Source organism: Pelobates fuscus, chromosome 1, assembly GCF_036172605.1.
Source record: "Pelobates fuscus isolate aPelFus1 chromosome 1, aPelFus1.pri, whole genome shotgun sequence".
NCBI classification, from domain to species: Eukaryota; Metazoa; Chordata; class Amphibia; order Anura; family Pelobatidae; genus Pelobates; species Pelobates fuscus.
The window spans coordinates 46,134,064-46,278,242 of NC_086317.1; positions in this window are offsets into that span (position 1 = coordinate 46,134,064).

Below are 144,179 nucleotides of genomic sequence, written 5' to 3' on the forward strand. Positions count from 1 at the left end.
AATTTACACAGACGCCTCTTAGTCGATAACTATCAAAAGTCTAGTGGGTTCCAAATTTACACGCCTTCCCACTTAGCCCAGATAGGTTGAGAGCTAGCGAACCGAATTTACACAGACGCCGCTTAGTCTCCCGGTCCCTCCGACCTAGCGAACAAAATATACACCCTAGAACGCTAGTTTAGACAAGACACCGGTGTCCGGCTAGGGCTATTTACACCAGAGCCCCGCCTGACTAACAAAATCAAACGGTCTGACTAAAGAGCGTTCGATCGAGCGGTGCGCCTTCGCTCCTTCCCTCCGACAGAGGGGGCAGATACACAGATTTAAACCCCTTTGGGCCTACCGCACAATCGGTATACCCCTAGTGGGTCTGCCGTCTAAAACAGCAGTTGTCTTACCTCCTCGTTCCTGAACCTGAGTTCACACTCATCGACGGGGACACCCCAGCACTTCTCACGTAGAGGCCGATGATCTCCTGGACAACAGACCAGTGGCGCCGAGACGAAGGGAGGTCCACGCAGAAGTTCAGGGGTGCAGCCGTAGAGAACGTGGGCAAAGATAGACCGTCTCACGCCTCTGCCTCTCAGCTACCGTTGAACGATGAGCTTCCCGGCCAATGCACCAAATGATACCGGAGAAACTGACGGAAGCAAAGCACAGAGAGATGGACACAGGTTTCTTCAGGAAGGAAGAGATTCTTTATTGGATCACCGATCGGGACTCAGAGGGACTAGCGTCACCAAAATACCACAAGTTCTGAGCCCCGGACAATAGTGCAGGCTCCTTATATAGGCACATAACTCCTCCCATATTAAGCTCCACCCGCACATTCTCTTGACCAATCAATACAAATAAGAATTAACTTCCTGCTTGTCCAGCACAATGGAGGAGGGGGAATACTACATCCTGTATCCTTGCACATGCTCCGTACACTACTGATCGTATCTTGCCTCGTGCAACCAACTGATCGATACGTCAGCATATGCACGTACACATGCCACGTGGTAATCTCGGCCTACTAAATTTATTTTTACCGAGATTCCACCACATAGTCACCCAGACCACTTCAGCTCAATTAAGTGGTCTGGGTGCCAGGTCCCCCAGGTTTTAACCCTGCAGCTGTAAACATAGCGGTTTCAGAGAAACCACTATGTTTACTTTGCAGGGTTAATGGAGCCTCTAGTGGCTGTCTTCCTGACAGCCGCTAGAAGCGCTTTTGCGACGCTCAATGCGAAAATCGCAGTGAGCACGCAGAACGTCCATAGGAAAGCATTGAGTAACACTTTCCTATGGGCGGTTTGGATGCGCGAGTGGCTCTGACTGCGCTTGCACCTTCGGCTCCACTCGGGAGCTGACATCGGAAGGGGAGGAGAGGTCACCAGCGCCGAGGGAGCACGCTGGTGACCTCTCATTCAGGTCGTTCCAGGCTTCCTCATTGGGATTAAGCCCATAGGTGGGGGCTGCATGGTAGCAGTGGGCAGTGGAGGAGAGGTCACCAGCACCGAGGGAGCCCGGCGCTGGATTAAGGTAAGTGGCTGAAGGGGTTTTAACACCTTGGCAATATCCAAGTAGATCACATCCACTGCGACACCCTGATCTAGACTTCTAATTACTTCTTCATCAAATGCAATCAGGTTAGTTTGACATGACCTATGTTTCATAAACCATGCTGATTATTGCTAATAACAATAATCTTACAGAGGAATTCCTGAATAGTTTCCCTTAATAACCCTTCAAATACTTTCCAAGCCACAGAAGTTAAGGCAATGATTTTGAACCCTTATTGATGAGGGGTTAATTTTGCTCTCTATGGCTATACATTTCTCATTTTCTAGTTTAGTCACTCTAATTACCATTTTAGCATGCATTACAGGCTTCCTTATATCTTATATAGGTTTCCTCTAATTTGTCCGATTGTAAATGCTTTAAATGCCCTTTTCTTATTTTTAATGTCTTGTTTTATTTTCCCATATACATCACAAAACAAACATTTTTAGAAACAACATCACTTATATTTAAATGAGTGTTTACCCTGACTAAACACAGTTGTAGGCAACCTTCGGCACTTTAGATGTTGCAGACTACATCTCTCTCTAAGCTTTTCCAGCATTATAGCTGTATGAGCTTTATGGGAGATTTAGTACAAATTGTCAGGAGTCCAACTTCACGGCCTTACTTTTACTCTTTTGCAATAAAGGTAGATTTCTCTTATTTTGCCATATTCTATAATAATATCACAAAATGTGTTGAGCATAACACTGTATGTAAGTGCCTGCTTTGCTGTTGCTGCAACAGAAAGAGTCTCACAATGTGACTATGTTTGTTACGCCCCTCGGGGAGGCTAAAAGTGTGTGTGTGTGTATACACACACACACACACTTTTAGCCTCCCCGAGGGGCGTAACACACAAAAGTGTGTGTATGTGTGTGTATATATATATACAAACATAGCCACATTGTGAGACTCTTTCTGTATATATATATATATATATACATACTCTGATTGCTACATGTAAATGAGGTAAATGAGTGTGGTCACTGCAGTAAGACAAGTGCAGCACTAATGCAAAAACACTTGGGGTGCCAACAACAGAAACATAAACTACATAAAAAGTAGAAACACACAATGTACAGCTTAGTAGTTATGGGCTCACTCATGAAAAATTCCACACTTGGAAATGAAAACCAATAAAAAACAAACGTACAGACGTTATGAAACTCCTGTCTTTTTTCAATGTAAAAGGGCATTTTACATAGAAAAAAGGACAGGTAAAAGTGTAAGGTGTTCATGAGTGAGCCAATATCTCTATACTGCGCAATATGTATTTCTAATTTTGATGTGATTGCTACATGGGTGAGAATTTTCCTTTATATTTTATAATTTTTTTCCATTTGGAGGGATTGACTATCTCAGAGCCTGCTACCATGCATGAGCCTTTAACATTTGGTTGATAAATCCAGCTATTGATGGATTGCACAGAAAGTAGATGGGCTATTCAGCAATTTGCCTCTATATTATATGATATTGCAATATCAGTAAATGTAAACCTTCATCAGAACCTTAACTATATATGTTAGTATGTATTTTATTGTATAGATTTACTTGGTGTTACATTATATACATGGCAGGTCTACACTATGTAGCTACAATGTAGGGGCATTTCACTAGCCATACACACATATAAAAAAGATACACATATTGTTTTTTAGCAGAAGTTTTTTTTTAAATATTTATGCAATAAACTTTGTATCTAAATACACTGTGAATACAAACTAGAAGTAGTAGTTAACTGAATTTTCTTTGAATTACAAACATAATTTGTCAATCCTTTATTTCATGAAACCTGTACTCCAAGGATGAATAAGTTAACCTGCCAAGACTGATTAAGAAATTGCTATTTAAAGCTGCCTAATGCTCTGAACATCATAATCGAGATGAAGTCACTTATGGACAATCAGGTTACTCGACTTGTGGATACTTCCACCAAGTAATCATGTCAGTTCCCATTTCTGTCTTCTAGTCTTCATGTTTACGGAGATATAATCTCCAGATGGACTTCTAACAGGTGGCTCCATTGTCTAAACCAATCAAAAGAGGATGCTTTGGTAGGAAGACAATCGATGAATAGCTTCTGTTTGCTACATGCTTTAATATGAACAATTAAGTTAATCTCATACTCCCTGATCGCAAGCTATGCATAACTTTCTTTTACTGAGTGTTATCCAATAGTCAAATATGGATGTAATTTGCCTGCATGTCATGAACCATTGAGCTCAGAATAGCAGGACTAATATTTAAGAAACATCTTTTTTTCATACGTTTATCGTTCATCAATGGCAGATTTATAACTGGCATTTTTTATTTACTTTAATATATTATTTCCTTTTTTCAGTAAAATTTTTCTTTTTCATTTTATTTTTTAAATTACACCTTATGTTTATTTTTAATGGTTTATCAACTTTTAATTACTAATGCTATGCCTCCTACACCTTTAGTCCCATGGGACTAGCTGCAGACAGTCTCTTCTGTGAATATGTGAATATTTAATGATTGGATTGTAGTGGATACAGTGGCTTGGTCTGGTGTCGTGAACAGAACTGAATTCTATTAGTAGTCAGGAAGAGAAATGGCTTGAGACTGTCTGTTTTATATGCATTTAAATAGAGGTGATTCCACACCAATACACAATTTATGTATGGGTATATAGAAGCTTTCTCAAAGACATTTTCCCATATTAAAATTAAATATTGTGCTTTTGATGATCCACGGAATATAGAGCCCATTAGCTTTTGATTTTTTGCATTTATAAGTTTAGGTGAGATTAGAATTCTTTACATTATTAACTCACAATTCTCTGACACGTGACGAATATTGAGAGTGGAGTGCAAGGCCTTACAACTGCTCTCCCTTATCAAATAAACCCCCATCCTAGAGCCCATGAAAGTACGTAAAACATAGTCCTTTATTACAAAAAAAACTCATTGTGCTACATATTGGTAAAGTTGTAGAAGGGCCATTGAACTAATCTCTCAGACTAGTAAGTGGGTCCTGTAGCTCTTTATACATTACAACATTTCCAATTCAAATAATGAAACTATTTTTTATGTAACACTTTGAGTTTTGAGTGTTGCTTTCTCTTTTTTTCTCTCAGCAGATGAGTAACTAATTTGAGTTGCAGAACTCTAAAAACAGCTAATGTGTATGATTTTGAAACAGGAAAATGTACTATTTTCATATTTTTTTGTGAATATGTATTACTAAATAGGAAATATTAAAATTTAAAACCACCGGAACACCTCCACGGAATTACCTCCCCCTCAAAATATATTATTGTGGATAGTTAGTCAAAACACAGAATGCTGTAAATAAAAGATCTCTTGTATAGATTTAAAATGTATTATGGGAAACGTCTAAATTCAGAAGTTATCACAGTGTGAAAAGAAAAAATGTTATCACTCAGGTGCACGTATAATGCCTGCTTTATTGCATTCCCCGCTGTGCATTATTGTTTCATTCACAACTAGCGTAGCCTTTTCAGAATTATTTGATTCAGTTGACTAACCTCTTTTTCTTTTCTCCATTAATTTTACTATGCATGCCTCAATAATGGATTTTGGATTATATAGTACTAAAACACTCTATTGACCAGATTACTTAAAATGCTATTTATGACCTTTTTCCTTATTTAGATGGGGACCTAGGGAAAATATGACATTGACTTTATTGTCACAATCTTTGCTGTAAGTGAATGTTTCCATCTAAGGAATCAATATAGTTACAGAGTTATTGTGATTTTGTAGCTTTACATGACTTCAAGTAGTAATAATAATAATAAAAAAATAATGCAAGCTTTTCTCAAGTGTTATTTTCTATTTGATTCTCACGTTATTGAGGGATATCTTTGGAAAAATCTGAAAAGCAACGTTATAACACAAACATAGATAATTAAAGTAAGTAGCATGCCAACATTTGACACACTATTATTTAAAACACACATAGTGCATTTATGAATTTTAATAATAAAAAATGTATATAAAAAGAGGAATGTAGATAAATCCCATTATTAATAGCAATAATGGCAATAATAATGTTAATTACTGGTGTAAAGAATGTAACCACATACACTGTTGAAATAGTTAGTGGCCTTTTTCCTAAAAAACAGTGTTTCTAGACTAGAAACAAAAAAATACAATGTAGCTATACAATATCCCATTGTGTATAAAATATAGGTAATATAATATTGTATGTGCATAGAATAGAGGCACATACCATGTTACCCCGAAAATAAGATCGGGTCTTATATTAATTTTTCCCCTGAAATACCCACTAGGACTTATTTTCGGAGAAAAACATGTGGTAGAATGCAGGTCTATGTTCGGGGGAAACTTTCCCGAACATAGATTAGCTCACTCGCTAATAGAATACCGCAAATCTATGTTCGGGAAAACTTCCTCGAGCATAGATCAGTTCACTCGCAAATGGAATATTGCGTATGTATGTTCGGGGAAACTTCCCTGAACATAGATAGGCTTACTCGCGAATGGAATCTTGCGTATCTCTGTTCGGGGGAAACTTCCCTAAACATATATAAGCTTACTATCGAATGGAATTCCGCAAATCTATGTTCCAGGAAAATTCCCCGAACATAGATTAGCAAACGGCTAGGGTTTATTTTCAGGGTAGGGATTATTTTAGGAGCATCCCTTGAAAATAAGTTAGGGCTCATTATTGGGGGATTTCTTATTTTTGGTTAAACACAAAACACAGTACCTTTTTCAGCTAAATATCTGGTGTTGTTTGTGACTTAGTACAATGTTGAATATGGATGAGTTCCATTGCTAAGCTTGACCAAGATATTTTCAAATTGGTATTAGGTTTTAAATAGCAGTCACTCAGGATGCTGTGGTAGAATAATGTATACCATTTTAATGTAGATAATGTAGCACTGGTATTACTGTAACCCAGTAATAGTCAGGCCATACAAAATAGATTCAGAGGCAGGGAAAAATAACCCAAATTCAGCAATAAACATACTAGGCAGATATATTTCTGACTGCTTCCCTACAAATGCAGGGGACATCCAAGCCTCAGCCCCCTTTCCAGCAATTTCTCACAACCATTTAAAGAATACATTTGACTACACCCACTATAAATAAGGACATGCCTTCGTACGCTAGTCAGTGCTTCCCACATATAGAAAGTGCAGATTCACCTCCTAGTGGATAGGACACACTCTTAGTGGGTAATAGTTGACAACAAAACAGTTACCCTTGAACTAAATGTATAGCAGATAAGGTCCTCAATAGATATGGGAAAAAATGGATCTACAATACAATAATAACAGAAACAAACATAGCATAATACTGTTGACTTATAAGGGGGGGTGGAAGTATAAATAGTAATTCACACTCACAAACCAAAATTGATTGTAGGCATATCTTATAAGGCGATGAATATCTCAGGATAGATGGACCATCATAATGTACATAGAAGGGAATAGAAAAACAAAATAATGCAGAGTATCTTGGTAAAAAAATACACTTTAATATTAAGGCACACTTACAGTGTTGTAGTGGCAAACAGGCATATAAAATCAACCGGTCTCAGGATCACAAGATGAATCACAGGATCAACTTAACCCAGTCAAAATAATAAAAATAAATAAAACAGCCTAATACAAACAATAAAACTCTGGAACACTATCAAGAAGCCCTACGCGTTTCGTTCAAACGTCCTTGAACTTCCTCAGGGGCAAAAACATCCTTCTGTGTGTAGGTGTTTGTATTTGGCTGTTTTATTTATTTTTATTATTTTGACTGGGTTAAGTTGATCCTGTGATTCATCCATATTACTATGTATACTTCCACTCCCCCTTATAAGTCAACAGTATTATGCTATGTTTGTTTCTGTTATTATTGTATTGTAGATCCATTTTTTCCCATATCTATTGAGGACCTGGAGGAGTCCTTATCTGCAATACATTTAGTTCAAGGGTAACTGTTTTGTTGTCAACTATTACCCACTAAGACTGTGTCCTATCCACTAGGAGGTGAATCTGCACTTTCTATATTTGGCTATATAATTTTTCCTCTAAATAGATTCACCATTATTACTGCTTTTTATTTACAATAAGAGCTCTGAGCATGTTTTCAGATCTGAGAGAGCTTAGAGAAGCTAAATTACAATCTTTATTTAACAACACCATTACCACTTGTCAAAAACAAAACGTCACCCTGGATGATTACTTCCATGAATTAGAGAAATTTTCCTTTAAGGAAACAAAAAAGTGGTGGGAAATATCCTTCCTAGAATCATACATTAAGGAAGGATTAATCCCTAGAGGCCTTAGACTCGAGAAAAAACCTGCAAATGGGTTAGAAAGATCGAAATATATTGAACGTTGGGATTCAGCTCTTAAAAAATGCTCTTTGACTCTTATGGAAATAATTGTCGATTTTGAAAAAGACAATCTAATTGTGGTTTCTAATTAAATGACGAAATTGACTGAATCAAATACAGCTGATAAAGATACTCCTGACTTTAAAAGGAAGGAGAAAATTATCTTTGATAGAATAGAAAAGCTGGACGATAATATTGCCCAGACAAAAAAACAAAAAATATTTGAGAGATAAGAATGATAAAGCTAACAATACATATTCAACTTTGAACAAAATCTACAGAAAATTAAAATATAGAGAAAGTGGTAGACATAATTATAAAAATTATAACAGAGAACGATTTGATCAAAAAAGAAACCGATCAAATTCTAGATTTAGATGGCAAACATCTCCATCAAAAAAGCCTGAAAACAATAGATTTAAATCAAAAATGAGAAATTAAAGTCAAACTCAATTTCCATCAATTCCCATAACAGAGTATAGTCATCCCTCTGTAGAAAGACCCATTGCCTCCGCACAGGTTCATGATAATCACGTAAATAGGGATTTTTTAGAGAAGGGGCGAAACCAAAAGAAAACGATAACGGAATTCTTCCCCCCCAGATCCCAAGAATTACCTTTAACAAATCGATTTATACCTCTAAGAGAAAGAAATACCCCAGGGAAAAGGAGGAGAACGAGCGGAGAAATAATGGGTGTTTAAAGCTCACCAGATTGCAAGAAGAAAACTTGGGTGTGTTTAATATTTCTGAATATCCTATAACATCTCAAGAGATCCACCTTTTAAGCAAGGGTTTGAAATTTGTCCCAGAGGAACCTCCCAACCTTTTTCAACTCTTTATAGACACTCAAAAATTTGTAAGGAAAATGTCAATTAAGAGATTTTTTATCAAGAAGAGTAGTGAAGGGCAAATAAACGAATCAGCAAATATGGCAAGACCAATACAGAGGTTTAAACCGAAATCTAAATTTTGCCCAAATGAAAAAGGCAGCCAGATCGAAGCCTTTAATAAAATGATTTTGAGAGATTTTGAGAAAATGGGGAATAATTTACGTAAAGATAATAAACGTAAGAACCTAACTGATTTAGAAAATAATATTCTGACTAAACTAAAGGATAGAAGGGAGTTAACTATCAAAAGCGCAGACAAGGGAGGTGGTGTGGTCGTCATGTCTACTAAGTACTATGTAACAGAGGCATATAAGCTACTTGATGACCACCTCACTTATGAAAAACTGTCATACAATCCCAATCTGAAGTTTAAACTAGAACTAAAAGTTCTTTTAAATAATGCTAAAACACTTGGTACTTTGGATGAAGCTGCCTATTCTTTTGTTTACTCAGAGTTCCCGAGAGTCCCTACTTTTTATTTCCTTCCCAAGATCCACAAGTGTGAAGAAAGACCCCCAGGAAGACCAATAATCAGTGGCATCAATTCCCTGACGTGAAGGCTCTCTGAGTTTATAGATTTCCATCTTCAAAAATATGCTCAGGGAGCCTTGTCATATATCAAAGATACGAAACATCTCATCCAGGAATTAGAATCGATTGAATGGGATGAGAATTACGTATGGGCCACTTTGGACGTAACTTCTTTATATACCGTGATCGATCATGATCTAGGTATAGAAGCAGTTCGAAGGAATTTAGAGAGGGACTCTGATCTTGAACCTCCTTTTTGTTCTTTTTTGGAAGAAGCTATACGATTTATTCTTACTCACAATTTTTTCAGTTTCAATGAAGAATTTTTCTTACAAATAAAAGGCACGGCAATGGGCACCAAGTTTGCACCAAGTTATGCCAATGTGTTTATGGACCATTGGGAACAAACATCTATTTGGTCTAATAACCCTTTTGGTGCAAACTTGGTGCTCTGGAGACGGTATATAGATGACGTCCTTGTCATCTGGCGAGGTCCTCTAGAAGAACTGGATACAAGAAGTACAAATGTGTGAATTACAGGCGCTTATTTACTTAGTGATTATTTTCAAAGTAGCAGCTTGAACACTTTGTGGATGCTCCAAAAATCACCCCCCAATTTAGAAAGCAAAACAAAACACACAGAGAGGATAGAAAATAAAAGAATCGTCTCCACTCCGTGAGATATTAGTGCAGCGCTAATTAAGGATAAAGTCGACTCACCCTATTGATATTGATTGGGTGGTTCAACTCAGTTGGACATATATAGAGAAAACACAATAGAAAATATATAGTGCAGAGTTGTTTAAACCACAATTTAGAGTTGTCTGTAAATTAGCAAACTCACATGGTAACGAGCCTTTTCAGGGATAGGCTCTAAACTTTTCAGCTGGTATGTTTTAGGGTAACATACACCCCCCCTTTTTGGATCTCCTCAAAGGTCGTACTTCCAATATATATTGTGGCCGATTGAAAAAGCCTACAGGATAGGTGAAACGCGTTTCGGAGGAGCCATACACGTATTTTTTATTTGCATTTTACTTGTATTTTACTTGCATTTAATTTTAATTCCATTAAAAAGCACTTTACTGTGCATTTTTGACGAAAATTGGATCTAGTCTCCAGTGTTGCCCAGGTTCCAGAGGGAGCTGTCACCCTATATTTGACGCATACTTTTAAACTCAGAGCTAGTGTTGTCGCGAACCCGGAATTTTCGGTTCGCGAACGGCGAACGCGAACTTCCGCAAATGTTCGCGAACAGGCGAACCGCCATTGACTTCAATGGGCAGGCGAATTTTAAAAACAACAGGGACTCTTTCTGGCCACAATAGTGATGGAAAAGCTGTTTCAAGGGGACTAACACCTGGACTGTGGCATGCCAGAGGGGGATCCATGGCAAAACTCCCATGGAAAATTGCACAGTTGATGCAGAGTCTGCTTTTAATCCATAAAGGGCAGAAATCACCTAACATTGACACCTGTCCTCAAAGCCCAGCCCTGATACACACTGACACAGAGCAGAATAGAGACTGTTCCCCCTACATAGGGTCACTTGGCAGATATGGATTGACACCTGTCCTCAAAACCCCTGATACACACTGACACAGAGCAGAATAGGGACTGTTCCCCCTACATAGGGTCACTTGGCAGATATGGATTGACACCTGTCCTCAAAACCCCTGATACACACTGACACAGAGCAGAATAGAGACTGTTCCCTGTCCACAGAGACCATGATACACACTGACACAGAGCAGAATAGGGACTGTTACCCCTACATAGGGTCACTTGGCAGATATGGATTGACACCTGTCCTCAAAACCCCTGATACACACTGACACAGAGCAGAATAGAGACTGTTCCCTGTCCACAGAGACCATGATATACACTGACACAGAGCAGAATAGGGACTGTTCCCCCTACATAGGGTCACTTGGCAGATATGGATTGACACCTGTCCTCAAAACCCCTGATACACACTGACACAGAGCAGAATAGAGACTGTTCCCTGTCCACAGAGACCATGATACACACTGACACAGAGCAGAATAGGGACTGTTCCCCCTACATAGGGTCACTTGGCAGATATGGATTGACACCTGTCCTCAAAACCCCTGATACACACTGACACAGAGCAGAATAGAGACTGTTCCCTGTCCACAGAGACCATGATACACACTGACACAGAGCAGAATAGAGACTGTTCACCGTCCACAGAGACCATGATACACACTGACACAGAGCAGAATAGGGACTGTTCCCCCTACATAGGGTCACTTGGCAGATATGGATTGACACCTGTCCTCTAAACCCCTGATACACACTGACACAGAGCAGAATAGAGACTCACGTAAATAGGGATTTTTTAGAGAAGGGGCGAAACCAAAAGAAAACGATAACGGAATTCTTCCCCCCCAGATCCCAAGAATTACCTTTAACAAATCGATTTATACCTCTAAGAGAAAGAAATACCCCAGGGAAAAGGAGGAGAACGAGCGGAGAAATAATGGGTGTTTAAAGCTCACCAGATTGCAAGAAGAAAACTTGGGTGTGTTTAATATTTCTGAATATCCTATAACATCTCAAGAGATCCACCTTTTAAGCAAGGGATTGAAATTTGTCCCAGAGGAACCTCCCAACCTTTTTCAACTCTTTATAGACACTCAAAAATTTGTAAGGAAAATGTCAATTAAGAGATTTTTTACCAAGAAGAGTAGTGAAGGGCAAATAAACGAATCAGCAAATATGGCAAGACCAATACAGAGGTTTAAACCGAAATCTAAATTTTGCCCAAATGAAAAAGGCAGCCAGATCGAAGCCTTTAATAAAATGATTTTGAGAGATTTTGAGAAAATGGGGAATAATTTACGTAAAGATAATAAACGTAAGAACCTAACTGATTTAGAAAATAATATTCTGACTAAACTAAAGGATAGAAGGGAGTTAACTATCAAAAGCGCAGACAAGGGAGGTGGTGTGGTCGTCATGTCTACTAAGTACTATGTAACAGAGGCATATAAGCTACTTGATGACCACCTCACTTATGAAAAACTGTCATACAATCCCAATCTGAAGTTTAAACTAGAACTAAAAGTTCTTTTAAATAATGCTAAAACACTTGGTACTTTGGATGAAGCTGCCTATTCTTTTGTTTACTCAGAGTTCCCGAGAGTCCCTACTTTTTATTTCCTTCCCAAGATCCACAAGTGTGAAGAAAGACCCCCAGGAAGACCAATAATCAGTGGCATCAATTCCCTGACGTGAAGGCTCTCTGAGTTTATAGATTTCCATCTTCAAAAATATGCTCAGGGAGCCTTGTCATATATCAAAGATACGAAACATCTCATCCAGGAATTAGAATCGATTGAATGGGATGAGAATTACGTATGGGCCACTTTGGACGTAACTTCTTTATATACCGTGATCGATCATGATCTAGGTATAGAAGCAGTTCGAAGGAATTTAGAGAGGGACTCTGATCTTGAACCTCCTTTTTGTTCTTTTTTGGAAGAAGCTATACGATTTATTCTTACTCACAATTTTTTCAGTTTTAATGAAGAATTTTTCTTACAAATAAAAGGCACGGCAATGGGCACCAAGTTTGCACCAAGTTATGCCAATGTGTTTATGGACCATTGGGAACAAACATCTATTTGGTCTAATAACCCTTTTGGTGCAAACTTGGTGCTCTGGAGACGGTATATAGATGACGTCCTTGTCATCTGGCGAGGTCCTCTAGAAGAACTGGATACAAGAAGTACAAATGTGTGAATTACAGGCGCTTATTTACTTAGTGATTATTTTCAAAGTAGCAGCTTGAACACTTTGTGGATGCTCCAAAAATCACCCCCCAATTTAGAAAGCAAAACAAAACACACAGAGAGGATAGAAAATAAAAGAATCGTCTCCACTCCGTGAGATATTAGTGCAGCGCTAATTAAGGATAAAGTCGACTCACCCTATTGATATTGATTGGGTGGTTCAACTCAGTTGGACATATATAGAGAAAACACAATAGAAAATATATAGTGCAGAGTTGTTTAAACCACAATTTAGAGTTGTCTGTAAATTAGCAAACTCACATGGTAACGAGCCTTTTCAGGGATAGGCTCTAAACTTTTCAGCTGGTATGTTTTAGGGTAACATACACCCCCCCTTTTTGGATCTCCTCAAAGGTCGTACTTCCAATATATATTGTGGCCGATTGAAAAAGCCTACAGGATAGGTGAAACGCGTTTCGGAGGAGCCATACACGTATTTTTTATTTGCATTTTACTTGTATTTTACTTGCATTTAATTTTAATTCCATTAAAAAGCACTTTACTGTGCATTTTTGACGAAAATTGGATCTAGTCTCCAGTGTTGCCCAGGTTCCAGAGGGAGCTGTCACCCTATATTTGACGCATACTTTTAAACTCAGAGCTAGTGTTGTCGCGAACCCGGAATTTTCGGTTCGCGAACGGCGAACGCGAACTTCCGCAAATGTTCGCGAACCGGCGAACCGCCATTGACTTCAATGGGCAGGCGAATTTTAAAAACAACAGGGACTCTTTCTGGCCACAATAGTGATGGAAAAGCTGTTTCAAGGGGACTAACACCTGGACTGTGGCATGCCAGAGGGGGATCCATGGCAAAACTCCCATGGAAAATTGCACAGTTGATGCAGAGTCTGCTTTTAATCCATAAAGGGCAGAAATCACCTAACATTGACACCTGTCCTCAAAGCCCAGCCCTGATACACACTGACACAGAGCAGAATAGAGACTGTTCCCCCTACATAGGGTCACTTGGCAGATATGGATTGACACCTGTCCTCAAAACCCCTGATACACACTGACACAGAGCAGAATAGGGACTGTTCCCCCTACATAGGGTCACTTGGCAGATATGGATTGACACCTGTCCTCAAAACCCCTGATACACACTGACACAGAGCAGAATAGAGACTGTTCCCTGTCCACAGAGACCATGATACACACTGACACAGAGCAGAATAGGGACTGTTACCCCTACATAGGGTCACTTGGCAGATATGGATTGACACCTGTCCTCAAAACCCCTGATACACACTGACACAGAGCAGAATAGAGACTGTTCCCTGTCCACAGAGACCATGATATACACTGACACAGAGCAGAATAGGGACTGTTCCCCCTACATAGGGTCACTTGGCAGATATGGATTGACACCTGTCCTCAAAACCCCTGATACACACTGACACAGAGCAGAATAGAGACTGTTCCCTGTCCACAGAGACCATGATACACACTGACACAGAGCAGAATAGGGACTGTTCCCCCTACATAGGGTCACTTGGCAGATATGGATTGACACCTGTCCTCAAAACCCCTGATACACACTGACACAGAGCAGAATAGAGACTGTTCCCTGTCCACAGAGACCATGATACACACTGACACAGAGCAGAATAGAGACTGTTCACCGTCCACAGAGACCATGATACACACTGACACAGAGCAGAATAGGGACTGTTCCCCCTACATAGGGTCACTTGGCAGATATGGATTGACACCTGTCCTCAAAACCCCTGATACACACTGACACAGAGCAGAATAGAGACTGTTCCCTGTCCACAGAGACCATGATACACACTGACACAGAGCAGAATAGAGACTGTTCACCGTCCACAGAGACCATGATACACACTGACACAGAGCAGAATAGGGACTGTTCCCCCTACATAGGGTCACTTGGCAGATATGGATTGACACCTGTCCTCTAAACCCCTGATACACACTGACACAGAGCAGAATAGAGACTCACGTAAATAGGGATTTTTTAGAGAAGGGGCGAAACCAAAAGAAAACGATAACGGAATTCTTCCCCCCCAGATCCCAAGAATTACCTTTAACAAATCGATTTATACCTCTAAGAGAAAGAAATACCCCAGGGAAAAGGAGGAGAACGAGCGGAGAAATAATGGGTGTTTAAAGCTCACCAGATTGCAAGAAGAAAACTTGGGTGTGTTTAATATTTCTGAATATCCTATAACATCTCAAGAGATCCACCTTTTAAGCAAGGGTTTGAAATTTGTCCCAGAGGAACCTCCCAACCTTTTTCAACTCTTTATAGACACTCAAAAATTTGTAAGGAAAATGTCAATTAAGAGATTTTTTATCAAGAAGAGTAGTGAAGGGCAAATAAACGAATCAGCAAATATGGCAAGACCAATACAGAGGTTTAAACCGAAATCTAAATTTTGCCCAAATGAAAAAGGCAGCCAGATCGAAGCCTTTAATAAAATGATTTTGAGAGATTTTGAGAAAATGGGGAATAATTTACGTAAAGATAATAAACGTAAGAACCTAACTGATTTAGAAAATAATATTCTGACTAAACTAAAGGATAGAAGGGAGTTAACTATCAAAAGCGCAGACAAGGGAGGTGGTGTGGTCGTCATGTCTACTAAGTACTATGTAACAGAGGCATATAAGCTACTTGATGACCACCTCACTTATGAAAAACTGTCATACAATCCCAATCTGAAGTTTAAACTAGAACTAAAAGTTCTTTTAAATAATGCTAAAACACTTGGTACTTTGGATGAAGCTGCCTATTCTTTTGTTTACTCAGAGTTCCCGAGAGTCCCTACTTTTTATTTCCTTCCCAAGATCCACAAGTGTGAAGAAAGACCCCCAGGAAGACCAATAATCAGTGGCATCAATTCCCTGACGTGAAGGCTCTCTGAGTTTATAGATTTCCATCTTCAAAAATATGCTCAGGGAGCCTTGTCATATATCAAAGATACGAAACATCTCATCCAGGAATTAGAATCGATTGAATGGGATGAGAATTACGTATGGGCCACTTTGGACGTAACTTCTTTATATACCGTGATCGATCATGATCTAGGTATAGAAGCAGTTCGAAGGAATTTAGAGAGGGACTCTGATCTTGAACCTCCTTTTTGTTCTTTTTTGGAAGAAGCTATACGATTTATTCTTACTCACAATTTTTTCAGTTTCAATGAAGAATTTTTCTTACAAATAAAAGGCACGGCAATGGGCACCAAGTTTGCACCAAGTTATGCCAATGTGTTTATGGACCATTGGGAACAAACATCTATTTGGTCTAATAACCCTTTTGGTGCAAACTTGGTGCTCTGGAGACGGTATATAGATGACGTCCTTGTCATCTGGCGAGGTCCTCTAGAAGAACTGGATACAAGAAGTACAAATGTGTGAATTACAGGCGCTTATTTACTTAGTGATTATTTTCAAAGTAGCAGCTTGAACACTTTGTGGATGCTCCAAAAATCACCCCCCAATTTAGAAAGCAAAACAAAACACACAGAGAGGATAGAAAATAAAAGAATCGTCTCCACTCCGTGAGATATTAGTGCAGCGCTAATTAAGGATAAAGTCGACTCACCCTATTGATATTGATTGGGTGGTTCAACTCAGTTGGACATATATAGAGAAAACACAATAGAAAATATATAGTGCAGAGTTGTTTAAACCACAATTTAGAGTTGTCTGTAAATTAGCAAACTCACATGGTAACGAGCCTTTTCAGGGATAGGCTCTAAACTTTTCAGCTGGTATGTTTTAGGGTAACATACACCCCCCCTTTTTGGATCTCCTCAAAGGTCGTACTTCCAATATATATTGTGGCCGATTGAAAAAGCCTACAGGATAGGTGAAACGCGTTTCGGAGGAGCCATACACGTATTTTTTATTTGCATTTTACTTGTATTTTACTTGCATTTAATTTTAATTCCATTAAAAAGCACTTTACTGTGCATTTTTTACGAAAATTGGATCTAGTCTCCAGTGTTGCCCAGGTTCCAGAGGGAGCTGTCACCCTATATTTGACGCATACTTTTAAACTCAGAGCTAGTGTTGTCGCGAACCCGGAATTTTCGGTTCGCGAACGGCGAACGCGAACTTCCGCAAATGTTCGCGAACCGGCGAACCGCGCGAACCGCCATTGACTTCAATGGGCAGGCGAATTTTAAAAACAACAGGGACTCTTTCTGGCCACAATAGTGATGGAAAAGCTGTTTCAAGGGGACTAACACCTGGACTGTGGCATGCCAGAGGGGGATCCATGGCAAAACTCCCATGGAAAATTGCACAGTTGATGCAGAGTCTGCTTTTAATCCATAAAGGGCAGAAATCACCTAACATTGACACCTGTCCTCAAAGCCCAGCCCTGATACACACTGACACAGAGCAGAATAGAGACTGTTCCCCCTACATAGGGTCACTTGGCAGATATGGATTGACACCTGTCCTCAAAACCCCTGATACACACTGACACAGAGCAGAATAGGGACTGTTCCCCCTACATAGGGTCACTTGGCAGATATGGATTGACACCTGTCCTCAAAACCCCTGATACACACTGACACAGAGCAGAATAGAGACTGTTCCCTGTCCACAGAGACCATGATACACACTGACACAGAGCAGAATAGGGACTGTTACCCCTACATAGGGTCACTTGGCAGATATGGATTGACACCTGTCCTCAAAACCCCTGATACACACTGACACAGAGCAGAATAGAGACTGTTCCCTGTCCACAGAGACCATGATATACACTGACACAGAGCAGAATAGGGACTGTTCCCCCTACATAGGGTCACTTGGCAGATATGGATTGACACCTGTCCTCAAAACCCCTGATACACACTGACACAGAGCAGAATAGAGACTGTTCCCTGTCCACAGAGACCATGATACACACTGACACAGAGCAGAATAGGGACTGTTCCCCCTACATAGGGTCACTTGGCAGATATGGATTGACACCTGTCCTCAAAACCCCTGATACACACTGACACAGAGCAGAATAGAGACTGTTCCCTGTCCACAGAGACCATGATACACACTGACACAGAGCAGAATAGAGACTGTTCACCGTCCACAGAGACCATGATACACACTGACACAGAGCAGAATAGGGACTGTTCCCCCTACATAGGGTCACTTGGCAGATATGGATTGACACCTGTCCTCAAAACCCCTGATACACACTGACACAGAGCAGAATAGAGACTGTTCCCTGTCCACAGAGACCATGATACACACTGACACAGAGCAGAATAGAGACTGTTCACCGTCCACAGAGACCATGATACACACTGACACAGAGCAGAATAGGGACTGTTCCCCCTACATAGGGTCACTTGGCAGATATGGATTGACACCTGTCCTCAAAACCCCTGATACACACTGACACAGAGTAGAATAGAGACTGTTCCCTGTCCACAGAGACCATGATACACACTGACACAGAGCAGAATAGGGACTGTTCCCCCTACATAGGGTCACTTGGCAGATATGGATTGACACCTGTCCTCAAAACCCCTGATACACACTGACACAGAGCAGAATAGAGACTGTTCCCTGTCCACAGAGACCATGATACACACTGACACAGAGCAGAATAGAGACTGTTCACCATCCACAGAGACCATGATACACACTGACACAGAGCAGAATAGGGACTGTTATCCCTACATAGGGTCACTTGGCAGATATGGATTGACACCTGTCCTCAAAACCCCTGATACACACTGACACAGAGCAGAATAGAGACTGTTCCCTGTCCACAGAGACCATGATACACACTGACACAGAGCAGAATAGAGACTGTTCACTGTCCACAGAGACCATGATACACACTGACACAGAGCAGAATAGGGACTGTTACCCCTACATAGGGTCACTTGGCAGATATGGATTGACACCTGTCCTCAAAACCCCTGATACACACTGACACAGAGCAGAATAGAGACTGTTCCCTGTCCACAGAGACCATGATACACACTGACACAGAGCAGAATAGAGACTGTTCACCGTCCACAGAGACCATGATACACACTGACACAGAGCAGAATAGGGACTGTTCCCCCTACATAGGGTCACTTGGCAGATATGGATTGACACCTGTCCTCAAAACCCCTGATACACACTGACACAGAGCAGAATAGAGACTGTTCCCTGTCCACAGAGACCATGATACACACTGACACAGAGCAGAATAGGGACTGTTACCCCTACATAGGGTCACTTGGCAGATATGGATTGACAAATCCCTGGCAAACAGCTACCACATGCAAGGAAGGCAGCAGGGGCGCAAATGACCCACTCCCGACGCGGGAAGGTAGTGACGACAAATAACAATACAGGACTCTTTAGAGGCCCTGTAATTGTAATCAGTCCACTTGAAATCCTTTAAAATGGATCAATTGGAGGGAAGTCTGGTGCAGAGCCACTGACCCATGCACAGGGCCAGCCTTAGGCCTTTGGGCGCCCTGTGCAAGAAATCTTCACCCTGTCACACCCATGTGCAAGAAATCTTCACCCTGTCACACACACACACACAGCAGACAGCCATACACATGCACACACACAACTGCGACTGACTAGGTTTGTCACCTCCTCAAAAGGACGCATGAGCCTACAGGCATTGCGCATGAGCGTCCAGTAACTTGGCAAAAAAATTCCCAGCTCCCCAGAGGCTGTCCTAGCACCCCGGTCATACAAATATTCATTAACAGCTTTTTCTTGTTGGAGCAGACGGTCGAACATTAGGAGTGTTGAATTCCAACGTGTAGGGCTGTCGCAAATCAAGCGCCTCACTGGCATGTTGTTTCGCCGCTGGATATCGGCAAAGTGAGCCATGGCTGTGTAGGAACGCCTGAAATGGCCACACACCTTCCTGGTCTGCTTCAGGACGTCCTGTAAGCCTGTGTACTTATGCACAAAGCGTTGTACGATCAGATTACACACATGTGCCATGCACGGCACATGTGTCAACTTGCCCAACTTCAATGCCGCTATCAAATTTGCTTGTCCGGTGTGACTCTCTGCTTTCAAGCAAGTCAAACCCAAGACGGCGTGACACTGCCGTATCCGGGATGTGGAATAGTACCTGGGGAGCTGGGGGGGTGCCGTTGATGTGGAGCAAGAAGCAGCGGCACAAGAGGACTCAGCCGAGGAGGTTATGGAAGAGGATGGAGTAGGAGGAGTAGAGGAGGTGGCAGCAGGACTGCCTGCAATTCGTGGCGGTGTCACCAACTCCTCTGCAATGCCACGCATTCCTTGCTTGTCAGCGGTCAGCAGGTTTACCCACTGCGCAGTGTAGGTGATATACCTGCCCTGACCATGCTTTGCAGACCAGGTATCAGTGGTCAGATGGACCCTTGCCCCAACACTGTGTGCCAGACATAATACAAAAGTATACGGTGAAAAGATAATCTGCACTCTGGTGTGCCAGACATGCCATGACTTCCTTTTGCACAATCAAGTACAAGTTGGGGATTGCCTTTTGTGAAAAGAAATTCCGGCCGGGTACCTTCCACTGCGGTGTCCCAATAGCTACAAATTTTTTGAACGCCTCAGACTCAACCAGATTGTATGGTAAAAGCTGGCGGGCTAATAGTTCGGACAAGCCAGCTGTCAGATGCTAGGCAAGGGGGTGACTTGGTGACATTGGCTTCTTACGCTCAAACATGTCCTTGACAGACACATGACTGTGGGCAGATGAGCGGGAACTGCTCAAGGCAGGAGACGGAGTGGCGGATGGTTGAGAGGGGGCAAGAAGGACAGCAGTGGTTGACGTGGCTGAAGATGCTGGACCAGGAGGAGGATGGCGGCTTAGAGTAGGCGTGCTGCTTGTACTCATGTGTTGATCCCATAGGCGTTTGTGATGTGAGATCATGTGCCTACGCAAAGCAGTTGTACCTAGGTGGGTGTTGGACCTCCCACGTTTCCTTTGGCACAGGTTGCAAATGGCATCGCTGTTGTAAGAGGCAGACACACAAAACAAATGCCACACTGCTGAGCTCTGCAATGACGGCATTCTGGTGGTGGACACAGCATGCGTTAATTGGCGTGCTGTCGGGCTGACCCCGGGTGCCGATGCATGCTGTCTGACTGTGCCACTAGCTCCTTGCGACGACCCCCCCTGCTTCCAACTCGTCTCCTCCTCCTCTCTGTCTCCCCATCTGAACTTTCGCCCTGTTCTTCTTCTTGCCGAGCGGGCACCCACGTGACATCCATGGACGCATCGTCATCATCAACCGCTTCGCTTGTATCTGACAACTCAGAAAAGGAAGCAGCAGCGGGTACAACATCATCATCATCACACCGTACCTCCATGTGTTTAATGCTGCCTGCCTGAGACATATCCCTGTTATCTACATCCTCTAGCAATAATGGTTGCGCATCACTCATTTCTTCAAACGGGTGTGTGAATAACTCCTCTGACATACCAAGTAAAGCGGCTGTGGTGCTAGTTTTGGTGGTGGCGGCAGGCGGGTGAGTGGTATCTTGAGAGGTGCCTGAAGCTAAGCTGGAGGAGGATGGTGCGTCAAGGTTCCGAGCGGAGGCTGTACAAGATTGGGTGTCCTGTGTTAGCCAGTCAACTAAGTCCTCAGAACTTTTCAAGTTCAGGGTACGTGGCTTCTGAAAACTGGGCATTATTCTAGGGCAAACGGGAATCACAGCACCACGACCACGACGGCCCCTGCGGGGTGGCCTGCCTCTGCCTGTCATTTTTTGGGGGATTAGTGGTACTATGCGTGCAAGCTACTGTGAGACCAGATATGATTGGCAATGTGCACTGGAACAGTTCTGCAGAGCACACGCTGAAGGAAGGACTGACAGAGCCGCTTGAAGACAAGTAACTGCTATTCAATCTATGTAACGGATCAACTGGCACCCCGACTGGGTACCTCTGTTGAAAGATGCTCCTAGCGCTTCCAGAGGACTCCAAGCACTCCACCAGACACCATAAGCACCGCAGGCTGCAGCTATCTCCCTTCAGAACGAAGCAGGAACAAGCTCTTACAAGAGCTCAGTGATTATAGCAAGGGAATATGCCTAGCATAGCAATCCCTTGTAGCAGATTCCCCCAATAAGAGACAGGACTCAAGTTGAGGGTAAAAAATAGAACTCTCTGGCTGCTAGCTTGCAGCCCTTTTTATTAGGTGCTCCCATGAAGGGGAGGGACACACACAGTAACGTACATTAACCAATCACACAATAGTTACATCCCACACATAGCCCTCCCCTCGACCTGTAAACTAATTATCTGTACACACAGGAAAATACAATTATCATAGGTAGGGAAAATGCAGTTTTTACACAACATTCATAACTCCCAAAATATACATCACATTCGCATAAAAATACATATTCACAATCAATCCATTCAGGGGAATAACATGTAAAAAAATGGCATGAATCAGACCAGGGGTTCAAAAGTTAGTAAAAGTATCTTTTGTTCCCCCTGGCTCAAACAGTAAAAGTAAAACATCCCCACAATGCATCCTGGCTTCCTCCCTTCTGCCCTGGAGATAATTGGAGAAGGAATCTAATTATCTCCAAAGACAGAGCCAAACTCCATTACCCACATGGCAGACAAAAAGACAGTAAAAGACATAAAATTACATACTGATACATTTAGTACATAAAACACACATTTCTACATATCCCCAGATAGCTTTGATCTGACTGCACATTATTAGATTAATGGCACTCAGATCACACAAATAAGCCTTTCTGCAGGGAAAATAAACAGTTTAACCTGCAGGGCCATAGTCCAAAGGCAAGAGGCGGGCAAGCAGCCCCCTCCAAGGACACGTGGCGAGGTCGGTTTCGCCACACTTCTCCCCTTTGCCCCCCAGACTAACAGGGTATCTGACCTCCTGCCGGTCAGTGCCCTGGTTAGTCCAGCAACCCACCCATGAAGCACAAACAGCAGTACAGCCCACCCACAATAAATGTTTACTCCACCTGGATAAAGTAGCAACTTGTCCATGTCCAGGTGCCTCACCACGGCTGTGTGGGGAGCTGGTAGACTGCCTTGGTGGGTTGCTGAGTGGGCAGAGACCAGCGGTACTCTGCCCTGGTGACAGCGCTACCACAGAAGTAGCCTGATTGGAGCCTGGTTGTGGGAGGGGGAGACCGACCGTCTCCCCTCTGGGTACACAGCTCTGGGGCTGGGGGACAGGACCAACCGTCCCTACCCCTTGGGCTGTAAGCGCAGAGACTACGGTCCCATCTGCACAGTTGCGGGGCTCAACATCTCCCCTTGGTGGGTTAGGCTGCCGCTGGAGAGAGGGTGTAACAAGCTCCTCTCTCTGGACTGTCAACTGCCGCTGGGGAGAGGGTTTAACAGGCTCCTCTCCCTGACACTCTCTCTGCTGGTGGAGAGGGGGACCAGCTGTCTCCCCTTTCATTATTTTGTCCTGCTGCTGGGGTGTGAGACTGACGGTCTCTGCTCCCTGCAGGACACACTGCCGCTGGGGAGGAAGGACGACACCTTCAGCTCCCTCGGGTTCTGTCAGGGTACCTGTGGTCTCTACCTCCGAAAGAGGTAGAGACTTAGCTGTTCCTCCATCCAGACGGTCTGATGGCTCCCTTCCCCGCGGTCTATCCGGTCATGCTAGGCCGGCCGCGAGGGAGTGACTGCCTTTTACAGCATCTAGGCAGGAAGTAGTCATCAGGACACTCCCCCGGAACAACCTGTCAGTCAATGGCTGCAGGACCAATCAGGACGCCTTGGGGGCGTGGTTACTGCTCTGAACAGGGTATTTAACAGAGCTTCTTTCATTAGCTCATTGCCCTGTCGTGGTTCTAGCTTGTTCTAGTCACTCAGTGCTTGTGTATTCTATTATCCCTTTTGGTTTTGACCCGGCTTGTTTACCTTACTCTGCTTATCTCTGTTACCCTTGATTCGGCTTGTCTCTCGCTTACCTGTCTTCTGTTACCCTCGACCTCGGCTTGTCTTTGACCATTCTATACTGTACTACTTACGTTAGTCCGGCCATTCTAAGGTCCGGTATACGTATCTGGCTACTGTTTGTACTCTGCGTGTTGGATCCCTGTCCCGATCCTGACATTACGACAGGGCCAATGGATCCTGCAAGTACAAACGGTCAGCTGGCTGCTCCTGATCCTAGGTTTGAAGCCATGGATCACAGAATGGATCAGATGGCGCTTGCGCTACAGGCTCTATTAGCTTGTGCCAATAACCCACCAGAGGAGATACGTAATACCCCTGTTTCTCCTGTCGGTTCAGGTCTAGAGGTAGCCACAGTGGGTGCTTCTTCTCACATTACCCCCCCAGTACGCTATGGTGGGGCTCCTGAGAAGTGTCGTGGTTTTTTAAACCAAATTAGTATCCACTTTGAATTGCAACCTCGCTCTTATCCTACAGATAGGGCAAAAGTAGGATTTATTATCACCCTACTCATTGAGAAAGCTCTGAGATGGGCCAACCCACTATGGGAGAACGATAATCCATTAGTTTATAACTATAACGCATTTGTAGCTGCTTTTCGAAGAACATTTGACCCTCCAGGTAGAAAGGTTAATGCAGCCAGATTACTGTTGCGCCTGAGACAGGAGAACCAAACACTGGTGGATTATGCACTAGAGTTCAGGTCTCTGGCGGCAGAAATCAAGTGGAATGAGCAGGCGTATATGGATGTATTTTTGAATGGCCTATCTGATGTAATCCTTGATGAGGTTGCTACCAGAGAACTCCCTGAGAATTTAGAGGATTTAATTTCGTTCATCTCTCGTATAGATGAACGTCTAAGAGAGAGACAGAACACTCGAGAGGGGAACCAGAGACCTTCTTTTAGGTTAGCTCCCGCTGTTCCAAGTCCTGACTCCACGATATCTTTGCTTACTGAACCTATGCAGATAGGGTATACCCGCCTCTCTGAGGAGGAAAGACAGCACAGGAGAAGAGAGGGTTTGTGTATGTATTGTGGAGCCAAGGGTCATTTACTCTCGAACTGTTCTAACCGCCCGGGAAACGCTCGCACCTAAGTCTCTCTAGAGGACAGGCCTTGGGTGTTTCTATTTTGTCCTCTACTCCTGATTATAAAGATCACAGGCTTCTGCTACCAGTTTCCTTAACTTGGGGGAAGGAAGTAGTAAGGGTTATGGCATTGATAGATTCCGGTGCTGCTGAGAATTTTATCGACCAAGCCTTTGCTAGTAAGAACAATTTCCCATCCCAGCTAAGAGAGACACCTTTGGCCGTTGAGGCCATAGATGGTAGACCACTACTAGACCCTGTTATCTTCCGTGAGACCATACCCATTAATTTAAAAGTGGGTATCCTACACGTGGAGAATTTATCTCTTCTGCTCATTTCGTCTCCTTCCGTTCCCATAGTTCTGGGGTACCCATGGTTGAAAAAACATAACCCTATTATCGATTGGGAGTTAGGAGAGATACTCTCGTGGGGCCAGGGCTGCCAGGATCGGTGTTTGTGCAAGGTTTCTCCATTAGCTAATATTAACATACCGGAGAATCCTACTCAGTCCACAGAAAGACAAATACCAGACCTTTACCTAGACTTAAGGGCAGTGTTTGACAAGAAGAATGCCGATTCTTTGCCTCCACACAGGTCATTTGACTGTAAGATTAAGCTTCTACCCGGCACTATGCCTCCGAGGGGCCATGTATATCCTTTGTCTGTTCAGGAAAACTCGGTTCTAGAGGAGTATATTCGGGAGAATTTAGAAAAGGGATTCATCAGGAGGTCTTCTTCTCCGGCCGGGGCTGGGTTCTTTTTCATTAAGAAGAAGGATGGCACGCTGAGACCTTGTATCGATTACCGAGGCTTGAATAAAATAACTGTCAGAAATGCCTATCCTATCCCACTGATTACCGAGTTATTTGATCGTCTTAAGGGCTCCAAAATCTTCACCAAGTTAGATCTCAGAGGGGCTTACAATTTGGTGAGAATCCAGCAAGGTCACGAGTGGATGACGGCATTCAATACCCGGTATGGCCATTACGAATACACTGTTATGCCATTTGGACTATGCAATGCTCCTGCAGTATTTCAAGATTTGATTAATGAGGTACTTAGGGAGTTTCAGCATGATTGTGTTATTGTTTACCTGGACGACATACTAATACACTCTAAGGAGATTGAGACTCACCATAGACAGGTCAGAAAGGTATTACACAAGCTGCTGCAACATGGTCTATATTGCAAATTGGAGAAGTGCAGTTTTGATCAGTCTCAGGTAGACTTTCTTGGATACGTGATTTCTGGGGAGGGTTTTAAAATGGATCCTGTAAAACTTCAATCTATTTTAGACTGGCCCTTGCCCAAAGGACTCAAGGCTATCCAAAGGTTTATTGGTTTTTCCAACTACTATAGGCGCTTCATTAAAGGATACTCCTCTATCATTGCGCCTATTACCAATATGACCAAACAAGGGGCTGATACTAAGTTCTGGTCTAAGGAAGCTCTGGGTGCTTTCAAGACTCTCAAGGAACTTTTTGCCTCGGCTCCCATTCTAGTCCATCCTGATACGACTCTGCCTTTCTTGCTCGAGGTCGATGCCTCTGAGACAGCAGTTGGGGCTGTTCTGTCTCAAAGGTTAGGGGTGGATAAACCGTTACACCCTTGTGGTTTCTTCTCTAAGAAATTTTCTGGGCCTGAGAGCAGATATGACATCGGGGAAAGGGAACTGTTAGCAGTCATTAAAGCCTTAAAGGAGTGGAGACATTTGTTGGAGGGGACCCTACACCCTATTACGATTTTGACGGACCACAAAAACTTGTCCTATATTGGGGAGGCTAAGCGCTTATCCTCTAGACAAGCTCGTTGGTCCTTATTCCTGACTCACTTCAATTATGTACTGACTTACAGACCTGGTTCTAAAAACTCTAAAGCCGATGCATTATCTCGCCAATATGAACCTTCTACTGTACCTGAACCAGTTCTTTCTTCTATAGTTCCGAAATGCAATATCATTGCTAATACGAATCTCAGGATTCATTCTCCATTACTGGCCGAGATCATTAAGTTGCAACATCTAGCACCTAAACAGACTCCTGCGGGCCGTCATTTCGTTCCTCCTGCTCTTCAACTGGAACTTTTACAGTGTTTACATAATAGCAAGATGGCGGGACATCCTGGTATTCGCAAAACTTACGCGTTGATCTCTAAGGACTTCTGGTGGCCTGCTTTACGGAGGGACATTGAGGAGTTCATCGCTGCATGTGAAGTTTGTACTAAAACCAAACAACCCCATACGCTTCCATGTGGATTCCTGCAACCCTTGGAGGTTCCAGAAAAACCATGGTCCTGTTTGGCCATGGACTTTATTGTCGATCTACCTATCTCTAAAAGACAGACTGTTATCCTCACCGTGGTTGACAGGTTTACTAAGATGGCACACTTCATTCCCCTGCCTAAACTCCCGTCTTCTCCCGAATTGGCAGACATATTCGCTAAGGAGATTTTTCGCCTACATGGGATACCCTCTCAAATTGTATCGGACAGAGGCTCCCAATTTGTTTCCCGCTTTTGGAGGTCCTTCTGCTCTCAACTTGGTATTAAATTAAACTTTTCTTCTGCCTATCATCCTCAGTCTAACGGAGCTGCTGAACGTACCAACCAGAAAATTGAACAATATTTACGATGCTTTGTTTCTGAACACCAGGATGATTGGGTCGGTTTGATTCCTTGGGCGGAGTTTGCACACAACAATCTCGTTTGCGATTCTACTCATTCAAGCCCCTTCTTCATGAATTATGGTTTTCATCCGTCTATTCTTCCTTCGGATTCCCCTTCCCAGGGGGTGCCGTCGGTTGATGTTCATGTTGCCAATTTGAGGAAGTTGTGGGATCAAACTCGACAAATCCTTGTGCACAACTCTATGTTGGTCAAGAAACACGCTGATAAACGTAGAAGGGCGGCTCCGGTCTTTGTTCCAGGTGATAGGGTATGGCTGAGCACGAGGAACATCCGTTTAAAAGTGCCCTCCATGAAGTTCGCTCCTCGTTATATTGGACCCTACAGGGTGCTGACCCGTATCAATCCAGTTGCGTATCGTTTAGCTCTTCCTAATACCTTACGCATCCCGAACTCGTTTCACGTTTCATTGCTGAAACCACTCATATGTAACAGATTTTCCTCCACAATAGCCCCTCCTCGCCCCGTTCAGGTGGAGGGTCAGGAGGAGTATGAGGTTAACTCTATTATTGATTCTCGAATCTCCCGGGGGAGAGTACAATATCTGGTTGATTGGAAGGGATATGGTCCTGAGGAGAGGAGTTGGGTACCTCAGGAGGATGTTCATGCTCCCCGTCTCCGCAGGGCGTATCACTCTCGCTTCCCATCTCGTCCCGGTTCATTCCGCCCGGTGGGCGTATCTGAGAGGGGGGGTACTGTCAGGGTACCTGTGGTCTCTACCTCCGAAAGAGGTAGAGACTTAGCTGTTCCTCCATCCAGACGGTCTGATGGCTCCCTTCCCCGCGGTCTATCCGGTCATGCTAGGCCGGCCGCGAGGGAGTGACTGCCTTTTACAGCATCTAGGCAGGAAGTAGTCATCAGGACACTCCCCCGGAACAACCTGTCAGTCAATGGCTGCAGGACCAATCAGGACGCCTTGGGGGCGTGGTTACTGCTCTGAACAGGGTATTTAACAGAGCTTCTTTCATTAGCTCATTGCCCTGTCGTGGTTCTAGCTTGTTCTAGTCACTCAGTGCTTGTGTATTCTATTATCCCTTTTGGTTTTGACCCGGCTTGTTTACCTTACTCTGCTTATCTCTGTTACCCTTGATTCGGCTTGTCTCTCGCTTACCTGTCTTCTGTTACCCTCGACCTCGGCTTGTCTTTGACCATTCTATACTGTACTACTTACGTTAGTCCGGCCATTCTAAGGTCCGGTATACGTATCTGGCTACTGTTTGTACTCTGCGTGTTGGATCCCTGTCCCGATCCTGACAGGTTCACACTGTCGCTGGGGAGGAAGGATTGCACCCTCAGCTCCCTGGGGTACACACTGCCGCTGGGGAGGAAGGACGACACCTTCGGCTCCCTGGGTTACACACTGCCGCTGGGGAGGATGGATTGCACCTTCAGCTCCCTGGGGTACACACTGCCGCTGGGGAGGAGAAATATCACTTACCTCCCCCTGGTACTCCGGCTGCTGTTGGGGGGGAGGTTGATGCTCTCCACTTTCTGTAACTCCAGCTCTAGTTGGGGATCTGGGCCGGTTGCCCAGCATCCCTGTAGGGCCGGTGGAGAGATCTCGGTCCCATCTCCACCTGCCTGCAGGGGGTCCTCCCAGGACCAGTCTATGAGGTCCTCTACCTCGGGTACCTCTGGTTGCTGTTGGGGAGGGAGACCGGTTGTCTCTTCCTCCAATAACACATTCTGCCGCTGGGGAGTGAGACCGACTGTCTCCCCTCCCTGTAAAACATACTGCCGCTGGGGATCTGGGCCGGGTGCCCAGCATCCCTGTAGGGCCGGTGGAGAGATCTCGGTCCCATCTCCACCTGCCTGCAGGGGGTCCTCCCAGGACCAGTCTATGAGGTCCTCTACCTCGGGTACCTCTGGTTGCTGTTGGGGAGGGAGACCGGTTGTCTCTTCCTCCAATAACACATTCTGCCGCTGGGGAGTGAGACCGACTGTCTCCCCTCCCTGTAAAACATACTGCCGCTGGGGATCTGGGCCGGGTGCCCAGCATCCCTGTAGGGCCGGTAGAGAGACTCGGTCCCATCTCCACCGGCCACCTCGGTTTCTTCCTCGTCCCACTCTACCTGTGGCTGGAGTTTCTCCCAACGTGCCCACTGGCCTTCCCTCAACGCCCTGTGTTGAAGGTTCCGGTTTACCATGTCCCACACGAACCGCACGTATTTCTCCTCTGGATTGGGTCCGTAAAACTTCAGGTGTAACCCTACCATCGTGCCAAACTCTAGTACGGAGTAGCTATACGCCATGCTTGCTGTAGCCACTGCTGGTTCCATTATGTTGCTGAAGATAAGGACGCTGCACAACTCCACACGTTACCGGTGTCTCCGAGCTGCTTCTCCTCGCACTAGGACACCATCCCACCACTTGCCACCAATGTAACGGAACAACTGGCACCCCGACTGGGTACCTCCGTTGAAAGATGCTCCTAGCGCTTCCAGAGGACTCCAAGCACTCCACCAGACACCATAAGCACCGCAGGCTGCAGCTATCTCCCTTCAGAACGAAGCAGGAACAAGCTCTTACAAGAGCTCAGTGATTATAGCAAGGGAATATGCCTAGCATAGCAATCCCTTGTAGCAGATTCCCCCAATAAGAGACAGGACTCAAGTTGAGGGTAAAAAATAGAACTCTCTGGCTGCTAGCTTGCAGCCCTTTTTATTAGGTGCTCCCATGAAGGGGAGGGACACACACAGTAACGTACATTAACCAATCACACAATAGTTACATCCCACACATAGCCCTCCCCTCTACCTGTAAACTAATTATCTGTACACACAGGAAAATACAATTATCATAGGTAGGGAAATGCAGTTTTTACACAACATTCATAACTCCCAAAATATACATCACATTCGCATAAAAATACATATTCACAATCAATCCATTCAGGGGAATAACATATAAAAAAATGGCATGAATCAGACCAGGGGTTCAAAAGTTAGTAAAAGTATCTTTTGTTCCCCCTGGCTCAAACAGTAAAAGTAAAACATCCCCACAATGCATCCTGGCTTCCTCCCTTCTGCCCTGGAGATAATTGGAGAAGGAATCTAATTATCTCCAAAGACAGAGCCAAACTCCATTACCCACATGGCAGACAAAAAGACAGTAAAAGACATAAAATTACATACTGATACATTTAGTACATAAAACACACATTTCTACATATCCCCAGATAGCTTTGATCTGACTGCACATTATTAGATGAATGGCACTCAGATCACACGAATAAGCCTTTCTGCAGGGAAAATAAACAGTTTAACCTGCAGGGCCATAGTCCAAAGGCAAGAGGCGGGCAAGCAGCCCCCTCCAAGGACACGTGGCGAGGTCGGTTTCGCCACCCACAATCTATAACAGTGAAAAACAAATTTTGGTTTTAAAAGCACGCTATAGAGACACCAAATATGATTGGCAACTGTCAAAGCACGCTGGCACAGGTCTGCAGAGCAAACGCTGAAGTAGGCCTGACACACAGATGCTTGCAGACAACTAACTGATCTTCTATTACAGTGAAAAAAAATGATTTCTTTAAAATCTAAAGCTTAAGCTATTGTTAAAACAGATATGAGTGGTGGCACTGACTGTGCAAATGGGCAAGGCATCCAACCTGACACAGAAGCTGGCAGGCAGGCAACTGCTCTTCTATTACAGTGAAAACAAATTATTTATTTTAAATCTAAAGCTTAACCAATTGTTAAAACAGATATGAGTGGTGGCACTGGGCAAGTAGGCACAGTATCCAATGTGAACCTCACACAGAAGCTGGCAGGCAGGCAACTGCTCTTCTATTACAGTGGAAACAAAATTTTGGTTGTAAAAGCACGCTATAGAGACACAAGATATGAGTGGCAACTGTCAAAGCACGCTGGCACAGGTCTGCAGAGCACACGCTGAAGTAGGCCTGACACCCAGACGCTTGCAGACAACTAACTGCTCTTCTATTACAGTGAAAAAATAATATTTATTTTAAATGTAAAGCTTAACCAATTGTTAAAACAGATATGAGTGGTGGCACTGGGCAAGTAGGCACAGTATCCAATGTGAACCTCACACAGAAGCTGGCAGGCAGGCAACTGCTCTTCTATTACAGTGGAAACAAAATTTTGGTTGTAAAAGCACGCTATAGAGACACAAGATATGAGTGGCAACTGTCAAAGCACGCTGGCACAGGTCTGCAGAGCACACGCTGAAGTAGGCCTGACACCCAGACGCTTGCAGACAACTAACTGATCTTCTATTACAGTGAAAAAAAATGATTTCTTTAAAATCTAAAGCTTAAGCTATTGTTAAAACAGATATGAGTGGTGGCACTGGGCAAGTGGGCACAGTATCCAATGTGAACCTCACACAGAAGCTGGCAGGCAGGCAACTGCTCTTCTATTACAGTGGAAACAAAATTTTGGTTGTAAAAGCACGCTATAGAGACACCAGATATGAGTGGCAACTGTCAAAGTACGCTGGCAGGGTTGTGCAGGGCACACGCTGAAGTAGGCCTGACACCCAGACGCTTGCAGACAACTAACTGATCTTCTATTACAGTGAAAAAAAATGATTTCTTTAAAATCTAAAGCTTAAGCTATTGTTAAAACAGATATGAGTGGTGGCACTGGGCAAGTGGGCACAGTATCCAATGTGAACCTCACACAGAAGCTGGCAGGCAGGCAGGCAACTGCTCTTCTATTACAGTGGAAACAAAATTTTGGTTGTAAAAGCATGCTATAGAGACACCAGATATGAGTGGCAACTGTCAAAGTACGCTGGCAGGGTTGTGCAGGGCACACGCTGAAGGAAGGCCTGACAGAGCCGCTTGAAGGACACTGACTGTCTGCTATTAGCTTACACTGGAAACCTTTTTTCTTTGTAAAAGCACGCTAAAGAGACACCAGATATGAGTGGCAACTGTCAAAGCATGCTGGCACAGGTCTGCAGAGCACACGCTGAAGTAGGCCTGACACCCAGACGCTTGCAGACAACTAACTGCTCTTCTATTACAGTGAAAAAAAAATATTTATTTTAAATGTAAAGCTTAACCAATTGTTAAAACAGATATGAGTGGTGGCACTGGGCAAGTAGGCACAGTATCCAATGTGAACCTCACACAGAAGCTGGCAGGCAGGCAACTGCTCTTCTATTACAGTGGAAACAACATTTTGGTTGTAAAAGCACGCTATAGAGACACAAGATATGAGTGGCAACTGTCAAAGCATGGTGGCACAGGTCTGCAGAGCACACGCTGAAGTAGGCCTGACACCCAGACGCTTGCAGACAACTAACTGATCTTCTATTACAGTGAAAAAAAATGATTTCTTTAAAATCTAAAGCTTAAGCTATTGTTAAAACAGATATGAGTGGTGGCACTGGGCAAGTGGGCACAGTATCCAATGTGAACCTCACACAGAAGCTGGCAGGCAGGCAACTGCTCTTCTATTACAGTGGAAACAAAATTTTGGTTGTAAAAGCACGCTATAGAGACACCAGATATGAGTGGCAACTGTCAAAGTACGCTGGCAGGGTTGTGCAGGGCACACGCTGAAGGAAGGCCTGACAGAGCCGCTTGAAGGACACTGACTGTCTGCTATTAGCTTACACTGGAAACCTTTTTTCTTTGTAAAAGCACGCTAAAGAGACACCAGATATGATTGGCAACTGTCAAAGCACGCTGGCACAGGTCTGCAGAGCACACGCTGAAGTAGGCCTGACACCCAGACGCTTGCAGACAACTAACTGATCTTCTATTACAGTGAAAAAAAATGATTTCTTTAAAATCTAAAGCTTAAGCTATTGTTAAAACAGATATGAGTGGTGGCACTGGGCAAGTGGGCACAGTATCCAATGTGAACCTCACACAGAAGCTGGCAGGCAGGCAACTGCTCTTCTATTACAGTGGAAACAAAATTTTGGTTGTAAAAGCACGCTATAGAGACACCAGATATGAGTGGCAACTGTCAAAGTACGCTGGCAGGGTTGTGCAGGGCACACGCTGAAGGAAGGCCTGACAGAGCCGCTTGAAGGACACTGACTGTCTGCTATTAGCTTACACTGGAAACCTTTTTTCTTTGTAAAAGCACGCTAAAGAGACACCAGATATGATTGGCAACTGTCAAAGCACGCTGGCACAGGTCTGCAGAGCACACGCTGAAGTAGGCCTGACACCCAGACGCTTGCAGACAACTAACTGATCTTCTATTACAGTGAAAAAAAATGATTTCTTTAAAATCTAAAGCTTAAGCTATTGTTAAAACAGATATGAGTGGTGGCACTGACTGTGCAAATGGGCAAGGCATCCAACCTGACACAGAAGCTGGCAGGCAGGCAACTGCTCTTCTATTACAGTGAAAACAAATTATTTATTTTCAATCTAAAGCTTAACCAATTGTTAAAACAGATATGAGTGGTGGCACTGGGCTAGTGGGCACAGTATCCAATGTGAACGTCACACAGAAGCTGGCAGGCAGGCAACTGCTCTTCTATTACAGTGAAAAAAAATATTTATTTAAAATCTAAAGCTTAACCAATTGTTAAAACAGATATGAGTGGTGGCACTGACTGTGCAAATGGGCAAGGCATCCAACCTGACACAGAAGCTGGCAGGCAGGCAACTGCTCTTCTATTACAGTGAAAAAAAAATATTTATTTTAAATCTAAAGCTTAACCAATTGTTAAAACAGATATGAGTGGTGGCACTGGGCAAGTGGGCACAGTATCCAATGTGAACCTCACACAGAAGCTGGCAGGCAGGCAACTGCTCTTCTATTACAGTGAAAAAAAATATATTTATTTTAAATGTAAAGCTTAACCTATTGTTAAAACAGATATGAGTGGTGGCACTGGGCAAGTAGGCACAGTATCCAATGTGAACCTCACACAGAAGCTGGCAGGCAGGCACCTGCAATTACATTACACAGGAAAAAAAAAAAAAGCAGCCTGATGTTATAGCCCTAAAAAGGGCTTTTTGGGGTGCTGTCCTTACAGCAGAGATCAGATGAGTCCTTCAGGATTGTAGTGGACACTGAATACCCTAGCCTAGCTATCAATTTCCCTATCTAATCAGCAGCAGCTAAACTTTCCCTCCTCTCACTAAGCATGCATCTTCCGAATGAATCGAAAATGGATGCTGGGAGGGAGGTTGGAGGGTGTGGAAGGGAGGGAGTGCTGCTGATTGGCTGGAATGTGTCTGCTGACCGAGAGGCACAGGGTCAAAGTTTGCCCAATGATGACGAATAGGGGGCGGATAGAACTGCGCATGTGTCCGCCCGCCGCGGCGAACGCGAACACGCTAATTTCGCCGGGAACTGTTCGCCGGTGGACAGTTCGGTACATCACTACTCAGAGCCAGTTTGGAAGGCTCTGAGCCAGGTGAGCAAATTCTGTAATTACCAATATTGTGTTTTACACCTACAGATCTCACTTAGAGATTCTTTTATGTTCCCTTTCTCCACAATATATATTGGAAGTACGACCTTTGAGGAGATCCAAAAAGGGGGGTGTATGTTACCCTAAAACATACCAGCTGAAAAGTTTAGAGCCTATCCCTGAAAAGGCTCGTTACCATGTGAGTTTGCTAATTTACAGACAACTCTAAATTGTGGTTTAAACAACTCTGCACTATATATTTTCTATTGTGTTTTCTCTATATATGTCCAACTGAGTTGAACCACCCAATCAATATCAATAGGGTGAGTCGACTTTATCCTTAATTAGCGCTGCACTAATATCTCACGGAGTGGAGACGATTCTTTTATTTTCTATCCTCTCTGTGTGTTTTGTTTTGCCCTCTAGAAGAACTGAGGGATTTTTTCACCTACGTTAACAACAACTCCCTATCTCTGATTTTTACCCTGAAGATAGGTATCTCGGATATAGACTTTCTAGACCTGTCCATTTATATCGAAAATGGAGCCATCAAAACCAAAACTTTTTTCAAGAACACTGATATCAATAGTTTTATTGATATCAACAGTGGGCACCATCCTAATTGGCTAAAGGGGGTTCCCAAAAGCCAGTTCATTAGGATGCGGAGAAACTGCAGTGATGTAGACTCATTTTACACTCAAGCTGAAGTTTTGAAAGGCCGTTTTCTGGAGAAAGGCTATGATCCAGAGTGTCTGGATGCAGAAATGAATAAGGTGGGAAGCATTAACCGTAGTGATCTCCTTATAGACAAAAGAAAGGATACTTTTAGGAATTCTACATTTGATTTTTCTTTCAACACACAATATAGCTCCAAAGCCTTCGATATTCAAAGGATCATTAAAAAACATTGGGGGTTGTTGAGGGAGGACAAATATCTTAATCAACAGATTCCCCATCTTCCCAAAGTCATATTTAGGAGAGGAGTTAATCTGAAACAAATTTTAGCACCAAGTACCTTTAGATCTGGAAAGAGTAAAACAAAATGTAAAGAGGGTTACCGCACATGTGGAAGTTGTGTTAGTTGTAATCACAAACTCAAGAGTACCACGAGTTTTGTGAGCACAGTTAACAAGAAAAGGTTCCAAATCAAAGGCAATCTATCCTGTTTTTCAACGCATGTTGTATACCTACTCACATGTGGGTGTGGGATGCAATATGTGGGAAGAACAGGAAGAAAAGCCAAAGTTAAGTTCCAGGAGCATAGACGTAACATCAAAAACCATTGCTAACACATTCAGTGCCAGTGCACTGTAACAAATGTTCAGCTTTCAGCTTTAATACCCTCCAATGTATCATCATTGAACAAGTAGTTTTAGATGATAGGGGAGGTGATCTGATGTTATTACTGAGGAAAAAGAGAGGGATATTGGATACATACCCTACAAACTATGCAACCTAGGGGACCTAACGTTGATTTTGATTTGGTTTGTTTTCTTTAATCAACACCTTCTTTTATACACTTTCTGCACTTTTTCTGCCTCTAGCCTCAATAATGATTAACATGTGATTTGTTAATGTGGTCTAACTAAGTATATATAACGTTTGAGGAATACAGTGTACTTTTATTTTTAATTTCATTTTCATACTATATTCTGTATTGTCATCAAGGGCTTGTAAATAGTTGTGAGGGATTTATCCCTTTAGAAAATACCATCATGTCTAAAATGATTATTACTGTTGCATATCTATATTGTTAAACTGTTTTCTTATTTGTGGTTGCTTTCTGCTCTATAACGAGCGGTGGAACGCATATCAGGTGGAACGCACAGATAATTCCGGAAGAGAGACGCGAGTCGCATATCCGGTTGCGTCATCAGCTCGCACCCGGAAGTACTGTAGACGGACGAATCCAGAAGCGAGCTAACGATTGGAGGACACTCCGGGCGCGCCAAAACCGGACGGATTTAAAAAGAGCCATCAGTATTATATGGAAGATTATACCTACACACAAAAGGACGTTTTTGCCCCTGAGGAAGTTCAAGGACGTTTGAACAAAATGCGTAGGGCTTATTGATAGTGTTCCAGAGTTTTTATTGTTTGTATTAGGCTGTTTTATTTATTTTTATTATTTTGACTGGGTTAAGTTGATCCTGTGATTCATCTTGTGATCCTGAGACCGGTTGATTTTATATGCCTGTTTGCCACTACAACACTGTAAGTGTGCCTTAATATTAAAGTGTATTTTTTTACCAAGATACTCTGCACTATTTTGTTTTTCTATTCCCTTCTATGTACATTATGATGGTCCATCTATCCTGAGATATTCATCGCTTTATAAGATATGCCTACAATCAATTTTGGTTTGTGAGTGTGAATTACTATTTATACTTCCACTCCCCCTTATAAGTCAACAGTATTATGCTATGTTTGTTTCTGTTATTATTGTATTGTAGATCCATTTTTTCCCAGTGCTTCCCACATACACATTCAGAGAAAAGGCAGTGTTTACTTCACTGTGTGGTAACACCTCTAGTGGCAGTCACTCAGATGTCTGCTAGAGGTGCTACCTGGGTCAGTGCTGCACACTGTGTAGATGCTGAATGTTCCCCATGAAGATGCATTTATTCAATGCATCTCTATAAGAATATGCTGATTGGCACAGCACTGCATTTTGCTTAGCCCCCAATGCTTTCCTATGGGAAAGCATTACATTGGCTCAGATCATCAAAGTTGATTATCTCAGCCAAGGAGGTGGAGGCTGTAGCCAGCCGTGATGAGACTCGCACATTGGTGGCAAGAAGGTTAATTTTCTTTACTTTGAAAGTATAGAGAGAGGGGCCTGGGAACTAAACAGCAATTTTAAAACTATATTGTCAGGAATACATGTTTGTATTCCTGACACTATAATATTCCTTTAAGCCTCATCCTGCATGGCGGTTAACATCATCTTTGCATTTTCCCTCATAATGTGCATTCTGGCTGTCACCATGCAACGTCAGGTCCCTTATCTCACCACAGTGCCAAGATATGCAATCTTCCCAAGCTTAATTGTTTAGAGTTACACTCACAGATGAAAGCTTTGGTTCAGTGTTGTGGTTTATTATGATGTTTGCAGAACCTCTCAGTAGTATTGTATTCCCACAATACACAATCCCCTGTTACATGTACCATCTATCTTGCAGCAGACCTTGTTGTTAATAGCTTTATTCACAAAAAATCATAAATTAAGCAGCATCTCGAAAGGAGGATGCAGCTTTGATCTTTCCTAGGATTGAAATGAATCAATACCGTTCATGTGAGCTGTGATAAAATAATAAAATAGTACTGCTATAAGTGATGGCATGATTCATAGCTTTTTAAACTGAAATGTTGCAGGTCCACTTAATGCTAAAATGAATAAAAAGCCAAATGTGTATCTCAGCTGTATAAACAATTCACTTGATGTTTTATTTTAAGGAAGTTATAGCACTACGTCAATTTTAATCCCATGTGAAGATACTGTTAATTTTAATTATGACTCAAAAATAAAAAAAAAGTACTCAAATACATAAAACAGGTTGTCGTTCACAATATTCACACTGTTAGGGATTTATTTTTGATTGAATTCCATCACAACTGTTTGCTTTATCTATTCTGATTTTGTCAAGTCACATACCTACTTGTTTCTGTTGAAAATGTCAAATGTCAAAACCAGGGCATTCTCATTTTTACCTGATTTCCACAGGTTTCTTCTAGATATATTTTTTTATTGTTGAATATATTCTAAAATAATTAGAAGCAGTATGAAGCAAAACACAGATGTACAATGATCTAGTAATCAAAACTTGTATGAACACATTGATGAATAAAAACTTAAAGAGATACTCTGCTGCACAAATAGAAATAAATAAAAATCACTTTTTAGTAGATAAATCCCGAATGAAAGTATGACTGCCTTTTTGTATGCATTTTTGCATTGATGGTATAACTAAAAAAAAAAACAACTTACAAAAACTGCAATTCTATTGCTTACTGCCTTTGCAGGCCCTCCCATTCTATCCCTGCCCAGGGGCTGTCCAATCACAGACTTCTCAATGCAGCTCAATGAAAAATCTTTGCAAGGAAGGTTTTTGGGTAGTTGCCTGCCTCTTGAGTTTCACAGAGATAAACAAGCTAGGAAGTAACTGAACCATTTGTCTGACTGAAAACCAGGGGAGTGTAACATGGTAAATTTCTAAAATTACTATTTTGTATTGAAATCTGACATTTTTGCACAACGAATAAAAAGGACAAATGTTTCTAACAAAACATTTCAGCAAGCCAAAGTGATTTAAGGATCAAGAGTGTACCTTTAATGCTGGTATTTATTTGGAAAACTTTTACATCGAAAACTAATTGATTTATTTTTTTAAATAGCAAGAAAATTACACAATTAGCCTATGACCATATATAGTTTAATTTTACATTTTGTTGAAAGAACCACTAATAATTAATATGCAAATTAAAATGTAAAACAAATGTACAAAGAAATGTAAATACAAACCTAAATTTGGTAATGGTAGTAATCTCAGGTAGCTTGAAGATTAGGAATTAACACATTAACACATTAAGTACTGAGCTGTTGGTTAGTGAGTAAAAATCAAGACCAGGGTTAGGGGCAACCTTTTTTACTCCAAGGGTTGTGGACTACATCTCCCATAATGCTCTTACACCCATAATGCGGACATAGCATCAGGTAAGACATAGTCCACAGCATCTGGGGCGCCGAATGTTACCTACCCGATCTGGGCATTGGTGATGTGAATGAGGAACTCATTCTAAACATAAACTAAGCCTTTTAAATGAGACAATACTTATACTGATAACAAACTCACCTTTTTTTCTCTCAAACTTATATAATAGTATTGATAAATTCAATAGATCAGAGGTTCCCACATCAGTTCTCATGGCCCACAACAATCCAGGATTTATATATTTCCCTTTTTTTATTTCCAGGGAGATAATGACAAAACCTGGACTGTTGGTGGGATATGAAGACTTGTTTGGGAACCAGGGCCGGTGCAAGGATTGTTGCCGCCCTAGGCAAAATTAAAGTTTGCCACCCCCCCATGTGACATCACAATGCCCCACCCATAGGATCTGCCATGTTAACTAACACCAGTGCTGCAGTGCCGCTGTGTTTACATTAAAAGGCCTGGAGGGACAGGCTATAGACACCAGAACCACTACATTAAGCTGCAGTGGTTCTGGGGACTATAGTGTTTCTTCAATGTGAGGTAAATTAGAGATTAATGACACAAATAATATACTAGATTGCCTACTTACAACCAGATGAGGATGATGATGGACTCTAGCTGTAGTCTGGCTCCACTGGTCTGGTGTAGAAAAGGCTCTCTGGAGGCTGTTTGTAACTGTGGTCAAAAAAATCAATGTTCTGGGAGAACGGGAAGCAGCTCCATTTTTTGGGGGCCCTTTACACATCTCAAGGTCTGGGTCCCAGGGTCCACCTTCATGTTCAACCAATGAGTTTGTTCACAGGGGATGGAGTGTGTAGGGGATGTCCTGATATGTGTGTAAGGAATGCATTGTGTGAATCTGTGTTTGTATGTATAAGGGCTGCACGGTGTGTTTCTGTGTATGTATGGGAGGCAGTGTGTGCGTCTGTAAGGGGTGCATTGAGTGTGTGTAAGTGATGCATTGTGTGTTTCTGTGTGTGTAAGGGATGCATTGTGTGTAAGGGTTGCATTGCTTGTGTGTGTGTGTGTGTGTGTGTCTGTGTGTGTAATGCATTGTTTGTGCAATGCATTGTGTGTTTTTCTGTGTGCAAGGGGTGCATTGTCTTTGTGTGTAAGGGGTGCATTGTGTGTGTGTGTGTGATGGATGTCAATCTCTCCCCCATCCCTTGTCACTCTCTTCTCCCCCTCTCCCTCCCTTGTCACTCTCTTCTCCCTCCTCCCTTGTCACTCTCTTCTCCCCCAGTTGTCACTCTCTTCTCCCCTCTCCCTCCCCACTCTCATTCCCCCTCCCTCCCCTGTCACTCTCATCCCCCTGTCAATTTCTTTCTCTCCCCCATCAATTCCCCTCCCTGTCAATTTATTTCTCCCCCTGTCAATTTATTTCTTTCCCCCTGTCAATTTATTTCTCTCCCCCGTCAATTTCTTTCTCTCCCCCCGTCAATTTGTTTCTCTCCCCCCCGTCAATTTATTTCTCCCCCAACAATTTCTTTCTCTCGCCCCTCCCTGTCAATTTATTTCTCTCCCCCGTCAATTTATTTCTCTCCCCCTGTCAATTTATTTATTTCCCCCCACCCTGTCAATTTATTTCTCTTCCCCCTCCCTGTCAATTTCTTTCTCCCCCTCCCTGTCAATTTCTTTCTCCACCCATCAATTTCTTCCCCCATGTCAATTTATTTCTCCCACCCTCCCTGTCAATTTATTTCTCCCCCATCAATTTATTTCCCCCCATCAATTTCTTCCCCCCTGTCAATTTCTTCCCGCCCCAGTCAATTTCTTTCTCCCCCCTCCCCTACCTCTTTTGTAGCGTGGCCGAGCCCTGTATGGTCCGTGGGTACAGGGAGCTTTTGTTTCCTGTACCCCGCCGGACTAACAGGGACAGATGCTCCCTGTACCCACGGACCATACAGGGCTCGGCCACGCTACAGTGAGGGAGTGACAGGAGGCAGCGTTGAGCGCTTCCCTCCTGTCAGCCCCTCTCCTCATGCTGCGCCCTCATGGACGCACCAGCTCGGGCAAAGCTGCAACCGCCTGAGGCTCTCTACAGAGCGCTCGGGGGCTGCAGCATGAGGGGGGCCGGCACTCCTGGCGGCGCCCCTTCCCAGGGGGCACCCTAGGCGGCTGCCTAGTCTGCCTAACAGGTAGCGCCGGCCATGTTGGGAACCATTGCTCTAGATCAGGGGTAGGCAACCTTCGGCTCTACAGATGTTTTGGACTACATCTCCCATAATGCTTTTACAGCCATATTGCTGGCAAAGCATCAAGGGAGATGTAGTCCACAACATCAGTAGAGCCGAAGGTTGCCTACCCCTGCTCTAGATAAACAAACTAGGAAGTAACATTACTGGTTGTCTGACAGAAAACCAGGCGAGTATCATAAGGTTAATTTATAAAATTACCATTTTGTATTGAAATCTGCAATTTTTACAAAATGAAAAAAAACAGGACAAACTCTCCACACATAAAACTTTTTAGCAAGCTAAAGTGATTTAGGGGTCCGGAATATTCCCATGGAGAAGATAACAAAACACCCAGCAATGTAAAAGCTTGCAGTTTTTCAGAAACGGCAATGTTGAAACATTGCACGGTTAAATGCACCTCTAGTTGCTGTCTTCCAGATAGCCACTTGATGTACTTTCTCCTCGATCTGGGAATCAAATGCAGCTCATAGCAGCATTTAAGTGGAGGAGCACAGCATTTGGAAGCACATGTGGAATATGAAATATGATACAAACAATAAAAGTAATAGGTTTATATACAATGGTGTAGCACTTAGATAATATAACAAAGTGAAAAAATTGCTTACCCTTATATTAGGATGCAGCCCATAGGTAAAAAATATGTAATAGAAAAAATTAATATAGTGTCGACTATAACAGTGGGATAGTTGTCTGTAGATGATAACTAGATCCACTCACATTGACTGGAGTTTAAATTTATTGGCTCCCTAATTAGCACCCCTGTGCTCTTTAGTGCAGCAACACAACCCTTTTCTGGTAAAGATGTACCTCCAAATAGAACACATGGATAGATCAATTGTGTAATACTTTATAAACGAATCACCCAATTTTAAAAACAAGTGTTGAGCTCACTTTATTCAGAGCCGGAGCCGGCTCTGAGGTAAATTAGCTTGGTGCAAACAACTTATTCAGAATGAACTTGTAATGGTGTGAGGAGGTCCGCGGATGCCAGTTTACCTTAAGGTGTTAAACTGCTAACAAACATTTGAACCCCAAAGTCTTGAATCTGATGCCCACTAACTACGTATGTAGCAACCCAAGGTTTGAATCTGGAAGCTTCAGTCTGGAAGCATCTGAGAGCATCAGTTATGGTATCAGCCTAACAGTAGCTTTTGATTAACAAAATGAAATGAGAAAACTATGTATCAGAAGTAGTGATGTACCGAACTGTCGGCCGGCGGACAGTTCCCGGCGAAATTAGCTTGTTCGCGTTCGCCACGGCGGGCGGACACATGCGCAGTTCGATCCGCCCCCTATTCGTCATCATTGGGCAAACTTTGACCCTGTGCCTCTCGGTCAGCAGACACATTACAGCCAATCAGCAGCACTCCCTCCCTTCCACACCCTCCAACCTCCCTCCCAGCATCCATTTTCGATTCATTCGGAAGATGCATGCTTAGTGAGAGGAGGGAAAGTTTAGCTGCTGCTGATTACATAGGGAAATTGATAGCTAGGCTAGGGTATTCAGTGTCCACTACAATCCTGAAGGACTCATCTGATCTCTGCTGTAAGGACAGCACCCCAAAAAGCCCTTTTTAGGGCTAGAACATCAGGCTGCTTTTTTTTTTTTCCTGTGTAATGTAATTGCAGGTGCCTGCCTGCCAGCCTGTGTGTCAGGCTCACAGCATATACTGTGCCCACTTGCCCAGTGCCACCACTAATATCTGTTTTAACAATCGGTTAAGCTTTACATTTAAAATAAATATTTTTTTTTCACTGTAATAGAAGAGCAGTTGCCTGCCTGCCAGCTTCTGTGTGAGGTTGGATGCCTTGCCCATTTGCACAGTCAGTGCCACCACTCATATCTGTTTTAACAATCGGTTAAGCTTTAGATTTAAAATAAATATTTTTTTTTCACTGTAATAGAAGAGCAGTTAGTTGTCTGCAAGCATCTGGGTGTCAGGCCTACTTCAGCGTGTGCCCTGCACAACATTGCCAGCGTGCTTTGACAGTTGCCAATCATATCTGCTGTCTCTTTAGCGTGCTTTTACAAAGAAAAAAGGTTTCCAGTGTAAGCTAATAGCAGCCAGTCAGTGTCCTTCAAGCGGCTCTGTCAGGCCTTCCTTCAGCGTGTGCCCTGCACAACCCTGCCAGCGTACTTTGACAGTTGCCAATCATATCTGGTGTCTCTATAGCGTGCTTTTACAAAGAAAAAAGGTTTCCAGTGTAAGCTAATAGCAGCCAGTCAGTGTCCTTCAAGCGGCTCTGTCAGGCCTTCCTTCAGCGTGTGCCCTGCACAACACTGCCAGCGTGCTTTGACAGTTGCCAATCATATCTGGTGTCTCTTTAGCGTGCTTTTACAAAGAAAAAAGGTTTCCAGTGTAAGCTAATAGCAGCCAGTCAGTGTCCTTCAAGCGGCTCTGTCAGGCCTTCCATCAGCGTGTGCCCTGCACAACCCTGCCAGCGTGCTTTGACAGTTGCCAATCATATCTGGTGTCTCTTTAGCGTGCTTTTACAAAGAAAAAAGGTTTCCAGTGTAAGCTAATAGCAGCCAGTCAGTGTCCTTCAAGCGGCTCTGTCAGGCCTTCCTTCAGCGTGTGCCCTGCACAACCCTGCCAGCATGCTTTGACAGTTGCCAATCATATCTGCTGTCTCTTTAGCGTGCTTTTACAAAGAAAAAAGGTTTCCAGTGTAAGCTAATAGCAGCCAGTCAGTGTCCTTCAAGCGGCTCTGTCAGGCCTTCCATCAGCGTGTGCCCTGCACAACCCTGCCAGCGTGCTTTTGACAGTTGCCAATCATATCTGGTGTCTCTTTAGCGTGCTTTTACAAAGAAAAAAGGTTTCCAGTGTAAGCTAATAGCAGCCAGTCAGTGTCCTTCAAGCGGCTCTGTCAGGCCTTCCATCAGCATGTGCCCTGCACAACCCTTCCAGCGTGCTTTGACAGATGCCAATCATATCTGGTGTCTCTTTAGCGTGCTTTCACAAAGAAAAAAGGTTTCCAGTGTAAGCTAATAGCAGCCAGTCAGTGTCCTTCAAGCGGCTCTGTCAGGCCTTCCATCAGCATGTGCCCTGCACAACCCTTCCAGCGTGCTTTGACAGATGCCAATCATATCTGGTGTCTCTTTAGCGTGCTTTCACAAAGAAAAAAGGTTTCCAGTGTAAGCTAATAGCAGCCAGTCAGTGTCCTTCAAGCGGCTCTGTCAGGCCTTCCTTCAGCGTGTGCCCTGCACAACCCTGCCAGCGTACTTTGACAGTTGCCAATCATATCTGGTGTCTCTATAGCGTGCTTTTACAAAGAAAAAAGGTTTCCAGTGTAAGCTAATAGCAGCCAGTCAGTGTCCTTCAAGCGGCTCTGTCAGGCCTTCCTTCAGCGTGTGCCCTGCACAACACTGCCAGCGTGCTTTGACAGTTGCCAATCATATCTGGTGTCTCTTTAGCGTGCTTTTACAAAGAAAAAAGGTTTCCAGTGTAAGCTAATAGCAGCCAGTCAGTGTCCTTCAAGCGGCTCTGTCAGGCCTTCCTTCAGCGTGTGCCCTGCACAACCCTGCCAGCGTGCTTTGAAAGTTGCCAATCATATCGGGTGTCTCTTTAGCGTGCTTTTACAAAGAAAAAAGGTTTCCAGTGTAAGCTAATAGCAGCCAGTCAGTGTCCTTCAAGCGGCTCTGTCAGGCCTTCCTTCAGCGTGTGCCCTGCACAACACTGCCAGCGTGCTTTGACAGTTGCCAATCATATCTGGTGTCTCTTTAGCGCGCTTTTACAAATTAAAAAGGTTTCAAGTGTAAGCTAATAGCAGCCAGTCAGTGTCCTTCAAGCGGCTCTGTCAGGCCTTCCTTCAGCGTGTGCCCTGCACAACCCTGCCAGCGTACTTTGACAGTTGCCAATCATATCTGGTGTCTCTTTAGCGTGCTTTTACAAAGAAAAAAGGTTTCCAGTGTAAGCTAATAGCAGCCAGTCAGTGTCCTTCAAGCGGCTCTGTCAGGCCTTCCATCAGCGTGTGCCCTGCACAACCCTGCCAGCGTGCTTTGACAGTTGCCAATCATATCTGGTGTCTCTTTAGCGTGCTTTTACAAAGAAAAAAGGTTTCCAGTGTAAGCTAATAGCAGCCAGTCAGTGTCCTTCAAGCGGCTCTGTCAGGCCTTCCATCAGCGTGTGCCCTGCACAACCCTGCCAGCGTGCTTTGACAGTTGCCAATCATATCTGGTGTCTCTTTAGCGTGCTTTTACAAAGAAAAAAGGTTTCCAGGGTAAGCTAATAGCAGCCAGTCAGTGTCCTTCAAGCGGCTCTGTCGGGCCTTCCTTCAGCGTGTGCCCTGCACAACCCTGCCAGCATGCTTTGACAGTTGCCAATCATATCTGCTGTCTCTTTAGCGTGCTTTTACAAAGAAAAAAGGTTTCCAGTGTAAGCTAATAGCAGCCAGTCAGTGTCCTTCAAGCGGCTCTGTCAGGCCTTCCATCAGCGTGTGCCCTGCACAACCCTGCCAGCGTGCTTTTGACAGTTGCCAATCATATCTGGTGTCTCTTTAACGTGCTTTTACAAAGAAAAAAGGTTTCCAGTGTAAGCTAATAGCAGCCAGTCAGTGTCCTTCAAGCGGCTCTGTCAGGCCTTCCATCAGCATGTGCCCTGCACAACCCTGCCAGCGTGCTTTGACAGTTGCCAATCATATCTGGTGTCTCTTTAGCGTGCTTTTACAAAGAAAAAAGGTTTCCAGTGTAAGCTAATAGCAGCCAGTCAGTGTCCTTCAAGCGGCTCTGTCAGGCCTTCCTTCAGCGTGTGCCCTGCACAACCCTGCCAGCGTGCTTTGACAGTTGCCAATCATATCTGGTGTCTCTTTAGCGTGCTTTTACAAAGAAAAAAGGTTTCCAGTGTAAGCTAATAGCAGCCAGTCAGTGTCCTTCAAGCGGCTCTGTCAGGCCTTCCTTCAGCGTGTGCCCTGCACAACCCTGCCAGCGTGCTTTGACAGTTGCCAATCATATCTGGTGTCTCTTTAGCGTGCTTTTACAAAGAAAAAAGGTTTCCAGTGTAAGCTAATAGCAGCCAGTCAGTGTCCTTCAAGCGGCTCTGTCAGGCCTTCCATCAGCGTGTGCCCTGCACAACCCTGCCAGCGTGCTTTGACAGTTGCCAATCATATCTGGTGTCTCTTTAGCATGCTTTTACAAAGAAAAAAGGTTTCCAGTGTAAGCTAATAGCAGCCAGTCAGTGTCCTTCAAGCGGCTCTGTCAGGCCTTCCTTCAGCGTGTGCCCTGCACAACCCTGCCAGCGTGCTTTGACAGTTGCCAATCATATCTGGTGTCTCTTTAGCGTGCTTTTACAAAGAAAAAAGGTTTCCAGTGTAAGCTAATAGCAGCCAGTCAGTGTCCTTCAAGCGGCTCTGTCAGGCCTTCCTTCAGCGTGTGCCCTGCACAACCCTGCCAGCGTACTTTGACAGTTGCCACTCATATCTGGTGTCTCTATAGCGTGCTTTTAAAACCAAAACTTTGTTTCCACTGTAGTAGAAGAGCAGTTGCCTGCCTGCCAGCTTCTGTGTGAGTTTCACAGTGGATACTGTGCCCTCTTGCCCAGTGCCACCACTCATATCTGTTTTTACAATAGCTTAAGCTTTAGATTTAAAATAAATAATTTTTTTCACTGTAATAGAAGAGCAGTTAGTTGTCTGCAAGCGTCTGGGTGTCAGGCCTACTTCAGCGTGTGCTCTGCAGACCTGCGCCAGTGTGCTTTGACAGTTGCCACTCATATCTTGTGTCTCTATAGCGTGCTTTTACAACCAAAATTTGTTTTTCACTGTTATAGATTGAATAGCAGTTACTTGTCTTCAAGCGGGTGTCTCAGGCCTACTTCAGCGTGTGCTCTGCAGCACTGTTCCAGTGCACATTGCCAATCATATCTGGTGTCTCTATAGCGTGCTTTTAAAAACAAATTTGTTTTTCACTGTTATAGATTGAATAGCAGTTACTTGTCTTCAAGCGGGTGTCTCAGGCCTACTTCATCGTGTGCTCTGCAGACCTGTGCCAGTGTGCTTTGATAGTTGCCACTCATATCTTGTGTCTCTATAGCGTGCTTTTACAACCAAAATTTGTTTTTCACTGTTATAGATTGAATAGCAGTTACTTGTTTTCAAGCGGGTGTCTCAGGCCTACTTCAGCGTGTGCTCTGCAGCACTGTTCCAGTGCACATTGCCAATCATATCTGGTGTCTCTATAGCGTGCTTTTAAAAACAAAATTTGTTTTTCACTGTTATAGATTGAATAGCAGTTACTTGTCTTCAAGCGGGTGTCTCAGGCCTACTTCAGCGTGTGCTCTGCAGACCTGTGCCAGTGTGCTTTGACAGTTGCCACTCATATCTTGTGTCTCTATAGCGTGCTTTTACAACCAAAATGTGTTTTTCACTGTTATAGATTGAATAGCAGTTACTTGTCTTCAAGCGGGTGTCTCAGGCCTACAGTGTGTGCTCTGCAGAACTGTTACAGTTCACATTGCCAATCATATCTGGTCTCACAGTAGCTTGCACGCATAGTACCACTAATCCCCAAAAAAATGACAGGCAGAGGCAGGCCACCCCGCAGGGGCCGTCGTGGTCGTGGTGCTGTGATTCCCTTTTGCCCTAGAATAATGCCCAGTTTTCAGAAGCCACGTACTCTGAACTTGAAAAGTTCTGAGGACATAGTTGACTGGCTAACACAGGACACCCAATCTTGTACAGCCTCCGCTCGGAACCTTGACGCACCATCCTCCTCCAGCTTAGCTTCAGGCACCTCTCAAGATAGCACTCACCCGCCTGCCGCCACCACCAAAACTAGCACCACAGCCGCTTTACTTGGTATGTCAGAGGAGTTATTCACACACCCGTTTGAAGAAATGAGTGATGCGCAACCATTATTGCTAGAGGATGTAGATAACAGGGATATGTCTCAGGCAGGCAGCATTAAACACATGGAGGTACGGTGTGATGATGATGATGTTGTACCCGCTGCTGCTTCCTTTTCTGAATTGTCAGATACAAGCGAAGCGGTTGATGATGACGATGCGTCCATGGATGTCACGTGGGTGCCCGCTAGAAGAGAAGAAGAACAGGGCGAAAGTTCAGATGGGGAGACAGAGAGGAGGAGGAGGAGACCAGTTGGAAGCAGGGGGGGGGTCGTCGCAAGGAGCTAGTGGCACAGTCAGACAGCATGCATCGGCACCCGGGTTCAGCCCGACAGCACGCCAATCAACGCATGCTGTGTCCACCACCAGAATGCCGTCATTGCAGAGCTCAGCAGTGTGGCATTTTTTTTGTGTGTCTGCCTCTGACAACAGCGATGCCATTTGCAACCTGTGCCAAAGGAAACTGAGTCGTGGGAGGTCCAACACCCACCTAGGTACAACTGCTTTGCGTAGGCACATGATCTCACATCACAAACGCCTATGGGATCAACACATGAGTACAAGCAGCACGCCTACTCTAAGCCGCCATCCTCCTCCTGGTCCAGCATCTTCAGCCACGTCAACCACTGCTGTCCTTCTTGCCCCCTCTCAACCATCCGCCACTCCGTCTCCCGCCTTGAGCAGTTCCCGCTCATCTGCCCACAGTCATGTGTCTGTCAAGGACATGTTTGAGCGTAAGAAGCCAATGTCACCAAGTCACCCCCTTGCCCAGCGTCTGACAGCTGGCATGTCCGAACTATTAGCCCGCCAGCTTTTACCATACAATCTGGTTGAGTCTGAGGCGTTCAAAAAATTTGTAGCTATTGGGAGACCGCAGTGGAAGGTACCCGGCCGGAATTTCTTTTCACAAAAGGCAATCCCCAACTTGTACTCGATTGTGCAAAAGGAAGTCATGGCATGTCTGGCACACAGTGTTGGGGCAAGGGTCCATCTGACCACTGATACCTGGTCTGCAAAGCATGGTCAGGGCAGGTATATCACCTACACTGCGCATTGGGTAAACCTGCTGACGGCTGACAAGCAAGGAATGCGTGGCATTGCAGAGGAGTTGGTGACACCGCCACGAATTGCAGGCAGTCCTGCTGCAACCTCCTCTACTCCTCCTACTCCATCCTCTTCCATAACCTCCTCGGCTGAGTCCTCTTGTGCCGCTGCTTCTTGCTCCACATCAACGGCACCCCCCCAGCTCCCCAGGTACTATTCCACATCCCGGATATGGCAGTGTCACGCCGTCTTGGGTTTGACTTGCTTGAAAGCAGAGAGTCACACCGGACAAGCACTCCTGTCCGCCCTGAACGCACAGGTGGAAAATTGGCTGACTCCGCAGCAACTGGATATCGGCAAAGTGGTGTGTGACAACGGAAAAAATTTGATAGCGGCATTGAAGTTGGGCAAGTTGACACATGTGCTGTGCATGGCACATGTGTGTAATCTGATCGTACAACGCTTTGTGCATAAGTACACAGGCTTACAGGACGTCCTGAAGCAGGCCAGGAAGGTGTGTGGCCATTTCAGGCGTTCCTACACGGCCATGGCTCACTTTGCCGATATCCAGCGGCGAAACAACATGCCAGTGAGGCGCTTGATTTGCGACAGCCCTACACGTTGGAATTCAACACTCCTAATGTTCGACCGCCTGCTCCAACAAGAAAAAGCTGTTAATGAATATTTGTATGACCGGGGTGCTAGGACAGCCTCTGGGGAGCTGGGAATTTTTTTGCCACGTTACTGGACGCTCATGCGCAATGCCTGTAGGCTCATGCGTCCTTTTGAGGAGGTGACAAACCTAGTCAGTCGCACCGAAGGAGCGTGCCCTGCGAAGAGTGCTGGATCAGGCTGTAGATGAGCGTGAAGAGGAAGAGGAAGAGTTGTGGTCACCATCACCACCAGAAACAGCCTTATCAGCATCGCTTGCTGGACCTGCGGCAACGCTGGAAGAGGATTGTGAGGAAGAGGAGTCAGAGGAGGATTGTAGCTTTGAGGAGGAGGAGGAGGAGCAAGACCAAACACAACAGGCATCCCAGGGTGCTCGTTGTCACCTATCTGGTACCCGTGGTGTTGTACGTGGCTGGGGGGAAGAACATACCTTCAATGACATCAGTGAGGAGGAGGAACGGGAAATGAGTAGCTCGGCATCCAACCTTGTGCAAATGGGGTCTTTCATGCTGTCCTGCCTGTTGAGGGACCCTCGTATAAAAAGGCTGAAGGAGAACGACCTGTACTGGGTGTCCACGCTACTAGACCCCCGGTATAAGCAGAAAGTGGCGGAAATGTTACCCAATTACAACAAGTCGGAAAGGATGCAGCATTTGCAAAATAAATTAAAAAGTATGCTTTACACAGCGTATAAGGGTGATGTCACAGCACAACGGGAATCTAACAGGGGGAGAGGTGGAAGTCATCCTCCTCCTCCTCCTCCTCCCACGACCACGCCGGTAAGGACAGGACGCTTTAAAGACGTGTTGTTGATGGAGGACATGCGGACCTTTTTAAGTCCTATGCATCGCCACAGCCCTTCGGGCTCCACCCTCAGAGAACGACTCGACCGACAGGTAGCAGACTACCTCGCCTTAACTGCAGATATCGACACTCTGAGGAGCGATGAACCACTTGACTACTGGGTGTGCAGGCTTGACCTGTGGCCTGAGCTATCCCAATTTGCGATAGAACTTCTGGCCTGCCCCGCTTCAAGTGTCCTGTCAGAAAGGACCTTCAGTGCAGCAGGAGGTATTGTCACTGAGAAGAGAAGTCGCCTAGGTCAAAAAAGTCTAGATTACCTCACCTTTATTAAGATGAATGAGGGATGGATCCCGAAGGGACTGACACTGGGCGATACATTCGATTAAAAAAGGCCTGATGAGATGAGCTGCCTTGGGATAAAAATTGTCCACACGCTGCTGTATTTTAGCTCTGAATGACGTTTGACTTGCGTGACTTATCCGCCACCAACTAGGGTTCAAGCCGCCATGTTTTAGGGCACTTTCTGCCTGTGAAACAAACATCAATTTTTCTGGACGCTGCTACAGCAGCGGCTGCAACAATACCAAATTTTTCAGGCATGTGTACATGCCTAATTTTTAGGCCCACTGGTGCAAGTGGACTGATTACAATTACAGGGCCTCTAAAGAGTCCTGTATTGTTATTTGTCGTCACTACCTTCCCGCGTCGGGAGTGGGTCATTTGCGCCCCTGCTGCCTTCCTTGCATGGGGTAGCTGTTTGTCAGGGATTTGTCAATCCATATCTGCCAAGTGACCCTATGTAGGGGTAACAGTCCCTATTCTGCTCTGTGTCAGTGTGTATCATGGTCTCTGTGGACAAGGAACAGTCTCTATTCTGCTCTGTGTCAGTGTGTATCAGGGGTTTTGAGGACAGGTGTCAATCCATATCTGCCAAGTGACCCTATGTATATCTGCTGTCAGTACACAGGAAAAGTTTAAATATTTCTTGTTCTATGTTCTCTGCAACTCCACGCACCGACTCATCCAATACGTGAAGATTTGGGGTTTCTCTGACTCTCCTCAGTAGTGTATCAAACAGAGTCTGCACTGTGGTAACACGGACATCTTCAGGACATAACTCAACTATTTGCAGATAGGCAGTCTGCAGCTTCTCTTTTTCACCTGTTCTCTTCTTTCTCTTATGCGTATTCTTGTCTATATGCAGGTGGTCTCTTGCCTTTCTTTTAACCAATTCGTTCCTTCCATATGGTTTCAAAAGATCTCTGGCATCATTACTTTCAACGCAAATAACGTCATCATAGTTAGTCTCCTCATTATTCACCGGGAAGAGAGTGTTTGCACTGACTACCCACAGCATGCTCTTGCCATTGCCTACTCCACCTTCAACGACAGGGTGCAAGTCCCAAGGAGAAGGATCATTCACTTTATTATCTGTCTTTATTTCACAAGTAGTGCCTGGAACATCCTCATGGGTCACAAGATGTAAATCTGGACTAATGTCAACCCCAGGGTCTGGAAAATCTAAAGAGTCCTGTATTGTTATTTGTCGTCACTACCTTCCCGCGTCGGGAAGATTTCTTGCACAGGGCGCCCAAAGGCCTAAGGCTGGCCCTGTGCATGGGTCAGTGGCTCTGCACCAGACTTCCCTCCAATTGATCAAAGTTAAAGGATTTCAAGTGGACTGATTACAATCACAGGGCCTCTAAAGAGTCCTGTATTGTTATTTGTCGTCACTACCTTCCCGCGTCGGGAAGATTTCTTGCACAGGGCGCCCAAAGGCCTAAGGCTGGCCCTGCGCATGGGTCAGTGGCTCTGCACCAGACTTCCCTCCAATTGATCAAAGTTAAAGGATTTCAAGTGGACTGATTAAAATCACAGGGCCTCTAAAGAGTACTGTATTGTTATTTGTCGTCACTACCTTCCCGCGTCGGGAAGATTTCTTGCACAGGGCGCCCAAAGGCCTAAGGCTGGCCCTGTGCATGGGTCAGTGGCTCTGCACCAGACTTCCCTCCAATTGATCAAAGTTAAAGGATTTCAAGTGGACTGATTACAATCACAGGGCCTCTAAAGAGTCCTGTATTGTTATTTGTCGTCACTACCTTCCCGCGTCGGGAGTGGGTCATTTGCGCCCCTGCTGCCTTCCTTGCATGTGGTAGCTGTTTGTCAGGGATTTGTCAATCCATATCTGCCAAGTGACCCTATGTAGGGGGAACAGTCCCTATTCTGCTCTGTGTCAGTGTGTATCATGGTCTCTGTGGACAAGGAACAGTCTCTATTCTGCTCTGTGTCAGTGTGTATCAGGGGTTTTGAGGACAGGTGTCAATCCATATCTGCCAAGTGACCCTATGTAGGGGGAACAGTCTATATTCTGCTCTGTGTCAGTGTGTATCAGGGATCATTAGGACAGGTGTCAATCCATATCTGCCAAGTGACCCTATGTAGGAGGAACAGTCTCTATTCTGCTCTGTGTCAGTGTGTATCAGGGATCATTAGGACAGGTGTCAATCCATATCTGCCAAGTGACCCTATGTAGGAGGAACAGTCTCTATTCTGCTCTGTGTCAGTGTGTATCAGGGATCATTAGGACAGGTGTCAATCCATATCTGCCAAGTGACCCTATGTATGAGGAACAGTCCCTATTCTGCTCTGTGTCAGTGTGTATCAGGGATCATTAGGACAGGTGTCAATCCATATCTGCCAAGTGACCCTATGTAGGAGGAACAGTCCCTATTCTGCTCTGTGTCAGTGTGTATCAGGGATCATTAGGATAGGTGTCAATCCATATCTGCCAAGTGACCCTATGTAGGGGGAACAGTCTCTATTCTGCTCTGTGTCAGTGTGTATCAGGGATCATTAGGATAGGTGTCAATCCATATCTGCCAAGTGACCCTATGTAGGGGGAACAGTCTCTATTCTGCTCTGTGTCAGTGTGTATCAGGGATCATTAGGATAGGTGTCAATCCATATCTGCCAAGTGACCCTATGTAGGGGGAACAGTCCCTATTCTGCTCTGTGTCAGTGTGTATCAGGGATCATTAGGATAGGTGTCAATCCATATCTGCCAAGTGACCCTATGTAGGAGGAACAGTCTCTATTCTGCTCTGTGTCAGTGTGTATCAGGGATCATTAGGATAGGTGTCAATCCATATCTGCCAAGTGACCCTATGTAGGAGGAACAGTCCCTATTCTGCTCTGTGTCAGTGTGTATCAGGGATCATTAGGATAGGTGTCAATCCATATCTGCCAAGTGACCCTATGTAGGGGGAACAGTCTCTATTCTGCTCTGTGTCAGTGTGTATCAGGGATCATTAGGATAGGTGTCAATCCATATCTGCCAAGTGACCCTATGTAGGGGGAACAGTCTCTATTCTGCTCTGTGTCAGTGTGTATCAGGGATCATTAGGACAGGTGTCAATCCATATCTGCCAAGTGACCCTATGTAGGAGGAACAGTCCCTATTCTGCTCTGTGTCAGTGTGTATCAGGGATCATTAGGATAGGTGTCAATCCATATCTGCCAAGTGACCCTATGTAGGGGGAACAGTCTCTATTCTGCTCTGTGTCAGTGTGTATCAGGGATCATTAGGATAGGTGTCAATCCATATCTGCCAAGTGACCCTATGTAGGAGGAACAGTCCCTATTCTGCTCTGTGTCAGTGTGTATCATGGTCTCTGTGGACAAGGAACAGTCTCTATTCTGCTCTGTGTCAGTGTGTATCAGGGGTTTTGAGGACAGGTGTCAATCCATATCTGCCAAGTGACCCTATGTAGGGGGAACAGTCTCTATTCTGCTCTGTGTCAGTGTGTATCAGGGGTTTTGAGGACAGGTGTCAATCCATATCTGCCAAGTGACCCTATGTAGGGGGAACAGTCTCTATTCTGCTCTGTGTCAGTGTGTATCAGGGCTGGGCTTTGAGGACAGGTGTCAATGTTAGGTGATGTCTGCCCTTTATGGATTAAAAGCAGACTCTGCATCAACTGTGCAATTTTCCATGGGAGTTTTGCCATGGATCCCCCTCTGGCATGCCACAGTCCAGGTGTTAGTCCCCTTGAAACAACTTTTCCATCACTATTGTGGCCAGAAAGAGTCCCTGTTGTTTTTAAAATTCGCCTGCCCATTGAAGTCAATGGTGGTTCGCGCGGTTCGCCGGTTCGCGAACATTTGCGGAAGTTCGCGTTCGCCATTCGCGAACCGAAAATTCCGGGTTCGCGACAACACTAATCAGAAGTTCTCACAATTGCTTTCCTATGTGAAGATTTGAATCCAATGCACTGGAAACACATATAATTCAATGTCAGTATACTTTGGACGTCAAATAGAGTCAATAACTCAATATGTTTCCTACTGAAGTATCTAGCAACTATTTGAATATAAGTCCTCGTAAGTGCAAAATGTAAGTAGTGCTGTTTACAATATAAAATGAAGGGATTTTGATGCTTAGACATTCCCCTTACAACTGTAAAATAATATCTTCAATGATGGAATGTGACAGCAGATAACCATTTAGCCCATCTAGTCTGCCCAAATTTTAAAAACATTCATTAGTCCCTGGCCTTATAGCTAGGATAGCCTTATGCCTATCCCACTCCTTTACTGTGTTATTATCTACCCCTTCAGCTGGAATGCTATACCATGCATCCACTACCCTCTCAGTAAAGTAATTAACCATTAAGATTGCTCTGGGTTTCAAGTAAATTCGGGGGATGTTACTATTACACAATTTAATGGTACTCATTTTATGATGAAGGAATGAGTTAACCCTGCAAGGATTTAAACCTGCAACCAAGGGTTGAACAGATTCAAGTGTTGATGCATTAGTCCACTTAGCTATCTCCCCAGCATCTAGCATGATATATTACACTTCAGTAATACAACAGCAATGTTTTGAAATTTTTTATATGTTTACAAAAAATGCATAGCAGGTAGCTTGAATGTTGTTAATGAATGTTAGATGATAATCAGTTATTCATCACCTGCAACACTGTTAGTAAAGTGTTTAATAAAAATAAATTTGACGTCCTATCAATAAACTTTCAGTTCTCACAAGCAATCAGTTTTTAATAATGCAACAATAAAAAGGTGCTCTTTTCAAGATTTCCTGCAAAGCACAAAGGCTCTGCTTTCAAATTATTTCAATAAATTCAGATGCCAAGGCTCTTTATTAAAATTCAGAAGGAAAATATTTTTCAAAGGATACATTCTGGCTCCAGAGATAATGTACAAAAAATGTGAACGCACAGAAAATTTGGGTAATGCATGTGAACATTGAGTTATTCAGGTCCGGCTGTAGATTACAACTATATTATTAACATGATTGGCAGAAAAGTGGCCCTGTCATGTTTTGTTTTTCCATTGGTTTTCCTTTCTTATGCCCCAAGTATCTAAATAATTATATTCCTTCCCTTACCACTTGCCTTTATTTGTATGTATTATCTTTTATTACTTGTGCTGGATATCAAAATTTGGGAGCAGACATGTTCTCCTCTAGCCATGCTATCTGGTGTTTGCCCTTTCGTGGTAATTTTACTGATGGTTTGTGGATACATTTGATTGCCAACAGAAACAGAAACTTGTGATTTTGCCCTATCTGAGAAAATAAGGAGTCTCACCGGTCTGTGCTATATCTACTAGCAATTGATTGAACTCTGATCTGCACCCTCTACCCACATCCACAGTTATTTATGGTGAGATCCAACCATTTTTTTAATTTACAACATTTTCCATCTGATTTTTTTTTCCATTTGCCCTATTTGTTTCTGTTTATTCATTTTTTTTTCTTTTTTAATTTTTTCACTTTTTTCATTTTCCCCGTTTTCCTTTTTTCCTTTTTTCTTTTAGTTTTTTTCTTTTTTTTCTTTTTTATTTTATTTTATGCATGAGAACAATTTTTTTTTTGTGTGTCTGATCAGACTGCCAAGTATGCACTAATTGATCAATCAGAGTGGAGTCTAACAACTATATAGTTAAGCACACTTGGAGGTGGATCCACCGGACTCTGAATGAACTACTGATCATCACTTGTTATGATATCTAACTATGGAGGGGTGTATATAGGATTGTGCATAATATGAATTTAACTTCTTGCAAGATAAACTATTGTACATTATATCAAATTTCTGGCTGTGCCCCATTCTGCACATTGAGCTCTCATTAGGCACCATTTCTTTTGACTTTTTTGGTAATCTTCTTGATTTTTCTAAAGATATCAATTGAATAATAAATAAATTTTGCATTACTACAATATTTCATTTTTTGACACGTAGTGTATGTGTCTGAGTGCAGTATTAATATTGATTTGTTTGAAACAGAAACTTACTTACGCTCTGCCCAATGTCAGATTTGTCAACCAGTTTGCCACACATAAGGAAAAGTAGTCCCTCAATTGTGTCATGCATTTTATAAAAATAGTGCTTTGGAAAAATTCAAAAGGAGGCTTCGACAAAGGGAGAAATACAGAAATATGTTAGATAAAGTTTGCTTTTGGAGACACTTTAAGGAGTTAAACATATCATTTAGTTTACAATAATGGTCATGCCCATTCATTGGCAATTTTAGTCTAGTAATCTCTGTAAAATTGTAATGACTAAATAGAGTTTGTTTATACTTCTAAACGTATACTGTTTTATTTTGTTTTATTTCTTTTTCTACCAAGATATATTTATTCAAGTTTTTGAGTCACTAACAGCTTAGCATATGCATGTGAATTTTAAGTACTTTTAATAAACAAATGTTTTTGCTAGCATATCAGCAGATTCAATATATCACATACCACAAGTCAGATGTCTGAGCATAATTGCTTTATTGACAGTATAGCATACTTCCTTATTCATAAGCTATCTGCATGCGAACACTATATCCTATGATCATATGCCTTATACGGAAACCCTGTTTTAAACTCTTTCCACATGTAAATCACAAGCATCATGCAATTACGCTAATATAGTTAAAAAAAGTATTTTTTGGTCAGGATGCATGTAAGAAAAAAATATATATTTTTATTTACACTGAGTAAAACTCTACTTTATACATCAGTGTTATCTTGGTTTAATAAACATATAAAAAAGTTTTATAAAAATTAGAGCCCATAGCAGACATTCCTGAACGCTGTAAGACATTATTAGATATTAAATTGTTTTAATGGTACATTTGAGTTCTGGGATTTGGTAGTAACAGCAAAAAGCACATATTGAAAAAAATATCTTAATTGCTGAATGTGTTAGTGAAATAACTGTAAGCACAAAGCAGAGTAGCTAAAAAAATATCTGTGTTTAACTACTACATATACTATTGTATACTGTGTTTGCAAAATATTGCAAATAATAATGACCTCAGCCCATGATAGGTGCAATGGTATTGTTATGGTACTTTTTGAAAGTAAACCAAAATGTTCAAAGTCTATCTGTTCCTGTCCAAATCAATAAAATTAAATTGCGTATATACGCTGAAGTAATTAAGTCTGACACACGAGGTTCAGGTTAAAATAACTTCGAGAAAGTTTATTGGCAAGTGAAGAAAAAGCGGGCGCGCAGGCCCTTTTAAGAGGCATTTTGCGTCATCATTGATTATTAGAATATCAGCAAATAAACATCATCAATTGGATTAATTGTTAAGTGACGGAGTTAGTGTCTTACCTATTGGTTAGTAAAATTAAGAGGTTAGTCCCGTGCCCACCCATCAGAGGTGGGATTATTCTGGACACGGGTGGGGGACAAGGGGGTCCTAAGCGTCATTTTACACGGTCAGTGATATCAGGCTTTATGTCCAGGTGCAAGGTCTCTTATGAATAGAACATTTCATTACTACTGTGTTCTGTGGCCTTCAAACTGTACTATCTTACAAGCTCTTAAGGAGTAGCCGGCAAGTCTTAAGGAGTAGCCAGCACCTCCTGGTACTTGTCCTTGAAGGAAACACGGTCTTTGTCTACTGTATTAATTGGGTTGAGAAGTTCAGTCACGTAATGTAGTTTTAAAATGAACAAGTTAAGTCATGAGGACAAAATGGAGGATTGAAGAAGTCAGGTTAGGAGGACAAAATGGAGGACGAAGTCACAGTATAAAGTTAAAATGGAGTTAGTACAATAATTCAATACAAGTACAATAAGGATTTTTAATAATTCCACATCAGTCCCCCCTATGAAATGTTAGATTCTAAGAGATAAAACTTTATTATATTAGTATCAGAAGACGTGTTAACCCAAAGGCACAGAAACCCCGTGGCCGCTAGCTAGATGTTAATGCAAAGTGCAAGGCTGTCCCTAGATCTGACCCTAATAGGCTAACCATCCGTCAGTATGGCTCTCGAACGCTTCACACCCAAGGGTATCCCATGGCAGCTAACCCACCACTTCTCCACATGGGGCCTTTACCATTCACTGACAGATGCTGTCCCTAATCTAGTCCCTTCCTAGAATTCCTGCACTTTATCAACAAAGGGGATAATTTGCAGCGGCAGACAGGGTGAGTTGATGTCTTGGAATTCTTGGTCATCAACTTCGAGATGGGTCAAAGTGGGTGCTGCTTGGTCAACAGTCTTCATGAGGGATTTTCTCAGACATGGGAGGACACAACAAAAGAGAAGAGCAAAGATAAAAAGAAAAATTAGTATAGCCATACCAATCTGCATTAAAGCCTTTTGCCATCCTGTCATCCAACCAAACCATCTTTCCCAGGGATCTTTTATCCCAGAATTCCTTTTTAACTCTTCTGACAGGTCATTTAATTTTTCTATAGCTAGTGTGACTTTACCATTAGGGCCTGTGTTTTCTGGGATGTAGGTACAACATGTCATAGTGTCGGGCAAAATCTTACAAACCCCTCCTTTTTCGGCTAAGATCATATCTAGGGCCATTCTATTCTGGAAAGTCATTTGGGATGTGGCCTGCAACTGTTCGGCCAACCCCTGGAGGGCGTCTCTGGTGTAATTGACAAAACGCTGTTGATTATAATAAATGTAATTTATCCAATTTAGATTCTTGTTTGCGGTAACTATGGTAAAAATTGATTCAAATCCTGCAGCAACTTCATCCCTAGCTTTAAACTCGTTGGGCACCCCCCTGGGCACTCCAATGGCATCAATATATACATGAGGATCAAAACTTCCTTTCACTGGGGCGTCACGTTTAACCTTAGTGTGGCTGAGCTCATGGGTGTTGAGGTGTGTATCAGAAATAATATGTATAGGTATAATGGCCTTAGTCAAAGTACACTCTCCCCACCATTCTGTGTCCATTCTGGATCTTAGCTGTAAATCCCCACACAACCAATAAATGTCCCCTAGTGACCTAGTGTGATGTTGCAGCAAACGTACAGGGACAGTTCTGTATGTAGCACAATAGCCTTTGGAAAAGTTACCTACAAATTTACCAATACCATCGTACATGGCATAGCAAGTGTAATTACCTTTATATACGGTAATACCATCAGGGGGTTTGACATCGTTGGCTAGGAGAGGATACTCCTTTGTCCATGCAATACATATGGACCTGTTAAAATTATAGTGATAGGCAAAAAGGCTTAAAATACATTCTTCTATATCTACAGGTAGGATTAAAGGTACGGTACCCAGGTGAGGCCGGGCACCTCCACACACGTAACATGCAGTTCTATTATGCTTATTAGCATTATATTTCATCCATTCTAACCATAAATTTACATCATTAAAACCTGTTTCAGCGGCCATGGTATCTTCAAAGGTGGGGTTAGCAATGGCCATCATGTCTTGAAAGGTCTGGATATGAGGTTTTAATGGGTTAGGGACCATATGGGTGGCCCCTTGCCACTCAGAAGAGTTGCACATATCTTTAAGGTAGAAATGCCCTAATTTTTGGTAGGAACCCTTTTTCCAATACATTCCCATCACATACTGGTCTGCATCTGTTGGGCTTGGATGCTCAATGTTAAGGATTAATTTCATTGGTGTACTCCCCCCAGGCTTTCTCAAAGTCATTCTCTGGAGGAGGGATCTACCATGATCATCTACTTTAGATACGGCACTTTTTGGTTTGTAACCCCAGGCAGGCCCGGCATTCCATCCCGCCGCCCCCCAATGGTCACAATTGTGCCCCCATTGCTTGTCAACTACACAAACATATGGGTCTTTCGAATGAGGGATATCTCTATAGATGCTCTGGATTTGTGGTGTGGGAAATGGGCATTCTACAATATCACAATAGTCAAAGGTATAAGTAGCCACCTGGGTGCATGATGAATTATACCAGAAGGTGTACCCACTAATGTCTTTGGTAATGGCTACTTGCTGGGCCTTCATAAGGCTAATTAAGGAGAAGATGTACCAGAGATACATGTTTGTGCGATATTCGCTTCCTCTGGGGCAGGAGATTTCTTGCAGTGGGAAGCGTGGACCCAATTTGGCCTACCGGCCAATTTGACGGAGGTTGCGGTAATCAGGAGAACTTGGAATGGACCGTCAAATCTTGGTTCTAGGGTATTTTTCCGCACAAACTTCTTGATCAGGACCCAATCTCCGGGAAGCAGGTTATGGGAACCTGTATCCAATTCAGGATCTGGAATTGAAGAGAAAACTTGGGCATGTATTTTGTTTAAAACACTTGCAAGTTCAGTTACATAATCTACTAAAACATCTGATTGGAGCTGTAACTGCTGTGGATAATAACAACCTAACCTGGGTGCTGTCCCAAATAGAACTTCATATGGGGACAGTGAATGCTTCCCTCTAGGTGTGTGCCTAACACTAAATAAAGCTATTGGCAGGCTTTCTGGCCAGGGCATCTTTGTTTCTTGTGACATTTTTAACATTCTGGTTTTTAGGGTGCCATTCATGCGCTCCACTTTACCACTACTTTGTGGGTGGTAAGGGGTATGGAAGGCCAGAGTCACCCCTAGAGCAGTCCAAATTTCTTTAGTCACAGTTGCTGTAAAGGCTGGGCCTTGATCACTCTCAATGACTTCTGGGAGTCCGAATCTGCATACAATATCTGTAATTAGGCGCTTTGCGGTTGTCTTTGCAGTGATATTGGCCACTGGGTAGGCTTCTGGCCAGCCTGAGAACATGTCCACTATTACTAGTGCATATTCATGGGGCCCACTCTTGGGCATTTGGATGTGGTCAATTTGAATTCGCTGGAAGGGGTACATGGGCTTTGCCAGGTGTTTCGCAGGCACCTTAATTGGTCTTCCTGGATTGCATTTTGCACAGATGACACAGGCCTTGCAAAAGCTATTGATCAATGTTGTGATTCCAGGTGCTTCATAATACTTCTGTATGAGGGCGGCCATCAATTCTTTTGACAGGTGCGCGGGCCCATGTGCCCATTGGACCACTGCTGGGTATAGATTTCTGGGAAGACAAAATTTGAAGTTGTTGTAATATATTCCATCCTTTTGGACAGCTCCTTTCTTTTTCCATTTCTGGATTTCCTCAGGAGTGACTGCAGCTTGTTGTTCTTGTAAGATTCGCAAATCAGTAGGAAGAGTTTGCAAAGCAAAAATAGGGACTTCTTCTTCTTCTTCTTGTCCGGACACTTCTTCATCCACTTCCTGCAAATCCCTGGCCGCTAACTTAGCAGCTTGATCAGCCAAATGGTTGCCCTTTGCTTCATCTGTATCCAATTTCCCATGGGCCTTGACTTTCAAAACGGCCACCTCTTCGGGAAGTAGGAGGGCATCCATTAGCTCCTTGATTGCAGTGCTGTGTTTGACTGGTGTACCGGCGGTGGTAAGAAATCCTCTTGTCTTCCAAATTAGGCCGAAGTCATGTGCCACACCCAGAGCATATCTTGAATCTGTATAGATGTTGGCACGTTTTCCTTCGGAAATTTTGCAGGCTGAAGTCAGAGCCTGTAATTCAGCTTCTTGTGCAGACATTGCTGGTGGTAAGGATGATGATTTAATAACTTCATCTGTTGTGGTTACGGCATATCCTGTATGATATGTTCCTCCTTCATCGGCATATCTTGATCCATCCACAAACAGGGTAAAATCCGGATCTGGTAATGGATTCTCATGCACAGTTGGTAAGTGCACTGTTTCCATTTTCATCTGTTCAAAACAGTCATGAGGTGTTTCTGGGTCATAATCATTCTTTATGACCAGGTCTTGAAATTCCTTTTCCAGGAAATGGCGTGGCCATGCTTCCAGAAGGTCAGTTGTTGGGTATTTGACAATACCATTTTCCTGTAGCTGTTCTTCATTCATGGTGGCCCATAGTTTTGCCATGGGCCCAAGATCATTCCATGACTTTGTCTTCAACTTGGTAACAGGAATATGTGGGATAGCGGTATCCCAATGGCGGTAGAGGTAGTTAAGTTGTTGAGGTAGCTGGACCAAGACCATGCTATTACCTTCAGAGTCACAATAAAAGTCTTGTGCAGTGAGCTTTACATCGGTCCAGTGGTAAAGCTCATCTTCATAGCAAGGTTCGGGAGTAATATTTGGCTTGTACCACATGGTACAGAAGGCGTAATCCGGGCCTTCACAAAGAGGTGTCTCATCTTCATGAAATGACAAATGTGGATGCATGACTTTCTTGATACATCCACAGAGCAGGTAGATGTAGGTTTCATCTGTGATAAATCCATAATAGATACCCCCCTCAGGGAGTGGAAGAAGAGTGGACGGATTAAGCACTTGACATCTTTGGATGGAAATGTTGTCAGGCAAAAGAAGATGACACTGTAGGCGCAGGTGTCTGGCTGGAGACACGTGCTTGAGCTGGACTTGGTTGACGATGGCAGAGATGTCATGAGGGGCCAAAACAACCAGAGGGTGGCCAAGGACCAGGTCTGAGGTCTTCTCTATGAGTTCTCTCGCAGCAAAAACAGCCCTGAGACAGGAAGGAGTCCCTCTGGCCACAATGTCCAGTTGACATGAGAAATATCCAATAGGCCTCTGGCGGCCTCTTAAGTCATTAGTCTGGGTGAGCACTCCTGTTGCGTGGCCTTGTCTTTCAGAGACAAACAATTTGAAGGGTTTGGAGTAGTCAGGTAGGCCCAAGGCAGGAGCAGAGGCAATGGCCCGTTTTAAAGCATCGAAATTGGCCAGGGCTTCATTGGTTAGACAGAACGGGTCAGACTTAAGAGCATCATAGAGAGGTTGCATAAGCAGAGAGGCTTCAGGGATCCATGCTCTGCAGTAGGAAATGAGGCCTAGGAAGGCATGAAGAGACTTTGAAGTCCTTGGAGGTGGAATGTCCAAAACAGCTCTTACCCGGTCCCGAGTAAGATGTCTGGTACCTTGAGATAGGCAATGTCCAAGGAAGATCACTGAAGATTGACAGAATTGCAGCTTGATGAGTGAAGCTTTGCATCCTTGTTCTGCCAAATAGCAAAGGAGACTAAGTGAACACCTTTTAGTAGTGGGTACATCATCTCCACATAGCAATAGATCATCCACATACTGAAGCAGGACAACTTCTGGGTGCTCAGCTTGCCATGGGTCAAGGATGGTGCCCATGGCCTTAGCAAATTGACTTGGAGAATTTTGTGCCCCTTGGGGCATGACAGTCCAGGTATATTGTTGCATTTCATGAGTGAAAGCAAACAGGTATTGACAGGATGGGTCCAGTGGGACACTGAAAAAGGCATTGGCCAGGTCAATAACTGTGAAGAATTTTGCAGATGGTGGGACTCCAGAGAGCAGAGTATGAGGATTTGGTACAAGAGGGGTGTCCAGGACGGTAGCTTCATTAACAGCACGGAGGTCCTGGACCATCCTGTACTTCTCTGGTTCACCCTTTGGAGTTTTCTTTTTCACAGGAAATAACGGGGTGTTGCATTCAGATTTACATTTTACCAGGGCACCCTTCTCCAAGAGTGCCTTGATGTGGACAGAAATTGCAGCGGACTGTGCTGGTTTTAATGGATATTGTGGTTTTCTTGGTAACTTAGCTCCTGGAATAAGCTTTACCACCACAGGGGGAACATTTAGGTGACCTATGTCCTCTGGGCCTGAGGACCATAACTTAGCGGGCACCTGTGTTTTTAATTCCTCTGGGAAATTGGACCTTAATTCTGCTGCCCCCTCACGGGGCTTTTCTAAATGCAGCATCAGAGGCAAAGAGCATAGGGCTGAAGTGTCTGATACAGACAGAGGTGTAAACATTTCTACCTGCCCATCCGGGGTAAAAGTGATGGATGCTTGCAGGCGTGAGAGGACATCAGCACCTAACAGGTTAATGGGGCATGTGGAGGATACTACAAAGCGAGCGAGCAGGCTAGAACCAACTCGCAGCGGAGTTGTTAAAGGGCTACGTCTTGGCTGGCCATCCACTCCAACACAAGAGACATCAATACTGGACAGGAAGGATGGGTCTGGCAGGTCTTGTTCTCGTAGAACACTACGGGCTGCACCTGTGTCAACTAGAAATGTGGTGGGGTGGCCTTCAATGGGTAAAGTCACTGTGGCAAGTGGCCCCCCTTTGTCCCCTGTAGACACTGCCATGACAGGGGTCACAGACACAGGCTTGCCAATTTCCTATTCATCGGGTTCCTCAACTATTGGAACCTGTTTGGTGGCTTTGGGAGCCGGGGCAGGCTTGGGTAGTTTTCTGGGTTCCCTTTGCTCCCTTTTAGGTTCTGGACAGTCATTCCTAAAGTGACCCTTTGCTCCACAATTAAAGCAATGTCCCCCCTCCTCCGGTCTGGGACCTCTTGGGGCTGGAGCGGAGCGGGATACCATGAGAGGAGCTGAAGTAGGTCTCCTTGGGGTCTGAACGGATTCCAAACCTCTAGCAACTAAAAGCAGGGTATCCAGGGGAACAACCTTATATTCAGGGCGTGCGGCAATGATTCCCTTGCGTATAGAGTCTTTAACACCTTGGACAAACGCACCTGACAGCATTTGTGAATGGATCTTATCTGTAAGATCAAACCCCAAATCTGTGAACATTTGATACAGTCTTGCATGAAACCTTTCCACTGATTCTCCTTTATCTTGAATAACATCAGTAAGGCCAGCAGCCTGATCCGCAAGTTTGTCCTTAGCCCATTCTCTTAATTGGGTGCAAAAAGTTACTCCAGAGGGGAAATCAACATCACTGCTGAGCAAATCTGTACTGAGGTGTCGGGCCATACTTGGCCAATATGCATCCCCTGCTTTGATAGCACAAATGCTCAGCAAATCACGCCATGCGGCGGAATAAGTCTTTTGAATTTGAACTATCCCCCGGTAGAAGGGCATAGGCTGTTTTTCTGGGTCAGGGAGTGATTTCATTAGAGCACTAGCTTGAGTGGGATTGAAAGCAACATATTTAGGAGGGGCCTGTTCTCCCCGACCCTTGTGGCCAAAAGGGTCATCGATAGAACGGTGAGTTGGGGCTCCCGCGGCAAGCTCCGATGAGACATGGGACACCCTGTCCATCTCGTCATCATCGAATTCTATAATATTGGCTCTTTTACGTGGTGCAGGGCCCGAATGAGGTGAAAGGATCGGTGGTTGGGAACGAGCCCCAGATGCAGGGGTGGCTAGTGAGTCATTACCTGGGGATAGGTAGTCACCGGGGATTACCGGCATCAGGGCCGAACTGGGGGCCGCCATATTGGTGGTCGGAAAAGGTACTACATTAGGGTTAAGGGAAGAAGTGGCGGCCATGTTGGAAGAGGGCACATCCGGGGCAGACTGTGCCGGACTGGGCATGACCGGAACCTGGGGCGTGGCTTGGGGAGTGGGGAGTGGATATCCGGGATAGGGCAGGGCCATGGGATATGGGAAGGGGTAGGGCCAGGCTGGGGAGGGGAAGGAGGTGGGGTATTGAGCTGGGGTGGAGATGGGAGGGAACGGAGAGGGATTGGTAGGGGTGGGTGTAGAGGGAGGAGCCGGGGCAAGGGCGGAGGAGATGGTTAGTTGGGTGGAAGAAGAGGGGAGGGGGTCATGAACAGAGAGAGAGTGTAGGGCAGGAATGGCAGATGAAGTGTCAGGGGAAGGTATAGCGGGTAGCATAGGGATGGATGAGGATGATGGGAATGTTAAAGATGGGGCAGGGGAAAAGAAAGATCCATCAGAATTCAGGACCGGGCAGACAGGGGAGGTGATGGGATGGGTATTGGGAGTGGGGAACATAGTCAGCTGGCTATCACTTATTGCTGACTGAACCTTGGGGATAGACATTCCCTGGGCGCCGGTTTTGGGCGCTGGCTGAGGATAGACCCCAGCAACACAATTATTATGATACACAAACAATTTCACACCTTTGTGATTTATCTCTTCCTCAACCCAACCTTCTAGCTGAATAGCCTTCGCTACTCTATACCATGCTTCAGCAGTCTTTAATAAACCATTATCTGTAAGCCTGCCTTTCTTTTCTGTCAGTAACCTACGCCAACTTTCTGGTTGCAATCTTCCACATGTCGGTACAGCAATTCTACATACTTTTGCAATTTTTTCAACACCTTTAACCATTTCCTCACCCTCTCTGTCTTCGACTAAATCACATGCTAACCAGCCCTTACTGGGCTTGCTTAAATCCTGTCCCATAATCCCTTTACCCCTATACCAGCGTCCTAGATATAGAGAGAGAGAGAGGGAAAACTGAACAAGAACGTCTACAATGCTCGACTGCCACCCGAGAATCGTGGGATTTTCTCAGGTGCGTCTTCCCAAAACGTAGACTAGTCACTGAATCCGCCTACCCGGGGTGGTAGACACGGATTGGAGCGAAGTGAGAAGTGTGTGACCAATCACTTCTCTTTTTAAGAGGAATGGGAGTGGATAGTATAATAATATAGGAAGTATAGAAAAGATGAAAGACAAGGAAAATCCTTAGAGACAGACACAGGAGTTCATGAGACTCCTAATTAGACAAACAAGACAACAATACAATTGAAATACAGTGCATGCATCACAGTTCAAATGAAATCAACAATAATCCCTTTCCTTTACTCGTGTGCTTACTCCAAAGTCACCTCCCTCAACCCCGTAGTGTCTCCGCTCGGAGAACGACTTTCGTAAGTCTCACTACCAGCGGCCACGGAAAACAACTGACACCGGTCCGAGTTCCGTCAGCCTCTCTCTACTCTGCAGTCCACAAGAATGTGGCCACGTCTATCCTCACTCCCGTAGTGCCCCTATAAAACCCACTTATAAGTCTCACTACCACGTGATGCGGAAAACAAGCAATGCCTACTTGAATCCCCCCAGGAAACAAAATCCTCTGCCACAAGACTAAGCCCCCCTCACAAATAAACAGAAATACCATGTGCACAAAGAAGCTAGCTAGGCTCTCAAAGTGACACAAGAAGGATCACAGGAAATTATGAGTCTACACAAAATCCACAGTTCCAACACCCCTCTTTTTCCTTACAGCCACAGCCACGAGGCTCCTAAAAGAGGTAAACAGGTAAAGAAGACCCCCAGGAACGCATCCGCAGGTCAACCCCCCTTTTTCCTTACAACCACAATACCGTGGTTCCTAAAAGAGGTGAAACAGGCAACAGAGACCCCCAGGAACGCATCCGCAGGTCACCCCCCTTTTTCCTTACAGCCACAGCCACGAGGCTCCTAAAAGAGGTAAACAGGCAAAGAAGACCCCCAGGAACGCATCCGCAGGTCAACCCCCCTTTATCCCAAAAGAGGTAAAATACAAACAGATAGACACACACACTGAAGACCCAGGCAAGTCCCCTCAGGTCCACCCCCCTTTATCCCAAAAAGGGGAAAACAAGCAAGACAGAACCCCAGGCAAATCCCCTGCAGGTCCACCCCCCCTTTATCTCAAAATGGGGAAACAGGCAAACGATTCAAACACACCCAGGCAACAGATAGACTAAAATGCAGGTAAACAAGTGAGTAACGAGACACCGGGCAAGATATTACCTGTCTTTGATGTCCTCCCGGGAAGCAGTCACAGACACGTGGACGGGTCAATCAAAGGGGCCGGAACGTACCGGTGGCTCTGCAGAAGTCTCTACCGTGTATCTGGAGGTGATCAATCTCCCTTCCTTCCCCCTGGATTCCTCCGTCCACCCTTGTCTTCCTTAGGACGGCTCACCGGCCGGACATAGCCCGATGCCCCACGTTGGGCGCCAAGTTGTTATGGTACTTTTTGAAAGTAAACCAAAATGTTCAAAGTCTATCTGTTCCTGTCCAAATCAATAAAATTAAATTGCGTATATACGCTGAAGTAATTAAGTCTGACACACGAGGTTCAGGTTAAAATAACTTCGAGAAAGTTTATTGGCAAGTGAAGAAAAAGCGGGCGCGCAGGCCCTTTTAAGAGGCATTTTGCGTCATCATTGATTATTAGAATATCAGCAAATAAACATCATCAATTGGATTAATTGTTAAGTGACGGAGTTAGTGTCTTACCTATTGGTTAGTAAAATTAAGAGGTTAGTCCCGTGCCCACCCATCAGAGGTGGGATTATTCTGGACACGGGTGGTGGACAAGGGGGTCCTAAGCGTCATTTTACACGGTCAGTGATATCAGGCTTTATGTCCAGGTGCAAGGTCTCTTATGAATAGAACATTTCATTACTACTGTGTTCTGTGGCCTTCAAACTGTACTATCTTACAAGCTCTTAAGGAGTAGCCGGCAAGTCTTAAGGAGTAGCCAGCACCTCCTGGTACTTGTCCTTGAAGGAAACACGGTCTTTGTCTACTGTATTAATTGGGTTGAGAAGTTCAGTCACGTAATGTAGTTTTAAAATGAACAAGTTAAGTCATGAGGACAAAATGGAGGATTGAAGAAGTCAGGTTAGGAGGACAAAATGGAGGACGAAGTCACAGTATAAAGTTAAAATGGAGTTAGTACAATAATTCAATACAAGTACAATAAGGATTTTTAATAATTCCACATCAGTATGACTGTTATTCAGCTCAACAAAGGTTTGACTTGGCAATGTTTACAACCATAACAGGTATTTGACAGGCTTGGACATGGAGACGTGCTGATGAAAAAAATAAAAAAAATAAAAATTACAGTGAGGGAAAAAAGTATTTGACCCCTGCTGATTTTAAACGTTTCAAAATAAATATATATTCCAGAATGCACCTGTAAAGTGAATGTAAACCTCTAATAGTGCGATATCATATATAATTATATATTCTTATGTAACTAGCAGTTATTACACTCACATTCTCCTGAGCTTAACTCCAAGCTCAGGGATAAACGCTTGTAGGTCCGTAGAGGCGACCTTCCCCTTCTTCTAATTAGGTGGTCTTGTGTAGTATCCTCTAGGACTTAACCCCTTAAGGACTGGACTTTTTTTGCGATGTTGTACATTTGCGACCAGGCATCTTTTTACACTTTTGTGGTGTTTGTGTTTAGCTGTAATTTTCCGCTCTCTCATTTACTGTTCATATACAAATTATATATTGTTTTTTTCAGGACAAAAGGGGCTTTCTTTACATACCATTATTTATATAATCTCATGTAATTTAATTTTGAAAAAATGAAAAAATATGATGAAAAATTGAAAAAAATACATGTTTTTTGACTTTTATGTGAAAAATCTTTTATTCATCTACAAAAGCGAATGAAAAAAACTGCTACATAGATTCAAAATTTTGTCCTGAGTTTAAAAATACCCAGTGTTTACATGCTTTTTGCTATTTTTTTGCATGTTATAGGGCTATAAGTACAAGTAGGATATTGCGGTTTCAAAACATATATTTTTAAAATGTATCAATAGTGACATTGTAACACTATTATCTGTCATAAATCGCTGAATAACACCCCACATGTACATATTTTTTTTAAAGTAGACAACCCAGGGTATTCAATATGGGGTATGTCCAGACTTTTTTAGTAGCCACTTAGTCGCAAACACTGGCCAAAGTTAGCGTTCATATTTGTTTGTGTGTGAAAAAAGTAAAAAACTAAATGGAACGCTAATTTTGGCCAGTGTTTGTGACCAAGTGGTTACTAAAAAAGACTGGTCATACCCCATTTGCAATACCTTGGGTTGTCTTCTTTCGCAAATGGTATGCCATCATGGGGGTAATTCTCATTCCTGGGCATCCATACGCTCTCAAAGGCAACGTAACCAACCTGGCCATTTTCAATGTAAAAATATTTGACCCATATATTTGACCCTGTAACTTTCAAAAACGCTATAAAACCTGTACATGGGGGGTACGGTTATACTCAGGAGACTTTGCTGAACACAAATATTAGTGTTTCAAAACTGGAAAATGTATCACAACAATTATATCATCAGTAAACGTGCTGTTTATGTGTGAAAAATGCAAAAAAAGTCACTTTCACTGACAATATCATCGCTGTGATATGTTTTACTGTTTTGAATCACTAATATTTGTGTTCAGCAAAGTCTCCCGAGTAAAACAGTACCCCCCATGTACAGGTTTTAGGGTGTCGTAGAACGTTACAGGGTAAAATACAGTGCTAGCAAATTAAATTCTCTAGACTTTTGGCCTGGGTTGGCAGGCAGGTCCCTTAAATTGCAATCAATAAAATAACTTAATTATGTAAAAATATTACATAAATACGCACGTAGAATTTAAATATATATGCATATTTATATATTTGAAGTCTACGTGTATATTTATATAATTATTTATGTCATTTTGTATATGGACATATGAATAGTTCGTATTCTTTTTATTTATTTATATATACATAATATATATACAATTTCATTCTAAGTGTATTTTGATATAAATATATATATATATTAATATCAAAATACAGTTAGAATAACATTTCGTATAGATATATAATTTTTTTTTAATTTTTATTATTATTTTTAATTTTTTTTATTTAATTTAAATTATTTATTATTCGTATTTTATAATAATATATATATACAATATATATATAGTTATTATATATATTATATATATACGTGTGTAAATTAATTATAAGTGTATTTTTATATTAATATATGTACATATTAATATAAAAATACTTAGCATGACATTATATATATGATATATAGACATATATTATATAGGTATAATATATGTCTATATATCATATATATATACACATATATAATAATATTTTTTTTTTATTAACTTTCACTTTAAATTTTTTAATGATTTTACAGTTGCAGGGAGACTGCCTGTCAGCACAGACAGTCCCCCTGCAGGCAGAGACTAGGACACCTATTGTGACCATGTGGTCGCCCTGTTGGGCGATCACATGGCCACAGGGGTCCTAAACCGCCATGGGGAGACTGTCTGGGCTGCAGGCAGTCTCCCCACAACGGGAGCACCGCCGATCGCCGCCGGGGGAACGACGGCGATCGGGTAAGTACATTTTAAATTTAGGACGGTTCAGGACCGTCGTCGGTCGGCAAGGGAAAAATGCCGATGACGGTCCTGAACCGTCTTGCGTCCTTAAGGGGTTAAATAAAAATGGATATCTGGTGTAGTATTCTTGATCACCAATAATCTTATATACTTTAATGTATGTTGTACTCACAAACATAGAGCAACTCCGTTCGGCTCTGTCACAGCACTTGCTCTGTCACAGCACTACACACTTGTGTAGTGAAGGACTGCACTCCTGTATGCAGGGACCAACAGCCCAAAGTGATTATAATAGGAACTTTTATTTTCTTCATATATATAAAGATAAAATCTCTTTCTTAATACTAATACTTTACTTAATATCTATAGTGGGCATAAGGTCTTCACTGGGATATCTCCAGTGATGACCTTATGCCCACTATAGATATTAAGTAATTTATATTTTATATTTGTTTTTATTGATTTACTGTTTTCTCAGAAAGAGATTTTATCTTTATATATATGAAGAAAATAAAAGTTCCTATTATAATCACTTTGGGCTGTTGGTCCCTGCATACATGAGTGTAGTCCTTCACTACACAAAGTGCTGTGACAGAGCCGAACGGAGTGGCTCTATGTTTGTGAGTACAACATACATTAAAGTATATAAGATTATTGGGGATCGAAAATACTACACCAGATATCCATTTTTATTTAAGTCCTAGAGGATACTACACAATACCACCTAATTAGAAGAAGGGGAAGGTCGCCTCTACGGACCTACAAGCTTTTATCCCTGAGCTTGGAGTTAAGCTCAGGAGAATGTGAGTGTAATAACTGCTAGTTACATAAGAATATATAATTATATATGATATAACACTTTTAGAGGTTTATATTCACTTTACAGGTGCATTCTGGAATATATATTTATTTCTAAATTGGTATTGGAACGAATACCCTCTGGTTTGGCTCAAAAAGAACTTCATATATGTACGTAGCGCTACACCTTTATTCGTTGTTGGGTTATATGTGAGTTGATGTAAAAAGAAAGATTACATCTAGGTGTTACAGCGGCTGTTTTTAGGAAGCTTTTACATTAGAATATTTCAAATTGTGTACTTTTTAGCGCCAGTATACAGTCTCTATTCCACTGCGATTTTGAAAGTTTGTCCACTGACAAAGAAATGATTGGTCTATAATTTTAATAGTAGATGTATTTTAACAGTGAGAGACAGAATATAAGTATTTGACCCCTTCAACTTAGTACTTGGTGGCAACACCCTTGTTGGCAATCACAGAGGTCAGACATTTCTCGTAGTTGGCCACCAGGTTTGCACACATCTCAGGAGGGATTTTATCCCACTCCTCTTTGCAGATCCTCGCCAAGTCATTAAGGTTTCAAGGCTGATGTTTGGCGTCCTTCAGCTCCCTCCACAGGTTGTCTATGGGATTAAGGTCTGGAGACTGGCTAGGCCACTCCAAGACCTTAATGTGCTTCTTATTGTGCCACTCCTTCATTGCCTTGGCTGTGTGTTTTGGGTCATTGTCATTCTGGAATACCCATCTATGACCCATGTTCGTGGGGGGGAGGTTCTCACCCAAGATTTGACGGTACATGGCCCCGTCCATTGTCCCTTTGTTGCGGTGCAGTTTCCCAGTCCCCTTAGCAGAAAAACACCCCCAAAGCATAATGTTTCCACCTCCATGTTTGAGGGTAGGGATGGTGTTCTTGGGGTCATAGGCAGCATTCCTCCTCCTCCAAACACGACGAGTTGAGTTGATGCCAAACAGCTCGATTTTGGTCTCATCTGACCACAACACTTTCACCCAGTTCTAATCTGAATTATGCAGATGTTCATGGAGCTTTCTTGAGCAGAGGGACATTGCGGGCAACGCAGGATTTCAGTCCTTTACGGCATAGTGTGTTTTCTTGGTTACTATGATCCCAGGTCCCTTGAGATCATTAACAATCATTATCATTAATCATTAGTTCTGGGCTGATTCCATTACAACAATCACAAAACATATAGGCATTATATCATATCTCTATTCATATTCATGTACAAATTGAATACAGCATTATAACTAAATATCACTAACATAATTAAATGATTTTGATCATGTATTATGCATGACTTTCTCACTATATTTATATTTAATATCTTTGCACAGCAATGGGCAGACACATAACCACAGTTTTAAATTGTTTAAACCATGGGATTTAGCAACAAACTAAGATAAGTATAATTACAAGGTGCAATCACACTATAATTTAGATAAAATTGATAACCTTTAAATAAACTGACAGTTACTTTTTTTTCTCTGACCTATTAACTTATTATAGCATGAAAATATTTTGCAAATAAATCTTTAACACATTGTTCCTGCCACAATCACCAAATGATGTGTTAAATTTAGTCACCCATTGCACTTGAATAAAGGGATCTCAAAGGCTAAACAGAGGCTGTATATCTCTAATATTACCAAAGACAAAATGTTACATACCTTGACAGGGCATAAAATATATTCATTGCCATCTTAAATATTATCATTTTTAAAAACGCGACTACATCTCAGATTCGGTACTTGAACTGTATAATTGTACTACTTGTATAAAGGCCTAAAGAAATAGATTTCATGGAATGGTAGTCGTAAAATCTAGGCTTAATGAATCATTGTAGAGAATGGATAATATCTAAAATAATTTCTTCCCTTAAAAAAAGTTTTATCAACTTTTTTTTTTACTTTGAATAAGGTCAGATGAAGAGAGATACAAAACTTTCCAGTTGTAATAAAGATTTCTTCAATAAACTTAGTACAAATAGTTTACATACCGGCCAAAAATGTGTTCTCTTTAAGATCAAAGATTCTTCTTTGGAACCACACTGTTATGTTTTTTTTTTTTGTAGAATTTCACTATTTTTGGTATGCTTCACAGCCTGCACTACAATTTACGCAGACCCCAGAAAAGATAATTTTGCAGATTCTCAATTTGCCTACGCAAACACATACTAGATTGGCAACACAATAAATAATTAGTCACTTATAAACACCTAATTAGCCACACATGCAAATTATCCATTCACACACATCTAATTAGTCAATGCACATACACATAAGCATAGTTAGTCACTGTCAGGCATGCATAATTTGCTCAGATCATGCACATATACATTACACACACTAGTACACAGAAACATTCTAGGTCACAAAAAGTGTCTTAAAGGAATACTAAAAGTGCCAGGAATCCAAAGCTGTATTCCTGGAACTATATCTATGTAAACAAAACTTTATTACATAGGTCCACAGAAAGTAGCTATCTCAAAATGCATATCAATAAATCAAAACATAAATGATGATAATGGTACAGGAAAATTGCCAGAAGTTCCATAATTACATCCAAGCAGAATATATAGTGAACAGATTTCTGGATAACAATGTTATAAATAAGTCATAGAGATACCAAACCATAACAACCCACCAAAAAAAAAAAATATATATATATATATATATATATATATATATATATAAGAAAAGCAAATGCATACCAGAACTAGTGAGAAGAGGAAAACTATTGCTGATATGTTACTAGTTAATGTTAGAGTACAGCTCCAGTGGCATACTTAGGTTATTTGGCACTTGGGGTGGAATTCTCTGTTAGCACACTCCTGGAAATTGCAAAGGTTTTTTGTGTGTGTCATTCAACTAACAGAAACATGTAAAAATAGAATGTGACAGCAGATAAGTACCTTTCGGCCCATCTAGTCTGCACAATTTTATAGTTAGGATAGCCTTAAGCCTATCCTACGCATGCTTAAATTCCTTCACTGTGTTAACCTCTGCCCCTTCAGCTGGAAAGCTATTCTATGTATCTACTACCCTCTCAGTAAAGTAATACTTCCTGATATTATTTTGAAACCTTTGCCCCTCTAATTTAAGAGATGTCATGAAATGTGATAATACCCAAAACAAGTCAAAATATACTTCAAATTTGAAAGGTTCTCATAAATATATATATTATGTAAAATACTTATATAAACATATATAAATAATATAAGTATGCTACCTACCACCACTAGGAAAGTAAATCATTAGTTTAAATGATAAATAATAATATGTGTTTTATCAATACTAGCCATTACAACTATGAGGGATATAGAGATAATATCATATGAAATATCTGTCTAGATGAAAATTCTAAAATAATTACAAACCAGCTAAAGTGAATGGGCAAGAATACATTTATTAAGGTACATTGGGCTAATTGTATGTCAATTGATTCCCCTATAATTTTTACAACATGCAATGAATCTTAACCCTTTAAGGACTGCAGACGTACTAGATACGTCCGACAAAAAAACGTTCCTTAAAACCGCGGATGTACCTAGTATGTCTGCGGCAAATATGAGCGCTGGAAGCTTTCAGGCGCTCTAAGGGTATTGCAGCAATGCCTCAATGTCGAGGCATCCTGCATTACCTCTCCTGACTGCTGGGCCACTGAGTGATGGCTCCACAGGAGCGATCACTTCCGTGTTGTCCCACGTGGCGCACGGCAATGTAACAAAGCATCGATCGGGCAGGCTTTCCGATGCTCTGCCTGTGTGCTGAATGTCTCTAGGGGTCGAGGCACTCAGTAAAGACTTAACCAAATAAATAAAACTGGGTCACAAAGATAAACAATATGTACCACAGTAATGCCCCCTTCTCCTCCAACCTGTTTGTAAGGTGGGGTAAAGTGAACAATATACTGAATAGAGGCCAGTAAAAAGCTTCTATACTTTCCTCCTGCATGTGAAGCTGTGGAGGGAATATTTCAAGTTATTGGTCTTTGCTACCACCTCTATTCTTTTGTCTGTAGGGTAAGGGGCAATAATAATATAATGAGGATGGGCTCAGAGTCCCACAAGTCAGCTAGTGAAATGACAAGTGGACCAGGTCACACTTTATCCTTATTAGAAAGAATAACCCTCACACCACTCTTGCCTAATACCTACCTGAACCTGCCCAGTCCGCTGTATCTCCCAAGCCTCTAGCCATCCATCAGCCATTAACCAATATAAAGAATCCTACCTGCATAATACTTACTAGAGGTTGTTAGGTAGATATACGTTTCTGTGAAAGCAGAAAAAAACCATGATAGACTTAAGTAAATCGACCCTGTTATCCCCTTAATGACCGAAACACAGAGAGTCAGAGCTATTAACCCCTTAATGACCAAGACACCGAGAGTCAGAGCTATTTATTAACCCCTTAATGACCGATACACAGAGTCAGAACTATTAACTCCTTAAGGACTGAGACATCAAGAGTCAGAGCTATTAAATAAAATCAATTAAATCAATTAAAAAAATAAATAAAATAAAAAAGTATTAATCTCCTCCTCCCCCCAGCCATGCGGCTTCCAATATGGTGCTGCCTTTCTAAAGGCAGTGCATCATGGGGCTTCTGGGGATGTCCCTAGCCTGCCTCATCTTAGAGGCAGTCTACGGTCATCCAATCAGAGCTTGCCCCTATAATAATATTTATTATTACTATGATCCCCATTTGTCTGGTGAGGTCAATATTAGCAAATATTGACTCTGATCAGTGTGGATCTCCCTCCCTCTCTTCACTCGTGTTTTAGAGAGATTTACGTAGTTTTAGGTAGGGATCTGTAGAATTGTGAGACCCAAAGGCTCTTTTCAGAGCCATTAACCCCTATCTTGCCAGTCATCACTATAAATCTTGCACAGCAGCACTTTTTTGCTGTCTGTGCATTTTTTTAGGGGTTAATTTTTTAGGGATTTTTTTTGTGAGACCCAAAGGCTCTTTTCAGAGCTATTAACACCTATTCTGCCTGTGATCACTCTATAGATCACTGGCTCTTGCACAGCAGCACGTATTTTGCAGTCTGTGCATTTTTTTAGGGGTTCATTTTTTTAGGGATTTTTTTGTGTGACAGATCACTAAATAAAGTGATTGCGATCATGTCACAGAGGTCCCAGAGGTTGTATAGTGCTGAGGAGTTGTATGCCATCCTTGCGTTAGTGTCTGATGCATCTATGTCTTATTTTGACCCTGCCAGGTGCTCAGATAAATCACTAGATACAGTGTCTGCTGCTAGTGATGTATCAAGTGATGTGTCTGTGGCTGCTAGGCCCCCTCCCAGAAGGAGACATGCTGCTCCATCTGGCAGTGCTGCTGAGGAGTGGCTACCCACTTTATTTTGAAAAAAAACCCTTACTGTGGCAAAGCAGAGTCCTGAAAAAAGATGCAGAGTCTGTTTCAAGAGGGAGCAGAGAAAGGACACCATATTTTACTGTTCTGATTGCCCTCGACAGCTTGACTCTGCATTGGGGACTGCTTCAAGCGATATCACACACTGGTCCGAATTTAATTATTTTTTTTACATTTGGCATTGTTTTTTTGTTGTTTTTTTTGGTTACGTTTACTAAGTTTGTTTGTTTTTTACTTTTATTGCGCCAGACAGTTTTTATGATCAAGTTCAACCTATGCATGGGGGCATGAGTGTACTCAGGAGGCCTTGCAGAAAACAACCTGGAGTGTTTTCTTGCAATAACCAACAACAGACTCACCTAAATCACACACAAATGTGTGTGTAAAAATGAAAATTTAAATATTACCACCACACATTTTCTTCAATTTTTTGGCTAAAACAGTTGCATCAAAGGCATCAAAACACTCCATATACAATACCTTGGGGTGTTAACATTTCAAATACATGCACGTTTATGGCAAGAAAATAAATTGGAATATGTAAAAAGGTCCCCATAATGAAGATAGGCAAAGAAGATATGTCAAATTTTAAAAACACGTCAGAAGTTTGGCATTGCATCCCCAAAACAACCCAACAAACCTATACATAGGTGGTATCACAGAAGATGTACACAGGAGATGTTGCTGAACACATATTGGGGTGTTCTTTGTAAGTAACACATAACAGGAACTGAGAACCCATGCCTAAAGTAGAATGTGAGAGAAAAATAACACACAAAAATGACTACCCAAAATATTGACAAAGACTGGTGGTAGAATTAGTGCATGGAAAGTGTTAAAATACCACTATTTGAAATACCCTAGAGTGTCTACTTTTTAAAAATATATGGTTTGATGGGGGTAGATTACATTGGCCGGCTTTAAAAATGTCCCAAATAGGACATGGGTGCATGATAACCAGTTGTGAAAATTCCAAGTTGGAAAACTGGAATGCGCACCTTCCAAACAAGGACTTTTAGCCCCCAGAGAACCCGAGACACCTATACATGGGGGGTATTACTGTACTCAGGAGATGTTGCTGAACACACATTGGGGTGCTCTTTGGTAGTAACCCTTAAAGTTATCTGTACATGTATTCTTAAATTGCAATTTGTGTCAAAAAAATCACAAATTATTATTATTTTTTTTAATTTGGAATAGATTGGTTACATGAAAAAGAGTCAAAATACCCCAAGTTTAATACCTTTGGTTGTCTTCTTTTAAAAAATGTATACATGTGAAGGGTTATTTAGAGATTCCTGATAGATATTAGTGTTACAATGTAACTTTCGTTAATTTTGAAGAAAAAATGGTTTCGAAATAGCAAAGTGTAATTTATACTTATTGCCCTATAACTTGCAAAAAAGAGAAGAAGCTAAGAACATGTTAACATTGAGTTAACATGTTAACATTTCTAAACTCAGGACAAAATTTAGAAACTATTTAGCATGGATGTTTTTTGGCGGTTGTAGATGCGTAACAGGGGGTAAAAGTTACTTTTTTCATCATATTTTATAATTATTTATAGTAAATTATATGATATGATGAAAATAATGGTGTCTTTAGAAAGACCATTTAATGGTGATAAAATCTGCATATAATATGTTTGGGTACAGTAAATGAGTAAGAGGAAAATTACAGCTAAACACAAGCCACAGGAATGTAAAAACAGCCCTGGTCCTTAACGGTACGAAAATTGAAAAACGGTCTGGTCCCTAAGGGGTTAAAACTCCACACTAGGAATTCAGGGGACAGAGAGTCATCTGCTGGACAGGTATCAGCAATACATAAACAAATACTGGAGTAATGTGTACAATCTTCTACAAATTAGATGTGGGTAAATAGCTTCAAACTACACTATTTGGACCTGCCCTTAGATAAGGAAAATTAGGCAGGAGGGATCTCTATCTTAGGTCAGCTTGTACATCACCAGCAGACCATTATGCCATTAGAGATCATGATCGAATAGAGACCTCAGCCTATATTCGCCTTCACTCTAGCAGCCAGTTTTTGGGAATTCCACTGTGCAGGGTCTTCTGTCATAACAAAAATATGAATGTATTATCTCTGGGGCTATAACCATTTTTCTAGTACATTTTACATTTAACATTTCTTAGGGGGGGGGCGTGGCTTGAGCGCCGATCGTGATGGCCGTTTAGAGAAAGAGCTCTGCACCCAAGACTCTCAATACCGCCCTGTAAACCGCTACAACCGCGAGTGATCCAAAGAAAACCTGACCCAGACACAGTCCGAGCAGGTCCATTTCCACTGTTGTGGATGTCCAGCTGCAAAACCAGCAAAAAGAGCCACAGAGAGGCAGTATCTGTTGCAGGCATGCTTACCACACCGAGGCCTGCTGCACGTGGCGCCCACAAGGACCAGGCCCCATCCCAGAGGGAGAAAGAGAGCCCACCCGCATGGCCAGATGTTCTCCCTGAAGCCTCCAACGCTGCAATACTACAATCCTTGGCAGAGGTGAAGGGGTTCCTGGCGGCTGAGATTGAGCGCACAGCGGCGGAAGTAAAGGCCGAAATAGCCGCCATTGGAGCCCGTACCACGGTCATAGAGCAACGCATGGCCCGCATGGTCAGAGCGCATAATGGCTCCACTGCAGTAACCAACATGCTGAAACATCGCATCACAGACCTCGAAATTGAACTGGAAAGACATTACCAATAGAGCGAGACACAATAACTTGCGCATCCGCGGCCTCCCTGAATCGGTGGGAGACGCAGACTTGGAGGCCACCCTAGTGCAATGCCTCCGCCAAGGCCTGCCCGACATACCAGAACATCTCTGGCTAGTGGATAGAGCCCACAGAGCCCTCCGGGCCAAGGGCCCCAACAACAGCCCGCCCAGGGATGTAATCATGAAGTGGCACTATTTTAAAACAAAAGAAGCCATCCTAAAACGTAGCAGAATGCAACCATACCGATGGAAAGGAACAGAGCTGCAACTATACCAGGATATAGCCCGGCCACGCTACAACAAAGCCGGGAATGGAAGCCGGTCACAGACCTACTGTGAGAAAAGGAAGTTTGGTTCGCATGGGGATATCCATTGAAAATAATCGTATTCCATGGCACAAAACCTGCCGTACTACTGCCCTCTATGGACGTACAAGCATTTTTGAAGAGCATCGACATAACAGCTCCTGCGGACCTCCACCTCCCTACAAACAACATTTAGGGACTGGCCCCTTTACCTGAAGCATGGGGAGCCCACAGCTCGCGCACCACCTGAGCAGTGACTCAAGGACTCTAGATGCAATGGACAAACCAGGATTTAACGACACACGCAAGCTATTGCATATATTTACTAAGTTTTACTAATGTTTTTTATTGTACTTAAGTTTATTTACTAGCATGAGGAATTAGATAACCGCAATGGTGAATTTGTGATTGCGGGCGGGGGGAGGGAGTAACGAACCATGTGTGCCTTGGTTAAGCCTATCTGCCCTATTTCATTTAAACCATATTCATAGTGCTACACAGGGTCTCCTTTAAACCATATTCATGATAATAAGCAGATTGTGATCTTAAGGGTTTCCTACTGCATGGTATGTGTCTTCTCTTGTATTCAGTATGGGCAAAAAGGTTTTCATTTTTAAGCCACCAACTGTCAAGGTGTGAGCTACAGCTAAGGGAACAACTAAGCCTTCTAGGGGAATGATATAAACAGAGGGAGCCTGCTTCTCAAACCCACTACAGCCCCAGACATGCAGTTAGCCTACATAGGGAAAGAAGAAAAAAAAAAAAGACTAGGATAACCCCCAGAGCATGACGACACCATTTTTATTTAACAAAAAAAAACGGATGGTGGCCGCACGGCTTTATCAAATAACTATAGATACAAGAGGACCGAAGGGAGCGGGTGGGTGAGGGAAGATACCTGAGAGGATGATGGATACACCGCCAACACAAAAGGGACTCCCATTAGCCTACCTGACATGCAAACAATGGGTACCGACCAGGCAAGCACCCCCTGCCTCCTGGGCGCCCATCCTAAATCGTGTAACTCAGGCACAGCCTACTAACGATGACCCCACAACAAAAGAGCCCTACTAGCACAATCGGAAAAAAAAAAGAGGGGGGAGCTCAAGCCTAGCAGCTCATCACATAGCTGACAAAGAGAGGCCAACTCAAAATCCCACCTGACCACAAAAGCATAGCCGGGACTCAGTAATACGATAGCCTGGGTAGCGCGTGCCCTGCGCCTGCCCTGGTCTCCCCTTCCCCGCGAATATAGAACTTAATGAACAAGGTTGTATTTGAAATAAATGAGAGTCTCGACAGGGTGCTTGGTGGCTGGGCTTCCACCCCGCTAGAGGTTACTCCCTCAGTGCGGTGGATGCACACCCCCATAGCTCCTGGCGACTGGTAAGACCCGGAATTGTTGTATTGTTGTATTGACCCACTACAAAGGAGGTCATATTGTTTAATTGTTTACAAAAAGAATACTAAGTTGTATATTACTTTTTTTTTTAGGTAGCAGACAACCTATCGTCTACTACCCCTTCTCTTATTCTTTTCCCTCCTACTGCTTTCTCATCTCTGCTATCCCCTAACCCCTCACCCCACCCCCTACCATCTCCCCATCGGAGGAATTGCAACACCCAAGAAGAAGCAGACGTATCAGACGCTGGTAGATAAGCCCACAGTAAGCAGCCAAACACAGCGTGAGTAAACTTCCACAACACACATAGACAAAACATGGACTTAAAGCTGACCTCATTAAATGTTAATGGACTTAACGCCCCCAACAAACGCAGGCTACTTCTTAGGGAAATACACAGGCAACAAGCAGACATAGCATTAATACAGGAATCCCACATACCACGCTCATCTAAGATGCAACTAACAAACCACCTCTTTACAAGGGCATACGCCTCTAGAGCACCATATAAAAAAATGGTGTGGAAATCCTGATACACAAAAAATGCCCCATACAAATTACGGGGACGCACACAGACACTGAAGGCCGGTACGTGGTACTCTCAGGCACGATGCACACTAACACCTACCACCTCATAAATTTGTACTCCCCGAACACCCCTACCCTACAGTTCTGGACGAACCTAGAAAGTCTGATTAGGAACCTCCCGAGAGGGATACTCATCCTAGGAGGTGACCTCAATGCCACGCCCTGCCCCGCCTCTGACCGCAGTGGGGGACTACAGCTCCCCCGCTCGCATGATAGAGGAGCGCAAGATAAACTCCTACACAAATTTATCCCAAACACGGGCCTGCTAGATCCCTGGAGGCTCCAACAGCCAGGGGAACGGGACTACACACACCACTTACTCACGCATAGACCTATTCCTCACAAACAAACTTGGCATGCATTGGCTTAAGACCACTGTGATCAACCCCATATTGTGGTCTGATCATGCAGACATTACAATAACCCCAAGCAACCACACACCCTGGAAATGGAGACTGAATGCCTCCCTCCTCCAAGACCCACACATAAAAGAGGACCTCCAAAAGGAAATTGTGCTCTTTTTCCAAACTAATGACACACCAGATGTATCCCCAACCACTCTCTGGGCGGCCCATAAAACAGTAATGTGTGGACTCCTCATAAAGATAGCGACACAACAAAAACAAAAAAAATATGAAAGGCTTACAGACCTGCAAAAACAACTACGCAAAATAGAATTACAACATAAACAAACGGCCACCCAAGCCACGACTAGAGAATTGACAGACACCAGAAGATCTCTCAAAGAACTCATGATAGATGACGTTACTAAAGACCTCATCAGAACTAAAAGACTTTTCTACGAAAAGTCTAATAAAATGGACACCCTCCTTGCGAGAGCCCTTAGACCCAGAACCACCACCACCTCAATAACAGCCATAGGAAGCAACGCGGACAAGTCCTCACAACCCCTAAAGACATAAATGACGAATTCACGAACTACTTCATGTCTGTACTACTTCAAGCTCTTGAGAAAGGCACATTAGCAGCGCCGAAACGCGCGTTGAGCCTTTACCGCGACCACATGGTCTATATTTAAGTTCAGGCAGTCTAGACATCCTGTTTGCTTTAGCTCTTAGCAAGAAAGAATTGCTTTAACTCTGATTGGGGGCTTTGGGATTTAGGAATTTGGATAATGAACAGTATCACTTTTCGCTACCTTAGCTTACTTAGCACTTAAGCTTAAATTTGAGGAAGAAAACTCACTAGGGAGCGACGATTCTTTTATGCCAACAGTCTCACCTTATGAGCTTTCTTGGTGAGACTACCAACATCCTATACCCATACCCCTTGGTCTCCCCTAATTGGGTTGACTCTAAGAGTATATTTTATTGTTTTTTTGTTATACTCAGCCATTGAGGGGACCGGCTAGCATTAAATTACGGATTTATTCTCCTGACGTATTCTGACCACTTACTAATGGAAAACAGTAGCCTTTTAGCCTTTGGGTTCACCCTCTATGTAGGACAAATATCTACCTACCTAATTACTTCTCTCTGCGAGTATATTTAATTATTTTTCTATTATACTCTGCCACTAAGGGGACTGGCTAGTACTTAATCACGGAGTTATTCTCCTGACGAATTTTGCTACATCTGCACACCAATAGAGCTACTGTGGTTTACTAAGACATTGTTGCTAACCACATTAATACTTCGATACACTGTCTATTCTAGAAACCTACTTTCAGTAGCTGGCTATTACTAGTATATAAGTGCAGAGCACGTACAGCAAATTTTAAACGACTCCTGCAAATATCTGTTCTAGTTTTTCTAGAAACCTACTTGTAGTAGCTGGTTATTCCTAATATTAAAGTGCAGAGCACGTACAGCAAACTCTAGACAACTCCTGTAAATATTTGTTCTAGTTTATCACTGTTTATACACATTTTGTCACTTATTATCCTTACTGATCCTTATTTATTTTCTCCCTAAGTGGGATTAATAAAAATTTATTATTTTTCTTATATTTCATGTTAGTTCTATGCGGGCATTTTTTTGCCATTCTTTTATGAACAAGTGTCTCTCTGGGGTATAGGGACTGTGAATGGGGAGGAATCTACTCTAATCCCTATCCAGTCTCTTTCTCTTTTCATACTTCATGTCTGTATATAACCACTCCCCCACACTGGCAGGAGACAACGCATCAAATGTGGCAGCGGTTGCGTCATTTCTACACGAAACCCAGCTCCCCCAATTGGGGGCAGACTTAATAGGGGACCCTATAGTCGCGGAAGAAGTAGAAAGAGCGATAGCAGGGCTCAAAGGGAACAAGGCCCCGGGCCCTGATGGTTTCGATGGCGCTTATTACAAGGCCTTCAAAGACGACCTCACACCCCACTTAACCAACATGTACACACAATGGACGGAAGGAGAGGCCCCCAACCCAGACCTCGCGACCACACTCATCCCCAAACCAGGTAGAGATGCCACACAAGTGGCCAACTACCGTCCCATCTCTCTCATAAACTTTGACGTGAAAGTCTATGCCAAGGTGCTAGCAAATAGACTGAACCCCCTCCTTACCAAATACATACACGCTGACCAGGTGGGCTTTGTTCCCACCAGACAGTTATACAAAAACACGAGGAGAGCTACTGACCTCATGTGGTGGGCTGGAAGAACTCGAACGCCTTCTCTGATCCTTTCCCTGGATGCGGAGAAGGCATTTGACAGAGTCCAGAGCCCAACTCGCACAAATCATAGAATGGCACTCGCCACCAGACGCACATAGATGGGTAGACTTAGAAACCCTGCTAATGAGTACAGACCTCCCGCAGTTCTGGATATGGGTACCCCAGCCCGACAGACCAAAGCTCCACATGAGCTGCCCTGCCATCCTGAACTCGATCAGGATCTGGGACTCCACGGCACACAAATATCCCCTAACACACCAAATATCGCCCCTAACCCCATACCTCCGTAACAAAGCATTCCCACCAGGACTCATAGCAAGAGATTTCCGTAACATCGAAAGCACGGACATACAGCGCTATCACCAGCTCTATCAGGGGAACAACTTTAAAACATTTGACAACTTCAAATCACTGGCCCCACTGACCACGAAAGACTACTTTCGTTATATGCAACTACGAGACTTTGCGGGGCAACCACACGTACGCAAAGCCGCCAAGACCAAATTCATCTTCTACGAAACATTATGCACGGTGGAAGGACCACGTACCGGCCTCATCACACTCCTCTATACACAATTGAGCGCACCGACAAGCGACACACAAACACCCACATATGTGGCAAAATGGGAAGCAGACCTACAGCAACCCTTAGAAACATCCCCCTTGGCAAGACATCTGGGAGGCAGCAGCAAAGGTCTCCATTTGTGTACTGCACCAGGAACAATGCTACAAAACACTAATGAGGTGATACACCACACCAGTCAAACTCTGCAGAATGGGTAAAACAACTACAGACATGTGCTGGAGAGGGTGCGGGGACAAAGGGACGTACCTCCACATGTGGTGGACATGCCCAAAAGCAAAAAACTTCTGGGATGAGATAGCTAAACTCCAAACAGAAGTGCTACACAAACACGTCCGACCGGACCCAGGGGCATTCCTTATCGCAAAGCCACTAGATGTCCTGACACATAGGGAACAAAAACTCTTCAACATAAATTTAGCTGCCAGACCAGCCATGGCACAGACGTGGTTACACACGACTTACCCCCCAAAGTATAGAGTGACTAGCAATATAAAAGAGGCCCACCTCATGGACAAACTCACAGCACAACTCAGAGACACTTATCCATTATTTCTCAAAACCTGGGAGCCTTGGGAAGACTACACTAACCGCTGAATGACATAAACTTATACAAACACAAACCTGGGAGCCTTGCCCACACACATGACAGGCAGACAGCAGTGACTCCGACCGCCATCAGCAGACCCATCCCCCCTCATATCATATGTCTCCCCACCTCTCCTTTCTCTTTCTTTCTTACCTCTCACCCTCTCGCGTTTCTCTTCTTCAGAAAATAGAAAATTCATGCCTCAACTTCAGCGCCTTCGACTGAGGCATAGGTACAGAACAACAAAATACAGATAAGAAGCAACCTTAAATAGCAATGCTCAGAAATTGAAACTATGTACTAACAACGGCACTACCAAAGTAAATCTAAATAGCCGAATTAGTAATGCCATACCTCTTTGTGCATGTCTTGCAATGTACCTTTAACAGATACCCATGTATAAACAACTTGATATGCTTCCCTGTATACTCGACTCTATACGTATGATGCTTTTTCTTCTGTAACAAATATGTGCATGACTTGACAAATAAAGAATTGAAAAAAAAAAAAAAACAATACTGAGGGGGAAGTAAATAAGTATTTTCCATTTTGGTGAAATAATATTAGCATACTCTGAAATTGTAATACTTTTATGCAGAGGGGGTTCTAAGACATAAGTCTAAGAGTCTGTGTAGGATTATTTGTTCCCTTCAATAGCCAAACTTGCCTAATTCACTGACTATATTCCTGCATTCATTTTTGATTAACTACCCTATGACAATTAATTCAGCTAAGTATAATTAAAGCTAAAATAGTAACCAATGATTAGACATACCAATGTTTACCTGTTATGATTTCTATTAAGGTGTAGAAACGTATTATATAAGAAGGCTGTTTTACTTCTGTTAAATATGTTACTGAGTTTCTGTGTGGTTTTAATTGGATAAGAAACTATGGCTGCATCCAACTTAGCAGATTTGTTGATAAGTTGATATCAGTAATTAATATTGGTTATTGATATTCTTAAAATCCAAGAAATTCATTACATTTTGTGACTGTCATTTTTCTAAGTGATACGGATATGCTACATGCCTAAATATTGTCATCGGGCTATCTGAGTAAATAAACATTTTGTTAATCAGCCCCCACTCAATTTATGGAATTCCTTTTGCCACCCTACCGTTTCATGATTACATGTGCGTAGTACCAGTATGTGAGCGTCCTATAAGAGGAAATCTGTTTTTTGTAAACATAAGTTGTGTTATGGTAGTAGATGTTTTCATTTGAAGTTTGAATGTGGTAAATAACATCTGATATGTGCTTTGGCTTGCACTTTACAATTGATTGTTTTAACCAAAATCCAATGTCACTAGATAGATCAATCACACATGATTGTAATTGACTTGGTAAAGTGAATAAACAATTCCTAGATTTGTTTTACTATTAATGGGTCTTTTATTATTGAAAATAATTTTATGGTGTATAAAAATTTCTACATAGAATCCGAAAGAAGGTAGAATATAAGGTTAAGTGTAATAATTATTAAAGTTGTGTGTTAATTAATTTGGATATATCTTAATCATGAGATTGATAATATTAGGTATAACTTAGGTACTGGAGGCACTAACAAACAAAACCACACAATATTGTTGACATAGTATAAAAAGACACGACAGGAGTATGCAATTATATTATTTGTTGATTTAAGACTGCTGGTAAATGACTGAGCCTTATTTTGTCACAACACTGAATGACACAGTATGATGAGTGACAATTTCCAGCTAGCTTCGAGATTTATTTGTTAATTAAGCCACAAACAAAAGTGATTTTTCTAACCCTGTGGATTCTTTTTTAAAGATGCTGCAATCCAGTTACAGTCATGGCAAAACGAAAGTACACACTCTTTGAATTCTACAGTTTTAAATATCAGGACATAGTATCATTTATCTGTTCCTTAGTAGTTCTTAAAATTCTGTAAATATAACCTCAGAGGAACAACAGCACATGATTTATTTAACAAAAATAAAGCCAAAATGTAAAATCCATTTGTGAAAAACAAAATACACTCTATGATTCAATAACTTGTAAAACCACCGTTAGCAGCAATAACTTTCTATAAGTGTTTTCTGTATGACTTTATCAGTCTCTCACATCGTTGTGGAGGAATTTTCTTATTTACAACATTGCTTCAGTTCATTGAGGTTTGCTGACATTTGTTTATGCACAGCTTAAGGTCCTTGCATAGCATTTCAATCAGGTTGAAGTCTGGACTTTGACTAGGCCATTGCAACACCGTGCTTCTTTTTTTGTCAGCCATTTTGTTGTTGATATGCTGGTTTGCTTGGGATCATTGTCCTGTTGCATGACCCAATTTCTGCCAAGCATTAGCTGTTGGACAGGTGGCCTCACTGTTTAGCTGTTGGATAGATAGACTTGAGAATACTTTGGTATACAGAAGAGTTCATGGTTCTCAGGTCCTGTGGCTGCTCCATGTTTGACAGTTGGCATAAGGTGTTTTTTCTAACATGTTGTGTTTGGTTTTCGACAAACATGGTGCTGTGCATTATGGCCTAACATCTCCGCTTTGGTCTTGTCTGTCCAAAATATTTTGTTCCAGAAGTCAGAGAACAGGTTTTCTCCTGCCATCCTTTCCAAACAAACCATACTTGTTCAGTCTAATGATTGTACTGCAGTGAACGTTAACATTTAACATTAGTGATGTACCGAACTGTTTGCTGGCGAATAGTTCCGGGCGAACATAGCGTGTTCGCGTTCGCCGCCGCGGGCGAACACATGGGCGGTTCGATCCGCCCCTATTCGTCATCATTGAGCAAACTTTCACCCTGTGCCTCACGGTCAGCAGACACATTCCAGCAAATTAGCAGCAGACCCTCCCTTCCACACCCTCCCACCTCCCTCCCAGCATCCATTTTAGATTCATTCTGAAGCTGCATGCTTAGTGAGAGGAGGGAAAGTGTAGCTGCTGCTGATTAGATAGGGAAATTGATAGCTAGGCTAGGGTATTCAGTGTCCACTACAGTCCTGAAGGACTCATCTGATCTCTGCTGTAAGAACAGCACCCCAAAAAGCCCTTTTTAGGGCTAGAACATCGGTCTGCTTTTTTTTTCTGTATAATGTAATTGCAGTTGCCTGCCTGCCAGCTTCTGTGTCAGGCTCACAGTGCATACTGTGCCCATTTGCCCAGTGCCACCACTCAGTCACTGGTGTCACAATAGCTTACGCTTGACATTTAAAAAGAAAACATTTTTTTTCACTGTAAAACATTGAATAGCAGTTAGTTGTCTGCCAGCTTCTGTGTCAGGCTCAGTGGATACTGTGCCCATTTGCCCAGTGCCACCACTCATATCTGTTTTCACAATAGCTTATGCTTGACATTTAAAAATATTTTTTTTTCACTGTAATAGATTGAATAGCAGTTAGTTGCCTGCCAGCTTCTGTGTCAGGCTCACAGTGGATGCTGTGCCCATTTGGCCAGTCAGTGCCACCACTCATATCTGGTGTCTCTATAGCGTGCTTTTACAAAGAATAAAAGTTTTCCAGTGTAAGCTAATAGCAGTCAGTGTCTTTAAAGCAGGTGTTTCAGACCTTCAGGGTGTGCCCTGCAGACCCCTGCCAGTGTAATTTGACAGTTGCCACTCATATCTGGTGTCTATGTAGCATGCTTTTACAAATCAAAAAAGTTTTCCAGTGTAAGCTAATAGCAGTCAGTGTCCTTGAAGCGGGTGTGTCAGGCCTTCCTTCAGCGTGTGCCCTGCAGACCCCTGCCAGTGTACTTTGACAGTTGCCACTCATATCTGGTGTCTCTATAGCGTGCTTTTACAAAGAAAAAAGTTTTCCAGTGTAAGCTAATAGCAGTCAATGTCCTTCAAGCGGGTGTGTCAGTCCTTCCTTCAGCGTGTGCCCTGCAGACCCCTGCCAGTGTACTTTGACAGTTGCCACTCATATCGGGTGTCTCTGTAGCGTGCTTTTACAAATAAAAAAAGTTTTCCAGTGTAAGCTAATAGCAGTCAGTGTCCTTAAAGCGGGTGTGTCAGGCCTTCCTTCAGCGTGTGCCCAGCAGACCCCTGCCAGTGTACTTTGACAGTTTGCACTCATATCTGGTGTCTCTATAGTGTGCTTTTACAAAGAAAAAAGTTTTCCAGTGTAAGCTAATAGCAGTCAGTGTCCTTAAAGTGGGTGTGTCAGGCCTTCCTTCAGCGTGTGCCCTGCAGACCCCTGCCAGTGTACTTTGACAGTTGCCACTCATATCTGGTGTCTCTGTAGCGTGCTTTTACAAAGAAAAAAGTTTTCCAGTGTAAGCTAATAGCAGTCAGTGTCCTTAAAGCGGGTGTGTCAGGCCTTCCTTCAGCGTGTGCCCTGCAGACCCCTGCCAGTGTACTTTGACTGTTGCCACTCATATCTGGTGTCTCTATAGCGTGCTTTTACAAAGAAAAAAAGTTTTCCAGTGTTAGCTAATAGCAGTCAGTGTCCTTAAAGCGGGTGTGTCAGGCCTTCCTTCAGCGTGTGCCCTGCAGACCCCTGCCAGTGTACTTTGACAGTTGCCACTCATATCTGGTGTCTCTGTAGCGTGCTTTTACAAAGAAAAAAGTTTTCCAGTGTAAGCTAATAGCAGTCAGTGTCCTTAAAGCGGGTGTGTCAGGCCTTCCTTCAGCGTGTGCCCTGCAGACCCCTGCCAGTGTACTTTGACAGTTTGCACTCATATCTGGTGTCTCTATAGTGTGCTTTTACAAAGAAAAAAAGTTTTCCAGTGTAAGCTAATAGCAGTCAGTGTCCTTAAAGCGGGTGTTTCAGGCCTTCCTTCAGCGTGTGCCCTGCAGACCCCTGCCAGTGTACTTTGACAGTTGCCACTCATATCTGGTTTCTCTATAGCGTGCTTTTACAAAGAAAAAAAGTTTTCAAGTGTTAGCTAATAGCAGTCAGTGTCCTTAAAGCGGGTGTGTCAGGCCTTCCTTCAGCGTGTGCCCTGCAGACCCCTGCCAGTGTACTTTGACAGTTGCCACTCATATCTGGTGTCTCTGTAGCGTGCTTTTAGAAAGAAAAAAGTTTTCCAGTGTAAGCTAATAGCAGTCAGTGTCCTTATGTCAGGATCGGGACAGGGATCCAACACGCAGAGTACAAACAGTAGCCAGATACGTATACCGGACCTTAGAATGGCCGGACTAACGTAAGTAGTACAGTATAGAATGGTCAAAGACAAGCCGAGGTCGAGGGTAACAGAAGACAGGTAAGCGAGAGACAAGCCGAATCAAGGGTAACAGAGATAAGCAGAGTAAGGTAAACAAGCCGGGTCAAAACCAAAAGGGATAATAGAATACACAAGCACTGAGTGACTAGAACAAGCTAGAACCACGACAGGGCAATGAGCTAATGAAAGAAGCTCTGTTAAATACCCTGTTCAGAGCAGTAACCACGCCTCCAAGGCGTCCTGATTGGTCCTGCAGCCATTGACTGACAGGTTGTTCCGGGGGAGTGTCCTGATGACTACTTCCTGCCTAGATGCTGTAAAAGGCAGTCACTCCCTCGCGGCCGGCCTAGCATGACCGGATAGACCGCGGGGAAGGGAGCCATCAGACCGTCTGGATGGAGGAACAGCTAAGTCTCTACCTCTTTCGGAGGTAGAGACCACAGGTACCCTGACAGTACCCCCCCTCTCAGATACGCCCACCGGGCGGAATGAACCAGGACGAGATGGGAAGCGAGAGTGATACGCCCTGCGGAGACGGGGAGCATGTACATCCTCCTGAGGTACCCAACTCCTCTCCTCAGGACCATATCCCTTCCAATCAACCAGATATTGTACTCTCCCCCGGGAGATTCGAGAATCAATAATAGAGTTAACCTCATACTCCTCCTGACCCTCCACCTGAACGGGGCGAGGAGGGGCTATTGTGGAGGAAAATCTGTTACATATGAGTGGTTTCAGCAATGAAACGTGAAACGAGTTCGGGATGCGTAAGGTATTAGGAAGAGCTAAACGATACGCAACTGGATTGATACGGGTCAGCACCCTGTAGGGTACAATATAACGAGGAGCGAACTTCATGGAGGGCACTTTTAAACGGATGTTCCTCGTGCTCAGCCATACCCTATCACCTGGAACAAAGACCGGAGCCGCCCTTCTACGTTTATCAGCGTGTTTCTTGACCAACATAGAGTTGTGCACAAGGATTTGTCGAGTTTGATCCCACAACTTCCTCAAATTGGCAACATGAACATCAACCGACGGCACCCCCTGGGAAGGGGAATCCGAAGGAAGAATAGACGGATGAAAACCATAATTCATGAAGAAGGGGCTTGAATGAGTAGAATCGCAAACGAGATTGTTGTGCAAACTCCGCCCAAGGAATTAAACCGACCCAATCATCCTGGTGTTCAGAAACAAAGCATCGTAAATATTGTTCGATTTTCTGGTTGGTACGTTCAGCAGCTCCGTTAGACTGAGGATGATAGGCAGAAGAAAAGTTTAATTTAATACCAAGTTGAGAGCAGAAGGACCTCCAAAAGCGGGAAACAAATTGGGAGCCTCTGTCCGATACAATTTGAGAGGGTATCCCATGTAGGCGAAAAATCTCCTTAGCGAATATCTCTGCCAATTCGGGAGAAGACGGGAGTTTAGGCAGGGGAATGAAGTGTGCCATCTTAGTAAACCTGTCAACCACGGTGAGGATAACAGTCTGTCTTTTAGAGATAGGTAGATCGACAATAAAGTCCATGGCCAAACAGGACCATGGTTTTTCTGGAACCTCCAAGGGGTGCAGGAATCCACATGGAAGCGTATGGGGTTGTTTGGTTTTAGTACAAACTTCACATGCAGCGATGAACTCCTCAATATCCCTCCGTAAAGCAGGCCACCAGAAGAGATCAACGCGTAAGTTTTGCGAATACCAGGATGTCCCGCCATCTTGCTATTATGTAAACACTGTAAAAGTTCCAGTTGAAGAGCAGGAGGAACGAAATGACGGCCCGCAGGAGTCTGTTTAGGTGCTAGATGTTGCAACTTAATGATCTCGGCCAGTAATGGAGAATGAATCCTGAGATTCGTATTAGCAATGATATTGCATTTCGGAACTATAGAAGAAAGAACTGGTTCAGGTACAGTAGAAGGTTCATATTGGCGAGATAATGCATCGGCTTTAGAGTTTTTAGAACCAGGTCTGTAAGTCAGTACATAATTGAAGTGAGTCAGGAATAAGGACCAACGAGCTTGTCTAGAGGATAAGCGCTTAGCCTCCCCAATATAGGACAAGTTTTTGTGGTCCGTCAAAATCGTAATAGGGTGTAGGGTCCCCTCCAACAAATGTCTCCACTCCTTTAAGGCTTTAATGACTGCTAACAGTTCCCTTTCCCCGATGTCATATCTGCTCTCAGGCCCAGAAAATTTCTTAGAGAAAAAACCACAAGGGTGTAACGGTTTATCCACCCCTAACCTTTGAGACAGAACAGCCCCAACTGCTGTCTCAGAGGCATCGACCTCGAGCAAGAAAGGCAGAGTCGTATCAGGATGGACTAGAATGGGAGCCGAGGCAAAAAGTTCCTTGAGAGTCTTGAAAGCACCAAGAGCTTCCTTAGACCAGAACTTAGTATCAGCCCCTTGTTTGGTCATATTGGTAATAGGCGCAATGATAGAGGAGTATCCTTTAATGAAGCGCCTATAGTAGTTGGAAAAACCAATAAACCTTTGGATAGCCTTGAGTCCTTTGGGCAAGGGCCAGTCTAAAATAGATTGGAGTTTTACAGGATCCATTTTAAAACTCTCCCCAGAAATCACGTATCCAAGAAAGTCTACCTGAGACTGATCAAAACTGCACTTTTCCAATTTGCAATATAGACCATGTTGCAGCAGCTTGTGTAATACCTTTCTGACCTGTCTATGGTGAGTCTCAATCTCCTTAGAGTGTATTAGTATGTCGTCCAGGTAAACAATAACACAATCATGCTGAAACTCCCTAAGTACCTCATTAATCAAATCTTGAAATACTGCAGGAGCATTGCATATTCCAAATGGCATAACAGTGTATTCGTAATGGCCATACCGGGTATTGAATGCCGTCATCCACTCGTGACCTTGCTGGATTCTCACCAAATTGTAAGCCCCTCTGAGATCTAACTTGGTGAAGATTTTGGAGCCCTTAAGACGATCAAATAACTCGGTAATCAGTGGGATAGGATAGGCATTTCTGACAGTTATTTTATTCAAGCCTCGGTAATCGATACAAGGTCTCAGCGTGCCATCCTTCTTCTTAATGAAAAAGAACCCAGCCCCGGCCGGAGAAGAAGACCTCCTGATGAATCCCTTTTCTAAATTCTCCCGAATATACTCCTCTAGAACCGAGTTTCCCTGAACAGACAAAGGATATACATGGCCCCTCGGAGGCATAGTGCCGGGTAGCAGCTTAATCTTACAGTCAAATGACCTGTGTGGAGGCAAAGAATCGGCATTCTTCTTGTCAAACACTGCCCTTAAGTCTAGGTAAAGGTCTGGTATTTGTCTTTCTGTGGACTGAGTAGGATTCTCCGGTATGTTAATATTAGCTAATGGAGAAACCTTGCACAAACACCGATCCTGGCAGCCCTGGCCCCACGAGAGTATCTCTCCTAACTCCCAATCGATAATAGGGTTATGTTTTTTCAACCATGGGTACCCCAGAACTATGGGAATGGAAGGAGACGAAATGAGCAGAAGAGATAAATTCTCCACGTGTAGGATACCAACATTTAAATCAATGGGTACGGTCTCACGAAAGATAACAGGGTCTAGTAGTGGTCTACCATCTATGGCCTCAACGGCCAAAGGTGTCTCCCTTAGCTGGGATGGAAAATTGTTCTTACTAGCAAAGGCTTGGTCGATAAAATTCTCAGCAGCACCGGAATCTATCAATGCCATAGCCCTTACTACTTCCTTCCCCCAAGTTAAGGAAACTGGTAGCAGAAGCCTGTGATCCTTATAATTAGGAGTAGAGGACAAAATAGAAACACCCAAGGCCTGTCCTCTAGAGGGACTTAGGTGTGAGCGTTTCCCGGGCGGTTAGAACAGTTCGAGAGTAAATGACCCTTGGCTCCACAATACATACACAAACCCTCTCTTCTCCTGTGCTGTCTTTCCTCCTCAGAGAGGCGGGTATACCCTATCTGCATAGGTTCAGTAAGCAAAGATATCGTGGAGTCAGGACTTGGAAAAGCAGGAGCTAACCTAAAAGAAGGTCTCTGGTTCCTCTCTCGAGTGTTCTGTCTCTCTCTTAGACGTTCATCTATACGAGAGATGAACAAAATTAAATCCTCTAAATTCACAGGGAGTTCTCTGGTAGCAACCTCATCAAGGATTACATCAGATAGGCCATTCAAAAATACATCCATATACGCCTGCTCATTCCACTTGATTTCTGCCGCCAGAGACCTGAACTCTAGTGCATAATCCACCAGTGTTCGGTTCTCCTGTCTCAGGCGCAACAGTAATCTGGCTGCATTAACCTTTCTACCTGGAGGGTCAAATGTTCTTCTAAAAGCAGCTACAAATGCGTTATAGTTATAAACTAATGGGTTATCGTTCTCCCATAGTGGGTTGGCCCATCTCAGAGCTTTCTCAATGAGTAGGGTGATAATAAATCCTACTTTTGCCCTATCTGTAGGATAAGAGCGAGTTTGCAATTCAAAGTGGATACTAATTTGGTTTAAAAAACCACGACACTTCTCAGGAGCCCCACCATAGCGTACTGGGGGGGTAATGCGAGAAGAAGCACCCACTGTGGTTACCTCTAGACCTGAACAGACAGGAGAAACAGGGGTATTACGTATCTCCTCTGGTGGGTTATTGGCACAAGCTAATAGAGCCTGTAGCGCAAGCGCCATCTGATCCATTCTGTGATCCATGGCTTCAAACCTAGGATCAGGAGCAGCCAGCTGACTGTTTGTACTTGCAGGATCCATTGGCCCTGTCGTAATGTCAGGATCGGGACAGGGATCCAACACGCAGAGTACAAACAGTAGCCAGATACGTATACCGGACCTTAGAATGGCCGGACTAACGTAAGTAGTACAGTATAGAATGGTCAAAGACAAGCCGAGGTCGAGGGTAACAGAAGACAGGTAAGCGAGAGACAAGCCGAATCAAGGGTAACAGAGATAAGCAGAGTAAGGTAAACAAGCCGGGTCAAAACCAAAAGGGATAATAGAATACACAAGCACTGAGTGACTAGAACAAGCTAGAACCATGACAGGGCAATGAGCTAATGAAAGAAGCTCTGTTAAATACCCTGTTCAGAGCAGTAACCACGCCTCCAAGGCGTCCTGATTGGTCCTGCAGCCATTGACTGACAGGTTGTTCCGGGGGAGTGTCCTGATGACTACTTCCTGCCTAGATGCTGTAAAAGGCAGTCACTCCCTCGCGGCCGGCCTAGCATGACCGGATAGACCGCGGGGAAGGGAGCCATCAAACCGTCTGGATGGAGGAACAGCTAAGTCTCTACCTCTTTCGGAGGTAGAGACCACAGGTACCCTGACACCTTAAAGCGGGTGTGTCAGGCCTTCCTTCAGCGTGTGCCCTGCAGACCCCTGCCAGTGTACTTTGACAGTTGCCACTCATATCTGGTGTCTCTATAGCGTGCTTTTACAAAGAAAAAACGTTTTCCAGTGTTAGCTAATAGCAGTCAGTGTCCTTAAAGCGGGTGTGTCAGGCCTTCCTTCAGGGTGTGCCCTGCAGACCCCTGCCAGTGTACTTTGACAGTTGCCACTCATATCTGGTGTCTCTGTAGCGTGCTTTTACAAAGAAAAAAGTTTTCCAGTGTAAGCTAATAGCAGTCAGTGTCCTTAAAGCGGGTGTGTCAGGCCTTCCTTCAGCGTGTGCCCTGCAGACCCCTGCCAGTGTACTTTGACAGTTAACACTCATATCTGGTGTCTCTGTAGCGTTCTTTTACAAAGAAAAAAGTTTTCCAGTGTAAGCTAATAGCAGTCAGTGTCCTTAAAGCGGGTGTGTCAGGCCTTCCTTCAGCGTGTGCCCTGCAGACCCCTGCCAGTGTACTTTGACAGTTGCCACTCATATCTGGTGTCTCTATAGCGTGCTTTTACAAAGAAAAAAAGTTTTCCAGTGTTAGCTAATAACAGTCAGTGTCCTTAAAGCGGGTGTGTCAGGCCTTCCTTCAGCGTGTGCCCTGCAGACCCCTGCCAGTGTACTTTGACAGTTGCCACTCATATCTGGTGTCTCTATAGCGTGCTTTTACAAAGAAAAAAAGTTTTCCAGTGTTAGCTAATAACAGTCAGTGTCCTTAAAGCGGGTGTGTCAGGCCTTCCTTCAGCGTGTGCCCTGCAGACCCCTGCCAGTGTACTTTGACAGTTGCCACTCATATCTGGTGTCTCTGTAGCGTGCTTTTACAAAGAAAAAAAGTTTTCCAGTGTAAGCTGATAGCAGTCAGTGTCCTTAAAGCGGGTGTTTCAGGCCTAATTTTTCAGGCATGTGTACATGCCTGATTTTTTGGGCCCTCTGGTGCTGCACTGTGGCTTCAAAAACCAAACCAAAAAAAAGGCACATAGTAGGGGGAACAGTCCCTATTCTACTCTGTGTCAGTGTGTATCAGAGATTTGACTATCTTTATTCAGATTCAAAAATTACAATTCCAGGAAAAATGTAACAAACATTTACAAGAACATGTTATGCACATCATAGAAACAACGTGAACCTCTTTAAAGCATCAAACTTAAGACAAAAAATACGTACACACAATGTGTAAGGGTTTGAAAGAAATTTCTGAATCCTTACATGTCTACTTTATCGTTTGTTTAATTTTTGGGAACCATATATAAACTACAAGCAGCGTGAAAACTATAAAAACTCAAGTGGCCATGCTGATCAAATTAAATAGTATGCTTTACACAGCGTATAAGGGTGATGTCACAGCACAACAGGAATCTAACAGGGGAAGAGGTGAAAGTCATCCTCCTCCTCCCACGACCACGCCATAGCTGCCAAGTGACCCTATGTAGGGGTAACAGTCTCTATTCTGCTCTGTGTCAGTGTGTATCATGGTCTCTGAGGACGGGGAACAGTCTCTATTCTGCTCTGTGTCAGTGTGTATCAGGGGCTTTGAGGACAGGTGTCAATCCATATCTGCCAAGTGACCCTATGTAGGGGGAACAGTCTCTATTCTACTCTGTGTCAGTGTGTATCATGGTCTCTGAGGACGGGGAACAGTCTCTATTCTGCTCTGTGTCAGTGTGTATCAGGGGCTTTGAGGACAGGTGTCAATCCATACCTGCCAAGTGACCCTATGTAGGAAGAACAGTCCCTATTCTGCTCTGTGTCAGTGTGTATCATGGTCTCTGAGGATGGGGAACAGTCTCTATTCTGCTCTGTGTCAGTGTGTATCATGGGCTCTGAGGACGGAGAACAATCTCTATTCTGCTCTTTGTCAGTGTGTATCAGGGGCTTTGAGGACAGGTGTCAATCCATACCTGCCAAGTGACCCTATGTAAGGGGAACAGTCCATATTCTGCTCTGTGTCAGTGTGTATCAGGGTCTCTGAGGACAGATGTCAATCCATATGTCAAGGTGTCAATCCATAAGTCAAGGTGTCAATATGTCATTTGTCAGGTGTCAATCCATATCCATTGCGATTTAGGAATGTTTGATTTCTGCCCTTTATGGATTAAAACCAGACTCTGCATCAACTGTGTAATTTTCCATGGGAGTTTTGCCATGGATCCCCCTCTGGCATGCCACAGTCAAGTTGTTAGTCCCTTTGAAACAACTTTTCCATCACTTTTGTGGCCAGAAACAGTCCCTGTGGGTTTTAAAATTTGCCTGCCCATTGAAGTCTATGGCGGTTCGCCCGGTTCGCCGGTTCGCAAACGTTTGTGGAAGTTCCCGTTCGCCGTTCGCGAACCGAAAATGTTGTGTTCGCGACATCACTATTTAACATTCTAACTGATCCCTATAGAGGATGAGATGTACTCATAACATTGCACGGTTTGACCTTGTGGTGAATCTGCTGGGACATGCATTCCTGGGAAGATTGACAACTGTCTTGAATGTTTTTCACTTTTGAATAAGCACTCTCACTGTAGAATGATGGATTTTAAGTTGTTTAGAAATGGCCTTATACACCTTCCCAGTTTGAAGGGCAGCAACAATTGCTTCTCTAACATCATTGCTGATGTCTTTCCTCCTTGGCATGGTGTTAACACACACCTGAATGCTCCATACTAGAAAACTGCGAAAACTCTGGCTTTTATGGACGTGGTCACACTTGCATATGATTAGCCGCACCTGTCTGCTACTTAGCCCATTTAATTCCTATTGAATCATTAAGGATGTACTTGGTTTTTTTGCACATGACTTCTCCATTGTGGCTTTATTTCTATTAAATAAGTCATGACACATGTCATGTATTGTTGTTTATCTGAGGTTGTATTTACCTAATTTTAAGACCTGCTAAGGAACAGATGATTGTTAACATGTCCTGGTATGTAAAATCACAAAATTCAAAGAGGGTGTACTTTCTTTTTCCCATGAATGTATGTCTTAAAAATCCAAGCCTTGTCCCCATAGAATATGTCTGACAGCTAAACAGATATTCATATGGAACACACAATATGACCTACAAATGTGCACACGTAAGAAAATTGTGCTGAAATCACACAACTCATATTTAAAGTTTGAATTCTATCATTATTATCACTATTCTAGGGCATATAAAGGCTACCTTGTAAAAAATGTCCTTACTGCGTATACCCTGTAGCATTAACATGTATTCATATGTGAAATCTCTACAATTACTTACAAACACTTCAACACCAGCAGCAAAAAAAAAAAAAAACAACCAAACAGTTGGACAAAGGATGCCAACATGTAGCATCCCAAACTCCAACATTCATGAAAAGTCATCCATATTTCAGCTTAAACAACACCCCCCAACCCCTCTTTCCTTGCTGCTCATTTGGATGCAAATTAAGTACGGATTGCCTTCCCTTTGTTTTTTGCTTATATCTATTATTTAAATGCATTTTGTTCTCGTTCCCTGTTCCTGTTACATGCTTCATTTCTATCTAAAGGCTGTCATGCTCCTCTGATAACTCGGTCTCCTGTTAGCTCACCTCTAGCTTCTTTTCGTGGCACAAGCCTTCATGCATTTAGCACCTTGTTTTAATTAAGCTGCCATTTTAGCCTTGACAAAATTTGTGTTCCCACAATTCCCTGAGGCTGTGGAATTTGTTTATGCTCCCCTGTTCCCCCTAGCCCTGACTTTAGTTTCTCTGGTTTATTAACCAGATTATTGGTGTGGACTGATTTCCGATATTAGCAATATCGGGATGCACATGATCACATCCCTAGGGCCAACCCCTTTCCAGTTTTAATTATTTTTTTATGAGTTTATGAAAGACCCTATGCAAATTTTTGCTTTGCTTTTCCCTTCCTTGTTTTCTCATAATGCACTCATGTTTATGTGATGCTGAGTTACATTTTTTCATTTAATCAGGTTGTTTTTTTTGCTACATGTTACATGCCTTATTTTATATAACTTGCATCCTTACATTTTCATTCTATTCTCTAGTTAGATTGACTTATATTCTTGCATTTGCATGCTTCACTTATATTGACTTGATTTGCACTCCTTGTATGACCTGGTTTGGAACCATTGGTAACTGTTTGATGTCTAACTAGAGTGAGCTGAGATTAGTCTCGCTGAGATATCAGTTTGCCCTGGCTCAGGCTGTTGGTTGCTGTTCCACTGTTTTGTGTCATCGTTGTTGCACTGTAGGCTCATCACAGAAGGAGAAATTTAGGCTGATATAGGGATCTATTGGGACATGTTGTCACCCTTTTTTTCCTATTGTATTTTTCTTTGCTGCTGTGTTGAAGTAAAAAAAGGTTAAGCACAATACTCGCCACAATGTCTTTCATACAATTATGACTTTTCATATGAAATAGCAAAATTGAGAATTATAGAAAATTAAATCAATGATAGAGATTGTATTATTATGTCATATAAAATACATTCCTAAAAATGTTTTACTGTTTTAGTCCAACTGACATCGGTTATTTATAAATCTTTTTTTTTTCTTTTCCCATTGTCGATAGATGGAGTATTTGTTTACTTCTCCTGTAGACAAACTCAAGGTTGTTTGTATGAAATGGTGTATGGTGATTATAACATTCAATTATAAAAGGAGATTTAGCTGGCAAAAACGCTTTTTGTAGTAAAGTGTGCAAACATTTGCCAAGCAATATTTTAACAGCTTCTTTAATTGTTGTGTTAATTAACTTCAGTAATGCAGTACACATCAAAATTGTGTTTCATCTACTTGACATCAGTTGTCAGGATGAGAGAACCCAAATTTGTGAGAATAGTGCTGAATAAGAAATTGTTGAAGCTGAACAAACTTAATAAACTTAAACATTCATGTTACTGGAGTAGTGTTTTTATTTTAAAATGTGATCCTAGATCATCGCCCGCATATTGAAACTTGTATCAGTATGAAACTATTTTATGTAGTAAACATTGCACTTCATCGTGTTCTGAGAAATTAATTTCATAAAACACATTTTATGATCTTATGGAAATAGCTTGCAAGGTGGTTAAAATATAATTAGATTTTATAGGTGTAGCTAACTATTAATTTCTGATAGCTTTTAGAAGTCTTGTATTACATAATTCCATGTTAATTAAATAATGCATTTAAGTCTGACAGAACACAAACAGTTTATTCTTAGAAAAATTCAGCAATTTTTCCATGTTTACATGAAATATTTTAGTAGTCTGAAAGGTGGCCAATAGTAACCCCTTTTTATTTTGTGTATCCTCCAGTGCCTGAAATAATTCACTACTAATTTCCAACCTAGTCTTAAGAATATTTCTCACAAAGCATTTGAACTCTTAATATGTAAAAAATGTTTCAATGCATGCTTATTTAAAAGAATAACCAAGAATAATCAATGTGGATGTTTATACATTTATCACGAGAACTTGTTTATTTAATTTGCAATTTTATGTTACAATGATCAACTTGCTATGCATATAAGAACACACTAACAAAGGGAAAACAAAGAAGAAATAATGGGGCCAACTGGACGTGTGCTAACCAACTGGACATGGATGTGTGCGCTAGTCAAGTAGCAAATCCACTGACATTGAGCACAAAAATGAAATATGGGACATCCAAAACAGTCCACTGCAGTACACCAACCCTCAGGCAAGACCGCAGCAGGAAAATTTGGGGCTCTAACCAAATACTTTAGAGACACGGCGGAGCATCATTCTGAGCCAGTAGGTCCAAATATGTCACCGGACTTACCGCTTCCGTGCTCCTCTCCATCAAGCCTATCAGGTTCTGAAGTCTCCAACACAGCTGCAGACCCAGACATCAAAGACCTGCTACAAGCACTACCTCTAACCCTACCCCCTAACCCTAACCCCAGAGGTATGGGTGGGTAAGTGGTAGGGGTGGGTTAAAGGCTAGGGTTAGGAGTAGGCTTAGGGGTAGGGTTAGATTCCTGTCATCATTCCTTTCATTTTCCCTCCCTCTCCTGTTTTGCCACTTTTCAGAAATCCGAAGCACTTCAGCACTTCCAAAATTCGTCATTTCGACAATTCGGTTCGGTCCGGCACTTCCGAAATTCAGCACTTTGGTAATTCGGGACTTCGGCAATTCGGCACTTCAGCAATTCAGTTCAGTTTGGCACTTCAGAAATTCATCACTTCGGAAATTCGGCAATTTGCCACTTCGGCAATTAGGACATTCGGAAGCATCCGAATGTCCGAATTGCCTGAATTCATCCAAATTTAAATTCGGACCGAAATGAATTGCACATTGATATAGATCCAAATATTGATCTTTGTTATATTCAGAGAAAGCCCAAATTATTACTATTTTCAACTTGGAGACACCAGATGCATGTTGGTTATCAAAATAAGACTTTTGACCTTTATTTGTCAGTTGTGTTTTTATACATTACGTGCAAATACTCATTGGACAGTAGTAGGAAGGGCATGAAAGGGTGAAAGGAGTGCAGATAAGACATAGAGATGAACATCATGTACATATAACAAATAAGTTCCGAGCAAGAGAGAGAGCAGAATGATTTGAGAAGAGACAGCTCAGGTAGGGGTTATCTGCTCCCGGAACTAGACATATATGGTCTTAAGTGTTGTTTAAGCATCAAACATTTCCTGAGTTCAAGTTAGCCACTTTAATATACGATATCTAATATGACACCTATAAGCTTGAACCTTGGAATCAAAGTAAATTCTATCACAACATGTCTATTTAAAATTGCGACCCTTAGGTTTCCAAATAGGTTAAAAGTGAAAGCTTTATGGCTGACAATGTTATCTACTTAGTCCACTTGGAAAGTGCATCCACTTTGTTTTAATAATTTTACTAGTAAACTTCAAATATCACTGAGATGCAAATTATAATTACAGTTATGGAGGTGGTAAAATGGTTAAAATGTTTTCCAGGTTTTACCATGCTACATTTCTATTACTTTACAAGTACACAGATAAGGTTCCCCCAACCCTAACCCTCATTCAGGTAAATGTTCGTCAGATAATCACAGAAGTTTGGGGCCAAATCATAGTGGATATATGTTCTGCACCTCCTCACCAACTCCTATTTCTTCATAATCCTGCCAACACGTGTCACTAAGATCAGAATGATAAACTTCCATAAGCTCTGCTCTCTCTGAAGAGGGGGGAAAACCTTAACAAACCATATCTCAGATCACCTTATCCTTCCATTAATAAGAGATATCTAAGAAAAATATAAGAGTAAATGTGTTGTATATTCGGATTGAGTCCCACATATCAATATGTGTTCAGTCTACCTCACCTTATGGAAGAACTAGAACCTATAATTCTTCAAAGCAGGTCACTTAGGACATAACTACCTTATATCTCTACCAATGTGTGTTATATCCAAAAGCCCATGTCTTTTAGTATTAAAATGGTTTATAACAAAGACTGGACAATATCCCATATATTTATTTCTATAAACAAATATAAAATATAATTTTGACATGCAAACCATATTGCATTGTTTTTTACATCTCTCCATACAACTCACAAGTTGTAAACATCATATGCTTATGTTACATGATGTACGGCAGGCTTTCCACACACTTAACACGTAAGAACAACACTAAAATGAGTATGAATGACTGGTGTTGCTGTCGGCCAATTGCTGGGTCAGGATTCCACCAAACTATCAGACCTATTAATTACACACCACTCTAACTCACATTTTAAACAGGTATTTTATCAGTTGCATAATTATTCTATATATATATATATATATATATATATATTTTTTTTTTTTTTTTAAACCTTGAGTATTACTGACCAACAAAAGGTCAGGCAGGTTCCTCTGGGGTATGAGACCTCAGGAATATAAAGAACCATTGCATCCTTCTGGTATAACACAGACCAGTCACACCAATCCAGATATTAAAATTTAGTTCTCTACTACTAATAATAACAGATTCATGTCTTCTCTCATTACTCATTTCAATTTACCCCTCATCAACCAACTACTTATTTTACTTATATATAATATTTAAAGAGACAGTCCTATAGTATAGGACTTAAAACTGCTTTATACTAAACTGGGTCTCAAACTGCCAAGTTTTTCAAGTTGATACAAATGAAACAAGGCGGGCCCACTCGACTAAACAACAAAATAGCCCCAGGAAAAGGCTAATGTAATGAATACTGGGTGCTCACCCACATAAGGCTCTATCCCCAAAAGAACCCAAAGTACATAACAGTGTGAATGGAGTAAGGAGCACAACCATAAATCTTTATATATATATGAAAAAATCTTTATTAGATGGGTATATACTATAGGACTGTCTCTTTAAATATTATCCACAGAGATACAAAGTCATGCTATTCAGAAGCATTTACCAGAAAAACATTTTTTTAGGCAGATATAAACGCTCAATGCGTAATAAATGAATAAAAGAAATATCATGCAAACAGGCCACTGTAATACTAGTATAATAAAAACCCAGACATATAAAAAATGCAACAAACCATACCAAATTCAGTGAGAAGCAGGGACAGAGTCAATCAAAAAAAAAAAACAACGTTTCGGCTGAAAAGCCTTTGTCAAGGGAGCAAGTTTTTCAAGTTGTTCATTCAGGTTTTAGGCTGTTGCCAGAGCCCCCCAAAATGTAATTTCAGCATATATATATATATATATACAGTGATGTAGATGTAAAAAACAGATAACAGTTGTATCTTTTTAATTGGACTAACATAATTTTTTAATGATAAGCTTTCGGGAGAACCTCCCTTTCGCAAGTCTAAAGCATTTCTCAGCAAGACGACACATAGAATTGAAAGATGAGTTGTGATACAGAGGTTAAAGCATCATGAGTGCAGATAAGACACAAGTTTGGTAGAAAACAAACACCATTCTTGCAGAGGGTCATAAATATCTTGTGTGAAGATTACAGAGTGAGGGGGAAGAGAGAGTGAGGGGGAAGAGAGAGAAAAAAAACAAGCAAACGGTGCAGAGCATGGTGCTAGAAGGGGGGAGTGAAAAAAATACTTATATTAAGAATACATGAATTCCCATCCAAGAGTTACAAGCTATGCATGAAGGCCTATATCCAGCACACACAGACACATGCACATACTCACACTCACACACATTTACATATACATATACATAAGTAGTGTATATGTGCAGGTATACACAAGAACATACATAGTATACACAAGTACATACAACAATATACATACAAATACAACCAAATGCTCAAATATATGTACATGCACACCTACACATACATCCTCACAAAAGCACCAATATATGTACCTACACATATACCAATATGACTACACATACATAGATATGTATGTATACATATACATATATGCATACATGTATATACACATTTTAACCAAACACACACACACACAAATAAATATATATATATATATATATATATATATATATATGTATACGCATACACATAAACACATATACATACACACTAACACATATACATACATACACATGAACTCATATACACGAATATAAATGCACTGCCACATATATAAGCATACATTCAAAAGAGTATGGAAAAGCATAGGTCTACACATAGTACTTTGTATATTGATAGAATAAACATATTAGAATGCATTTTAAAATGTTGATACATATGACAGAACAGTAAGATAATGCTGGGGGAGTGTTCATGTAAAGTGTTGGTAGTGGGACAGGAAACACAAATCAATATTTAGTCCTCAGCACTTTGATTTTTAGGTCCTTCATTGAGTGACCAGGCTGGTTAAATTGGTGTCCCAGAGGAGTGCAGTAGGATTCTTCTTTGTGGTGTTTAATGGAGTGTCTGTGCATATTCATTCTGCCATTTAATTTCTGGGTGGTTTCCCCAATGTAGCATACTAGGTGGCATTTGGTGCATTGAATCATGTATACCACATTGCTGGATGTGCAGGAGTATGAACCTCTAATGCTGTCGGTTTTATTGTTGTGTGTGGCTGTGTTGTCAGTGCATATGTGCTGACACAGTTTGCAGCAAGTTTTTTTGCATTGACTGGTCCCATCAGTGGGTTGCTTTCTGTTGATTCGTTTTTGTTGGAGGTTTGGTGATTGTCTGAAGGCAAAAATGGGTGTTTCAGAGACAATGTTTTTCAGAGTCTCATCTTCTGTTAACATTGGTTTTAGGTCTTTAATGATTTTCTGTATTCCGTACTCAAGAGCTGGGTTGTAGGTGGCCACAAGTGGCACTCATGTAGATTTTTTTCTCTGTACTGTAGCAGGCACGTGCGTAGAGTTTTTGTTACAGCAGAGTTGATTTGTTTGGTAATAGTCTTTGTTTTGTTGCCTTTCTGTCTCATAGACTGGGAGAGTACATTTAAATGGGAATTATGGTCATAAGGATCAGAGCATATGCGATGGTACCTAGTGGCTTGGCTGTAGATGATGCCCTGTTTAGTATGGGAGGGGTGGAAGCTGGAGCTGTGAAGGTAACTGCACCTGTCTGTGGTTTTCTGAAATCCGATGTGTGGATTGTGCCATTGTTACATGTCACAGTGGTGTCCAGAAAATTCACAGATCTAGTGGAATATTGAATTTTTAGTTTGATTGATGGATGGAATTAGTTAAAAGAGTCATGGAGGTGTATCAGTTTTTCTTTGCTTCAGTCCAAAATATGAAGATATCATCGATTTAGCGATAATATTTGTATGGTTTGGTGTGCTGTATTTCTAGGAATCTATGTTCAAGATCTGCAATGAACAGATTAGCATATTGAGGTGCCATCCTAGTGCCCATAGCACTGCCCATGGTTTGTAGGTAAACCTCATTGTTAACACTTAAATAATTATGTGTGAGGATGAATTGTGCCAGTTCTGTGATAATTCGGGGACTGTATTTTTGGTTGTCTGCATCAGAGAGGAAATGGAAGCAAGTATTGATGCCATCTGTATATGGAATGTTGCTGTACAGAGATTCCACATCCATAGTTACAAGGATGGTGCTAGCAGGGAGATTGGTGATTTGGCTGAGTTTGTTAAGGACGTCAGTTGTGTCTTTTATGAAGCTGTTGATGTTGGTGACTAGAGGTTTTAGGATATTTTTTTTACCAGTCCTGAGATCTGTTCTGTGAGTGTTCCAATTCCTGTAAGTATGGATCATCCAGGATTACCTGCTTTGTGGATTTTGGGAAGCATATAGAAAGTGCCCATGTAGGGACTAGTAGGTATGAGTGATTGCAGTTCTAGATGCAAATTCTCAGGGAAGGATTTAATGAGCTCCCTAAGTTGCAATGTATATTTCTTCGTGGGGTCTTCATTTAGTTTTCTATAGTGTTTGTCATCTGTACCCCTCTTTTATGTAGTCCTGGGTGTTCATTATCACTACTACTACTCCCTTGTCTGCTGGTTTGATTGTGATAGCATGATTATTTTTCAAGTCATCTATAGCCGTTTGTTCCTGTACTGAGAGATTATGAAACATTTTCTTTTGGTTTTGCTTGGTTGCCAAGGATACTGTTCTTAAACGGAAACTTTCAAGTCCAGTTTGGCATTTCGTCCTGGTGCTAGAATGACATTAGTGTTCTTTTTCCTGTTGTTGTAATCCATTGTTGTTTCAGTGCTCTCTTTGTCATGGAAGTATTCCTTAAGTTGCATCCTTCTGAAAAATTCGTCCACGTCAGAGTAGAGCTCAATGTGATCAAGTTTTGTGCTAGGGCAAAATGATAATTATTTGGAGAAAACTGATGCATTCTTAATATAAGTAATTATTTTTAATTTTTTTTCACTCCCCCCTTCTAGCACCATCTTCTGCACTGTGTGCTTGTTTTTTTCTCTCTCTCCCCCCTCACTCTCTGATCTTCACACAAGATATGTACGACCCTCTGCATGAATGGTGTCTATTTTCTATCAAATCTGTGTCTTATCTGCACTCATGACACTTTAACCTCTGTATCACAACTCATCTTTGAATTCTATCTGTTGTCTTGCTCAGAAATGCTTTAGACTTGAGAAAGGGAGGTTCTCTCGAAAGCTTGTCATTAAAAAAATTCTGTTAGTCCAATAAAAAAGGTATTACAAAATACAAATTTACCTGTTTTTTACATACATATATAACACAATGTTAAACAAAAATCTGCACACCAGTCAAGCCATAAGACGTGCTTTTTCCACAGAAATCACAAATCTGCAGTGATGTTACTACCACAAGGGATTCTGGGTGGGCATATGCAAATTAGTTTAACACATTTTTTCCTCATTTAATTTTAAACATGGATTCCTTTGAGTCTGTGTTTGCTGTATACAACAGCTTTGACATAATTTTTTCCCAACTATAACCTTTTTGGTTTTATAAATAACATACAAAATATACACATATATATATATACTGAACAAAATATAAACGCAACACTTTTGTTTTTGCCCCCATTTTTACTGAGCTGAACTCCAAGATCTAAGACTTTTTCTATGTACACAAAAGGCCTATTTCTCTCAAATATTGTTCACAAATCTGTCTAAATCTGTATTAGTGAGCACCTCTCCTTTGCCGAGATAATCCATCAACCTCACAGGCGTGGCATATCAAGATGCTGATTAGACAGCATGATTATTGCACAGGTGTGCCTTAGGCTGGCTGCAATAAAAGGCCACTCTAAAATGTGCAGTTTTACTGTATTGGTGGGATCCCAGGGGGTCCGAAAACCAGTCAGTATCTGGTGTGACCACCATTTGCTTAACGAAGTGCAACACATCTCCTTCGCATAGAGTTGATCAGGTTGTTGATTGTGGCCTGTGGAATGTTGGTCCACTCTTCAATGGCTGTGCGAAGTTGCTGGATATTGGCAGGACCTGGAACACGCTGTCGTATACGTCCCAAACATGCTCAATGGGTGACATGTCTGATGAGTATGCTGGCCATGCAAGAACTGGGATGTTTTCAACTTCCAGGAATTGTGTACAGATCCTTGCAACATGGGGCCGTGCATTATCATGCTGCAACATGAGGTGATGGTTGTGGATGAATGGCACAACAATGGGCCTCAGGATCTCGTCATGGTATCTCTGTTCATTCAAAATGTCATCAATAAAATGCACCTGTGTTCATTGTCCATAACATACACCTGCCCATACCATAACTCCATCGCCACCATGGGCCACTCGATCCACATCGTTGACATCAGCAAACCGCTAACCCACATGATGCCAAACACGCAGTCTGCCATCTGCACTTTACAGTGAAAACCGGGATTCATCCATGAAGAGAACACCTCTCCAAAGTGCCACACACCATCGAATGTGGGTATTTGCCCACTCAAGTCGGTTATGACTATGAACTGCAGTCAGGTCGAGACCCCGATGAGAACGGCGAGAATGCAGATGAGTTTCCCTGAGATGGTTTCTGTCAGTTTGTGCAGAATTTCCTTAGTTATGCAAACTGATTGTTGCAGAAACTGTCTGGGTGGCTGGTCTCAGACGATCTTGGAGGTGAAGATGCTGGATGTGGAGGTGCTGAGCTGGTGTGGTTACACATGGTCTGTGGTTGTGCACACTCCCTCAAAACTTGCGACATCTGTGGCATTGTGCTGTGTGGTAAAACTGCACATTTTAAAGTGGCCTTTAATTGTGGTCAGCCTGTGCAATAATAATGCTGTCTAATCAGCATCTTGATATGCCACACCTGTGAGGTGGATGGATTATCTCGGCAAAGGAGAAGTGCCCACTAACAGATTTAGACAGATTTGTGAACAATATTTGAGAGAAATAGGCCTTTTGTGTCCATAGAAAAAGTCTTAGATCTTTGAGTTCAGCTCATGAAAATGGGGGAAAAAACAAAAGTATTGCATTTATAATTTTGTTCAGTGTATGTATATGTATGTAAATATGAGTACATGAGACATTCCTTGCCCTGGCTATGCCATTTGCATACTTCAAATAAAATAGTTTGTATTAACTAAATTATTGACCCTCTTTTTAAGGTGTGCTTGCTCATCAGATTTAAGACACTTTATATATCTGAAATGTATATTTAACTACTTTTGAAATGATCATGTATAAGACTTTGGCTAATGGCTCAAAAGAGATATTATTATTATTATTATTATTATTATTATTATTATTATTATTATTATATCTTCTATCTGGAGTGATTACAGTGATCACACGTGAAACTGTGTGTATGGTAAGTTCTTCTCTGATGTTCTACAAAACCAATAAAACATACAGATTTGTCCCATATTAAGAAAAGCATAGTTTGGGCGACATTTAGGAAGATACTGTCAGTTTTCTACACTATAGAACTAAAAGAAAATCTGAAATGTGTCGATGTAACTGTTCTGATGTCCCCTGACAGTGCAGGAAATATAAAAGGTCCTCAGGTAAAATTACCCTCTACAAATGTCAACATATATGATGTGATATGAAATGGCAATATCATACCTTATAAATGTCATTGTGAATGTTACAACGCCTACAGTGTCAATACATGTCTTTTTTTTAGAACAGGGAACATTTTCAAATAGTATCACAATGAGTTCTGAAATTGGCCCAGCATTCCAAAGATACAAAAGGTATGTCAAAAACATAGATATTATATTTAAGAAAGATATTTAAGATGAAAGTAGTCAATAAGTAATACTGAGTACTTTATTTTTCAGAATATATAATGCATATAGTACCTATATCCTATACTTATGTATATTTTGAGTATCTCTATACATGTATATACTATATATTTCTTTCTATCTCCATCCCCCACAGTATTACTGCTTAATTGATGTCTATTGCACCCTCCATCCTTAACTCTTGTTTAGTTAAATGTTTGTTTTGCCAGTGTTAGTTATTGCTCTCTATGCCTCATTAATTTATGATGTTCCCTATTTATGACTTTTTCCTATCTTATCTCTCACTTTCCCTCATATATCCTTAAATTCAAATTCCCTTTCATTTGCTTTTCCTTGATTTTGTTTTAACAGCCCAATGATTCTCCACCCACAATCTGCTGTATCTAACCCCAGATTCTCTCCTTTATAGCCTGGGCCTCATAAAATTGCAGAACCAGCTACACCCAGGACTCACAGCACACAACCCTGCAGGACTTGCCATAAGCAGAGGTAGCATTTCTGGATGATCACTTCCCACCCACCCTACCCCACACCCCAAACCCCCCATGGTAATCATTACATTTATAGATAGCTCAAATTACCTAGCTTTCCTGTTAAACCAATTATGTCCACCAAGCCCTCCACACCCAAAATAGCTATACTCACACATATAGCTATTTAACCCTTAACCCTCCTAACCACAGCTCTTAAAAACACAGCTCCTACTAATGTTCTCACTTCTATTTTTCACTTTCTCTCTCACTTCCCTCATCATTAAAATCTCTCTATCATTTCACTTACCTGTTCCTGCTAACACCATCTTCATTGCTCCCTCCATGCTCCCCTCATCTCTGTATTCATCACATGCACTTTACTCATATTTATCCAGCCTTTCTCCACACACCACTCCTAAATCCCTTAAATACAAGCTCTCATCTCCAACATTTAAATCTTACTCGCACCTTCTCTTCCTTTCCATCCTACTACTCCTAGCAGCAGGTGATGTCTCTCCAAACCCTGGTCCCTCCACTACTCAGCCACCTGGTTCAAACACCAGAAACCACAACAACCTAATACCCATTCCATGTAATTCTCACTATAATTCCTCTTTTAAAGCTGCCCTCTGGAATGCACGCTCTGTGTGCAGCACCTTTAAATCTACTTCCATCCATGACCTATTTATCTCACACTCCCTAAACCTACTTGCACTAACAGAAACATGTCTCTCTCCCTCGGATACTGCTACCCCTGCCTCACTGTCCTTTGGTGGTCTTCACTTTACCCACAATCCAAGACAAGCGGAGATTAAAGGTGGCGGTGTAGGTTTTCTTCTCTAACCCCACTGCTCCTTTAAAACCCTGCCCACCCCCCCTTCCCTCTCTTTCCCATCATTCGAAATTCATTCAATTCGCCTTTTCAAACCCTTCTCTGCTAACATTGCCGTCATCTATCGTCCCCCTGGTTCCCCTCTCCTCTTCCTTGACCACTTTGCTGCCTGGCTACCCTACTTCCTCTCTTCCAACATTCCATCCCTAATTCTTGGAGACTTCAATATTCCCATTAACCCACCTTTAACCCCAGCAGCCTCTAAACTACTTTCAATTACTTCCTCCCTTGGACTATTGCAGTGGGCTAATTCTCCCAGTCATGTAGCTGGCAATACCCTCGACCTTATTTTCTCCTATTCATGTACATTATCTAATATCTGCAATACTCCATTTCCTCTCTCTGATCACCACCTCTTATCGTTTGCTCTCAATTACCCCCTCACCCAACAACCGCAGCCTAACCCCCCTCAGCTCAGGAGGAACCTTAACTCTATTGACCTCCAGCAGCTGTCGGCTGACATTGATTCACAACTGCTATCCATCCCTTCCCTCTCCTGTCCCTCACTGGCCATCTCCACATATAACACTACCCTCACATCTGCCTTGAACACTGCAGCCCCACTCCAAACATGCACCACGAGGAGAACACGACCCCAACCTTGGCATAATAAATCAACACGCTATCTGCAGAGTTGCTCCCGCTGTGCTGAACGCTCCTGGAGGAAGTCCCGCACCCAGGCAGACTATCTTCATTATAGATTCATGTTGCTTTCGTACAGCGCAGCCCTTGCCCTCGCCAAACAGTCCTACTTTTCCTCTCTCATTAGTTCATGCTCCCGCAATCCCAGACGTCTCTTTGACACTTTTAATTCCCTTCTCCGCCCTGCTGTGGCCACCCCCCAAACTAACCTTACAGCTGATAGCTTTGCATATTACTTTACTGACAAGATTGAACAGCTAAGGAAACAATTCTCCCCTCCTTGCCTTTCTCTTTCTCAACCACACATAAATCATGCTTTCCCTACCCTTCAGACTTTCTCCCCAGCTACTGAACAAGAGGTGGCTGCACTTCTCCATTCCTCTCGCCCCACCACTTGCCCACTTGATCCTGTCCCATCTCACCTCATCAGATCTCTCTCCCCTTGTCTTGTGCCTATCCTAACACACATCTTTAACTGCTCTCTCTCTTCTGGCACTGTTCCTGCTGACCTTAAACATGCCACTGTAATACCTATCCTGAAAAAACCATCTCTTGACCCGTCCTCCCCCTCTAACTATCGTCCCATATCCCTGCTCCCTTACTCATCAAAGCTTTTGGAAAGACTTGTCTTTACCCGTGTGTCTCACTTCCTTAATTCCAACTCTCTCCTTGACCCTCTTCAGTCTGGCTTCCGCCCTCTCCACTCTACTGAGACCGCTCTTATCAAAGTGACTAATGACCTAATCTCCGCTAAATCCAAAGGTCACTACTCCATATTAATTCTCCTTGACCTCTCTGCTGCCTTTGACACAGTTGATCATGCTCTCCTCCTTCAAACTCTTCAATCACTCGGTCTCTGTGACTCTGTCCTCTCTTGGTTTTCCTCCTATCTCTCCCAACGCTCATTTAGTGTCTCCTTTTCCAAGGATACCTCCTCCCCTCGCCCTGTCTCGGTTGGAGTTCCCCAAGGCTCTATCCTTGGTCCCCTTCTATTTTCTCTTTATACTGCCTCTCTTGGAAAACTTATTGCCTCTTTTGGATTCAACTACCACCTGTACGCTGATGACACTCAGATATACCTCTCCTCACCGGACCTCTCCCCGGCCGTCCTGCAACGTGTCACTGCTTGCCTCTCTTCCATCTCTGACTGGATGTCGTCACGCTTTCTCAAACTTAACCTCTCTAAAACTGAACTCCTTGTCTTTCCTCCTCCTAATACTGATCCTCCTCTCTCACTCTCCCTTCAAGTCAGTGATATCCACATAAGTCCATCCCTACAAGCGCGCTGTCTTGGCGTCATACTTGACTCTGGTCTCACCTTTGAGTCTCACATCCAGTTTGTTGCCAAGTCCTGTAGGTTCCAACTCAAAAACATAGCCCGCATCCGTCCCTTTCTTACGCAAGATGCTACCAAGGAGCTTGTCCATGCTCTAGTAATTTCCCGCATGGATTACTGTAACCCTCTCCTGATTGGTCTCCCCAAAAGCCGTACTGCCCCGCTACAGTCTGTAATGAATGCTGCAGCTAGACTGATTTTCCTATCCAGTCGGTCCTCTCACACCTCGCCCCTCTGCCAGTCCTTACATTGGCTCCCTGTATCCTATAGGAGTCAATTCAAAGTGCTAACCCATACATTTAAGGCACTGAACAATTCCAGCCCCTCTTATATCTCTTCACTGATCCAGAGGTATGCCCCTCCTCGTACCCTCCGCTCTGCCCGCACCCGTACGGCCAACTCACGCTTGCAGGACCTCTCACGGGCGGCTCCTCTCCTATGGAATAACTTGCCTACTGCCATCAGACTCTCCCCTAGTCTTCAATCATTTAAGAAGGGCCTTAAAACCCATCTCTTCAGGAAAGCGTATGGCCTCCCAGAGTAATCTCTCCCTTACATACCTGTCGCTTGCTCTCCTATGGGATAGTGCTTTGCTCTCTCCTCCAGCTCTGCTTCACTCCTACTTGATATTTCCTATCCTAATGTTTCTAATACCCCACCTCCTATAGACTGTAAGCTCATTTGAGCAGGGTCCTCTTCAACCTATTATTCCTGTAAGTTTTCTTGTAATTGTCTTATTTATTGTTACATCCCCCCCCCCCTCTCAAAATATTGTAAAGCGCTACGGAATCTGTTGGCGCTATATAAATGGCAATAATAATAATAATAATGTAGATTCAGTGCATCCTTCTGTTGGAAATGGTCCCAAGCTATTTTGGGGTCAAGAAGGATTTTTTTCCTAGTTTGTTGCAAAATTGGAAGCACTTCAGACTGGGTTTTTTGCCTTCTTTTGGATCAACAGCAAAAGCAAGGAAGGCTGAACTTGATGGACGCAAGTCTCTTTTCAGCTATGTAACTATGTAACTATGTAACTATTATAAAGTCTGCAGCCCTGCTGGGTGCAGACTAAGAGTATTCATTCTACAAGCTCCAGCCCTTTAGAACTGCATACCACACAGAGTCAGAGCTTGAGAGAAGAACATTCTTAATCTGCATATTGCAGAGGTGCAGACTAGATTCTTTAACTGGACCACCAAGTGTCTGCATGTCCTGCAAGCCCAAGGAAATAAGCAGAGGAATACATTAACCTCACTTAAAGGAAAACTCCAGTGCCATGAAAACAATCCATTTTCCTGGCACTGTAGGTTCCCTCTCCCTCCCACCCCCTAATCCCCAGTTTCTGAAGGGGTGAAAACCCCTTCAGTCACTTACCTGAGGCAGCGACGATGTTCCTCGTCGCTGCCTCCTCCTCCGCGCCGCTCCTCCTACTGACTCCATCGGCCAGTGGGCAAGACTGATCCCGCCCACCGGCCGAGGAGACCTGATGTGCATGCGCGGTAATGCCGCGCATGCGCATTAGGTCTCCCCATAGGAAAGCATTGAAAAAGATTTTCAATGCTTTCCTATGAGGAAATGAGCGCCGCTGGAGGTCCTCACACAGCGTGAGGACGTCCAGCGACGCTCTAGCACAGATAATCTGTGCTATGAGTCAGGAAGTGTCTAGTAGACAGCCACTGGAGGTGGAGTTAACCCTGTAAGGTAATTATTGCAGTTTATAAAAAACTGCAATAATTACACTTGTAGGGTTAACTGTAGTGGAAGTTGCCACCCAGACCACTCCAATGGGCAGAAGTGGTCTGGGTGCCTGGAGTGTCCCTTTAATCATTTACATTTTTTTCCAGAACCTGGAGGGGTTTATGTTTTTTTTTTTCACATCATCAGTGTGAGTGAATAATCTGTACTTGACGGCATCTCTTCTTTCTCCATCAAATGGTTTCCTCATTTGCCCTCTGGTCATCACTAGCATTTTCTGGATCCATAGAAAATGCTAGTGATTTACAGTCTGTTTTTCAGTTTGCCTATTTTTATTACACATCGGAAGAAGTCCAAAGTTACATGGTGCAGATCCAAAAAGAGCATCAGATCCACAAGTAGTTGTCTGGACCTGTAATTCAGGAACTATCACTCTCCCTGCCTTCCCCTCTGTTATGGGAAAATGCAAATATTACAAGTTTTAGAATGACATTTCTTAAAGATATTGCAAACTGACAAGGTGTTAGAAATTGCACTAGTGACTTGGCAGCAATAGCTACCCAGTCACTAGTAGTTTTAAATTTGTTTAGGCAACATGCCCCTACTTGCGTCATGCTGCTAGTAGGGGTATGCGGGAGGAATTCACCTCCCTTTTATCAATATGGGGGTCATAGTGACCCCCATAATGATTTATATTTAGTGTTAAATGATAGCGGGCAGCCACTATCTGCCCGCTGTTTAGGCGTCATGCCCCTACCAACGGCATGCGGTTGGATTTAACCTCCCTTTTATTAATATGGGGGTCATCCTTATGACCCCCATAGGTTTTAATGCGGGAGGAGAGTAGGAATTAATATTATTAAAAAGACGGAGCTCTTACCGCTGCCGGCATCCTCCTTGTTTTTTTTTCACGTGCCCTGTGTTATTTCTCCCTGCTGTTGGAGTTAATTCTATTAAATTAATTAAATGAAAAGGTAATGCATTCGGCATTTTTTATATTTCATATGTAGGGCTTTCGTTTACGTTTTTGTAAACAAATACAAAAAAATGAATTTTCGGACGAAATTGTATTCATACGAAAACTAATGCACATGTCTATTGCATGTATGAATGTATGTATTGCTCAATCTTTAATGAATACACAATATAGCTTCAGCAACTGTTGCATAACTGTAATATTGGCTATGATACTGTACTTATCTGTGACTGATTTGAACAATTTGCCCAAATTGACAACATAAAAAAAATAAAACTTTTAAGCAAAGTTACATCTTAATGCAAATTCAAATATTTTAGTTGAAACCCTATTTTTTTTCACAGAACAATAAAATATTGTGTATGTATCTTATTTCCATCCATATAATGTTTTTGGTGACATTTCGTATAACATTTCATTTCACAATTTATTTTTAACCTCTGTCTCCATTTTCTGATCTTTCAAACTTTGGTTTCCATGGCAGCATGAATGAAATGTCTTGTTCATTAGTAAAATGGTATAGTATCAATAGTTCTGTTTTAAAGGAGCATTTTAAAAAAACTGATTACAGGTGAATTGCAAGATCCAAATTTTCCTTGAAACATATCTTTGTAGGAAACAAAGGTGCTCCTTTATGAATATTACTGAACAAAGACATATTTTTTTCGATATAAAATATATTAAATTATTTCATGTCAAAGTATAATTTCTGTTAATAAAAATTCTATAAAGTTATCAAATTTTTATGGATAGTTTTCAGAATTTTAATTAGAGATATTTCTGCAAACTGAAAAAAGTCAATAATAAGCTAGTTAAAATAATATGACTAATTAAGATACTTCAATGGAATTTCTTCACTACACAGTGAACTGGGTAATTGAGTATAATTGAAGTAAATATATAAAAATTAAATAAAACTAGTTAAGTTTCAAATATAACTGACTTTCAACATAAAATGATACGATTGAATTAGTTAGAATTAATGATAACTTATGCATTTATTCACTAAAGTTCAACTGCCCACCAGTCTGAATTACCAAATATTAATTGTAGATTATGCTAGCTTTAGTGTACCTATAATCTTAATTTTATTAATGACAGGAGGCGAGTATTTGCTTAAGACTTTCTTTACTTAAGCTTCACAGCAGCACTTTTTTACTTAGTAACAAGGTAACCAATCAGAAAAAACAGATAGCAAGGTATAAGAGTCCCTCCCTGTGACGTCACTTCCTCTTTCTGGCTGCGAACAAAAAGGAACAGGAAACTGAAGAAGAACCAGATGAGAAATTCTGAACGCCAGACGAGAAAGTTGATGCTTGAGAGGGAAACAGGAACGTCCACATGTTTTCTTGAAGAGCTGAGAAGATGCTTGAGGTGGAACAGCAACTAGACTTTTCTCTTTAGTGGAGTTTTTACGCTGAAACGAGAGAGCAGAGTCGAAACCAAGGATTAATCCGTGAATTGGACTTCTAAAATCATGACATCCAGCTGTTATAAATCATGTATTATAGACCGCCTCCCACCCAGAGTTATTCTATCCTCCCCTAGAGAGTAACCTTAAACCCCCATGGAAGTAAGACATAGCGTATTTATTCTAGTCATTGATGAACTTACCTACAACGTTGACCTTAGGGGGGGGAAACAAGAGTTTAATAAAATTAAGATTATAGGTACACTAAAGCTAGCATAATCTACAATTTTATAACATGACAGGAGGCTTCGTATTTGCTGTTTTAACGCTCCCCGAGCAGGGGTAAGGAAGCGTGCACAGTCGGACGAAAATAGAAGTTGCGGAACGTCTGCTCTCGTGACCAGTCTGCAGATTGAAGAATGTCTCGAAGAGAGGCTCCCGCGTTGAAAGCTCCCGATGCCGCCGCTCCCCTGATGGAGTGGGCTCCGAAGGAGGCTTCAATCCCGGCCAAGGAGAGCAACCATCTAACCCATCGGGCAAGGGTTGTGGTTGACACCGGATGATGGGGTCGAACGTATGAGACCAATAGTTGGCTAGAGGAGTTTGAAAGGAGAGAGGAGGTGAGTAATAAATAACGGGAGAGAAGTGTAACCACATACAATTTCGGATGGTTAGGAAAGTACGGGTAAAATACTGAAGAAGAGTTTGATTTTGTCCGTCTGGACACCAAAAAGGTGACACCTTCTGGGGAAAAGTTGACAGCGTCATGGATAAAATGCTCGAACATCCGATACCCGTCGGAAGGACACCAGGCAAAGTAACAGGGTGAACTTTGCAGAGAGTTGACGGAGGGATAGATCTTCGTTGTTCGGCCAAGATTCCAGGAAGCGAATCATGACATTGACGTCCCAGAGACGTGAGTATTTCGGTGTTGGAGGACGAGCCAGTTTAATGCCCCGCAATAACCTACAAACCAGCGGGTCCTGGCCCACTGGGATTCCATCTAGAGGAACGTGGGCTGCTGAGATGGCTGACCGGGCCACGTTGATGGATCGGTAGGATCGGCCCAGGTCGAATAGATGAGAGAGGAAATTCAATATGAATTGTCTAGGGGCAGTAAGGGGATCAGTATGCCGTTCCAGGCACCAATTGCACCAAGTGTTCCAGGAGGAAAGGTAGCATCTTCTGGTGCCAGGGGCCCATGAATCCCAGAGGAGTTCCTTAGTTCTCTGCGATAGTTCTCCGAAATGCCAGGTTCCCCTGAAAGAGTCCAAGCTACAAGGTGGAGGTGGTCTTGCAGTATCATTGGATGAGAATTCCCTTGAGGGTCCTCTAGGAGATTGGGCCATGGAGGTAGAAGGAGAGGATGTTGACAGGAGAGGTCCAAAAGGTCCGGAAACCATGCTTGGCCCCGCCAGAGTGGGGTGAGTAGTACCAGCGTGACCTGTTGTCTGCGAATCTGAAGAAGGGTTCTGGAGATCATTGCAAATGGAGGGAAGGCATAGGCTCCCATTGTCGGCCACCTCTGAAGGAAGGCATCTACTGCCGAGCATTCTGGGTCTGGGAGCCAGCTGAAGAATTGTGGGACTTGGAAATTCGTCCGGGAGGCGAATAGATCCAGAACAAACGGGCCCCTGAGTTTGGAGATGCAAAGGAACACTGTTCTGTGTAGGCGCCAGTCACTGGCGTCTCTCCAATGCCGGGAGAACAATCCGCGGTAATGTTCGTCTCCCCCGGAAGATATTCTGCTTGAAGTGTGATTCGTAGATGTCCTTTGTCACTTCGGAGAGGATGTGAGATCTGGCTCTGCCTAATTTGTTGATGTATTGGACGGCTGAGATATTGTCCATCCGAAGGAGAATACAGCAGTTTGAGAGATGATTGGTCAAACTGCGAATTGCGAATGAGCCGGCGATTAACTCCAAACAATTGATGTGGAGAAAAAGTTCTGTGTTGGTCCATGGTCCTCCGGTGGAGGTTGTATGGCAGGTTGCGCCCCAGCCTTGGAGGCTCGCGTCTGATTCCACCACGAAGTCCGGAGTGGGGCCGAAAATTGCCTTGCCGTTCCAGGCAGACATGTGGCGGAGCCACCAGTAAAGTTCCTCCCTCACTTCGGTGGTGATCGGGACCCTCTGGTCGTACGATGGATGCGTCCGGAGGAATTGAGCTTTCAAGCGTTGCATGGCCCGATAATGTAGGGGGCCTGTGTAGATTGCCTGAATGGAAGCTGAAAGTAGGCCTACTATCCGAGCTAAACCTCGAAGGGGTAAATCTGCTTGACGCAGTGTTTTGCGTAGTTCTTTCCTGATCGCAGTTAACTTGGATTGAGGCAGGCGAAGAACACAGGTTGAAGAGTCGATCTCGAAGCCGAGAAATTGGATGACTCTGGATGGGGACAGTGATGATTTCTCTTGGTTGATGACAAATCCCAAAGATTCGATCAATAAAGATGTATAGTTCGTCTGTGAATGCAGCCTGGATACATCTTCGCAGAGTATCAAGTGGTCGTCGAGGTAGATTAAGCAACGAATGCCCCTTTCTCGAAGACGTGCGGTGACTGGCTTGAGCAGTTTGGTGAAGCACCACGGGGCGGAACTCAGGCCGAATGGAAGGCAGGTGAATTGAAAAATCCGGTGGTGCCAAGGAAAGCGGAGACAACGCCGACTGGATGGATGTACTGATACCGAAAGGTAAGCATCCTTGAGGTCGAGTCGGGTGAACCAATCGCCTGGTCGGAGGATGTCTCTGAGGAGATGTATTCCTTCCATTTTGAAATGCCTGTAGATCACAAAGGTATTCAGTTGGCGAAGGTTGATTACTGGGCGGTATTCCCCAGATTTCTTTTTGACCAAGAAGATGGAGCTGAGGAAGCCTTCGTCGAGGGGAGCGAGTTGAATCGCTCCTTTTGTTAGTAGAGAACGTAGTTCTGAATCGAGAAGAAGGCTCTGAGACTTTGACATAGTTGGATAGTGAGGATAACCTGTTTGAGAAGGGAGAGAATGAAACTCTATGGAATAACGCTGAACTGTGTTTAGAACCCAGGTATCTGAAGACAGCGTCTTCCACATGTCTACACAAAGTGACAACCTGCCCGCATGAAAAACAATAGGAAGGTGAAAAGTAGGGAATCTCACCTGTTGGGTATCGGTTGCGTCCGCAGGCTCTGTATCCTCTTCCCCTACTTGCCCTTTGGGTGTAGGAGCCCCTTGGTTGATAGTTGGGGAAGAATGATGAAGTGGGGGTTCTCTGGTGTTGATTTGTGGACCAGAAGCGGCTGACCCCTTGTGCGGCCAGCCCTGCCAAAAACCCGAGAGGGTTGGTGATGGAATACCCTTCTCATGGATGACTGCGCCTTGTTTAGTGTGGCGTATAAATTTACATGTTTATGCAATTCTTTAATATAGGGTTCTCCAAATAACAGGCCTTTGGCCTTGGGACCCAATTCTTTTGTTCCCAAGTCGGCAAGCTTGGCATCCATACGCAGCAGCACTGCTTTTCTACGCTCAGTACAGAGAGATGTATTTGCATTGCCCAGCAGGCAAATGGAGCGTAGTGCCCATTCTCTTATTACAGATGGGTCTAAAGGATCTTCATTAGAGAGGGCTTCATCAGCCAGTAGTAGAATTTTGGCTAGGGGCCCCAGGATGTCTAGCATCTTGTCCTGCGTGAGGCGTAAGCTGCGCTCAATGCCCTTTTTAGGGTCATGGCCGGATCTGGCCATATATGTTTAGAGTAGCGTATCAAATTCCGGGGTCACTGCCACCTTGTCCGGTAGAGTGGGTCTAGGACATTCGGCTCGTAGGCGTTTGCGGACTTCCCGGTCTAGGGGTCTCCTGATCCAAAAATGTATATACTTGGAGAGATGGTCTGGGAGCGACCATTCAGATGATCGAGGGTATCTGATCTGTCTCGGGTCAAAAAGAGGTTGACCAAACGTATCTAGAAAGGATTCAGTGTCCCCAGAAGGGTTCGAACTGGGTACCATATCTTCGGTTGTGAGGTCTCCCATAGTAGTTTGAAGGAGAGGTGCTCCTTTAAACGAGGTCTCGGGCCAGTCTTCCTCATCTTCAGAGGAGTGGTCAGCTTGCCATTCATCCAGGATGGCTAAGGGGTATAAGTCGAAAGAGTCTTCCTCCTCTTCCGATAGAGTGGGCTGGACTGAGTGTTTCTCTCTAGCGTCCGCCTGTTTGGGGTGTTTCGCCGGTTCTTTCCCCTTGCGTTTGAGTGGTTCTGGCCCATTCCCTTTCCAATACCTCTTATTGGGTTTGGAAGGGTTTATTTTTGCTGAATCGGACTCCTCCGCCTCTTCGTCAGAAAGCGGGGGTTCAGATATTTTAGGATCAATGGGCAGCACCCGAGCCAGGGCCTTTTCTAGTGAAACGGCTACAGCCGCATTTATAATTGCTTGCAAGTTTTGATCTTGATTTGAAGCCTCCATAGTAGCAGTGTTGGTACCTATGGGGCAGAATAGGCCAGTATTAGAATGTATCTTAGGCCGTCTTCATATATCACAATATATTATAATTCCATAGTGCAAGCTGAAACTGGGGGTCACCCAGCATAAATAACCTCTGGGAATAATTTTTCAGACCCATATAGAGGTATGGTGGCACAGACAAAGCGGGCCAATCATGGGCTGTATAAGTAAACAGCAATCATAAACTCATTTAGAGATTTTTTCTTAAAGTCATTCACAGTATAAGCATGGGTTGTATAAATCATAAGGTATAGAAATTATCTTATATGAATTCCGAAATTATTCAGGGTCAAATAAATAGTTGAGTGAAATTGGGGGTATACCCAACGTAATATAATCGTGTATAAATAAATCTCCACCAGGGGGAGATAGACTGAGGAAAATGTGGCTGATATCCTGGTATTAGAATCCCCTACTAAGAGAGGTGAGGGAAGTAGTGAGCACTTAAATCTGCAAATAGAGTTATATATGCATATAGAAATGGGCAGAATATACTAGAGTATGGTCTTAACTATATAAGGTGATTTAATAAAATGATTTAATAAAATCGCCGTTATGTGCGGCAAGAAAATGGCCGCTGCAGGCCGTTGAAATAGCAGATCGCGGAACCAAGAAAATGGCCGCCGCGATCTCGCGCATGCGCACGAACAAAGGAGGAGGCCGTTTGGATCTCGCGGAGGAGCGAGATCCAAGATGGCCGCCGTGCGCACAGAGAGCCGATGGAGGCATTCTCCACAGCCCAAAAAGCCCGGGAAAATGGGGCACAAGAATGCCGCTCGCAAACCTGGCTAAAAGGAGGTAAAAACGGATATTAAAGCGGAAAACAGTATTAAAAATTAGGAATACCAAAATTAGAATTTAGATGAGTGAAAACAGAAAAATTCTGTGAGGAGAGCATAGGAAAAGAATGAATAAGATAAATAAGAAAATAAAAGCTCATAAGGGATGAGAAATAGTAAGATAAAGAAATATATAGTAAATATAATAGTGAATAATGTAAAACAGATAACAGATAAATTAGTAAGTAAACCACAGAAACCCACAAAAGTAGGAGACAGTGGCACTCTGACCTGTACTGGTGTGAAGCAGCAAAGAAAGAGGAAGTGATGTCACAGGGAGGGACTCTTATACCTTGCTATCTGTTTTTTCTGATTGGTTACCTTGTTACTAAGTAAAAAAGTGCTGCTGTGAAGCTTAAGTAAAGAAAGTCTTAAGCAAATACGAAGCCTCCTGTCATGTTATAAAATTGGACTTTGGGGTGTGCAAACTCATAACCTTGATTTATCAATGTCAATATTTTGAAAACCAATTGTCAAATAAAATGTATTGCCTAATAGATATTAGCTGAAACCTGGATCTGGTTTCTAAAAAAAATCACGATGGGATTGTTATAATCTGATATATACTATAAATAATTACATTGCAACACTATCACTATGACAGTGAGATGCCCCTGAGCTTTCAAAGTACTCTCTGTAAATCAAAATCTTAAGATAGTGAAAACAACATAAGTAAATAATATTTTTGACGAGTCTGAATAAATTTTTAAAAAAAAAACATTTACTAAACTTTCTTATGAAATCCCTCCTCTTCGGAATTACTCCTTAGTAATGTGTGTCCGTTTATATTTTCTTTGTTATAATCTCAACCCAAAAATCTGAACTATTTGCTCAGTGGCATTGTTCATAGCCAGTTGGAAAACAGCAGGAAAATAGTTAAACCCCCATAGTTACATGACCCTCATTTAACTATTGGTAAGACTAAATTCTTGTTTGCAACACAAAGATTATACCACAGATGAAAACATATACCTTAAACATTGATCAGACTTTTAGGAGGATGGGGTATAATATATAATGTTTAGCCAAAACAAATAAGTAAAAACAAAAAAAGCAGGGCCATAAAATTATTACAAAGTTGAAAACAGAATCAAAAACAGATCAGTTCACCATGATAAAACACATCACACTCACATCTAGTTGTGTAAAACCATAAATAAAAGATCAAATATCTTTTGTCTAGAATCTTTTGTCTAGAATCTAGTGGGAATTGACTGATAAAATCCCATTCAAGGTAGATAAATCTTTACACTTACTAATTGCCAACTACATTGAAACCTTTGTATCAGTGGCATACCTATGTTATATGACACCCAGTGCAACCACCCCCTCCAAATGTGTGTGTGTGTGTGTGTGTGTATATATATATATATATATATATATATATATATATATTTATTTATTTTTATTGATGGACGCAAGTCTATTTTCAGCTATGTAACTATGTAATTAAGGATGTAAATGCATATAACAGATATCCGACAAACTCCCCGAATCAAAATCATTACCATGAGAGATCTATTCAAACTAGAGAGAGATATGAAGATAATGGGCCAGTTAGAACGAATGGAAAAGAGAGAGAAAAAATAGAGAGGGCCCCTAGAGCCATTACTCCAAAGAATAGGCCAAATAATCCAGAGAGATATAGAAATCAAGAAAATTGGAGGAAAAGTCCGGGAAGGAATAATATCCATCAGAGAAGAGCTAGTTTTGAAATGCCTCTAGAAAATAGATTTGAACCTTTAAGAATAAACAAGGAAGAATCCAACACTTTTTTAGAGCAAAGACAAAGATGGACAAATCACCCAAAAAGCACACCCCAAAAAAGACACAGAGTAATAGAAGAGGAAAACGAGGAGGGAGAGATTATTTTAGGAGCAGGGAGAAAACGAGTAACAACATAGAAGTTTTTAATTTATCAGAAAAGATTTTATCAGACGTGCAAACTAAAGTTTTAACTAAAGGTTTTAAATTTGCACCAAGCTGTTCTTTAACCCCTTAAGGACACATGACATGTGTGACATGTCATAATTCCCTTTTATTCCAGAAGTTTGGTCCTTAAGGGGTTAAACAAGTTTGAAACTTTTATAGATATTAATCGTTTTAGTCGTAAATTGTGTCATAAAAAGTTTTTTAAAAGAAAAGCACTAGAACCCAATGTGAATTCCATACCATTTTTAAATGATGACAATACAGATATTGTCCACACAGGTCTTAAAAATAAATCTATTTTTTATCCTGCATACCTCAAATCTGACCCAATAAAAGTTTTTGAGCGGTCATGTTTGGAAGAGATATATAAGATAAAACCCCTTTCTAAATATAGTTTAAATCTAACATTTTAAGAGAAAAGAAGAACTAAGAAATGACAGCTCAATTGTCATTAAGCCAGATGACAAGGGCGGAGGAGTGGTCATAATGGATAAGACTAAATATTTACAAGAAATTGAAAAACAACTCCAAGATACTAATACTTATAGAATTTTAAAAAAAGACCCTATACAAGAGATTAGGACAAATTATCAAATTCTTCTTGAACAAGGAGAAAAAGCAAAGATTCTAAATAAGGGAGAACTGGCATTTTTATTGCTTGACCACCCCCCACCTACCGGTAACCTATATACTACCTAAGTTACATAAGGATCCGGTAAATCCACCAGGACGCCCCATAATATCCGCCATCAACTCTATTCTATCACTGTTATCGCAATATATAGACTTTCATCTTCAACCCCTGGTTAAAAGTTGCCCTTCTTACCTTCAAGACTCAATGAGTCTGCTAAATATATTGAATGGTTTTGAATGGGAAGATGATTACCTTCTCGTCACTTGTGATGTAACCAGTTTGTATACCATCATTAAACATGAAAAAGGATGTGAGGCAACTGAATTCTTCCTGCAGGAGTCTAAAAAATATAATGAAGCACAGCGGAATTTTATTTTAGATGGTATTCATATGATTTTAGACAACAACTACTTTTGGTTTGAAGGAGAATTTTACCTGCAGGTTACAGGCACAACCATGGGGACCAGGTTTGCACCCAGTTATGCCAATCTTTTTATGGCATACTGGGGTGCAAACCTGATTTTATATAAAATATATATTGACGATATTTTTATTATTTGGAAGGGGTCGGAGGATCTTTTCAACGTATTTTTTATTTCTCTGAACTGTAATGATTGGGGAATCCGCTTAACCAAAAGTGTCAGTAACACCAGTATTGACTTCCTGAATTTGAACATTTATACTTGTAACAATAAATTAAATACCCGTACTTTCTTTAAATAAGTCGACGTCAACAGTTACATAGAAATTAGCAGTTGTCACCACAAACCCTGGTTGACCAACATTCCAAGAGGACAATTCCTAAGATTACGTAGGAACTGCACAAATGAACAATATTTCCCCCAGCAGGCTGAGGTCCTGAAAAAACAATTTACCCAAAAGGGATATTATGAAAAAGATCTTGATACCCAAATCCAAATGACATCATCGTTAGAAAGATCTCCCCTTCTAAAATACAAAAAGAGAGAAATTCCTACTGCTGATAACGCAAATCAACAAATCCCACTAATTTTCAATTATTCAAGTAATATAGGTGCTGTTAAAAAAATTATAAACAAAAATTGGAATATCTTAAGTCAAGACGAGGAAATATTAGAATTTTTAGGTCCCAAACCCAAATTTGTTTTTAGAGGTGCAAATAATTTTAAACAAATCTTAACTAATAGTTTTATAGAGAAAACTTATTTTAACAATAGTAATGTTTTATCAAATTGGTCAAAGACCCAAAAAGGTTTTTATCATTGTGGGATGTGCAATGCATGTAAAAAAACTAACATCAAAGAAAAAAAATGTAACTACTTTTATGTCTGTGAGTACAAAAAATAATTTAAAATTAAGTCAATGATCACGTCATTCTAATAATGTTATATATCTTTTACATTGTACATGTGGCCTACAGTATATAGGTAAGACTTCAAGGCCACTAAAAACCTGAATAAATGAACATGTTAGAAATATCCAAAAAGGATTTATAAATCATAGCGTATCCAAGCATTTTTTGGAAAAACACAATTCAGATCCAAAATTTCTTAACTTTTATGCTATAGAGAAAATTGAATCCCATTGGAGAGGAGATCTCCCAAAAACATTGAGTACTCAAGAAGTAAAATGGATATTTGAAATGCGCACCTTATCACCCCTGGGTCTTAATATCGATTTCAAAATTAATAGTATTTTATGAGTATTCTTAACAATTAATAGAATTCCCATTAATAATTTTTTGAAAATAATTTTTGTCATTATTTTATTACATTTTTTGAGGTGTCTGAATATATTTAATAAGTCCTGTCATAAACAGTATGCCAAACCACAATAATATGTATTATAGTTTAGTGGGTTTTGGATTATTCTTTTGCACTTGCTTCCTTTCATCTTTCCCTTTATTTGCACAATGGTTGCACAGTATGGTATTGCTATTTAATATGCTACAAGAAATATATATTTTTATATATAACAATAAGACATATGGACATTTAGCAATTTTCTAATGTTTTATTAAGTTCTTTTTTTTTATGTTTTATTATGTTCTTCATCCAGGTTACCGATCGATGGTTCGATATTCTGAGCCCTCTCTGATTTACTGTACACGGCTATTCGATATTCACACAAATTTTATATAGCATTTTATGTTTGTTTGAGACCACCTTAAAATATTGGATATTGCAAAAATCTGGATCACTATATACTTTCTCTACAAACCTCTAAAACTAACCAAACTACTCATCCATCCGTTATACCACTTTATCCCACCTAGAACTAGTGCCCAGTTAAAATACTTGACTCTTACTTACCCACACTCAGTCATGCCACACACTTTTCACCACTACTCTCACTGAATCCCTCTGACTACGGCTAAATTCATCTTCTACATCAGAACACTACTCCTAAGATTGGGTTGTATCCATGTCTTGGGTCTTTCATTTAGAATAGGGGCAGCTTCGGTCTCCTTCAACACTCCAGTGCATATTATTAAAAGATTGGGCAGATGGAAATCCTCAGTCTACAACCGATATATTCCTCATCCCGAGAAAGAAATGAGGAAAGCTTTTAAAAGCTTTTAAAAGTTTGGCTTTGTAAATTTGATGCAATAAGTGTGTTTTTCTTTAATACCTTTTCACCCTCTTTGCATGAACCCGATTTACATATATTATGAATATGTTTCTGAACATATATATTATATTATTCACTCACTCACTCACTCTCTGGCCCGGCCTAAGACATCATGCTGCCTAGGTCCAACAATAAATGACTATGGGGCAGAGGCGGCTCTAGACTTTATGAGGCCTTAGGCGAAACGCAAACATGAGGCCCCACTAACAAAAAAGTGTCACATATACACATTGATGCACTGTCTACCTGTGTATGTGCCTGAGAGTGTGTCTGACAGAGAGTATCCTTGTGTGTGTGAATGTATGTCTCTGTGAGCATGTTTGCGTTTTTGTCTGAGACCCTATGTGTATGGGGTAGCTGCTTGAAGTGTGTTGTGTGTATTGGGGGGGTGATGGTGAGAGGCGGGTGATGTGAGAGGCGGGTGATGGTGAAAGGGGGGTGATGGTGTGGGGGTGATGGTGAGAGGGAGCGGGGGGTGATGGTGAGAGGGAGCGGGGGGTGTGATGGTGAGAGGGAGCGGGTGGTGTGAAGGTGAGAGGGAGCGGGGGGTGTGATGGTGAGAGGGAGCGGGGGGTGTGATGGTGAGAGGGAGCGGGGGGTGTGATGGTGAGAGGGAGCGGGGGGTGTGATGGTGAGAGGGAGCGGGGGGTGATGGTGAGAGGGAGCGGGGAGTGATGGTGAGAGGGAGCGGAGGGTTGATGGTGAGAGGGAGCGGGGGGTGATGGTAATGTGACAGGGAGCGGGGGGTGATGGTAATGTGACAGGGAGCGGGGGTGATGGTAATGTGACAGGGAGCGGGGGGTGATGGTAATGTGAGAGTGAGGGGGGTAATGTAAGAGTGGGGGGGGTAATGTAAGAGTGAGGGGGTAATGTAAGAGTGAGGGGGTAATGTGAGAGTGAGGGGGTAATGTGAGAGTGAGAGGGGGTAATGTGAGAGTGAGGGGGGTAATGTGAGAGTGAGGGGGTAATGTGAGAGTGAGGGGGTAATGTGAGAGTGGGGGGGCATAATGTGAGAGTGGGGGGGTAATGTGAGAGTGGGGGGGTAATGTGAGAGTGGGGGGGTAATGGGAGAGTAGGGGGCTAGTGTGAGAGTAGGGGGGCTAATGTGAGAGTAGGGGGGCTAATGTGAGAGTGAGGGGGGCTAATGTGAGAGTGAGGGGGGCTAATGTGAGAGTGAGGGGATAATGTGAGAGTGGGGGGGTAATGTGAGAGTGAGGGGGTAATGTGAGAGTGAGGGGGTAATGTGAGGGTGAGAGGGGGTAATGTGAGAGTGAGAGGGGGGTGATGTGAGAGTGAGAGGGGGGTGATGTGAGAGTGAGAGGGGGGTGATGTGAGAAGGAGGGGGTGATGGTGAGTGGGGTGAGGCTGAGGGTGGTGACGGAGGGTTAGGCTGAGGGTGGTGACGGAGGGTTATGCTGAGGGTGGTGGGGGGTGAGGCTGAGGGTGGTGAGGGGGGTGCTGCTGAGGGTGGTGAGGGGGTTGATGCTGATGGTGGTGGGGGGAGTGATGCTGAGGGTGGTGGGGGGAGTGATGCTGAGGGTGGTGGGGGTTGAAGCTGAGGGTGGTGGGGGTGAAGCTGAGGGTGGTGGGGGTGAGGCTGAGGGTGGTGGGGGTGAAGCTGAGGGTGGTGGGGGTGATGGTGGTGGGGGTAGATGGTGGGGGTGGGGAGGGGTGATGGTGGTAGGGGGTGAGGCTGAGGGTGGTGGGGGGTGATGGTGGTGGGGGGGTGAGGCTGAGGGGGGGTAATGTGAGAGTGAGGGGGGTAATGTGAGAGTGGGGGGCTAATGTGAGAGTAAGGTGGCAAATGTGAGAGTGAGAGGGGGTAATGTGAGAGTGAGAGGGGGTAATGTGAGAGTGAGAGGGGGTAATGTGAGAGTGAGAGGGGGGTGATGGTGAGTGGGGTGAGGCTGAGGGTGGTGACGGAGGGTTATGCTGAGGGTGGTGGGGGGTGAGGCTGAGGGTGGTGAGGGGGGTGATGCTGAGGGTGGTGGGGGGAGTGATGCTGAGGGTGGTGGGGGGTGGTGGTGATGATGAGGGTGGTGGGGGGGTGGTGGGGCTGAGGAAGGTGGGGGGTGAAGCTGAGGGTGGTGGGGGTGAAGCTGAGGGTGGTGGGGGTGAAGCTGACGGTGGTGGGGGGTGATGGTGGTGGGGGGTGAGGCTGAGAGTGGTGGGGGTGATGGTGAGGGTGGGGAGGGGTGATGGTGGTGGGGGGTGAGGCTGAGGGTGGTGGGGGGTGATGGTGAGAGTGGTGGGGGGTGATGGTGAGGAGGGGTGATGGTGGGGGGGTGAGGCTGAGAGTGGTGGGCAGTGAGGCTGAGGGTGGTGGGGGGTGATGGTGGTGGGGGTGAGGCTGAGGGTGGTGGGGGTGATGGTGGGGAGGGGGAGGGGTGATGGTGGTGGGGGTGAGGCTGAGGGTGGTGGGGGGTGATGGTGAGTGTGGGGAGGGGTGATGGTGGTGGGGGGTGAGGCTGAGGGTGGTGGGGGGTGATGGTGAGAGTGGTGGGGGGTGATGGTGAGAGTGGTGGGGGTGATGGTGAGGGTGGGGAGGGGTGATGGTGGGAGGGTGAGGCTGAGGGTGGTGGGGGGTTATGGTGGTGGGGGTGAGGCTGAGGGTGGTGGGAGGTGAAGCTGAGGGTGGTGGGGGGGTGAAGCTGAGGGTGGTGGGGGGTGATGGTGGGGGTGGTGATGGTGAGGGTGGGGAGGGGTGATGGTGGTAGGGGGTGAGGCTGAGGGTGGTGGGGGTTATGGTGGTGGGGGTGAGTCTGAGGGTGGTGGGAGGTGAAGCTGAGGGTGGTGGGAGGTGAAGCTGAGGGTGGTGGGGGTGAGGCTGAGGGTGGTGGGGGGTGAAGCTGAGGGTGGTGGGGGGTGAAGCTGAGGGTGGTGGGGGGTGATGGTGGTGGGGGTGATGGTGAGGGTGGGGAGGGGTGATGGTGGTAGGGGGTAAGGCTGAGGGTGGTGGGGGTTATGGTGGTGGGGGGTGAGGCTGAAGGTCGTGGGGGGTGATGGTGAGGGTGGGGAGGGGTGATGGTGGTGGGGGTGAGGCTGAGGGTGGTGGGGGGGTGATGGTGAGAGTGGTGGGGGGTGATCGTGAGGGTGGGGAGGGGTGATGGTGGGGGGGTGAGGCTGAGGGTGATGGTGGTTGAGGCTGAGGGTGGTGGGGGTGAGGGTGGTGGGGGTTATGGTGGTGGGGGGTGAGGCTGAGGGTGGTGATGGTGGTGGGGGGTGAGGGTGGTGGGGATGGGGAGGGAGAGCCTACCTTTCCCTGGTGGTCCAGTGGGTTCCCTGGTGGTCCGGTGGCCACTGCTTCCGGTCTGCAGCTCCGCATAGCTGCAGACCATGTAATCTCGCGAGATTTCAGAGCGTTGCCGTGGTAACCCGCGGCAACGCTCTGATTGGCCAAATCTCGCGAGTCACATGGTCTGCAGCTCTGCACACTGCGGAGCTGCAGACCAGTGTCTGCGATGGTGGCCGGGCAGCCAGGAGGGGCCTCGCACCCGGCGGCATACCGGGCAAGCCGCCGGGCCCCCTCCTGGTGTCAGGTCCTCGGTCACTGACCAAGGACCTGACACACTCTGCCAACAGGCGGTTTAGGCGGCCGCGAGGCCCCAGCCAGCGCGAGGCCTTAGGCGGCCGCCTAAACCACCTAATTAGAGAGCCGCCTCTGCTATGGGGGATAATGTACAATAAACATAGGTTACTGGCTATGGGGGGGGGGGGATAGTGTATAATAAACACAGGTTACTGGCTATGGGAGGGATAATGTATAATAAACACAGGTTACTGGCTATGGGGGAGATAATGTATAATAAGCACAGGTTACTGGCTATGGGGGGGGATAATGTATAATAAACACAGGTTACTTGCTATGGGAGGATAATGTATAATAAACACAGGTTACTGGCTATGGGGGGATAATGTATAATAAACACAGGTTACTGGCTATGGGAGGATAATGTAATAAACACAGGTTACTGGCTATGGGAGGATAATGTATAATAAGCACAGGTTACTGGCTATGGGGGGATAATGTATAATAAACACAGGTTACTGGCTATGGGAGGATAATGTATAATAAACACAGGTTATTGGCTATGGGGGGATAATATATAATAAACACAGGTTACTGGCTATGGGGGATAATGTATAATAAACACAGGTTCCTGGCTATGGAGGATAATGTATAATAAACACAAACACAAAAAAAAGAAAAAAAAAAAAAGAAAAAAGAATGCAGCTTCAGAATTAATCTAAATTGTAGGCTGTCTAGGAGGTGGGAGGGTCTGCTGCTGATTGGCTGGAATGTGTCTGCTGACTGTGAGGTACAGGGTCAAAGTTTACTCAATGATGATGAATAGGGGGCGAACCGAACATCGCATATGTTTGCCGTCCGTGGCGAACGCGAACAAGCTATGTTCGCCAGGAACTATTCGCCATTCGTGACATCACTATACTTCACAAAAGTTGCTTATGGGACGCTCTTGGACTTTCCAGCATGACAATGTCCCTATGTACAAGTCCAAGTTGACCCTCCAGTGGTTACAGCAGAAAAATGTGAAGGTTCTTCAGTGGTCATCAGATTCTCCTGACATTAATATCATCAACACACTCTGGGGAGATCTCAAATATGCGGTTTATGCAAGATGACCTAAGAATTTGCATGACCTGGAGGCATTTTACCAAGGCAAATGGGCAGCTATACCATCTGCTAGAATTAAGGGCCTCATAGACAACCATTACAAAAGACTGCACACTATTATTGATGCTAAAGGGGCAATTACAATTGTTAAATTTTGCAAATATAGATAATCAATTGAAAAACGCTATACCAAATACCATGAGTTTCATTTGACTAGCTATAATAAGTTGCTTTATCTATAGCCTATACCAATAATGTATTTTCTCTTCTCTCTTTGCTCAACCAGAGAGAATAATCTCAAAATACATCAAGTCAAAGTGTCAGAACAACACACCAAATTAAAGTTTCCAGATAGAGTCCAACTCTCACTAAATATAGCAAGTATAGATATGAATTAGCAAAGTTTAATCAAATGCCGTAAGTTTGATTCAACTATAAACAATTGCTATAACCTGAAGACTTAATATGTGTAGCAAGTCTTCATGAGGCTTTTAATATATTTCCTATATTGAAACGATATTGATGATAGACCAAAAATCAATGTCTGCAGAAACCCAAGATATACATCTTGGATATAGTTTAGGTACTTCAAAGGGCGTACAAATTCTCTTAAATTGCAAAAGCCCTAAAACAGGGCAAGACTGAAAGTTTGGTTAGTATTCAATATGCAGACTCAATTTAGAGAATCTTAAATGTTTTATATCATGCACTCTTTGTACTAATCAGAATAAAATTGGTAATTATATCCAAATCTGTCTGAATAGTCAGTCTGAATATTTGACAAATTGTCACCCCTGATTGACATCTTCATTAGCCCAAAGAGCCCCTTAAGGGAATCTATAGGAATCTAGAGGAAATATTATGTTTCCGCTCTTCTATAATGAGCTGAGGAAATATTATGTCTCAGCTCTTCTATACTGTTATTACCCTTTTTTAGCTTTATTTTCTATAAGCGATTTGAGTAAACGCTTCTCTGCTTCTTGAAATTCAACCTACTGTCAGCAGACCCATTATTTGAATAATTGTGGCATTAAGAGTTTAGAAAATATACCCTTTAAATATATAACTATATATTTTAAAACAGAAGGTGAAAAGAAAGAAATGCATCTGTTTTCTATACATAACTAAAGGGCCATGAACTAGACCTCGAGGCATGGCTTTATTTTTAAACTTACCCTTACATTTGCATGTCTAAAATATAAACGTTAATTGGCATTCCAGAAAACAGTATCCAGCTCACTTGTCATGTATTTGTTCATCCATGAATAGTGTATAATCCACTATTATCTTGTTGACAAGAATATGATTAATTTCACACCTCATTGTTCATTAAAAATAATATGTACCTATGCTCTAGTTGTGCCTCAAATCAAAGCTCAACAGCTAACACGTTCATGGTCAATTAAGTATGCCAAGAATGAACGGTTGACACTGCTATTTTTTCTTCTTTGGCATTTGATATATTGTTCAATTTAGCATTTAAAAAAAATCAATTAATACATTAAAAAGAAGGGATGTACTGGAAGACAAGACACAATAATTTAAAAGTTAAATAGATAGTACTGTATATTTGCTTGTTTAATTTAGCATGCTCTTTAATGTGAAATTACCTTTACTAGACTTTCTTGATGTTGTTCTTTAGCATAATTGTATCATTATTTATAAAGTGCCCACAAGTTCCACAGTGCTGTACAATGGGTGGACTAACAGACACGTATTTGTTGTCAGATGAGTTGGGTGCACATGAACAGAGGGGGTTGAGGCCCTGCTTAAATGAGCTTACATGCTAGAGGGAGGGGCATATAATGACACAAAAAAGTAAGGGTAGAAAGGTATGTTGCTAAAATATTATTCACAGAGGGCTTAATGTTTGTTTGCTTTTTTGTTTGTTTTTTTATGTATCAAACATATATTTAAAATGTATGCATGCATGAGTGCTAGAGATCTGGGGGTTATTTGCCTCTATTGCTGGTTCTAAAACTTCAAGCCATTAAAATTATGATGGTTTATCCTTTAAAGCATCCATGTTGGCCCTAAAATCACTAATTTTAGCCCATCAATTGCATGGTTTGGTCTATGCCCAGACTCAAAGTACGTTATAAAACAATACCCCTCTGGTTGAATAATTTCCCCAAATCACATGACATGTACCTTACTAATCTGTGTATGTATACATTAATTATTGGGTTTTTTTGTTATTGCTCTGTAAAAACATATTAGAGATCTCTCTATCATATACATATACACACATACATACACGAGATACATCCAGAACGTATCCAGCCATGTAATCTGAAAACATAGAGGCATTTATTGAAGAAGATACAATGTACAGATGTTTATAGGACAATGATGCCTCAGTCCCCATCAAAATAGGCACCTTGGGATCATACACAGTTCTCCCAGCATCTCTTCTTCTATTCAAAACACTCTGCAAAATCCTTTGTTGGAATCACCATCAGCTGCCTAGTCATGTGTACATGGGAAAAGCCAAAAGTCGCAGGCCGCCAAGTGTTTCAACAGATTCTCTACATCTTTGAAACATTTGTGCCACACTTTTATTTGCACTGCATTGTCCTCAGAAGTCTTCTGAATCACCTGAATAGTTTCCGTGGAAAAATGTGCAAGCTTAATGCAACATTTTATGCAAATTCACTGATCAGTCATTTTGAATGCAACAGCCACACAGTACACATGTTCAGTCGACGGCATGTATTCCCTCAACTGACTAGTACAGTGAAATTGTCAATGCTCATTCCAGTCCACTCTCCTTGGCTGCCAGGTTATATCTATGTCACTCAAGCCATTCTCATTATCTTAACAATGGCTGGACGTTTTCCGGACAGACCTATATATATGTACACTGTATATCTCAATGTAAATGTATATGTAAAAGAGTCACTCGTCTTATCAGCACAGTAACATGCAGTCACCGTCTGATCAATAGAAGCAGGGTCTACCAAACAATTGCATACTTTGCAAAGAGCACACAGTAGTGAGGTGCAATAATTTAACTGGCATAGCATCAACAGAAGTCACAACCAAGTTGCTGGGATAGTGTACCAAAACATCTGCACAGAATATAGGCTAGATGTGCCTAAGTTCAGGTATGTGAAAATACTAATGTTATTTGAGAATGACAGGGCTAAAATCCTGTGGTACTGCAGCGGTGGTGAGTGTGGCAATACTTAGTGACCAAAGCATAAAGAAGGATGGACAAATACCGAGTACTGAAAGAGGAGCTAGAAGTGCCATAGGGTAGTATCATAAAACAAATAACATGGACAATGAATGAACAGTCTTGTTTAATTATTAATTCAGAGTTCCATCTGTGGTAGTAAAAAATAGATAATTGATGAAAAAAAAAGATTGTTGGATTGTTGGACAGCCAATTAAAGCAACAAATTAAGGATGAAGAAAAATAAATCTGTATTTATATATTAAATATTTAATAAATATAGATGTTGTTTCTATATTGGTTATTTCTCTCTCACTTGATCTGAGAACTAAATGGTGGGAAAATGTGTCTATCAGTGTGCTGAAACATCCACATGTAATGTTATCATAGGCGTGCACAGCCTATTGCATTAGGGCAGTGATGGCGAACCTATGGCACGCGTGCCAGAGGTGGCACGCCGGGCCCTCTCTGTGGGCACGCGGCCATAGGTCGCCGGAGGAGGGGGCCGCTGGCTGTCGGCATCAATGCAGAGTAGGCACCTGCCTGCCCAAAACGGCAGGTGCCTACTCTGCTTCTGTGTCGGGAGGACCGGAAGCAGGGGGAGAGATCTAGGAAGCAGCTCTCCTGTCCTCCCGCGAGCAATCTGTGTGGATCGTTGCCGCTCATTACCATAGCAACGCTCCACACAGCATCACGCGGGAGGACAGGAGAGCTGCATCCAGACACATATTTACCACCACTGAACCAACAGGGATGGCTGCCCCCCACCCCTCCTTCACCAAAGGTAAGAAGACGGGAGGGGGGGATACAGATTTAATATACATTTTTTTTAATCTATCTTTATCTCTGCCCCCCCACACACACAGCACCCCTACCCCGCCACACACAGCACCCCAACCCCCACACACATTAACCCTATCCCCATACACAGCACCCCTACCCCCCCACACAGCACCCCTACACCCCACACACAGCCCCCCTACATCCCCACACACAGCACCTCTACCCCAAACACACACAGCACCCCTACCCCCATACACAGTACTTCTACCCCCACACACAGTACCCCCCCCCACACAGCACCCCTACCCTCCCACACACAGCACCCTTACCCCCACACACAGAACCCCTCACACACACACACAGCACCCCCCCACACACAGCACCCCTCAGTCACACACACAGCACCCCCCTCACACACACACACACACACACACGCACCCCTGATACAGAGCACTCCACACATACTCCACACCCTTACACAAAACACATACACTGCACCCCTTAATGCAGTATGTGTGTGTGTATTCAGCAGTCTGTGTGTGTGTATGTATTCAGCAGACTGTGTATGTATTCAGCAGTCTGTGTGTACTCAGCAGTGTGTGTATTCAGCAGACTGTGTGTGTGTGTGTGTGTGTTTATTCAGCGGACTGTGTGTGTGTATTCAATGGACTGTGTGTGTGTATTCAGTAGTCAGTGTGTGTATGTATTCAGCAGACTGTGTTTATGTATTCAGCAGTCTGTGTATGTGTGTATTCAGCAGTCTGTGTATTCAGCAGTGTGTGTATTAAGCGGACTGTGTGTGTGTATTTAACAGTCGGTGTGTGTATGTATTAAGCAGTTGGTGTGTGAATGTGTTCAGCAGTCTGTGTGTGTGTATTGCATTTGTTGGAGATACTAATAAATATAAGCTTAATTGTATCTATTTATATCATTTAAAATTTGTATCATTGAACTCTCCGTTGTTCAGACAACTGTACAAATAGTTTTTTCTAAACTTAAACTTTGAGGAAAGCTTTGAGGAAAAGAAAGTTGGCATGTATTGTGGTTTGGGCACTCGGGCTCAAAAAGGTTCGCCATCACTGCATTAGGGTGTGCACCCTAAAGCACAAGCACACGCCGTATATATATATATGTATGTAAATACATGGCCACGAAAAAGTCCTTTTGAGTGCTCCTACTTCATCTTTGGCTATATATGTATGTATGTATGTATATATATATATATATATGTGTATATATACATATACACATATATACACACACACATACACTGCTGTGTGTGTGTGTGTGTGTGTGCTCTTAGTGTGATGTGTGTGTGAGGGTGCTGGTAGTGTACTATGTGGGTGAGGGTGTTTGTGTGTGCGCGCTTGTGAGGGTGCTGTTAATGTACTATGTGTGAGGGTGCTGTTTGTGTGTGTGTGTGCACTTGTGAGGGTGCTGTTAATGTACCGTGTGTGAGGGTACTGGTAGTGTGCTGTGTGTGTTTGTTAGGGTCCTGTTTGTGTTTGTGAGGGTACTGTTTGTGTGCTGTGTGTTAGGGTGCTGTTTGTGTAATGTGTGTAAGGGTGCTGTGTGTTTTTGTGAGGGTGCTGTATGTGTGTAGGTGCTTTGTATGTCTGTGGGTGCTGTATGTCTGTAGGTGCTGTATGTCTGTGGGTGATGTGTATGTCTGTGGGTGCTGTATGTGTGTATGTCTGTGGGTGCTGTATGTGTGTTGGTGCTGTGTATGTGTGTGGGTGCTGTGTATGTGTGTAGGTGCTGTGTATGTGTGGGTGCTCTATGTGTGTAGGTGCTGTGTATGCCTGTGGGTGCTGTATGTGTGTGGGTGCTGTGTATGTGTGTGGGTGCTGTATGTGTGTAGGTGCTGTGTATGTGTGTATGTGCTGTGTATGTCTGTGGGTGCTGTATGTATGTGGGTGCTGTGTATGTCTGTGGGTGCTGTATGTGTGTAGATGCTGTGTATGTCTGTGGGTGTTGTATGTGTGTGGGTGCTGTGTATGTGTGTGGGTGCTGTATGTCTGTGGGTGCTGTGTATGTCTGTGGGTGCTGTATGTGTGTAGGTGCTGTGTATGTCTGTGGGTGCTGTATGTGTGTGGGTGCTGTATGTCTGTGGTTGCTGCATGTGTGTGGGTGCTGTGTATGTCTGTGGGTGCTGTATGTCTGTAGGTGCTGTATGTGTGTAGGTTCTGTATGTGTGTGGGTGCTGTGTATGTCTGTGGGTGCTGCATGTGTGTAGGTGCTGTGTATGTCTGTGGGTGCTGTGTATGTCTGTGGGTGCTGTATGTGTGTGGGTGCTGTATGTCTGTGGGTGCTGTATGTGTGTGGGTGCTTTGTGTGGGTGCTGTATGTGTGTGTGGATGCTGTGTATGTCTGTGGGTGCTGTATGTCTGTAGGTGCTGTATGTGTGTAGGTGCTTTATGTGTGTGGGTGCTGTATGTGTGTGGGTGATTGTTGGAGGTGGAGGTGGGGGTACATTACTCAATATCCCCCCTCCCTTCTTACTTTATGTGGGGAGGGGGGATTCTTGTTCCTTGCTACATTCCCTGGTGGTCCAGTGGAGGTGGGGGCAGATCAGTTAATATCCCCCCTCCCTTGTTACCTTATGCCTGGGAGGGGGGATCCTTCCCTGGTGGTCCAGTGGTGAGTGAACTCTAGCCTGCGGGGCTAGAGTTCACTCTCGCGAGATCTGAGCGTTGCCGCGGCTGCTGGCAAGAGCTGCTGGCAAGAGCTCCGCCGGTCCTCTCCTGCCTCCCTCATTGCCTGTGGGTCAGTGGGGAGGGAGGCTGAGAGCAGAGCCGGCGTTTGGATAGCGCTGGCTCTGCATGAGCCGACAGGGGGGATCCTGAGATCTCCCCTGCCGATCTCACTCCATAGGCGTGCCGCGGGGATTAGGGTGTGCCCAGGCACACCCGGCACAACCCGTGTGCACGCCTATGAGTGTTATGAATATATTGTGCAGTATAGTGATTGACCTATTTTGATGCCCTCATGGATTGCATTCTGAATGCCCTAACATAATAAAATGGATGAATTTCTGTGCCAAAGCACCATCTGGGTGAATTTTTGGTGTATGTGTATCCATCTCGCAGAGTCTGACCTATAATATATTGATACTCTGGATGATTAGGAATTTTTAATGTGGATCATTTATAATTTATATTACTATTTCTAACTAAGTTTTAGAATAAATGTGTGATTCTATTTATAATTGGCAGTAAATGCTTTAAAACACCTTATTAAGGAATATATATATATATATATATATATATATATATATATATATATATATATATATATATATATATAACCACAGACTAAAGCTTTAAGAATTTTAATATACTCTGGTGTTATGTAGGAATTGTAGTTCTCCTCTATAGTGTTTGTTGTATAAGTAATTTTTTAAACCTTCAAACACAAGGACCATCTCCAGGTTCTTAAAGATAAGAGTTATTTACTGATCACAGAGTACCTATGATAAAAGGAGGAATAATAATATGATTCTAAGAGTAGACATTTCCTTACTCATTAAAAAAAAACAAAAAAAACTGAACATTTCATTAAATTCAAGAAACTTTAAAAAAACGCAAACTTGTCTAATTATCTAACTCTGCAGTTGCAAACCCGAGCAGAAAGGAAGCAACCAATCACATTTCAGCACCAAAATATGCATATACCAGCAGGGCCAGACTGGGATAAAAATTTGGCCCTGGCATTTTTTTATCACAGCGGCCCACTAAGAAGGGGCGGGGCAGAGAGGGTGTGTTTTGTCGTCACTAACGACAAACAAGCCCCCTTCTCAAAGTGCAGGCCAGGGCAGACCATGCGCAGAGCTCTGCTAAAGAGCTCTAGCATGAGAAAAAAGCCATGTATTTGTTCTGCACAGTGCAAGCAAATTTAATAACATGCTTGCACTGTGTTTCCTTGCAACTTGTCTCTGGTGTCTCTATAAATGGATACCAGGAGACAAAAAATGCAGGAAAGAGTATTGTGCTGTGTTTGGAGCCTGCTTGTGGGATTGTGTGTGTGTGTATAGAGTGAGCTGATTGTGGTGTGGTATTGTGTAATAAGGTCGGTTTTAGTCGTGTTGTGTTTGTGGTGTAATGTAATGCATGTGTGGCTAGGGTCTGTAAAGAATGTGTGTATAGGGGATGTAGCAAGTGTGTGCATACAGGCTATAGTGTGTGTGTGTGTATATGTGATGTAGTGTTTGTAGAGAGTGTGTGTTTAGGGGTGTAGTATGTGTTTGCTTACAAGGAATCTAGTGTGTGTATAGGGTATCCAGAGTGTGTATGTCAGGAATGTAGTGTGTGTGCGCGTGTGTGTATATATATATATATATATATATATATATATATATATATATGTTTGGAAGTATTGTGTATGTGTGTGGTGCAGTGTGTTGGGGAGGTTCGGTGTGTATGTGAGGGGTGCAGTATGTGTGTATGATGGATGCTGTGTGTGATGTGTGTGAGGGTGCTGTGTATGATGTGTGTGAGTGCTGTGTATGATGTGTTTTGTGATAGTGCTGAGTGTGATGTGTGTGAATCCTGAGTGTGATGTGTTTGAGAGTGCTGAGTGTGATAGTGCTGTGGATGATGTGTGTGAGTGCTGAGGGTGATGTGTGTGAGGGTGCCGAGTGTGATAGTGCTGTGGATGATGTGTGAGAGTGCTGTGTGTGATGTGTGTGAGAGTGCTGTGTATGATGTGTTTTGTGATAGTGCTGAGTGTGATGTGTGTGTGAGTACTAAATGTGATGTGTGTGAGAGTGCCGAGTGTGATAGTGCTGTGGATGATGTGTGTGAGTGCTGAGTGTGATGTGTGTGAGAGTTCTGTGTGTGATGGGTGTGAGAGTGCTGTGTGTGAAAGTGCTGTGATGGGTGTGAGAGTGCTGTGTGTGATGGGAGTGAGAGGGCTGTGTGTGAAAGTGCTGTGATGGGTGTGAGAGTGCT